We start from the raw sequence: 134,358 nt of genomic DNA, 5'->3' as shown, positions 1-134,358 counted from the left end.
AAAGAGAGCCCCTTTCCACACATGAAGTCCTCTCCTGAGGTGAAATCAGTACAGCATGGTGGATGCAGTGAGTTTGAGTGAACACCACTTTAAGATGAACTGAGCACTTGAACCTGTGATCTTAGACTTCCTGTAAACTCTTACAGACATTAATGCATCCATTACTGTCTAGTCATACTATTAACTTTTCCTTTGCAGGTTTGAGGGGGGTCAAAAGGTGGTGGCCCTAATTGCTGTTTGTACTTTCATGACTACGACTGGAGCAGATGGGGCAAATTATTGGAATAAGGGCTGCAGGTGAGTAGTCACCCTAATTGAAACTGATGTTGGGCTAGTAGTACACTTGAATAGCTAGACTGCTTATGTCCCCAATGGCCAGAGTTAAGCGTCTATATATCTATCTATATACCCATGGTATCACCATTATATCTGTGCACCTACATCTTTTAAATGCAATTAATTTAACAACAACCCAGGTATTTTCCACCTTTTACAAAATGGGAACTGGGGCACAAAGTGACTAATTCACTTTACCAAAGTCCTGTGGAAAAGCCAGGAGCTGAACCTAGTCCACGATGCCCCAAAAACTGAGTCATCTTTTCCTCTGTTGACTAAGAAGTAAGAGTGCACCAACCAGAGCTGGGAAACTCAGCTGCTGAAGCAGTTACTGGTGACACAGGAGGGATCTCTCTGTTTCCTAATGATAGTAAAAGGCATGCTTCTTCTGTCTTTTGGGTGCTTTCCCTTTTTGTGGTAGGTTACTATTTTATGCTGTTAGTTAGTAGTTATGATATCATGTATTTATGCTGTTTCTGCTGAATGGTAGGAGAGAAGCCATGAAATTGCAGACCTAAGGCTTTCTCTTGAGCATGAGCAAAGTGCAAACTCAGCCATCAGCATATGCTCCCTGACATACACTTGTGGAGACAGTATTAGCTAATGTATTAGCCAATGTATTAGCTAATATCTCTTCTAGGTCTCTGAGTGTTATGGACTGGAGACCCTATGCTGTTTGCACAGGAAGAAGAGACACTCTACACCATTTTTTCCTCCCATGCACAAGGAAAGATATATCCCTGAGGCTTTAGGAGTGGATCATAGTTATCTGAGTGTTCTTTAAATAATCCTGCCTCCTTATTAATTGCCTCTTGGCTGAATACACCATCCTTTGCACTACAATTTTGAATGAGTCCCTAGTTAGCAGAACTCACTTTATTAAATAACAGTCTGCATTATCAGTTATGGTGTTTGAAAACCACTGATACATCCTCTTCAGAGCAACAGACAGACTTTTCTCTTGATGCTCCTATTATTATCAGTGTCTCTATTGCAACACTGCATGTTAAGATGCTGATAGTATTTACATAGTAAACTTAAAAGCTCATGAATAAGGCTTTAACTGTATTTCTTATCCAGGTTAAAGCTTGGCATTCAAAAGCTTTGCTAAAGAGAATTTTTCCTTTAAAAAATTTTAAACAGCTTGCTTCACTTTAAAATTTAATGTTTTTTCTGTGTGTTTAATTTTTGTTTAAAGAAAACTTTAAAGCAAAATTATTAACTTTGTTTTATGTTTAAAACATAAAGATTTAAGATCAAGAAAATTGAGGCAAAACATAATACCTGCAAGCAGTAGCTACTTTTCACAAGACTCTCTACTATTTTATGTACTTTGCAGTATATAGATTGATCCTCAACTGGGAAATCTGTTTTCTTTTGCCTTTTCTGTGACAGATATTCTGTGAGACTTCTGGCAAGTGTCTTATTCTTTCTGGCTACATCTACACAAGAGGCATCTGTCAACAGCAGATACTGTCAGAAGGGATTTCCCAGAAAAACTTCTGTTGACAGATTGTGCCTACACACAAAATCTGATCGAAAGAGCAAGCCGCTCTGTTGACTGAGAGCAGCCAGACTGCCTTGTACTCTCTCGACAAAATGGCTGACTGGAAGCTCTGCAAACAGGGCTGCCTGGTGAACTGGAAGCCCTGTCTATTGATAAAAAGGCATGTAGCATCAATGCAGCTGTTTTGTCAACAAAACATTGTCGAGAGAGGTGTTACACCTGAACAGAGAGAGGTATAATGCTGCCAGCAGATGTGCTGGGTTTTGCTGACAAACTGCTGACAAAGCACATTTTGCGTGCAGATGCGCTGCAGGTCTTTCTGACCAAATTTCGGTCTTGCTGGAAAAAGCCCTCTGATGTAGATGTAGCCTGTATGTCTCCATTTATTTTACATCTGAAATAACAATACCTCCAAATCCTCTGATCACAGGGTAGCGTGATGCTGAATCCACTATCATTTGAAAGGCATCACACTATACAAGTGCTAAGTATTAGCAGGGCTTTTTTTTTTTTTTCTGGGGGAACGCATGGGAACGGAGTTCAGGCACCTTTTTTTGGAAGCTCCAAGCTGCAAGTGCAGGGGTCAGCAACCTGCAACTCTGAGTGCTGCAGCTGTTGACTCCACTTGTGGCCCTGGAGGCTGGCACTGCTTGGGCAAGGCCCACCATAAAACTGATTTTGGTATTTTTGTTTAAGCAGGGGCAGCCTCCAGAGGCGCTGAGCAGCCAGCTGCAGCAGGGAGCCCCAGAAGAGGAAGCCGGCAGGGCAGGGAGCCGCCAGCATGCTCCACTTGCAGGGGAAGTCTAAGCCTGCTGGAAAGCTGGCGGGAGGGATGGCTGAGCCTGCCCCTGCGCACACACTAAGAAGTAGAAGGCCAGGGGGGAGCAGTGGGGGAGAGGAGTGGCCATGGAGGAGCAGAGCATGAACCTGGCTTACCCCACCCCCCAGCTGTGGGCCCCACCGACCATGCCGGAGAGATGAGGGAGGAAAGCAGCCAGCTCACGCCCATGGCCAGTGATGCTTCCTCCACTCCCAGCTTGGGGTCCTCATCCTCCCTCAGCTGCCGCCCCGCTCCTGCCCTTCTGGCTGGCACTGCCCGGCTGCTGCAGCCTGCTCAGAGGCATCAGCCAGTGGGGAGAGCAGGCAGGGAGCCACAGGTGAAGGGGGATGAGAGGAGGCAGTTTTTCCACCACCTATTTGCTCCTCACTTCCCTGCTACTGCCCCCAGCTCAGAAGTGCCCTCTGAAGCTCCTGGTGCTTGGACTGCATCATCCGCCTGTGCTGCGAGGGGGTGCGGTGGCACTGGCTCTGGGCTGCCTCCTCATACCTCAGCAGCTGGGGGAGGTGGGCAGTGCACACAGCTGTCATCTCAGGCAGATAAATCCTAGGGATGGGGGCCAGGTTTGGGGGTGAGAGGGGCTAAGCCTGGAAATGGGAGTGGGGAGGGGTTGGGTCTGTGAGGGGTTTAAGTCTGGGTGATGGGGGAAGCAGTTTAGGGCTGAGTTCTGGCACCTTTTTTTTCCAAGAAAAAAAGCACTGATCATTAGTATTACATTTAATATATCACTGAGAGAGAGAATGTACATCGTTGTTTGTGGTCATTCACACCACAGACTAAAATTATCCTGAATAGAGACAGGAACATTTATAGGAAGATGCTATGAATGTATGTCAAGAACAGCACAAAAACCACACTCCAGAAAAGCGTATGAATGTGTAAGCTGTTGTTAACTACAAATTACCTACAGAGAAGAGATTGAACCATTAAGGCTAAAATGGTAGTTGAACACCTAATTCCCTTTGGCTTCTGTGAGAATCACACAATATAGTCACAAAAACAAAAAAGCAGTCCTGTAGCACTTTAAAGACTAACAAAATATTAGGTGATGAGCTTTCATGGGACAGACCCACTTCTTCAGATTAGGAAAATTCTGATAAATGAAAACTGAGAGGAAGGGAATTTAACAGAGAGAAAGTGGGGGAAAAATTAAACAAAAACTGACAAATCAGCTCAGTAGCACAGAAGTGGGGGAGGAGGGGGCTCCCTCCTTCTGTCCTATTGATCTGATTTGTCAGTTTTTATTCCAATTTTTTCCCATTTCTCTGTTAAATGAAAACTGAGAGTAAGGGATTTTATCAGAATTTTCCAGATCTGAAGAAGTGGGTCTGTCCCACGAAAGCTCATCACCTAATGAATTATTTTGTTAAAGTGCTACAGGACTGCTGGTTTGTTTTAGTGAAGAGACAGACTAAGGCTACGTCTACACGTGAACGCTACATCGAAATAGGCTATTTCGATGAATAACGTCTACATGTCCTCCAGGGCTGGCAACGTCGATGTTCAACATCGATGTTGCGCAGCACCACATCGAAATAGGTGCTGCGAGGGAACGTCTACATGCCACAGTAGCACACATCGAAATAAGGGTGCCAGGCACAGCTGCAGACAGGGTCACAGGGCGGACTCAACAGCCAGCCGCTCCCTTAAAGGGCCCCTCCCAGACACAGTTGCACTAAACAACACAAGATCCACAGAGCTGACAACTGGTTGCAGACCCTGTGCATGCAGCATGGATCCCCAGCTGCAGCAGCAGCAGCCAGAAGCCCTGGGCTAAGGGCTGCTGCAAACGGTGACCATAGAGCCCCGCAGGGGCTGGAGAGAGAGCGTCTCTCAACCCCTCAGCTGATGGCCACCATGGAGGACCCCGCAATTTTGATGTTGCGGGACGCACAACGACTACACGTTCCCTACTTCGACGTTCAACGTCGAAGTAGGGCGCTATTCCTATCCCCTCATGGGGTTAGCGACTTCGACGTCTCGCTGCTTAACGTCGATGTTAACATCGAAATAGAGCCCAACACGTGTAGCCATGACGGGCGCTATTTCGAAGTTAGTGCCACTACTTCGAAGTAGCGTGCACGTGTAGACACGGCTTAAGACACTTATCTCTCTGTTACCCTTAATATATGTTAAATCACATTAGGGCTCTAACCATAATCCCAACTACGGTCCCTATAAGTGCCAAAGAGGGTCCAATCCACATTTCAAGGCAACGCTTTGTTACACAGTGGATGCAAGATAGAAAGCAATATATAACAAAAGACAAAATAATGCATAAACAATGAAGCTCTGTGTGTTGTGGTGATGCAGAGTGTCTGCATTGCAAAGTTTCCTACTATTTAAATTGCAGAGGTGGGTCTGTTATCCAACTTTCTGTTTTTAAAAACCGATATATGACGTAATTCTTTCTACCTGCAAAAGGGATTTGAGAAAGAGGAATATATAATTGTACTTGTGACTGGCATGTGAAGTGGCATTCTTCTGGAAATATAGGGCCTCAATCATGCAATCACTTGTGCACCAGAATAACTTCATGCAGGCGAATAGTTCTATTGTGTTACCAGGTGTCAGTAAAGATGTTTGTGCACAAATATGTTTGTAGGTTTGAGAGGATAATGTACAGACAAGTCAAAATTTTGTAGGGCTATGATGTGAGAGACAGTCTAAATATCTGCCTCTCCAGGCCAAATCCTCTAATCCTGATTCAGAGGAAACAAGAAATTACCATATTGGAGCAGATCCAATGATCCATGTAGTCATGTATCCGGTATCTGACAATGCTGTATTAAAGGACTACTGCGGGAGATAGTTATGGAATAACAATCCCAAGAGTAATTTTCCCCTGATACTCAGTTAGTTTGATATATTCCGTAACATATAATGATTTATATCCTTTCCAAAACAGATGTCTATTTTTGTAACCTACCTAACATCTCTCTGTGACCTTGTTATGTAGAGAACTGTCTTGTCCTTTTTTGACATGCTTGTGCTCATTGGAGTCTTGAGTGCACAAGACTTAATTGCTTGGCAAAGTATTTCTTTTTATTGGGGTTTGTTGGTTCTAATTCCCCTAAATGTTCTCTTGTTGTATTACGAGACAGGCTAGGTAGTATCGTCCAGTCTAATTTTTCTGTACCTTTATCTTGTGCCTTTGTATTCTTATCTGGTCTCAAGCAATCAGTTTAAGTTTTTGCAACCTCTTCCCCTATTTTCTATATGTCTAATCCTTTCCCTGTTGTCACTGAATCCCCCCCGTCTCTCTCTCAGACTTTTTTCTGAGATGGCTATAGCAGAAATAAATGGTGGGTGATGGAAAAAGGCAAATGTAGTGCCCATCTTTAAAAAAGGGAAGAAGGATGATCCAGGGAACTATAGGCCAGTCAGTCTTACATCAGTCCCTGGAAAAATCATGGAGGGGCTCCTCAAGGAAGTCATTTTGAGGCACTTGGAGGAGGGGAAAGTGATCTAGAATAGTCAGCATGGATTCATGAAGGGCAAGTCATGCCTGACCAATCTGATTAGTTTCTATGATGAGATAACTGGCTCTGTGGATAGGGGGAAATCAATGGATGTGATTTATCTTGACTTTAGCAAAGTTTTTTGATATGGTCTCCCACAATATTCTTGTCAGCAAGTTAAAGTGTATTAGGTAAATGTGGATTGGATAAATGGACGATAATATGGATAGAAAGCTGGCTAGAAGGTCGGGCCCAGCGGGTAGTGATCAACAGCTCAATGGTGCTCAGTTTCTAATGGAGTGCCCCAAGGTTTGGTTCTGAGTCCTGTTCTGTTCAATATATTTATCAGTGACCTGGATGAGGGGTTGGATTGCACCCTCAGCAAGTTTGCGGATGACACGAAGCTAAGGGGAGAGGTAGATATGCTGGAGGGTAGGGACAGGGTCCAGAATGACTTAGACAAATTGGAAGACTGGGCTGCAAGAAATCTGATGAGGTTCAATAAGGACAAGTGCAGAGTCCTGCACTTGGGCTGGAAGAATCCCAAGCGTTGTTACAGGCTGGGATCTGACTGGCTCAGTAGTAGTTCTGCAGAAAAGGACCTGGGAGTTGTAGTGGACATGAGTCAACAGTGTGCCATTGTAGCTAAGAAGGTTAATGGTATATTAGGTTGCATCAAGAGGAGCGTTGCCAGTAGATCCAGAGAAGTGATTATTCCTCTTTATTTGGCTTTGGTGAGGCCGCATCTGGAGTACTGTGTCCAGTTCTAGGCCCCCAGTTATAGGAAGGATGTGGGTACACTGGAGAGGGTCCAGCAGAGGGCAACCAAAATAATTAGGGGGCTGGAGCATATGACCTATGAAGAAAGGTTGAGGGAGTAGGGACTGTTTAGTCTGCAGAAGAGAAGACTGAGGGGGGACTTCATAACAGCCTTCAACTTACTGAAGGGAGGTTGCAAAGAGGCTGGAGAGAGGCTGTTCACACTGCTCATGGATGGCAGAACATGGAACAATGGTCTTAAGTTGTGGTTGGGAAGGTCCAGGTTGAACATTAGGAAAAACTTTTTCTCTAGGAGGGTGGTGAAGCATTGGAATGGCCTACCCAGGGAAGTAGTGGAGTCTCCGTCCCTGGAGGTGTTTAAGTCTCGCCTTGACAAAGCCCTGATTGGGCTGATCTGATGGGTTTGGTCCTGCCTAGGGCAGGGGGCTGGACTTGATGGCTTTTTAGGTCTCTTCCAGCTCTCTTGTTCTATGATTCTATGAATTCCTCTATGAATTCAAATTCCTCTGTGAAAAGGCAAGACTCTAATCCCACCATAGTAATTGCACTGATCAGATTCCACCAATACTGAGGTGTGTTCTGCCAAGCAGCTCTTCATGCAGTTGTTCTGCAACAGGGGAAGAGCACATATAACCACTGACAGGCAGCCTAGAACATGGGGCTTCTGGAACTTAGTGCAGAAGCCTCTACAGTCTGAGCTAAAGGTCAGCTGGCTCTCAGCTAAGGCTGGACAGGAGATTCATTCTTCTCTGTAAATGGTCTAAGTCTTTGGAGTCCAATACATTCACCACTTGCGGTGAATAGGATGCCATGTTGTGGCAAATATCACTCTTGAGCCACATCTGGCTCTTGGAACTTTTAAATGCGGCTCCTCCAGAGAGCCACACAACGGAGTGCAATCTGCCCGCTCTATGCACGTGCCCCACAGCTTGGTGGGAGAGACATGTGGAGGCAGCCTCCACAGCAGCCCCGACAGCAATGCTAATGAGTTGCTGGCATTCAATTAGAATGAGAGGAGCTGGGGGAGCCTGGTTCTGGGAGAGGGGTTTATTTAAAGGGAGGGACGAATATGGTGAATATGGAAAGCCGACAGCCACAAGTGTGACAATCTTTGAATTCCTATTGGACACCGCTGGTCTAAGTGCCACTATGTGGGACAGTGAACCACCCACCGTAGGTGTGTGAGTTACATATACGGGGTATAACTGCTCTTGTTCCACCCCAGCTGTGTGCAGACATACCGTATATGGGACACCCAGGCTTGTGCGTTGCCAGTTGTCTCATGTCAGTTGTGTTCTGTTTTTTCTCTTTCTGAAGCACTATTTATTCAACCCGCTTTCTTCTTCCTTTCAATTAAGTAACCAAGATTTATTTACTTTTCTGTTCTATCATGCACACATGCATTTAGAGTTGTAGTTCTTGTCAGGGTTTTTTTTTTAAGTTATTTGTTTTGATTTCTGATGAGGCAGCTTTAAATCAAACCTCAGTGTCCAGGAGTCTGCTGTCCAGCCAATGTCCTAAAATAACCAGAGCGCTCCATATTTGATTAAATTTGCTCTGGGTAGCTTGCGGGTGCTGGAGATTGTTTTAATAAGAGTTTGAAGCTCCTTTTGAGAGGTGGATGTTAACATTAAACAAAAATAAATGTCTTTCCACAAAAAGGGGTCAGGATAGCCAGCAGTGTAGTGACAGGTTGGAGCCCACTGCAAACTAACAAAAGCCTCAGAGTCAATGTAACATTGGAGACCCCCTTCCAGAGTGGCACTCTGGTACTCCTGGAGCCAGCTCGAAGTTTTGGCCCAAGACATAGTGAAGTGGAGGAGACATGTAGATGACCTATGCTCCACTGGGGAGTACAAAGGTTTAGTAGTAATAGTGATGGTGCAGAGCAAAGTTAAAATTCTGGGAGTGGCACAGAGATGGACACCCAGGGAGTTGTCTTTGTCAAGTGTCTTTGGATTTCTGAGCCAGGTGTTACAATCAAGGGCGCAGCACAATCCCGGGCTCCACAGTCCTTGCCACGGCCTCTGGTTTGATAGGCTGTTGCTTCTTTGCGCTTTGGAGCCGGGTTAAGACGATTTGCCCCGGCTGCCGCTGCTGGACAAACGGAGGGAGCATCCGCCAGTGGCAATAATAATTTCAAACTGTTGTTCGTGGAGTACCGGCTTTGAAGTGTATTGAGACGATCCGAAGACAAAGGCTCTTTGTGCCTGCGTTTGGCATAGACCGTCAAGCGCTGTGTTCCCAAAGTAAGTGCTGAATATTTTCTAGGTGTGTCACATATGGCGGGGGAGAGGGGGGATTTTATGCCCTGTCAAAAAGCAACGAAGGAAAATGTAAGTGTGTGTTGGCGGGGGTGGATGTGACCCGTGCAGGTAAGTGTGTGGCATTCCAGGGGACAGAGGCAGTGACTTCCCGGGGACATCTCCGAGGACATCCGCTCTTGCAGGAGAGAAGAACAGCGCCCAAGCGTGAAGGTAAGAGGGATTCCTCTCCAGCTGAGTCTCTCACGTCTCGGGAACGAGAGCTAGCGCGGAAGTGAGCGTGCCGGCAAAGGCTGCACGCCTGGGGAGCTGGTCCCGAGCTGGTACTAGACAGGTTACAGTTTGGGGCACAGCTCCCCCACCCCACCAAAAGGGGGGAGCCCTGCGGAGTTGGTGAGGAACGTTGCAGCTGAGCCCTGGCTAGGGGTGAGATCATCAGTGATCCACAGAAGAAACTCCCTCCCGCTAGGGAGCCAAGCGCTGGGAGCTTCACCGTGCGGTTCCCTGGGCGGCCCGGAAAAAGTCGCTCCGAACCTCTGGGGCAGAGCGAAAGGGAGGGAACAGAGTAACCCCAGCGCGCGGGGAGCTTGGAGAGGGACAGGTCCCCTCCTGGGAATATTACCCCCGCCCCGGTGGGGCCGCTTGCCCGTTCTCCTCCCTCTGCCAGCGACTGGCGGGATCTGCGGCAGAGCCTGAGACTGGGGCTGGTTTGCGCGTTGGCACCGACCTGGCCCCCGGCTCTCAGTCGCTGCTGGGGTTAGGCGGTGGGTCCTGCGGGCGCTGTCCCCGGGCTGTAACGGACAGTCTGGGCATAGGCGGGGGCCCTGTGAAAGAGGCGTTATTGCCAGGCTTGCCGGGGCGGGGGGGGGGGGAGGTTGCTTTCCCCGTGGCTCTGGTCCGGTGTATGTGCCCCGGCAAAGCCATGCAACTGGGGCAAGCGGAGTAAATCACCCTTCTGCCCAAAGGCCCGGGGCAGGAAATGATCTCCCCTCCCCCGGGAATTCATGTTGCACCCGCGAGGGAACCCCAGCCCCGCCGCGCAGCCTTCCAGCCGGGCGCGTTCTTGCCCCGCTCCGGAACGCCCGGCCCGAGAGTCGCTTTGGAGGGCGTTGGCCGCAGGAGGGGTAGAGCCCGCGGCGGCGATGGTGGGAGGCAGCCAGGCTGCTCGCGTCTCGAAGGCTGCAGGCGCCGGTTGGAGGCGGACCGTTCACCTGCCCCTGCAGGCGCGGGCGGATCCCTGCCCGCACGCTGCGTTTGCAGCCTCGCGGGGGGAGAGCCTGACTGGTCCTTGGCCCTGTCCTCGCCACCGCTTTCAGCGGGACGCAGCGAGGTGCTTGAGCATTTCCTTCTTTATTGTCCTGGCGCTTCCCTCCCGGAAAGGGCGGCCCCGGGACCCCGGGCTGCGAGGGACCTGGGGGCCAGGGCGGCTGCAAGAACGGAGCTGGGGCTTGATTAGCTGCAAAGGGGAGCAAGCAAAGAGATGGGGGAGGCGTTCGTGTAAAACTGCATCCGACTCAGAGCGGTGGAGTGGAAAATATACTGTCTAGTTTATGGGGGAGACCCCCTGGGCCAAGGGCAGAACTGGGCACCACTGAAACCTGGCTGAAAACGGGCTGCTGGTGAAGGAGGGCAAAGATGAGGGGTTGGTGTGCGGCGCAAAACCTTCCGTCGGGTCATTTTTCTTTCTTTTCTCTTTATTTATTTTAATGGAGGCAAGACCATATTGCAAGTCAATCACCTCTCGGGTAGCTGAGAAAAAACTCCTCCCCGAAAGCAAAGCCCAGGCTCGGCAATAGAATTCCACCCAAACAATCGACTGCTTTAACACACAACTGCGCCCGGATCCCTGGCACAACTGCTGCAAACCCCTTCCCCCCACCAAAACCCTGGCGGGCCAGCAATCCACCGGAGCGCTTTCAAGCAGAACCTCTGTGGCGCTCTGCTCCTTTTCCGCTGAAGAGGACACCAGTGTTCTCCTGGAGTTCAGCCTGCGGCGTTGCAGCAGGACAGTTATTAGCGTTAGCCGTCAAACGCGCCAAAGCCGGATTAAAGCCCTATCCACGAGCGGTTCCTGCCTTCAAACAGCGGCGTAACAACAGTGAGGAGCCAGATGCGGGGTTTTCCCTGCGGATTTCCCGACATGCACATACGCGCCAGGGTAGCATTTGAGAATTCTTTTTACGGGGCCGGATTGGTTGACACTCTAGAGCTTGAGAGCAACGAAGGGTCCTGTGGCACCTTATAGACTAACAGAAAAGTTTAGAGCATGAGCTTTCGTGAGTTAACTCACTTCTTCAGATGCTGACCAGCATCTGAAGAAGTGAGTTAACTCACGAAAGCTCATGCTCTAAACTTTTCTGTTAGTCTATAAGGTGCCACAGGACCCTTCGTTGCTCTACAGATCCAGACTAACACGGCTACCCCTCTGATCTAGAGCTTGAGTGCATTAAAATGAATCAGTCGGGTGTATTTGATAAGAGGCTGGGAGATGGAGCAGTCAATGTTGCAATGCTTCTGGGGGTAGCTAAACAATCAAAAACCCCTTCCAGCTTTCGAGGCTCTCATCATTTTGAGCCTTGGTATTTAGCAAACAATGTGGGACCGTCGGTACGTCCACTCCCCCTTCCAGGGTTTTGGACCCAGGAGGCGAAGTAGTGGGAGAGCAACTTTCTTTTGTCATCAAAGCTATGCCAAGCGGGCAAGATATTTTTCTTTCGTCCCGACGTTCTCCATCGAAGGCGACTAGAGCATTCCTGGCCCCTCTTAATAACGCTCAGAAAGTGAAAAGTCTCCTGCGTGAGCCGTTTGAAGCGTAAATATTTCACGGCCCCCTTTCTGCGTTACAGAAGCCAATGAAACCCGCTAAGGCGCTCGAGGCTCCGCGTCCGAGGTGACTGTGAAGTTTGCACTCGATCAAAGCCTTTTTCTCCGAGGCACGGGAAAAGTGGCACTGGAATGGGGTTTTAGCCAAAGGAAGGGAAAACTCGCCGCTGCTTTGCAATGTTCCCTTGTCCTTTGGGGTTGTCGCAGGGCTCAAAATGAAAAACAGGGGTTGGCGTTGTAAAACGAAACACCTGCGTTTAAAAAAAGTCCAGCCCGGTCCAGCCCCTTGTTATTGGGCTTTCATTGTTCGAGGCTGAGACAATAGCAAACGAACGATTCCAGGCTGGCAAACGCTTTTGAGAGCAGGGAAGTGGCGTTAGGAGGAAGCTCTGCGCAGCATGAAGGGGGGGGGGGGCAGAGAGCTGAGCCTTTTCCCCCCTCAACTGGTCATTTAAAAACTTCATTTTTCTCCCACTGGAAACTAGGAAACACGAAGCCCGCCCTGGGCTCCTCTTGCAATCGGGGGCCGCCTGAAAAGGGAGGTGGCGGCTCTTGCCATTTAGGCTCTAATCGCTAAATCCCGCTTCTCCTGGCGAGAACAAATCGTTTGAACAAAAGCCACGTGAGAGGACTTTGTCCGTCTTGTCCATTTCCACTCCCGCGCAGCCCGGCCGCAGCGGGCTGCTCCCTCCTCTTCTCTGCCAGAGATCGGGCACTTCTCAGAGGATTTGCTTGAGCAGGGGGTCCCCTTGCTGGGACCCTGGTTGCAGCTAAATGAGGCCTGGACTTGGCCCGGCCCAGCCCGGCTTTGCTTTAGCGACGCTCCCAGGCTTTATGGGGGGAGAGAAGCCCAAGGATCCGAACCCCCAGACGCGCCCTTCCCGCCTTGGGGCTGCCCCTGCTGGGGGATGGTCATGACCAAACCCGGCTCTGCCCTGCCTCAGTCGCTGGGGATCTTTTCTTATCACCCTCCATAGGCTCTAGCAGGGGAGATTTAACCCCCGAAGGGGGGACCCCGGGCGGCTTGTCCTCCTGCTCTGGGAAGGTGAAGAACCGCCCCCCGCCAGGCCCCTTGCGGGGGCTGGGGCAGCGGGAAGGTTATCTCGTGTCTGGCCTTGTGGTATCTAGCCCCAGATTCCTCTTATCTGCATTCCTAACCCCGGGACTTCAAACAGCCCGCGCGGAGGGCTGTGTTCGGGCCAGGCGCGTTTCAACCAGGCGGAGGAACCCCGGGGCCCCCGCCCGCTTCGCCAGGCAGGATCGGCCCAGCTCAGCGCCTCCAGGACGCGGGGGGCGGGAGCGCGTGTCTCTGGCGGGATGAACGTGCCCGTCTCGGCTGGCCCCGGAGGCCACGTGATCGCCCAGGGGCAGCCGGGCAGGAGCCCTCCCGCTGCCGGCCGCGCGGTCCTTGCCCACGCCGCCGAAGCAGCCCGGCCCGCGTGTCTCTCGGCGCGTGATTTATGTGCTGGTGACACGGGCGAGACGCTCATAACCCCGCAGCGGCGTTGCAGCCGGAGGGCCTGAGCGGGGAGCGCGGGGAGGGCTCGCTCCTGTCTTTAACCCAATCCCAGGTCCCACCCTCAATCCCAAACCCGAGGGGAACGCTGCGGCGCGGGGGAGGGGGGGGCGGGTAGGTCAATTGCCCGCAGGCGCTGGGATGGCGCGGGGCGCTCGCTTCTCGTAGCCTGACAGGCCGGCCCAAGCCCCGAGCCGATCTGCCACGCGTGCTGCCAAAAGTTCCCCTTCACCCGGCCCGAGAGGGGCCGCCATTGCGGTACAATGTCCCCGACGTGCAGCCGCTCCCCCCGGCCTGGCTGAGGCGGTGCCCTTGTCCTGAGACGAAACCGGCACAAAGTGGGGGGTGGGTGAGCGGTGCAATGGATCGACCGGCTCCTCTGCGGGCGAAGCGCTGCCGGGCGGATTCCTTTGCTCGAGCGACCGGCGGCTCCCAGGCCCGAGCCCCGGGGACAGGTAGATCCACGTGCGCTGCCTGCGCCGGGCGGGAAAACGCTCCCAGGAAGTCGTTGCTACTTCGCTGCGCTTTGGCTGCGGAACAACGCGAGGGAGTCGCCTCTCGGGACCATCTGGGCCGAGGCCGGCGCGCGGGGGGGTCGCTAGATCGCCAATTAGCCTGGCCGGTTCGTCTCGGGGGGGGGGGTGCAAATGCCCTTTCACAGGCGCTCAGATCCGCGCGTGGGAGCTGCTGCTCGTCCCCGTTCTCCTAACTGGGCTGCAGGGTTGCAGTGCAAAGGGTCGCTGCCAGCAGGATCGTGGCCTCTTTCTCGGGCGATCGGCGCCTGCCTTCCTCGGGCAACCCACTGAGCCAACCGAGCCAGCCCCTAGACTGCCCTCGAGCACATCCTCCGCTGGGAGTCCCCTGCCCGGGCATCGGTGGGCACTTTGCATCCGGGGGAGATCGCCGAGCAGCTGCTGCTGGAGAAGCCCGCAGGAAAGGAGCTCCATCGGGGCCTGCTTCCGCGGGGTGAAAAGCCTCCCGCCCCCCTCGCCCTGCGTGGGGCCGGGGAGTGACCCGCAGAGGTGGTTGCAAGAAGAGCGATTGATTGCCCCGGCCGGCAGAGGCGGATGCGCAGTGTGGTGTCTCCTGAGCTGGGACCCGCGAGGACCGTCGTGCCTGTGCGACTGCATGGATGCGGTGCCGATGAGAAGCGAATCGTTCCTTGTCAATGGATTTCTTCCAGTTTACCTGGCCTAAAAGGAGCCCCAGTTCTTACCACCGGGGAAGATCATAAGATCCTTGGAACGATTGAACTGTAGAGCGAAGTCCTGGTCCCTCGCCCTTCTCAGTTAAGGGTTTCCCCTTCCTTATACTTCCAGAAATACCCTGCGCAAGCTTAGAGTTTGAGCAAGGACAGGGGTTAATTTTTTCCGGACTGCCCTTCCATCTCCAAAGCTTGCTTCGCTGAATTCTGCTGTCTGGCAGCTTCTCTTGTCCCTGATGCTACAGCAAATAACTGGCACAGGCCCTCTCCTCTTCGAAGGTATAGTTCTGTCTGTGGGAAGGGAGGCAAAGCTCACACCCTTTCAACAATGTTCCCTGTGCCTTCACAGAGGGCCTGAGAAGAGCCCGCAAGAGGCATCAAGTCTAACTGTCCTGCTAAGATTTGTTCTGCCTCAACCAGCTGTGATGGGACCAGGACCAGTAATGATCTGACTCTTCTTTTGATTCTCTTTGGGAGGTCAGATCTCCACTGATAACTTGCTTGTAAATTTGTACAAATTTGTACAAAACCATATTTAAAAAAATCCTAAAATATCCTGTCATGAGAGCTTAAAATATTCCCAAAGAATAAGCCTTATTCTGCCTACCCATTTGAACGTTCTAATAATTTTAGCAATTGCCCCTCTAAAATTATACATTTTTCCAGAAGAAATACTACATACAAAGATTCTACCATCAGCAAAGTGTACAACAGATAAACAAAAGCCTTCATTATGAGGTTGGTCTTTTATATATTTGCTGTCTGTGACACGCACACATTCACATTCATTCACTGAAGTTGGTCGTGCCTTTTAATTCTCTGAGATATTGATATTGGGGAAGACAGGAATTCAAGAATATACTGCTAAAAATGTTAAATGTGGCAATGTAAAAGTGCTTTATAATATCTCTAAAACTGGTCAAAGTTTACTAGAGATTTCAGTCAGAATAAGAGCTTTTTTGTACTTCAGTCATCTGTATATTTTACATTAATTTAAAACATTTGTAATTTAAGGCAACAGTTCTTGCGAAATATAATATCCTTGTTTTCACATTAAGAAGAGTCAATGACAAAGAAATATAGGTGCCTAAAACACGTGCACTTTTTGGAGACAATGAGAGGTTTTATCTATAAAAGGGTTTTACCAAACAATTCATGCCACAGGAAAATGCAACAGGTTAGTGACACCAGAAGAGCTCAGGAATCATATTTCCCCCCGCCCCCCCGCCTCCAAATATGAAAATAATGGAGCTTGATTCTGAGTTGGAGAAGAGGGCCAGATTTTTTCAGCTAGTGTAAATCAGCACAGTTCCACTTATGTCAAGAGTTCCCTTAATTTAAACCATTTTAAGATCTGGCCTATATGCATATTCCTCCCCTGTATGAGCTAAATACTATAAATACATGAAGAAGTGCTATTCCCCAGGAGGTCTCCTCTTATCTGAAGTAACCACACTTTCTTTACTTGTCTTCCCAGATGTATATACCCTAAAGATTTTCAACAGTTGCACTACACTATGAGAGAGAGAGAGAGAGAGCGAGACAGAGAGAGCAGTGGAACACCAATGTAAGGTAGGAGGAATAACAGCAGATTTCGTGGTTGAAACAGCACCACCAGGTGATGTTTAATGACTGTGATCTCAGCATTTTCAGCCAATAAAATTTTGTTTTATATTTTTGTGTGATAGCAATACAGTGTATGAAGGTGAAAAAAAATGGATTCTTGAATAAAATTTAGATTAGGTGAAAGTGTCTGCCACTCCATTAAAGCCAATAAAACTGCATACTATTCCACCATTTTTTTGATTGAAACGTGCCCTTGATTCTACAAGAGTAATTCGCAAATAAGAATCACTAATTACGTACGTTGTCAGATACGCTGATTTGCTATTGTAAACTGCGTAAAAGTCTGTCTCTCTCTCACACACACTACTTCAAAAAGCAATTTCTTTGCTCCCATTTTATAAACACAACCTGCCCCCAAACAATGTCAGTGTTTACCTTAGATTTTTTTTTCTCATCTGCATTAAGTCAAACAAGTTCCTCCGTCTTTCTGCATCTGAAAATTTGAGACCCAAATGGTCATCCCTTTAATATATCACACCTATTTTTAGCGAGAGAGTCTTAAAACAGTTCCGTTATCACCTAAATTTTAGCTCCCTACAATATATTACTTTTACATACAAGCTCCCCAGTTAAATATAAGAACATATATTTATCTGGTGTGTCTATATAAAAAGTAATTACTAGGGAGCTAAATTTTAGGTGGTTAAGGAATTAGTATAGGACGTTCTGTCTTTAAATAAGCACAGGCTATACCAAAGGGATAATCACGTCGGTCTCAAGTCTTCAGGTTTAGAAAGGGAGTGAGGAAACTCTTTGACTTAATGCAGATGAGATTAAAAATGCCAGTTTTAGAATCCCCTTTTGTTCTTGCAGGGTCCTTAAGTAAGAAATGATTATCACAAGCCCCAAAAGCCACCAGTTCAAGGAGCTTACCACATAATATACACAGATATAACAACAAATAATGAGGACAGCCTATGGCAAGTAAGAATTAAATAGAGAGCATGGTGAAAGGGATACAGCCTTTGGGATAGCATTATTTCACATAAATTGTTCTTTGCAGATTCCTTGCTTATTGTTGTGTATATATATAATTTGTTGCACATCAGGGTCTACAGAAGTAGTGGGCAGTGCCACTGAAAATATAAGTGTCAGATTAGTAGGGACTTGAAGAGGAGCCAACTACTTGGCTTCCATGAATTGGGGGAGGAGAGAGTGCTGTTTTAGGAACAAGGCACAACACCTAAAAAGGCACCAACAGCTCTGCGTGGAGAGGGAGACGGAATAAGAGCTGAGGCTGCTGTATTTGTAGGTATTTATAGAGATAGGGTGTATCACTGTAATCTCTGTGCACTGAGACATGCCCAGAACAGGAATAAATTGAGTAATGAACAGCAAACATTGAAACTGTGTAGTCGCATGTAAAAATGAATTGTTTTGGTTTGTTCATCCCTTCTTTGTTCATGTTGCGAACCTATGAGCAATTGAATTTTATTTGTATAAATGCTTGTAGGGATCAAATGTTATATACACGTATGCCTTAGCTCTTTGGAATAAGATGATTTTATACTCACATTAGTATTTGCCCTGGAAAAAAAAAACTCCCTCATATGCTTGCTTTTTGTGAATGTGATGGCAAAGTTGAATTCTGCATCGAGATAATTGCTCTTCCAGTGGTTCCATATGTTTATAGGATTAATGCCTTGCAGAATGCCTGTGTGGGCCAGAAAGGAAGGGATTTAATGACATCTCACTGATCCTGTAAATTCTGTATTTCTTGTACTCCTTGGCTGCTTCAGCCCCTCTTAGTTCTTCCTGATTATCTAGTGGGGGAACAAAACCAATACCATGCTCCTTCTATAACCTGTCATGACTAAGGGCGCATCTGTACTTACCAACGGATCAAAGCTCCGGAGGTTGATCTTCTGGGGTTCAATTTAGCACATCTAGTAGGGACACACTAAATGGAACATCAAGGGCACTCCCGTCAACTCTGGTACTCCTCGCAATGGTGAGGAGTAAGGGAAGTTGACAGGAGAAATTAAGAGCCAAAGTTCGAGTCAGGGTAAGTGGACTCCAGCTATGTAATTGATGTAGTTGGAGTTGCGTATCTTAATTCAAACTTATCCCCTAGTGTAGACCTGGCCTAACAGCGACAGACTGGACATAGCCTTGGGTCCTTCATTTTCATTTTTACTACTTTTCTGTGAAAAATTCCCTAGTGTTGAAAAAAAGCAAGTATTTGGGTTTTACCTATTTTAATCCATATCTCACAAGAACTGGAACTCCTTTGCACTGAATAGCACAATGTAAAGTAACTGCCTGTTAGTGTTGGGTGTTATGCAGAGAGGGAGCTAGCCAGCCAGTCTCACAGTGGTTAAGGGAGTAAGTTATAGACAGTCTCCAGATGCTTTCCTTGGTAGACATGGCCTCTTACTGACCTTAGCTCCTTAGCCCAGCCCCATCTATTTTCTCTTTGCAGTGTGGGAATGAGATAGGTGAGAAGCCAGTTCACAGTGGTCAAACTATCTGACCACTGAAGCGTCAGGCCCACAGGGATTGGGAGATACCCATCATCTCTCCACCCACTGTGCCTTAATTGTCAGGTTTTATAAACATTGATAAATTCCCCCAAAATGTTAAACAAAATAAAAGCCCTGAGTCCTTACCTCAAGTTCATCATAGCTGCTTTGTTCTACTTTGCCAGTGGCACTTGTCCGTACAGCTGGTTCACTGTCTCCAGGAAGGATCTCTCCAATGCCAGGGAGAGCCAGTGGGGCATAAAGCCAGCTTAGGGTCTGGTATGCCATACATTTTTCCCAGTAGGGTGAAGGGATGTTGCTGCAGAAATGAGGTACAGGCCCACCAAAAGTGATCTTAAATTGTGTTTTTTGGCATTCTGTAGTCATTTAAGGCTGGAATAAATTAGAGCAGCCATCAGACTGCTTTGACCAAGCCGCGAAGTCATGATGCGTTCAGTATTAGGGCAGTTGCAAAGAGTTTTGCTTACTACCTTCTCTGACTTGTGTTCAATTCACTCTGGCTGTACCCAAATACCTGCTCCATTGAGTATCAAATACTCCCAATAAACTCTTTGCCATCATTCTCTAAAGTAAACCAACAAAACAAAAATACCAATAATAAACCCCTGAACAACTTAAAAATTAGTCCCATACATACGACTAGTGAATTAACAGAAGACACTGCAATATGCAGTCCTTCTCTGTGCCTCAGCTTCTCCTTCTGTAAAATGGGAATGGTAATAAAGAGCTTTGAGAAAAGTGCAAGAAGAATGTGAACCCATCCTGCATGCTGTTCCTCGTTCTAGAAGAACTTTTGCACCAATGGAAGGCCTTGCAGGATCATGAGCTACATCTACATTTTTGGTTCTCAGAGCAGTTAGTTTGGTCTAGCTCTTGAAGGACTCAGGCTACTTTGCTTAGAGTGGTCCAAATCCCATTTCTTTGTGATGATATTGCCTATATACAGGCCTTGTCCTCATTTCATTTTTATTGGTTTATTTTGTTTTATGGTCATTTCTATCATATGCATTTACATTCTGTGGTTACCTTTTGTAATACAAATCATAGAGGATCTGATTCAGCTCCCATTGGTTTCCTCAGCATCTGCAAAGGCTCTACAGAGCCAGATGCAGCAAAGCATTTAAGCACATGTGTGAGGCTTATTGGCTTCAACTGGCCTTAACGATGAGCTTAAAGCTAAATATGTGCTTTACTGATTAAGGAAGGGATTATTCACACACTTAAGTATAAGAACATACTGAAGGACTTTGCTGAATAAGGTTAGGATTACTCACATACTGAAAGTTAACCGTGCTTTTCTGTGAATAAAATTTGCTGAATTGCAGCTTACGAATATCTTGTTTTGCTCGCAAAATCTGTGGCAGACTCTTTTTACCACGAACCATCACACAAGGTAATGGGACAGAGATCAATGTTGTATTTACCAATCTTGATTGCTGTAAACTTGGTTGACGATTGCGATAATATTTACCCTAACAAAGGATTATATGGCATCTTCATAGCTTTTACTGCCAAAATAAATTCTTTGTCTCATTTTGCTGATGTCCAGCTGTGGGACATAATGTGGGATGAAAACTCACACTGAAGGATGCAATTAAAACAGTAGATGGAGAATCTTGAAATAATTAATAGATTTGACATGGGAGATGATTTATATAAACATATTCCCACTGTCCAGAATTCTAATTGTCAGTGATTGGGACTTAATAGGCCTAGGTCTGCATGTGGATAGAATGAAGATAAATTTGTGTCTGAAATGAAGTACATAGTCCTTATCCATAAGTATCTTTGTGACAATTCACAGGAATGGAATTTTAATATATTGTGGGAAAATAGTAGCAGGCCATGTATCTTTCACCGTTGTAAAGAGAGCGATCTTACTTTATTAAAGATAAAAGACAAGAATGATAAAAATGGGACAAGATCTTGAAGTTATTTCCCTTGATATTTCCCCAAACTTCAAAATCCTTCTATCTGACAGCTTGGAAACATCTGGTGGATGGTTTTCATGATTCCAATATGTTATTAACATGTATTGACAATGTGTACAGTTAGACTGCTAACAAACCTAGTCCCAGCCTGCTAGGAAGAGATTTAAGATCCAGATGCAGGATCAGACTTTCCTTCAGAAACAAGAACAGGGGCTCTTTCAGAAAGGTTAGGAGATTTGAAAACAAAGTGTTCATGTCCATGCTGAATATATCATTATTTACGCCTGGTCCTGTCAAATCTTCTATGGGACTTTTGGGAGTATAAAGAGTAGGTGAAAGGTGACTATTAGCACATCCCACAGCATATGGATGGAAAAAAATCACATTTTTACCCAGTTTAAGCTCTCAAGCAGAAGCTCCAACACTTGATGATGTGGCTGGTGGCAAATACCTCTCTCGAAGGTTCTATTTTGTAGAGCTTCATTCAGAGACCATCTGGTATTCAGATTGTCCCCCAGAGCATGCATCACACTGGTCAGATACACTGCTGATTTGATTGCTCTGTTTGAGCCACAGCATTCCCACAGGTGAGTTGTTACTGATGGAATACAATATGGAAGCCTGGGGCCTCCTTGGTAATTTATCAGGAAGAGCACCACTGTGTTTTGCCTGGCAGAATGGGCATCAACCTTCTTTTGCTCAGAAAAAGGGTCAGTCTTATGGACCAGAATACCAAATTGGGTGGGTATAACATGGGTTCTTGTGGCTTTTGATAATGAGTTATCCAGTGAGCACACCTCCCCAAAATGGATGTTGTTACTTTGTGTGGTATCACTCGCTTTTTTCTGCCATGTTGGCTAATGTGACGCTGTACAGACTCTTGTAACAGAGAGGAAGCCGTGCTAGTCTATACCCTATCAAAACAAAAAGCAGTCAAGTAGCACTTTAAAGACTAGCAAAATGGTTTATTAGGTGAGCTTTCGTGGGACAGACCCACTTCTTCAGACCATAGCCAGACCAGAACAGACTCAGACACAGAGAACCAAAAACAGTAAGCAAGGAGGACAAATCAGAAAAAGATAATCAAGGTGAGCAAATCGGAGAGTGGAGGGGTGGGGGGGAAGATCAAGAATTAGATACTTGGCTCAATCTAATTCTTGATCTTCCCCCCCACCCCTCCACTCTCCGATTTGCTCACCTTGATTATCTTTTTCTGATTTGTCCTCCTTGCTTACTGTTTTTGGTTCTCTGTGTCTTAAATATTGAGTCTGTTCTGGTCTGGCTATGGTCTGAAGAAGTGGGTCTGTCCCACGAAAGCTCACCTAATAAACTATTTTGCTAGTCTTTAAAGTGCTACTTGACTGCTTTTTGTTTTGTACAGACTACGTCAGCACTTTATTATAAATATCAATATTGTAAAATTTCAATGAATAATGCCAGATATGCCACATAAAGTATCTGTGAAAGTGTTACAATTAGCCAAGTGTGCTGATCTTGTTTATATGTTTATATCACCTTTGTACTGTGAGTTAGAGATATGTAGGTTATATCTGTATTTCTAGAGCTGTGTCTACACGTGCATGCTACTTCGAAGTAGCGGCACTAACTTCGAAATAGCGTCCGTCGTGGCTACACGCGTCGAGCGCTATTTCGAAGTTAACTTCGACGTTAGGCGGCGAGACGTCGAAGTCGCTAACCTCATGAGGGGATTGGAATAGCGCCCTACTTCGACGTTCATCGTCGAAGTAGGGACCGTGTAGACGATCCGCGTCCCACAAAGTCGAAATTGGCGGGTCCTCCATGGCGGCCATCAGCTGGGGGGTTGAGAGATGCTCTCTCTCCAGCCGCTGCGGGGCTCTATGGTCACCGTGGGCAGCAGCCCTTAGCCCAGGGCTTCTGGCTGCTGCTGCGGCAGCTGGGGATCCATGCTGCAGGCACAGGGTCTGCAACCAGTTGTCGGCTCTGTGGATCTTGTGTTGTTTAGTGCAACTGTGTCTGGAAGGGGCCCTTTAAGGGAGCGGCTTGCTGTTGAGTCCGCCCTGTGACCTTGTCTGCACCTGTGCCTGGCACCCTTATTTCGATGTGTGCTACTTTGGCGTGTAGACGTACCCTCGCAGCGCCTATTTCGATGTGGTGCCGCACAACGTCGAAGTTGAACATCGACGTTGCCAGCCCTGGAGGACGTGTAGACGTTATTCATCGAAATAGCCTATTTCAATGTTGCTACATCGAAATAAGCTATTTCGATGTTGGCTTCACGTGTAGACGTAGCCTAGGTGACACCCCCAGACAGACGGGCACAAGCACCGAGCCTGTTCAATGTCAAGGATCATCAGCTATACAAAGAACCAATTGAAAGAGGCTAGGAGTTACACCTTCTGAGTCATGAGGACTTGTAGGGGCATGTAAAGGGGACTCTGAGGTTTTTCCATATCATGTGCTGTAAAGCTTTTGTTTGGGACACAGGGGCTGTGTTTACACTGCAAAAATAACTTTGAAGTTGCTAATTTCGAACTGCAACTTCAAAGTAAGCAACTTCCAAGTTGAGGGTCTACACACACCCTACTTCGAAGTTAAACTTCAAAGTAGGGCACTACTGCATTCCTGAAAATGGAGTAAGAACGTCGAAGCTGGGCTCCCTTCTTCGAAGTTAACTTCAAAGTAAGCAAAAATGTGTGTAGACTCTCTGCTGGCTACTTCAAAGTAGTGCCTAACTTCGAAGTTAACTTTGAAGTTAGTTCCTAGTGTAGACACAGCCTGGAAGTACAAGCCACATGGCAAAAGGAATAGAAAGTATCATTTCCATTTGTCTTCATTCTGGCTCCTTACCTCTGGAGTGATTTTTCTGAAAATGAAGCTGTGAGCAAAGGACCTCGTGACTGATCCAAGCTGTGGATGTGTTGCAGAGCAACTTTGAAGCCAGCAAACACACCGATGCTGCTAAAAAGCTGATATATGGTCTTTGAAGTCTCTGTATGTACCCAAGTGCTTCATTTAACACCGGTCTTCTTGTTCTTTCTCTTTCTTTCTTTCTTTCTTTCTTTCTTTCTGTGTAATAGGCCTTTACTTTTAGTCACTGAAGACTTGGCTGATAAATTGGTGTTTTGAGAAGATCCAAACCAATATTGACGTGGTAATATGGCTGATACTCGGGGGTCAGAAGAATAGAGAACAGAGCTTTTAAATACCTTCTCATTCTGTTGGACCCATGTTCTAAGTGGGAGCTAGTGAACAGAAACATAAGAAAGGGGGCTGTATGATTTATTTTTTAAATTTCTCTATAACCAATGTGGGGGGATCGGAAGCAAAGTTTCCTAGATGGTGAGCTTAACTTCAGTGTTAACCACTGGTTTTGGGAGTATCTGTTCTCCCTGTTGCAACTTGCTCTACCCTTGGCATTTCAGTGAGGGCTCTCTGCCCTCTACGCCCCACACACAGGGTCACAACCAAGACACTTCCCTCTCTGTGTAGTTTCACAAAGTCAGAGGTGGAAAAGGTACCCAAGAGTAAAAGTACAGCTGCTTGGGGGTGTGTGTGCTTCAGTACAAGTCATCAATGTCCCTCTGGAAAACTACTTGCTTGAAAGTACACACACAAACACACATCACATCTTTATTGTACTCAAGTACCCAGAAGTGAAAGCAGCCGCACTTTTACTCTAGTAACTTTTTGGGTACTTTTCCTACCTCTGCACAGAGTTTAAGACCAAAGGGAACCATTAGACCTATTTTGACCTTCATAGCATAGGCCATTAAAATTTTCACCCAGTGACCTCTGTATTGAGCCCACTAATGTTTGATTTAACCATATCTTAGGTTTGGCATATCATCCAAGAAAACATCCAATATTTATTTGAAGGCATCAATACATGGAGACTCCACCATGTCTCTGGGTAGTTTGCTCCAGGAATTAATCACCCTATTGTTAAAAGGAATTTTTTAAAGAGTGCAAGAAGTCAGGGTCTCTGAGAATATGGTAATGGACATCGACTTACACAGTGTGAAAAAAGAAACAACATGTAAACAATGAAAGGAATGCTGTCAAGGGGATAAACTCTTAAGTTTTTACTCACTCCAAACAGAAAGGGTAAGATACTAGACCATTGCAGATCATGGTAGTTTTGCAATTGACTTCAATGAGGTTTCACTTGAATATGTTTGTTAAGGAGTATAAAGAGCAATATTTTTTTTTTGAGTTTTGTTCCTAGTTTTTAGCTACTCATCCTCGGAAATAGCACAAATTCTACAGTAGATGCATCAGTATTGCTGTATTGTACAAAACAATGGATGATCCTTTAAAAGAGAAAAAAATAGTCTTGCATGGAGGGTTTTGATTAGATATTCTTGATACAAGACAACAAGTATGTGCACTTTCTGGTTCTTAAAATCATTAGACAGATGGATGCACTGGCCACAACTTTTATTTCTGTGATCTTGATAAGGTGAACAATAGCTTATATCTGTAATTTAATTTGCCAATACTCTTTCTAAAATAATTTTACATTTGTTATTTCTTGTGATTATTTTTTGTACTCTGTGGATGAAGGACAAAATATATATAGAAAGACTACTGCTTGTATTTTCAAAGGGCAAGGCTCTTGATGCTATATAGGTGTTGCGTATTCTTGGTCATTACCCTCTCCATGTTCAAGCTCACTCCTCCTATGATACCAATGAAAGCTAGTCCTTCTTCTAGGTTTTCTAGGTCATTCTGTCTTCTTCATTTTGTCTCCTAGGATCCACATTTATTCTCCTCTGTAACATTAATATGGCTCACTTAAGAGGCTCAGGCTTTTATACTGTAAGCATCTCAGGTTATTTTGGATGCAATTCACTCCTGCCTGAAAGGCCAGTACAAGTCCTCTGTGCTATTTAAATTCTGAAATTAGGTCTTAAGCAGAGGCGGGAAAATACCCCAAAAGTTACTTGAGTAAACATACAGTTGCTTTGGCGCGTGCGTGTGTGCGTGTGTGTGTGTGCGTGCTCTTAAGTACAAGTCACCAGTGCCCCTCTGGAAAACTACTTGAGAAAAAGCACACACACATACGCATGCGCGCACACACAGATTTAAAGCAGCTGTACTTTTACTCAAGTAACTTTTTGGGTACTTTTTCCACTTTTGGTCTTAAGTGCTGTGAATATTATTCTGTAGCTTATAAAGCACTGCACACACGATTAGTACTTTAATAATAATAATTACCAAGAAAAGGAAATCATATGAATGGAAACAAAAAAGCAGTCCAGTAGCACTTCAAAGAGTAACAAAATAATTTATTAGATAATGAGCTTTCGTGGGACAGACCCACTTCTTCAGATCAAATATTAATAGTTTAGACCTTTTTATTCCAAGTGAAATTGGTTAATTTTTATCACATTTCTAGTAAGACATTTTTTGTACTGTTCTAGCACAGGATAGTTTTCCTACCTACAAGTCTTTCTTTGGCACATCACATCCAAAATGATACTATTACTTTGTGGAAGGCACCTATCAATGACAAGTCTGACAGACTAACTTCATTAAGTGGAATACATTAATAAGAGGTTAAATGTCATGTTAACATATGGAAAGTCATAGTCAACATCAAGGAATGTGTACAAGGAGTAACAGTTCTGCAATTGGATGGTTTCTGTGTTGTTTTGTCACAAAGTTGAGCCATATTGAAGAATGCAAATGTAAGTCTTGCAACGAAAAAAAGTGCTTTTCCAATAGCTGCTGTTTAGGACATTCTCCAGTTTATAGAAGTGCTATTTTCACCCATGGTGAAGGCCAGCACAAAGCCATCCATCCTGCTGGACTTGTATGGTGTTGCATGGGGAGATGACCAGGTGAGTGGCTGGCAAAATTTTGTGATGGGTTGGGGGAGAGGAACTGCTAATGCATATGCATGAAAATCCAAAGGTGTCAGTGCAACAGGCAAGAAGGGGCTTCTGTGAGGGCACCCTTAGCGCTGGCTGTGGAATAAATTTTACTTCCCTACCTTCCCTCACCGCTCCTCAGACATAATTAAAACAGTCAGGCTTTGTTTGATCGAGCTAAAATTTTGGCAGAACAGAATAAAATACAAATCATAAAAGGTAAGAAAAAGATTTTTTCTCAAACAGTGGAACAAACAAATATCCCCACCTCATAATTTACTTATTTTCTTTAATGTGGTTATTGCAAAAAATTATCATAACACAAGTTGCTACAGAAAAACATATTTGAACAAGTTTTTGAACCATATTAGCACTGCCTTTTGATTGAAATTTAATTTCTGGGGCTCTGATTTTATATATATAATATTTAAAAATAAGTCAAACATCTGCTATGAAAACATTTTAAAAAAGAATATAGTTGTGTCCATTGTCAAAACCAGACTATTTAAATAACAAATGATGTTCACTTCCTCGAATGTGTAAATGTCCTAACTTAGAATTAAACTGTCAACAGCTGAAAGACAATACCATTGACATGTACCTGGCACTAGTTACTCGGGTTTATTTTTTCCTGGAAAGCTGTTTGGGGCGACAGAGTGGCGTCCGGGTTTCCCAGGTTGTTGTGCTGACAAACTGCAGTGGTGGTAAAGGCAGGGAGTCTGACAAAATCTCATTAATCATTCTAAATTAAATCCAACATTCTGCTCCAACACTGCCAAGAAGAAAGCTAAACTTTTACAAATGAAAATTCCCTCTGAAAAGATTCGATATCCTGTCCTTGTTGCTCTCTAAATAAATATATTTGACACACACACAGAGGAAATAATATTATTTCTAACCTTAAGAAAACAACTGTGAGGCCAATTGTCAGGCAAACTGAGCTCCTTCAGGTCTTGCTGATTTTAATGGGAGCTATGGGTGCGCTGCATCCCATCTGAAAAAGCAGATCCTGTTTGTTTAGTTGATATTTCCACAGAATCCCAGCAATAAAAAAAATTGAACAAGCAGTTAAACAAATAGGTAAAATTATTTTTCTTTAAATGAAGAAATTTCCATATGAGGATAGGAAATGTTCTCAGTAGCTGTTTTATGTCCCATTTGTCCTTTTCAGTTGGAAGGCCTAAGAAAGGAAAATTACAAACCAATTAATTGTGTTGGTAAACATTGTAAAATGATGTGGTAACAGAAATATGTACATTTTAAATATAGAAAGACATTTTTTCAGCAACTAATGTTAGCTGAAATATATTATGAATTTTCTCATGCATGTTCTATACTAATATGATATATCTTAAATTTCCATCTCATTAAATATGCCAGAAGATTTATTTTTTATTTTTGTTGCTAACATCACTATTTTTGGGGTAGTAAGTAGATCATGCAGTTTTGTATATTACTGCTCTTAAAACCAAAAAGAAACTATAGTATACCTCTGAGAGATTCAGAAAATCCTTCAAGTCTGTCCTTTGTCCATTTTAATAGTGCTTTTGAGATTAGGGTGAAAGATTTTACAACAGCAGAAAGCTAGTAATCAACCTTAATGCTTATCAGTTTTGCTACTTATTTGAAATATGTTAGAAAAAAATTCAAAATATTTACGTTGATTTTCACCTGCAGTTCAGGAGAAGGTAAGATAATGCAATTTTTAATATGCTTACAGCTACCTAAAAGAAAATAGTGCATCAGTGTTGCCAAGGTTTGAAAATGGGTTCAGATTTGCTTGTCGCAGCCTAGATCACTTTATAAAAAAGGAGTAGATCCCACAATCTCAAGCTTAGACAGAGAAAACAGCAGTATTATGAAAAGTACAATTCTTGCTGACAAAGTAAATAGCATATGTAAATATATTGTGCATGCGTTGCTGAGTTGAGCATTTCATTCCTCTTCAAATTCAGTTGGGGAGGTTTTTTAATAATTGGTCTCAGTTGAAAGGTGATTGTTATTTTTGAAGTTTCAAGACAATCACACTGGTTTTGACTGGCAACCTCCATTCCTCTCACTACAAAAGAAACAGACATATTTAATATTTAAATGGCACTGTTTTTGCATCATTATTATTGACAGCTTTGTTTTGTTTTAGAATGTTAATTTTAGCATAAATCTACTGTGATCTTCAATGAGGAATAGTAGCTATGCAAGTTAGTAACAAGTGCTTTTGAAAAAAATTACAAGAGATTGAAGATTACAAGAGATTGAAGATGACTTACTGAGCATGTGCAGTACTTCATATGCTTTAATGAAATAAGTACGCTTGACATTCCACATTGACACACACACCAATTTCATCTGGATATATGCAACACAGTGGTGCTTGTGTCACGTTCGAGTATGGTTCCTCCATGGCGAAAGATTTAAAATGTGGCCTCTCAGGGTTTGTTTTATAGGATTCTGACCTGGATGTTGCTCTGATTTTCTTCTCCTCTCTCCACCCCATCCACACAAGAACTTTCTTCCATCTGGTCAAGTTGGCATGTGGATTAAACAGGTTTCTCACTCTGTTCAGTAAGTTAGGTTCTATGAGATGTGTGTCCCTGTTGCTGATCTACTGTAGATGTGCCATTGACCCCTGTGCCTGGTATCAGAGATCTTCACCAGCAGTGTCCATGGAAACACGTGTCTTCCTTCTCTTTCTCTCTCTCTCTCTGTAATCAGACATATATATAGTGCTGAGTGGTTTGACTGCCCCCAGTTTCTTCTCTGCCACAGAATTTATATTTTAGGCCCCAAAGTAGAAGGGAGGAGCGTAAGTGGAGCACCCATGGGGGGCACATCTTGAAGAAGCTCAAGTACTGTAAATGGTGAGTAACAATCTCTTCTTTGAGTGATGTCCTATGGGATCTCTCTTGTAGGTGACTATAAAGCAATGCTCCCTAGTTGGAAAGCTAAGTTTTGAGGTGACGTACTACCAAGGATAGGGCAGAATGTCCAAAGGGAATTTGCGTAATAGTGTAAAGCCAGCAAATGTATCCGTCAATGCTCATATGGCAGCCTTACAAACATCATCAATGGTATCATTATCAAGAAAGGCAGTTGAGGTAGATAACAATCATATGGAATGTGTTCTGATGAGAGACATTGTATATTGTGGAGTTTGTAAAATAAAGGCTACAGTTATACTAGCAAATTTTGCTGACAAATCAGTTTTGTCAACAAACCTTGTTGAGCGTGCACACACAAAATGTGTTTTGTTGACAGTTTGGCAACAAAACTCAGAACTTTTGCCAGCAGCGTTCTGCTTCTCAGCCATGAGGCATAACGGTGCTGTCAACAAAAGAAGCTGTGTAGATGCTCTGGGGGATCCATCTCTCAAAATATAGGACGTGCACAACAATGGGACGCCCTGTCTGCTGTGCTTCTGGGCACCTGTTTTACTGAGAGCACGGCCAGGCAGTCCGGCTGCTCTTTCAATAGACAGGAGCGCTTTTCCGATCTGCTTTTAGTGTGTGCCTGCACTCTGCCAACAGAAGCTTTGTCACGAAATCTCTTCTGACAGTGACTTCTGTTGACAGAGTACTGCAGTATAACCATAGCCACAGACCATGAGATCCTTTTCAAGAGGCATTCTTTAAATGTAGCAGTGCCACATGATCTTTCGCTGGTGGAGAGGAATAATAGTAGTTATTTCTGGAAGGGTCTAGTCCTGCCCAAGGAGCAAGCTAACACACATCTCATGTCTGGGGTGTGGAGAGCTGCCTCCTGTTGATTACTGTGAGACCTTGGGAAAACACACAGCAGGCATATTGGTGATTAAGATGAAAAGGCCTTACGGGTGTAATGTAACTTCACCTTTATAAAACTCTTTACATGGCAGATATGCCACAAGGGCCATAGTTTCACCCGCAGATCTGGCACAGGTGATGATGACAAAAAAGGCTGTTTTCACTAAGAGGTATAGGTACAAACAGGTTGTCACTGGTTCAGAGAATGCAGGACTAGGATGGGGTCAGGTCTTGTATATGGGGATAGAGATTCTGAATATCCTTTAAGAAATGCTTTGAGAATGGGTGCATGAAAAAAGAGTAGTCACCATTCAGGGAGTAAAAAGTAGCGATTGTCCCTCCATGTGTTCCTTAATAGCGCTATTGGCCAATCCTGACTGTATAAGGTATAAAATGTAGTCAAGAATAAGTGGCAACAGAGCATGTCTGCCTCAAGCTGGTGTGAGGTGCATCAAGAGTGAAATCTAGTATGGCTGTGAATGTAAGTGCTGTTGGTCATGTCGCATCTGTTATTCAAAAGTATCTTTTCAATGCTGCCTAAGTTGGCTGTTTCTAGGCCCTTGAATCATAGAGGAGCCAAGCTTTGAGATGAGGCATCTGTGTACTGGGATGTGTTCTATGGGAAAAGCCAGAGTGTTGGTTGGAGGTTGGTCGGCACATGATCATAGTTAGAAGGTAAGTATGCCAGACTTTTTGTGGCCATATTAGTGTTATTATTGTGACATGTCAATCATCCTCTATATTATGAAGTACTCAGATCAGAAGTGTAAAGGGACGGAGGGCTACCTTCCTGAACAATTCGATTGTTATGTGTATGAGTTGTTAGCCATTCATTTTGGATGGGGCCTTGAGGAAACATTTGTCCATATAAGGAAAAGTGATTTAATGGATCCTTTAATAAGTTACAACTACTGCAAGGACCTTGCAGAACACATAAAGTGCCATGCAGTTTATCAGTGCTCACAACAAATCAAAGGAATTGTCTGTGAAAAGGATGCATGGATGTATGAAAATATGAATCTTGGACTGAGGGCCAAGAACCAGAGGGTAACTATCTTAAGTGAGGCAACTTGACAAATTTGTTTAGCTTGTGAAGGTCTAAAATAGGAAACCAGCAGCTTCTGAACTTCTTCTTCTGAATCAGAAAATAGTGCGACTGGAAACCCTGTCCTATATGTTAGTGAAAGACCCATTCTATGGCTCCCAGTTGCCGACAATGACTTATTTCTTCCCATAGAATTGACTCATCAGATGGGTCCCTGAAGAGGGACAGGGAAGGATGTGGTGAGGCAGGATAGACAGGAAGGGAATGGAGAATCCTTCCTTGACTATCTCCAGAACCCACTTGTCCAAAGTGATGAGACACCAAGTTGGGAGTAATTCATGACGTTGAAGAAAGATTAATGTCCTCGAAATTACAAAAGACAGTGCCAAAACGTGGCTGGTATTGAAGATTTTGGCGTTGGTGCTTTGGTCACTGTTGGTGACTTGGCTGGTGCCAGTGATTTTGTTGATACTGAGGACTTAGCTTTCTGCCAATGGCTTTATTGGTGCCAGAAATGGTATAAATATCGTAGCTCCTGCAAGTGGGCTGCTTTGGTACCCAGAGGTGGGAAACGGTGCTGACAGCAGAAGGTCTGCCCAATGAGGATCTTTTGGCCATTTCTTTGAGCCAGACAAGAGATACTCACAGGAACCCTATATCCATGTCTCCTGTTGGATGAGGTTGAAGCTGCTGACCTAAGCTGGGATGGTGTTCTGGTGGACTGCACTTCAGAATGTGAAGAGGAGGAGAAAGCCTATTTCTTGTCATCTGTATGATCATAGGATGATTTTCTCTTTACCAGTCATGAAAAGTGGAGGGCAACTGCCTACCTGGCGGAGTGCCTAGGCCTGATGCTGGACAGCAATTTTTCCCTGAATAGAAGTTTCAGTCTAGTGTCCCTGTCATTTCTGGCTCTGGGTTTCAGGCTAAGGAAGTGGGAACACCTTGGAGACACAAGTGTCTCTCCCAGGCAGTGGATACACTGCTAGTAGCTATTTGTTTTTGAGAGGTGGGCCTGCATGAAACATACATCTGAAATCCAGCAAAGCTGGACATAAGGGTGAAGGGAGAATGCTTCCCACTGGTGAAGGACAGGAAGTGGGAAAAATGGAAACCCAAACTATAAGAAGAATTGCAAAGACATGGAGATCTGCAGCTCCCATTGGCCAAGAACGGTGGCAAATTGGACATGTGGGGGTGGTGTCTGCAGGCAGAGGCAGCCTACAGTCACCTGGACATCCCTGAGCTCAGTAGCCAAATATATTAATCACTTCTGGGAGCAGCCTGAGGTCACTACCACCCTGATGGAGCTTTCACTCTATACCTCCTTCTGCCCTGAGCCTTCTCCTTCACCCAAACACATTCCCAGAGTGTGTACCCCCTTTTGCACCCCAACCCACTGATAACTTGGCCAGGAGCCCCATCGCACATTCCAGCCCACAGCTCATATCCAACCTAATGGTTCAGCCCTGTGAAAGTGAGGGTGGGTTAGAGCAAGCAGTGGTGGGAGCGGGGGAGGCATGACTGGGCGCAGGGCCTCAAAGGACAGGGTAGGTGTGGAACCTCAGGGTAGAGGGCAGGGCAAGGGTGTTTGGGAGTGTGTGATTGGACATTTGTCAACCCTATTGCCACACTGTCAGTGGAGCAGCCAGAGGGAAAGCACTCAAAAAAGAAGCTGGGTTATTTGCAGTGAACATGAAAACTAAATTTGGTGTTGCTAGTCTTTCATTTCCTCACACAATTCCTCTTGTATACTCAGATAGACAGACAAATTCTCCTGGAATTCATGGGGAAAGAAAATGAAGTTAATCACTTGAGTGCATTAACTTTCATTCTTCGAGATATGTGTCCCCATGGGTGCTCTACTTCTGTTGCTGGGCCCATCCCGGCACTGCAGTCTGGAGAGTCTTCCAGAGTTGTAGTCAGCCCAACTGTGCATGTGTGGTCAGCATCTCGTGCTGTTTGTGCCCTTTTGGTCATGCGTGCAGTCCATCTCCCGCCAATTCCTCAGGATTGTCCTGGAATCTGAGAAATATGAGAGAGAGAGAGAGAGATTCTGGAGTGGGGAGAAGGCAGTGATTGCAGCAAGATGTACCCTTAAAGAAGCTAGCACCAGGCCCGACTCTTTAAGATGTCAGGTGTAGTCGAGGATTGCATGTAAGGGAGCTGCCTGTGGTTCCATATGATGTAGTGAACACCAAGTTGCAAATCTACACCATTTAGACAGATAAGTAGATTGAGTAGTCTGTCTTTGATTATGAATCAAGACCTCTTTGACTTGTGTTGAACAGAGGTGTTCAGATAAAGTGAGCCAAATAGGAGTCACGCTGTAAGATGGAGGGCATGTACTCGAGGATGAAGTAGAGATCCCTGGTTCCAAGACAGAAGGTTGGGAAGTGCTGGGAGTGGGTGGGAAGGGTATGGTGACATCTGTTGGAGGAAGGGGAACCAGTGTTGGTGTGCCCAAGCAGGTGCCACTAGCATAACTGTGCTCCATCTGTCTGGATCTTGTGGAGGACCTTGTGTATGAGCACTGTGGGAAGGAAAATGTAGAAGAGGGCTCACTTCCAGTTGAGAAGGAATATGTCACCCAGAGATCCACTGCCCGTCGCTCCCTGGAACATTTGTAATGGCACTTCTTGTTGCGACAGGTGGCAAAGAGGTCTATGAGGGGAGTTCCCCAGCGTTGGAAGAGGAGATGGAGAACTCCATCATGAAGTTCCCACTCATGGTCTGGTGTGAAGTGCCTGCTCAGGGAATCTGCAGCAATGTTGTTGATGCCAGGTAAGTAAGATGCCAGAACTGTGATCTTGTTCCAAATGCACCTGTTCCAGAATTGGATGGCTTCCGCACATTGGGATCAAGATCTTGCACTGCCATGACAACTGATATAGTATATTGTTGTGATGTTGTTACATATGTGTTTGTGGAAATGGGGGGAGGCATTGGAAACTGCTCTGAATTCTAGTAGGTTTATGTGCAATAAGGCCTCTTGGGCCGACCAGCAACCTTGAGCTGACATAGTGCCCATGTGAGCTTCCCAACCTAGGACGGATGTGTCTGTGGTGATATGTCATGAAGGTTGTTGGTGGTGAAAAGGCACATCGGCCTTTTTTTCTTTTGTGATTTTTGTGGTTTGTCCACCATTGTAGAGAATCTCGAACTTGTATAGGGAGAGTTAGTGATCTGTGCAGCTCACGCTTCACATGATTGTAGATGGAAGCTATCCCCTGGTGCAGGCTGTGGAAATGTAATCTTGCATGATGGACTACATATGTTGTAGCATTAATCTTAACCATGTGATTATTTATGTTGAAGGGCTGCAGGTCACGACCTCAATCAAGTCCTGACTGACCTGGAACCTCTGCAGAGGCAGGTAAACTCTCACTGTGTTTATACTGAGTTGGGCACCAATACATTCCAAATTCTGAGAGGGTTGGAGTGTTGATTTCTGGTCACTGATCAGTAATCCCAGCCAACTGACCATTTCCATAGTGGTGGTTACCATCCTGGAAGTCTCGGTCTGTGAGCAACCTTTGATAAGATAGTCGTTGAGATAAAGGAATATTATGACTCCTTCTCAATGTAGGTGTGCTGCGACTACCGCTCGCAATTTGGAAGACACCCTGGGTGCGGTGGATAGGCCAAAGGGTAGCACCTGATATTGGAAGTGCTCCATGCTGCCTATACAGTGGATGAATCATCTGGGCATAGGGTGGATTGTAATGTGGAAATATGCATCCTGAAGGTCGCGGGCAGTGAACCAGTTGTTGTGCTCCAGAGCCAGTATTACAGAAGCAAGAGTCACCATTTTGAACTGTTGTTTTTGTAGACATTGGTTTAGCCTCTAAAGGTTTAGTATCAGTCTCCATTCAGCTGTTCTCTTTTGTATTAGAAAGTAGTGGGAATAAAACCTCTTTCTCCTGAACTTGTCTTTTACGGGCTCCACGGCTCCAATGAGAAGGAAGTGGTTGACTTCTTTGCAGAGCAGAGGCTTGTGAGAGGCCCTGAAAAGGGATGGAATAGGTGGAGCGGTTGGTGGGATGGAGAGGAAGAGTATTGGATAGACTGATCGAATGATCTCTAAAATCCACTTGTCAGTAGATGCATACCCTTCCTGGACCACAGCTTTTAGAATGGGTCTTTTGGATTCTGGTAAGTAATTCTTAATGATGTCAGTTTCGAGTAATTATTGAAATCGTGATTTGATAGGTGTGCAGCATAGCTGGCTATTCTTAGAAGTGTTGCAAATGTATATGCTTTTCTCCCCAAAAGCTGAAGCCTTTTGATGTTTTTCTCAACTAATAGAGTTTTAAAATGTGGGGCTTTCCATCTACATTGTGCCACATCCACCACTAAGAAATTTGGTTGAGGGTGTGTAAATAAAAATTCCATCCCTCTTGGGGGCACAAAATAAAACTTTCTGTCCACCCTTTTGTTTGGGGGGAGGGGGCGAATGTTTGGGTCTCCTGCATATTCCAGTATAGCTTTGTCCAGGGAGGTGTCTATGTTTGAATTGTGGATTGGTTGGAGGTTTTTAAGGTGGCAATTAAACTGTTCAAAATTGTCGGGAGGAGAAATATCTCCTGGGATAACAGCCTCATCAGGGCAAAACGGTAGTCATGTAGCACTTTAAAGACTAACAAAATGATTTATTAGGTTATGAGCTTTCATGGAACAGACCCACTTCTTCAGATCTATTTTGTTTTGTTAGAATACATACTAACACAGCTACCTCTCTGTTACTAGCCTCATCAGGGGAGGAAGAAGACTGATCTGCAGAAGCATCTGCCAGGTGATCTTCTGTGTCTGAGACATGCCCTTCCTCTGGCTCAGAAAGCCGCTGAGGAGAGGGAGGATGTTGTGTTGGAGACGGGAACCGGGCAGGCGACTGCCTAGATGAGACAGATTCACATAAGGATCTCCCCAGTGACTGTGATCACTAACGCTGATGGTCTGAGTAATGATATGGAGAATATCGATAGTAGTGGTCATGGTAATAGTATGACCTATGAGGGAGAAGAGTACCTTCAGTATGACCATCTATAGTGGTCCCATCGGGACAACTGAAGTGAGTGTGATGAGTCTGAACATCTGTGAGGTACTCTAGGTGATGGAGAAGCAGAAAAGTGACGGTGGTACTGTTCAGTTTCCATTATGATCAGGCTGAGAAGGGGTGAAGGTAGTCTGCTAAGAGGGGAGTGAGGTGAAGTATGGTGAGGCGGTGTGGGCGGGCACTATAGTGCTGGTGATAGGGATGGTGACGGCAAGAAGGTCAAAGAAAGGGAGAGTGGTGAGGGGCTCTGGTGTCTTGCCTTGGAGGTTGCCTTCCTTGGTTCTGTCCTGGTCTTTGAGTGCCAGGGTGCCAGTTTCTTTGGTGCCAAGTATGTTGGCACCGTTTGTCTCTGTGTCGAGTCTTTCAGTGCTGATGGTGCCATGGAGGACTTTGGTGTTGATGCTGATGTCAGCACCATGATGGTCTTCATTGCTGCTGGAGTTGATGATCTGGAAGAGTCAGTCTGTGCTGCTACTTTCAAGACCACTGGTGTCAATACCGACCTAGGTGCTGCTTCCTTTAGGGTTGGCACCAAAGTCGCGGTCTTCTTTGGCTTCATGGCTGGAGCCAATTTTAGAGTAGAAGCAGCAGAGCCCTCCTTGTGGGGCTTGTCTGTCATGTTTCATCTGCTCTGCAATGTCGCAGCCAAGAATCTGATAGGTGACACCCTGATCTTTTTGGGCACAGTCACCAAAACCGAAGAGGCCCTCTGTTTGTGGGCCATCGGGTCGGGAGATGTCACAGCCTCTGAAGAGGAAGGCTGGAGGGCTCTGTCTCTGAGTACGCTCACCAGATCAGGCCTACATGACTAAGGGAGTGGAACATCTATCTTTCTACAGTTCATGGATCACTAGCAGTAACAGGCATATGCCCCTGAAGCCTTTACCGTTTTTTTTTTTCACATCCAGTACACTATTACTTAAGTAGGTCTTTGCAATGTGGCTGCTTATTCTAGGTGCTGATCACTCAGGCTTGTGTGCAGCAAAGACATACCTTTAATTTCAGTGCCTGGTTTTGGGTGCTCAGAGTTGGAGAGCTTGGTTTTCAGAGGCAGTCACAATCCAGTATCAGCGGGACTGGTGCATGCTTAGGTTGTTTGAAAACCAGGCCCATGTTTCTGAAAGTCAGATACCAACAAGCTGAGCCATCCAAGAATTGTGGCTATTTTTGAAAATATTTCATTATCTGTAACTGCATTCTGATTGGATACTTGAGCCTTTATCTTATACCTGAACACCATCTCCCAGTAGTCCATAGATTAAATTTTCTTATTGACTCTCACACAATATTAAATTAAGTTTATATGAAAGTTAATGGCATAGAAAGGTGAAACATCGTCTGAGGAGTGGAAGAAGAAAGGAAAGAGAATAAAGATAAGTGTATACTTGGAGTGGGTGGGGAAAAAAGGGGCAGTTGTCCTGCATATGGAGCTCCACATTGTGAGTGACTATGTTCTCACACATCTTCAGAGAGAGGGTATAAGGGCAGAGAGCATCTAGGACAATAGTCTCAGCTCTCTCCCCATGCACTGCCCCTTTGGGTTTACTTTCACAAGCATTGCCCTGTGATGGTGAAGTACTCCAGGCTTTTGAATAGCCAACAGAATCCACAGAAAGCAGATCTTTTTTTTTTTTTTCTCAGCCTGTGACTTCCAGTAATATGAGCTAGAAGTCTTGCTGGGGTATAGCAGCTCAAATGTAAGAGAAGTGTAAATCAGTGTTAGAGGCAGGTTCTCCTGTGTGAGTCAAGAGCAATTCCATTGACATCAAAAACATTACCACTGAGAGGAGAATGAGGCCCTACAATTTATTTGTGGTAGTAGGAATAAAGCTTTGCCTGATGAGATTATCTGTAACTACAAAACTCAATGCTATGTTTCCTATTTTCTCTTTCAAGTCCTTAGGACCTGCAATATTGAGTAGGAATTTCTTTTCTGCATCTTGGACCAAAAGCCATTAAAAAGCATGTGTTTATGCTCCATGCTCATTTGTAAAATGTAGTACTAATGTTTTCTAAATTGCTTTAGGTTCTTACAGGAGAATAAGCAGTAGTTACAGCTGTGCTCACTGTTACTTTTTAGTTATAAAAAAAAAAAACAACAACCCTGTAAAAGCTCTCATTCTTCAAATAAAATACTTCTTTCAATTCAGCACATACTCCCTGCTTGTGAGGTTTCCCAATAGAGTTGCTATCGTTGCTGCATCTCCGCTGAGGTTTTCTGAACAAGGATGTGCTAATGGACCTGGCAAAACACAGAAAACTAGTGATGTGGTTGAAGAGAGCAATGTAGCACCACTTACAGGGAGGATTATCTTCACTGCTAGTGGTTCATGTCCTCTTGTAGGCTGCATAAACAGAACTGGAGTGAGGACTTGTTCTGAGGTACTGTACTTGACCTACACTGGTAATATCTGGATGCAATTTAGTATAGAGTTAAGATACATAGTAGAAGTACTAAGGTGATAATGCTTCATTCACCAATGGTAACACTTAGTTTAAATAGCCCCCTATGCAGCTTTCAGGTGACCCCAGGATTAAATCACCAACACATGTAGATGTGGGTGGAGATGTATCTAAATAAACATAATCAAGAAAAGAAATTAAGGACCAAGTAAACCTGATGCATAATAAAAAGAATTATAGTATTGAGAGCTACTTGACTAACAGCTGTGCAATTTTCCATTCAGTGTAACCAAAGCTAAAAGTATCTTTTAAATTGGAAGGTGAGTATATTATCGAAACTATCTTGCAAATATTTTCGTGAGTCCCGAACCATTTACAACCTGCCTACAAGACTAACAGACTAGGAGAAGGTGCTTTTAAAATCTGAGTTACTGAACAGATGTTCTCATCACCTTCAACAACAGCTTCAATATTGTGGTAATTGACTGTTTCACCCCAAATTCTCCATCAGTGGATTATCTAGATGGGGAAACTGGTCAAGGTTAGTAACGTTAATTAACCTCCATCATGTTCTAGTCTTGGCATGATCTACTTAATCACCCCATGAGCTCTATATTAAGTGTTAAGGAGTGCGTTCAAATTGGAATTAAAACCCACCATTTTTTGAAGTCTATTCCTCTTGTGGACAGGTCCTCAGGGTTCGTCTAACTAAAGTCTGTGGTCCCATTTTAACCTGAGTTAATAAGTGACTGCCAATTAAAACAAAACTGTCTGACAAAATAGCAACTGCTAGTTTATGCACTTCACAAATGTTTGGTGGGTCCTGGAACAAACCACGATGACCTGTCGTGGCAGCATTTCTCTTTAACTCAGGTATCTGAGAAAACCAATATCACAAAAACGAGGACAAAGTTTGAAATGTAAAAGGAAGAAATACAAGACTAGTTTTATGAGAGAAAACGGAAAATCTTTAGTTAAAATATTTTACAATAAAATAATTATGATTATAAATCTCTTTAGTTAAATATGTACATATTACATGGTATTTTAAAAAAGAATGGAACTGGTTAAAGTTTTCAAGCAAATCTAGTGCACAAATCCATCATCTTGTTAGCTTTAGATTGTAATGTCAGTTTAACATTCATAAATGGCTGTGTCAGACTAATGGCACTGCTTTGTGCAAAACATAAACAAAATTAAGAAGAAAACTCTACAAAATCCTTCGGTTGCCATGGTAAATTGCTAAAAAAGGTAGACACACAACACATATTGTGATTGTATACAGAGGTTAGAATGACCAGCACTAATATAACCCCCATATCTACAAAATAATTAGATTCCGTGGGTAACTTTAGTTTTTGTAAACTATAAATTCTAAGTCCTAGCAAATTGTGCTTTTAGGCAGCCACATGGCCAATAAGGTAGATGTTGTCATAAAGGTGCCCTACATAATCTTCACTAATGTTCTGAGCAGCACGTCGTGTGTTTCGGATAAATTCTCTCTTTGACATTTTATTCTTCACATGTGGGCTGGTAAGGTCAATGGAAAGCAGAATCAAAGAGTAGCATAGTAAATAAACCGCATCTAAAGAAAAGAGAACATTAAGAAGTTATTGTTTACAGAATCATAAGTATGGATGGCACCTTACAGGCAACTAAAATGACCAATCCCTGCTCAAGGATCTTACAACCTTCAGGGCTTGGTCAAATAAGTATGCAGAAGCAACCTTACTCACATGGAACAGCCCATTAAAAATAATTATTATTAAGAGTCATGCAGATAGTGCAGTGCTTAATAAGACTTATGAATTTATTAATATTTATATTGTATACGACAGTGCTATTTTTGTGCAGCTACTTGCCAGTGCTGACTACTGGCACCACAGCAGCCCCAGCTGAGTACTGTCACTCTTTTTTTTTTCTTTCCAAAAAAGGCACCGGTCTCCAAAGGGTTCAAAATTCTTTACAGAGAAAAATGTAGACAGATCCTTGCCCTTTAGAGTTTGCAAAATTCAAGGCCCTGTTCTTGCAAATATTAGTGTTAACACATGAATAAGTATGCAGGCAGCCTCAATGGGTAAAACTCTGGCCCTGCTGAAGTTAACAGCAAAACACCCAGGCTGTGTCTACACTAGCCCCTTCCTTTCGGAAGGGGTATGGTAATGAGCAAGTTGGGAAGATGCTAATGCGGTGCTGCTATGAATATGCAGTGCCTCATTAGCATAATGGTGGCCGCAAGCAATTCGAAAGCACTGCTTTCCAATTGTGTTCTGCCTGTGTAGACGGGGTCTTTCAAAAGGACCCCCGGACTTTGAAAGCCCCTTCTTCCTAAAACCTAATAGGAAGAAGGGGCTTTCGAAGTCTGGGGGAGGGGTCCTTTTGAAAGGCCCCATCTACACAGGTGGTGCCTGATTCAAAAGTGGTGCTTTTGAGTTGCTCATGGCTGCCATTATGCTAACAAGGCACTGCATATTCGTGGCAGTACCTCATTAACATCTTCCCAACTCACCCATTACCATGCCCCTTCTGAAAGGAAGTGGCTAGTTTAGATGCAGCCCCACACTGATTTCAGTGAGGCCAGGAATTCACCTCCGTTTGCTTCAGAGAGATTATTCGTAGGGTGTAAAGTTAAGTCTTTATGTAAGTCTTTACAGGATTAGAACCTATAGAGACCACAGAGATAAAAGTCAGAAAAGAATGAAGGGAAAAATATGGAACATAATTTTTTACAGTCACTTTTTGTACATGGAAGTTGTTTGCCTTTCAGTGATTTTCCTCCTGTAGATGCCTAAGTTAAAAGTTTTTTTTTTTTTAAATTACTACTGCTTCTCTGTATTATGGTAGCTCCTCACAAGGAGGTGGTTGTTTGCTGATTCTGCACAGTGTACTTAGACCTGACCCTCTCACAAGACTAATCCTCGTACTTTAAAAATAAAAAAAAAAAATAGACCCTCATTTAAACCCACTAGGAAAAGTAACATTTTTTCAAAGTAAATGTAGCTAAATACAGACTGATTCACTGCACAGAAGTCCTCTCTTCTTACCAGGACTAAGGCCAAGCTCTCTCATCAAATCAGGATTACAAGCACAAAATCTGTGTGAGAACTTTGTTATCAGAGTCTCAAGATACTCCCCACGCTCCTCAGGGGCATGAATGTGTCTGAAAAACTCTCTCAGTGCATTTGGTAAGAATTGATTTCTGAAGTTGTGCAATGTCACAAGGTCATCCAAAACATCTCTCCTGGTTGGAAAAAAAAAATAGAACAATTTTCTTTCAATTGTTTAAACATGAAACAAGGTTTCAGAAATTAAAATTTCTTAGAGTCTGAATTATAGGTTATTTTTCTGTCAGGAGAAAATGAGGAAAAAAATCAAACAATGACAAAACAGAAACAGAAAACACACGTTTCTCAGAATGCTACCACAGCATTGTACACTTCAACTTAATACGTTAGACAAATTATAATAAAGCGATTATATAAATTTGCACATGTGCGCATGTGTGCACAAACAGTGAGTACAGAAGAAACTGAGGCTGCAACAATACAGCAGGCCCTTGAATTACGCGAGGGTTTTGTTCCCACACACCCACGCATAACTCATATTTTGCACAAGTCAGGGGGCCTGCACGTTCTGCAGCTGGGGAAGCAGCAGGAGCACCTGGAGCTCCTTTTGAAAGGTAAGTCATGGGGTTGGGGGGGCAGCTGGGGAGGGTTAAGCCTGGCAGTGGGTTGGGACTGTGGGAAGGGGGCAAGGGAGTTGAGCCTGAGGTGGGTTAAGGCTGCAGGAGGGGCGGGACGGTGGAGTTGAGCCACAGCCACGCATGGGGGAGGTTTGAGTTGGAGCCACGGATGGGGATGGTGAGCTGCAGCCATATGCAAAGGGGGGGGGGGGCAGGGGGTTGAACCAGACCGGGGTGGTGAGCCAGAGCCATGCGTGGGTGATAAGCTGGGTTGCAGGGGGTTTAACTGGGCTGGAAGTGGGGAGCTGGGCTGCAGGGGGTTTGAAGTTGGGTGAAGGGGAGGGGTTGAGCTGGGCTGCGGGGGGGGGACTGAATTGGGGCTGGGGAGGATTGAACCAGGGCTGTGTGGGGTTGTTGGGGGAGGGGGTTGAGCCAGGGCCCAGGGGAACAGGATTTTGAGTTACGCTTAACTCGCCTTAATGCGAATTAAGAGCAATTCGAAATCGCACATTTCGAGGTTTTACTGTACCCAACAAAACTAAGGAAAAGGAAAAAAATACATATCTTTTGGGACCTATGTATATGAATAAGTGGTTAAGGCACCATTCCGGTAAAACCAGGCTCAACTAAAGTGATATTCAGTCATGGTACACAGGGCCAGCATACAGGCCCTCTGCAATACTCAGCTCCTATTAGAATGCATGCTCCATCTATCCCCTGAATATCAAAAGGGCTTTATGCACAAAGGAAATTTGAAAGCAACCCAGAGGAAGAAACAAGAGCTCCACAAATGTACTGATCCAGTGGCTGGAACAAAGTAGGGATTATGGAGCATCAGCATTGAGAATTCCAGGCTACAACAGTTTACTCTTTTGTAAATTTACAATTTCCACACCTCAGTCCAAACACCTTGCTTAAAGCATGGTTACTCACTCTTTGGGAGAGGAAAGGTGAATTTCATTCTTAAAACACAAGAAAAATGTACACAGCAAAATATACAGTAATCCCTCGATTTATGCGGAGGTTGCATTCTGGAAAAGCCTCTGTGTGAATCGAATTTCATGTAATTGGGGAAGGGTTGGGGGAGTAGGCAGTCAGCCAGCAGGTAGCCAGCACGCACAGAGAAGCTTGAGGCATAGTGCATGCCAGGCTCCCCAGCTGGGGAACACAGACAGCTGCTTGCCATGCTGATTCTCCCAGGCACTGCAAGCAGCTGTCTGTCAGGAATGGCAGCCTGACTCACGACTGCCACCCTTGACAAGACTGAGTACATGCTAGAACTGAGTAAATGTTCTGCTTTAGCAATAATATATTTTAGTTGAACCTCTGAGTTTGCCCTTTACTACAAGTTTTTCTAATTAAGATGATTTTTCATTAGATTAGAACTGTGAGAAGAGTGATTACAAAAAGGTGTTACAGACTGAAAATGAATACAAAGTTTTTATCTCATTTCAGATTCAAGTTACCTTTCATCAAGATAGATTCTCAGTTTCTTCCAATTTAGTGTTCTTGTACAGAAGATAAACTTAGCTATTTCCTTTGGTGAATCATCCAGAATACCCTTGGACATAAAATAGTTAACTCCCTGAGACAAAGAAAGGACATTTGTATATAAATAAGATTAGTCTTAACAATTCTTTTATGGGCAAGCATTGCAATGAGTCATTTTGGAACATAAACCAGGTAAGTTTCAGCATACTATTGCCTTCATCCTCTAAACTGCATTTTGACATGCATAATACAATCTAAAATTAATATAAATCAAATGCATATAAAATTAATGCAGCATTATGGTTTTGATTTCACATGTACTAACAGTAGGAAATTCAAAATTACAGAACAAGCATAATTTGGTTCTGTTGTATTTTATCTTACTATTTTTCTGTACACCCTCTTACCTCCCAAACACCCACGCACAAGTGATAGTTAGATTATGTTTGCTGTAGGGACCATAATTTATAATTTCACAACTATGGTCCATGTAAAAATTTTGGCCATAATGCGCTTTTTGCCTTTAATTTCTTTTTATTTAAAGCATAGATTTCAATGGTCTTCCATGCACATGGGATCATATTCAAATAAATGCACTATATACATTTAGTTAAATGTATCATAAATAAATGTAAGTGTGTTTATTTCAAAATGCAGATCCAGATACACACACACACACGCGCGTGCGCACAGGTATAATAATGTCCAACAAAATTCTACCTCTGCCTAATTAAAAAATAACAAAATAAACAGTTCAGAAAGTGACAGAATGAACATAAACCATATGCTATCTATTCACTTATTTATTATTTCTATATTACAGCTATTTTTTCACCATTTGTCAAGCACACATTTCTCACTGAGAAGTATGTCCATGCCAAATTAGGAAATCTAAATACAATATTTAAGATATTTTGGATGCTTTTTAAAATTCAGATACCCCAACGCAAGAAAACTATTTTTGTCATGGTCTTAAAAATCAGAAGCATCGTACTGGATCTGAACCAAAAATTTTGCAGATGTGGGTGGGGAGACAGAAAAAAGGGGAATGTGAAAAATTTAATATCAAAAGCATAATTTGTTTTTGAGATAAGGCTTAAACTCAAACTGCATCTTCTGCAGTAAACATGGCATCACTACAGTAATGCTGAAATATGTACAAATGTGCAGTCTAATGCACTTTCTTTGCTTTATCCACCAATCTATCTATACGACTCCCTCAATCACCTAATAAGTTCATTCTTACACTTTTCCCATTATAAACCTGTCAATGCCAGGCCCTTTACAATATTTGCAAATCTCCCCTTTTCCTTCAGGTTATAGCTATAAAGACACCATGGGGGAACCTAGCACTTTGTTTATAAGTAAGCCTCCCAGTGAGGTCAGTTGACTTTCTGCATTAATAAGGATTGCAGGACTGAGCTTTTGACCTGAAAAGTTGATTTATAAAAAGTGAGACAGTTTAGTAGTACAGAAAAGCTGAACTATGTCAAGCAAACAGGAAACTAGAAAATACACCAAAGATGGTGACCAGAGGCACTTCACTGAAGAGACCTAAAACAGAGGTGAAAGCGCACACACACATACATAACAATCATAATATGATACTTAGCCATTTTTTTACTAGTTCATAATTTTTGCTTTTCAGATTTGCCGAAAATGTTACCTGCAGTAACACAGTTCTTTGGTTAAAATCAAAACAATTTTTTTTAAATACAAGGACAAAATAAATATAGGGAAACAATTTTCTATGAGGAACAAGGAATGAAGGCAACTTTAGGGACTGATTCAGGTAAACATCCATATTCAGGGCAGCACTTAATCATATGTTCAAACTGAATCATACATTAAGTATGTGCTTAATACCCATTGCCCTAATTGGGACTTAACTGGATGTGCCATATAGGAATGGCCTTAAACACCTACTTAAATACTTTTCTGAATCAAAGCTTAAATCGGAAACTAAAATGTATGATCAAAATGATGCCTCAGTTATTTTTACAATTGCTTAAATATGACAAAAAGTAAAATAGCAACAATACATCCCATTACATCTTCTGTTTACATCTTCCTTAATCTCACCTCCAGTGTCAGGAAAACGTTTATGCGCTTATCCATAGGAATGTCCTTCAAGCACTCAGATGAACTGGAACCTTGAAGAACAGTCTATTTTTAAACAAGCTGTGACCTCACAGCACTTAGTCCTCTTACTACAGAGTGTTACTAACAGAGGGAGACATCGGCTGCCTCCCCAAATCTGAACAGAAAAGAATTTACCATCTACCTCCACAATGAAAAAAAATTACCTGATCTATAGAGAAAATCTGGATTTGTTCTTCGAGAGCCAAAAGATGGTACAAAACATTTCTGTGCTATATAAGGCTGTTTATGACCGACAATATGTTTGTTGGTACCCATCATAGAAGCTACTAGTTCTTCAGCTGACATCCTCATTCAACCCTAACTCTGCTTCCTTCTTTTACTGCACCTTCTTCTGTCAATGCCATCTCCTCACTCATTCCTTTTTCCTCCTTTTCTATGAGGAGGCCGCACAGCTCCTGATAGAAGGGCAGATAGTCGATCCTGCCCGTGAGTGTCTGGCCGTATCCCTGGACTGGGCGTATCCCTGGCAAAGCTCCTTCATCTTGTAGCATGCCACATCCAAGGTCTGTGCTGGGTGTCTTCAGGCCAGCAGGCCGGTGGCAGGCATTCTGCCTCTTCCCTGTGGTCACCCTCAGGACAGCCTCATTCTGACGGAGGCTCAGGAGGTCCCAGAGCTCAGGCTCAGTTCCTTTCTGTGGTCAGGGTGGGTTCCTGGAACCCCTCAGCTGGCTCTCTGGGGAGCCCCGGGAGCCATGGGCTGGCTCTCTGGCCAACATGGTTGCTCCATTCACTGCAGTAGTAGCTGTGAAGGTGTGGGGCTGCTGAGCTCCATGTTCAGTTTCCTGCCATGGTATTTTCTGGGGCTCCCTGCGCCTTTAAGGTGGCTGGATGCAGAGAGCATAGAGCTCAGATTGTGCTGGAAAGGGCATCTCTGAGCTCCAGCTGGCCAGGGCCATGGAGGGCTTCTCTTTTGAAAGATGGGCCCCCGGAGCATCTACATATGCTTTAGTTTTTTTTTTCCTTTTGAAAAAAGGAGCTTTTCCTCATTTGGGAGTGGAAGAGGGGTACTGAAGAAAGAGCCATGTCCTTTCGATTTCATATTGAAAGAGTGCAGTTTGTGTGTAGATGCTCCACAGGGTTTTTTTGAAAAAGGTCTGTTTCTTGCCCCCACCCTCCAAAAAAAGAGAAAAAAAAACTTGCTAGTGTAGACATAGCCAAGTGTTTTCTACTGTAAGATAGCAAAGGTAAAGCCTGCATAAAATGAGGAGTTGTACTCTGACTGCTCTACTAACTTCTTGTTGCAGAAACCTAACTTCAGCTAAACGATAGGCCTGACTCTACTTAGTTCAGAATGTCTACTTCACATAGTGCCAAGTATGTTCAAGTCCCACGGAAATGAAAGGGGGCTACTCATGCTACCCCATACATTTACCTGAGTATGCTGTAAACCTGAAAGCCTACTGGGAAAAAGGAAGAAAAGTAATTCTAGATAGATACTTTCCTTTTCGCATTTTACTTTTGTAAGAAAAAGATTTCAAATGCAACAGTATCTTAAAACTTTAAGAATGCACAGTTAAAAAATAGATTAAAATTTCATCAGTATTGCAAACTGATCTGCTTAGATTGTAAGTTCTCTGAGACCCTGTGGGGCACTTCCTGACTGGAATTTCCAAAAACTACCATAATACAGTTATTTATTAATAATTATACAAACACACTATTTTCTATTTTGTTCTTCTGGTTAAATGTTAATTTAAATTTAATTTTAATATATTACCGTTTATGTACTACAATGTATTTTATTAAACATATAAAAAGACATAATGTGTTTGCATGACTATCAATTACTTATATGGTCTTATTGAGGCTGAGAAACCAATCAACTGGGAGTCAAGAAATGCAGAGATGATACAACACATTCAATTTCAACTCCTTGTGCATATTCCCTTAAAAGTCATTCAAAATGGGAAAGAGAGGCAGTACAATACTGAAGTGGGACTCAGAAGACCTGAGTTTTGTTCCCAACGCTCCCTGGCCTGCTGAGTGGTCTCAGATTACTGACATCCCCCACCCCCCTTTGTGCCTCAATCTGCCCAGGCTTTGAGATCTACAGATAAGAAGTGATATAGTATGGATTATTTTTAGCCTAAACATTTGAAAGTTGGAGATTCCAGAACTTGTAATTTCTTAGATTCAAAGCTTTTTGTCTTGACATCTCTTAAATGCAGACTTTCTAATATGGTTCAGTACTCGAGTCCACTCTGCTTTTCAATGTGAAACATGACAATATCCTCCACAAGCCTACTGAATTAAGCTGAAATATTTGAAGAGTTCTTTATATTAAAATGCAAATATTTATGTATTTTTGAGGGACTCTATGTACGTCCATAGAGAAAGGGGATCACAGCCCTTCAGGAACTAAGAACAGTGGGGCTAGGCAAATTCACTCAAATTTGTAACACCTCCAAAGAACTCCACTACCTGGAGACATATGGGCACCAAGCACCAACAGACAATTTTTTTTGGGGGGGGGTTAAGAAACCTGGTAAAAATTAACTCCAGGCCCTCTTACTGCTATAGCGAGTGCAAAGCATTGCCAGTTCAAGGGGAGCCCCTAACCTTTAGGGAACAGTTGGAAGATCTTTGGCACACTGGGACACCATAAGCTATGTGTTCTGGTTCTGAGTTGAGCTGTGACGAATCTATGACTGCAGAAAAAAACCCTGCATGGAGTTTGAAGGACTAATCACCATTCAAAGCTTTTCTCAAAGTTAGGGGATCCTCTGTAATCAGATTAATCACATGCATGTAGTTGGTTTTTAGTTGTTTTCAACACACTTTTTTCTGTAAAACTTTCACCTTAAAAATACGATTGCTTCAGAAAAACTGTGTGGTAACCTAACTGTGGCAATTACACTGTATGCTATCTCTCATCAGGTCTGCTTAGGAAATCTGTCTTTTGCTGCACAGCATAGTCAGAGGACTGTGGAGCCTGGAAATCCCAAGGTCCAGGGAGAGAGAGTTTCCACTCCAAGGAGATGACAGCTGAGGAGCCTGGAGTGTAGCATGGTTGCGCTTGTGGGACAATAAAAGGTAATATGGGTACCGTTGCCCTGAAACGTGACCTTTAGGTTTGTTGAAATAATAAAAATATGCATATGATATTACACTTCCAATTCTCATAAAATTTAAGACAGCTGAACATTTCCCTTTAACCTAGCTCATTTCTTGAAGATGTATAAAACAACACAATCTGATGTTTTTGCCATGAGCTGCTGAATTAACCTTGCACAAGAATTTGGACTAACAAACGCGGGAAAAGCAGTATTTTCTGCACATAAGCATATTTATCAAAGAAATAGAAAACAAAACAGATTAATTAGTTTTGCTCAATTTCTGAAAAAAATCCCACTTCTAGACTGGGTCTACACTAGCACCCCCCTTTCGAAAGGGGGATGCTAATGAGACACTTTGGGATATGCTAATGAGACACTTTGGAACTGCATATTTATTGCACTGCCTCATTAGCATAATAGTGGCCGCAGCACTGCGAAAGTGCTGCGTTTGATCGTGCGCGGCTCGTCTACAAGGGGTCCTTTTCAAAAGGACCCTACACACCTCAAAATCCCCTTATTCCTATTTGGTTATAGGAATAAGGGGATTTCGAAGTGTGCAGGGTCCTTTTGAAAAGGACCCCGTGTAGACAAGCTGCGCACAATCAAAAGTGGCACTTTTGAAGTGCCTCAGCCGCCATTATGCTAATGAGGTGCTGCATGTTCATTGCAGCACCTCACTAGCATATCCCAAAGTGTCTCATCAACATCCCCCTTTTGAAAGGGGGGTGGTGCTAGTGTAGACCCAGCCCTAGTCTGGAAAGAACAGAAAATCTCCCTCACCAATCATGTCATATATTAGTCTAAAATAATAGGATCAATTAAAAAAGGGGGGGGGGGATGAGAAAGTAAACTGAATGCCAAACTTCATTAATTATAGATATACTGTACTCATTATATGATATTTACTACAAGTTAGAACATTATAGTGTATGGGTGAAAACCTGGGCACGTTGAAGTCAATAACAATTTTAATATTAACTTCAGTGGGACCAAAATTTCATGTTTTATTCACACAAAATATCATTAATAAAACCATGAATTAATACTATTCACATTAGGAGTAAAACAAACTGGGCATCTTTTTTGAGGAAAATGATTTCACTCTCACTTCTACTTTTAGTTTAAGTCCACAATTGAGCCTCATACTAATCTTGGAAGCATACAAGATTATGACTACATTTTAGAGAGAAAATCAAATCTATGTGTGATACCTCCAGACTTGGAGGAATGAGTCTGCATGATATGGAATGAATATTGTGTGGGAAAGTTTCACACACACTTATTTAGAATGATGTATGGAAGAAATTAAGTCGGATGCTTATAAAAATAATTCTCAAGGTCTTCAATTTCCTGATCCATTTGGTGGTAAGAAACAATATATATTTTAGCTATGAGGGTGCTGCCAAAGGACTAAAAACAAGCAAACAAACAAAGAAGTCTTGCACATGCATATGGAGGTTGTCACATTATGTGTAAACATGGTTAGGTAGAATGTGGTCACCTCCCATAAATTATGAAAGCTCATAACACAGCTCATGCACACAATCAATGCAGCACATATAGCAGATTTCACAATGTCATGCACATAACAATGGAGAATCAGATAATCCTACCCCATAGTGTGCAGATGCTCTCCCCCACCCTGTGCGCCACCGCTAGCTCTGGAGCTGTTGCTGTGGAGCTTGGTTACCCATTTTCATGATATGGGCGGGGTCCTTTAGAGACTCTTGCTCCTGTAGCTGTAAGCTTTCTTATTTTTATAATATTTTAATCAGGTCTGTTACCAAATGTAAAGCAGAGTTCATTGGGAAGTTTTTAGACACAGGACTTTTAACAATAGAAAGGCATTTCATATCATATTCCAATCACGGTGTCCTTATAGTAATAATTCTGCCAATATCACAGTTGTAAAGAAAATAAACAAATGAATGTTCTTGGTACTTTCAAGCCCAGGCCACTTCCTGACAGGCTATGGTGCTCCACAGGGAAAGAAGACCAGAAGAGCTGAGGAGATGTTATGAAATTTCAGGCTCTCCAGGGCCCTGAAGTGGGCTGTTCATATTTCAACAGAAAAGTGGACCATCATGGATACTGAAGAAGCAATTCTATTATAATAAAATTTAATACATACAATAGACTACATGATAGAATATTTACAAATAGTTAATTTTCATGTTACGTAAAATAACATTTGTATATAGTACATTTTATTCTGAAGGATCCCAAAGTGCTTTACACTATACAAACATTACTTTGTTGCTAAATTGGAGTGTAACTGCACATTGCTGTATAGGACAGGAAGTGAATATAGTATTATATCCAATTGAAACTTCAGGACAAACTGCATGTAGGGAGAGTGGTTATCAAATTTAGGACTTGGCAAATTTTATATATCTCAGTGCTAATTCATTTGTAAAATAAATTTCTAGTAATATCTCCATTACGATTACTCTGGAAATTAATATATGAATCATTCTTAATCTGAGTTGTCAGATACCAATAACTTCAATGGAAGTTATGTATTCTGCTCTCTTCTTATACTGTATTTAAAAATAACCCAGGTATTATATTTTGTGATCTATAAAAAAAAGCATGGCTTTCAGCAGTCAAAGAAAAAAAAAGTTTGCCAGGGCAAATGAGACTCAAAGAATTTAAACCAAATCACTTTACTGTATTTGTTTATATCATCACTTTATAATTTTTCCAGCCATTGTAAATACACATTATCTATATCATATTCGCTGAGCTAATCTTTTGTTTCTAAACATACAACTGGAGTAACACCATTAAAGTAATGAAATTTAAAAATGACACTTCCAATTTCTTCTACTCTGGATTTATCAACTTACCACTTCTGTGTGTTTATTATATAATATACTTTGAAAGTGATGACTCAGATATATTCAATGTTATTTACCCTCTTTTTACAGGAAATGTGATGTCTGAGGGAGTCTAATTTTATATAGAAGGGAATATTTTCAGAATACTGTTGAGATTTGTACCGCATATATATGAAGTTAAACTTGGTTCAGCTGTTGGATTTCTCCTTATACAAGCAAAGATGTGGCTAGATTGGAATTAGTTTGGTTTCAATTAGATATGTGAAATAATAAGTAACCATTTTTATTTCTGAGACAGATCTTTACATTTATATTAAATGTACATATTTATTGTAACAGAATGAGTTATGTTTATTAAAAAGAATGCATTCAGAGAAATCAAAATCATTGCTATTTACAAAAGTTCAGTCTTTATCAGTTTTGTTCAATCAGTGCAATTTTACAGTATATGTTATTGGATAAGTTAACAAGGCTTCTCGAATTCAGCTCTCAAAATCAGCTTTGCATTGCTAATATTTTCTTTAATTTGAAAGAATGTCACAAGGTTTCATGGCGCCACCCCAGATCTGGTCACTGGCATCAACTTGACCTTGTACTGGTATGCAGGAAACATCTCAATGCCGTCAAAATTGCATGCACGTATCACAGTTCAGATTGTGACACTGATCATTCCTTGATCAACAACAGAGTGAAATCATCCCAAAGAAACTCTATATGATAAAGGAATGCAGTAAGCCAAAGATTAGTACCTTTACTACCAGAGATGTGCTGAAAAGCTCTGTCTTTGCAGATGATCTCACTTGCAAAATGAAACACAAACCTGACCAACAAACCATTGATGAAACATGGGCCATGCTGAGAGATGCAATAAACAAATGAGCCAAATCTGCCTTTGGAACGTGTAAATTCTCTAACAAAGACTGGATCAATGAAAATGCTGACGTTCTTAGGCCTCTTCTTGAAGAAAAACACAAGGCACATCTGAATAACATAAAGAACCCATCTCAAAGCACAAGAGATCATCTTCGACACACAAGATCTGTTCTTCAGAGAGAATCCAGGTGGTCGGCAAACAAGTATTGGGTTGATTGTTATTCTAATATTCAAAAGGCCTTTGATTTGGGTGACCTGAAAACTGTAATGGATTGAAGAACGCACTCAGACCAAACATTAGCAAAGTTACCTCACTGAAGCATTTAAATGGATGATCAGAGACAAAAAGCTGCAGCTCTCCAGATGGATGGAACACTACTTAAGCCTTTATTCCCACGAGCTTACAATGCAACCTGAACTTGACAACCCCTACCCTCTTCAGCATATCCTTCTACTAAATTGCACATTTCAAATCTCACGCAGCAATGTATTTCTCTACCCAAGATTAGATGGCTCTCTCCACAACCTGGCAAGACTCAAGGTCAAAAGGAAGGTCAGAAAAGTCCTTATTAGGGAACTCCTCCTCGCAGGTGATGCGGCTCTCGTCATTCATCATGAAGACACTACAGTTTCTGATGGATTCTCCATCCAGAACCTTCAAGTTGTTTTCCCTTGACATAAGCAAGAAGAAAACTGTTGTATTCACTCCAGGTATACCTCAGCGACCCAATGTCATTCTGGATAACAGCCCATTAGATACGGTTCAACACTTCTGTTACCTTGGAACTACAATCACCACAAACCTACCCATGCACAAAGAACTGATCATCAGAATCGGAAAGGCAGCTACAATTTTTGACAGACTTATGAAATGAGCATGGAACAATCCTAAGCTGAGAGTGAAAACAAATATACTAATCTACCAGGCACGTGTATTGAGTATTCTGCTATGTGGTTCTGAGGCAATGACCACCTACTCAAACCAGGAGAAAAATGTGAACAGCTTCCATCTTTGTTGCCTCCGCAGAATTATGAATATCAACTGGCAAGATAAAGTTTCAAATGTAGATGTCCTGTCAAGATCTGTCATGTCCAGGCTCATAGTGATCCTCAACAGCAGAACATTATGATGGCTTGGTCATGTGAGAAGAATGCGTGACAAAAATCTTCCCAAAGAAATCCTCTTCGGTGAACTGTCATGGGGGTTGAGAACAAGAGGAAGACCAAAGCTAAGATTCAAGGGTGCATGCAAAAACGCCATGAAAAAATTCAACATTGATCCAAAATCCTGGGAATCTACACCATCAGATCAAAATACCTGGTGACGATTGCTACGATATGGCACATCATCCTTCGACAGTATCTGTGCAAGCCACGCAAAAGAACTTCGTCTTAGAAGGAAAAACTCTCAGGCTCAAGAATTCGGAAATAGACTGGCATACGGTTATTGCAATCGACCATGCAAATCCAACATCGGATGGATAAGCCACGAGAGAAGCTGAAGACTCAAACATTGCCCATACATTGTCACTGCTGCTGCTAACCACCGACTCTTGACATGAAAAGGGGCCATAGTAAATTAACAGGTATTATTTAAAGAGTTGCACCTTGAAACTGTAAGTTTGTGTCTTGTCTTTGAAAACTTTTTATATAGAGTGTCTGCCATTACCTAGACAAAATAGGTATTCCACTTGACAGCAGATTTCATGTACATTTAGGGCCTAATCCCGCTCCACTAATGTTAATGGGAGTTTAGGCACTGACTTCAATAAAAGGAGGATTAAGAGCATATTACGTTGTAAGATTATTTTTAAATATGGATCCCACTCCCATGTCTGGATGCAGTTATGAATTTCTGATCTCTGTTAGACTGCTGCGCAGAGTACTTTATGAGTCAAGCAAGTAAATGATATGCCCAGGTACTGTACGCATAAAGGACTTGTAAAGGGCCATAACATAGTAGCTTGGATTCACACAGTACAATACAGATTAAAAATAGACTTCTAATGTTGCTAGGAATTCAGTGTAAAAATGTATTAAAATTACTGCAACTGTTGCTGATTTTAACAACACTCCACTTACCTCATCAGGGTTGGCATTAAAGGTGAGACTGCCCTCATCCAGCTGCATATACAATCGTCTAAAAGAAAATCCTAGAGGTGGATGCTTATTGTATATAGAGCAGTGTCCCCAGGTGGATTTACACAACCTACCAAAATAGGAATAAATCAAGTATGAAAATACTTGGCATACTGAACAATTGGGGGGAAACTATGGAATAGCTGCTCATTAATTGATGACCTGTCATCCTACACACTAAATGAAGCAAGGTCCTGTCCCAAGTTACATGTAATTAGGGTATCATAATCCATATGCACAAGGCAGCTGAATGAAGATTGCACAGATGATGTTAGTTTTGCCATTTCCTAATTTACGAGTGCAAGACTTTGAACCCTAAATAATATTAACTATTTTTCACAGGCATACCTCAAAGGGGAAAAACTACAACGACATAGTGTACACCGCAAAGGTGATTTTTTTCACCTTTCCTTTAGTAATCATATTATAAAAAGGGATACATTTTTAGTTTAAGGGAATATCTGTGCCTACTTTAAGACTTTTATAGAACCAGGACAAGACAACAGCATTTTCTAGTCACTAATGTACTTCATGTGAGGTAATGTAAAGGTGCTTGCAAGTTCTGGTATTTACACATATCCACAGCATCATTGGGTACTACAAGTACATCACTGCACCTTTCACTGTAAAGAGAGAAACTGTCAAAAGTTCAATGATTGTGCCCAGGTGTGATGGTAGTTGCTGGTCTCTTATTTCTTCCTGGTCAGAGGAAGATAAGTTTTCAAACTGTTTTAACAGCTAGCATCAGTCTGCATGTAGTTTCAACTAGATGTTCATTTAATTTCAAACTGGATCTGATGAAAGAATGACTCTTATCTGAACTTTAAAAGCCAGTTCTTATAGAGTTTTCAATTTCAGTTCTCTATTTTTGATAGAGAAAATGGATTCGTGACTATTCTCATAACTGATTACACAAGATTATAATCCACATCACCTTTACTACCACAGGGACTTTACCAATCTGCACCCCACCATCAACTTATGCCTCGACTACTCCACTCTACATTTCCTGGACAGTACAGTACAAATCAAGGATGGCCTGATCAGTTCCACACTCTACTGGAAATCCACTGATCGCTATACTTACCTACACACATCTAGCTTCCATCCTGCACACACAACTAGATCCATTGTTTACAGTCAAGCCCTTAGGTACAATCGCATTTGCTCGGATCCTACTGACAGAGACCAAAAACTACAAGATCTTTACCAAATATTCATAAACCTGAATTACCCACCAGGAGAAATAAAAAAACAAAATCGACAGGGCCAGATGAATACCCAGAGACCAGCTACTCCAAGATAGGCCCAAAAAAGCCAAGAACAGAACACCACTGGTCATCACCTACAGTCCCCAACTCAAACCACTGCAACGAATTATTAAAGACGTACAACCTTCCTTAATCAGGATGCCTACATGACAGGCCTGTTCTCTCCTTCAGACAACCTCCCAACCTTATGAGGATTCTCACCCACAACCACAGTTTATACTGCAGGAACAGCAGTCCTGGAACTTTTCCTTGCAACAAAGCCCGCTGCCAGCTTTGTCCACATATCTATTCTGGAGATACCATCATTGGACCTAACCAGGTTATTCACAGAATCATGGACACATTCTCATGTTCCTCAACTAACATCATATATGCCATCATGTGCCAACATGATGCCCAGATGCTTTGTATATTGGACAGACTTCAAACTCTCTTAGACAAAGAATTAATGAGCACAAAACAGACATAAAAACACTCCTGAACCACAAACTGGTCAGCCAGCATTATAATGGAGTGGGCCATTCTGTTAATGATCTAAAGATCTGCATCTTACTGAAGAGGAATTTTCACACTACTTTGGAAAGAGAGGCTGCTGAACTCTCTTTTATATTCAAATTCAACACATTAACATGTGGTTTGAACTGGGATGGGATTTTTTTAGGTCGTTATAGGGGCTCTTTTGCAGACCTGGCTTAATCTAATCCTTGACTTCCCCCACCCCTTCTGCCCCTCTATTCTCTGATTTGCTCACCTTGATAATTTTTTTCTGATTTGTCAACCTTCATTACTATTTTTGGTTCTCTGTGCCTTAAATATTGAGTCTGTTCTGGTATGGCTATGGTCTGAAGAAGTGGGTCTGTCCCACGAAATCTCATCACTTAATAAATTATTCTTAGTCTTTAGAGTGCTACTGGACTGCTTTTTTGCAATATGACACTTCTGCTTTATTGCATTAGTCTTTTCTCTTTGTTAATGCTTTTCCATTTAGATTGTATATGCTAGACTTAGACCCATTGTAACATTGTGCACAACAAAGGTTCAGTTGTCAGGCACACAGTGGGCAATGAAAAAGACCTACTGAGACACCAGTGTGCCAGAAGGCTGGTCTTTATTTCAATGCTAACGTTGATTATAGATAATTCAAGCTAACTCCGTTCCAAGTTGAGTGAGAATAATAACCATCGCACTTGAGCAGCTCAGACTACCTGAGTTACCTCTACTTGCGCTTTAGTCCACCACATCTGTTCATGGGTCAGCTAGCTTGAAATCAAAGCACCACTAAACAATATTCTGTGTATGCATGGGAGCTGGGTTAGAGGCAACACTTGAATTATATTGCAGTGAGGACAAGCCCTTAGTTTTCTTTCTCAAAGAGAGAGCTCAAACAACAAAATATTTATATTATGCACACCATTTGCACTAAGCATTCGCTGAACCCTGCATACTTTGTAATCTCTTCTAACACTTGATTGTACTTACAAAAAGTATTATACTGAATTTGCACTTGGCTCAGATTCTCTCCCTATCAGGTATGAACTGACTTGGGTAATATTTGTTTGCAAAGACAAACAGAAAATCCTTTAAATGTATAAAACAGTGCATTAGCATGAGTTAAACAGTAATTTATCACATCTGAAACATCGTTTAAAAGGCTAAACAGCATGACAACAACAATCAATCTAGTAATCCTCTTTATCCAATGCAGGTGACCTCCCATTAACTTACCCTTGCCAGAGGAGCTCATCATTAGCAAGATCCTGCCAGACACAAGAAGCCAGGCAGAGGTCAGTTGCATTCAGGTATGACAAAATAGTAAAACTAAGCTCTGGGGGCAGCATTTCCAGGTTAATGAATCCTTCTTGTTCTTTAGATTTTCTTGTTTTCAGCAGATGGTAGATGTCAATTCCTCCTTGTGCTTGTTTACGATGACTTGTATTTGAAATGCTGTTAGTAGCTAATCTTCTACCATGTTCTCCTGTGAGATAGCTTTGCCCATTGTATCCTTGGTGTTGCAGCTGCTGGTTCCTAGCTACTCTCCACAGCCCTTGACCCATCTGCGACCTGCAGGTCATAAAATCCAAATGAAAGGTTATTTAGAAAAATGTCAGTGGGCCTTTTTTATGGCTGTTAGAGAGTTTAGCTTATAAACTTGGAGTTGCACTGGCAATTTAGGAAAAGTTTTAGGAAATATCTGGTAGGTGTTCAAAAGCTGAATAAAAGCAAGAAGGTAGAACTGAAATTTCACATAGGAAGAGTAGAGCAATCTTGTCAATTATTATGCTTACATTTATCCTCTATCCCCACTAAAATGAACAGCTACATAAAACAAAAAAGGCCAATGAAAACTAAGAAAATAAAATTTGCCAAATATTTTTGTTGCTCTATACAGAATTACAAAATGTGGTGCCTGATTCTGTAAATGCTACTGACCACAAGGCCTGCTAACGTAAGTAGCTCCATTCAAGACAACAAGACTTGCGATGGGGAGCACAGTGTATTCTCAGAATTATTTGTAAAGTTGACTCAAATGGCCTGTCTGGCAACTACGCATTGTCATGTGGGTGGGATAGGGTGTCGGCATGTGTATTGGTGTTGAGATGATGGCGAAGACAGAGAAATCATACTAAGATCACTACTACTACTACTACTATTATTCTATTTAGACAAACACTGCATTGTGTACCTTTTGTCTTCACCTTCTGGTTGTGGAGCCTTTTGGATTCATCTTTAGGTCTCATGGTTGTAGAGAAAAAATACTTAATTTTGTACATGTGTAGTAAATAAAATCAGATTACTATATATAGAACCGAGTAAGCAAACCTGGATTTCTTTTATAGAAATGCCAAATGCTGTTAGATTTTCGATAAAATCAACTGCTGACAATGTCACAGCATACATTTGTAATTTGACATGGCTATAAAAAGATCATTTAGAGAAAGTTAGAAACACAAACTAGGGTCTCAGTGTAGCTCAGGTGTGACTGCACCTGGATTAGTGAGTCTGATTATGGACTTTTTATTTAAAATATTTTGAATGGGTATGAATTCTCTCTCACACACACACACACACACACACACACACAAAAGAAGGGCTAGTGTGGAAAAGTGTTGAAGAACTAAGGAATGATTAAAATGAGAAAATGGTAAAGATTACAGATATTTGAAAGATGTATTCATTGTGGATAATGAAGGAATTAGAGCATGATAGTGAAAGGGGGTAGAGCTAGAAGTAATGGGATGAAGCTAAGAACATTTTAGGCTGAATTTTCAGAAACAGCCTGACAAGAAGATCTGTTCTGATAGGTAACAGTTTTCCAATAAAGCGACAGAAGTCTCTTTGCTTAGAAAACTTAATCCGACTAGCCTAAAACACTAGAAAATGTAACTTTGTGTTTTCCTTCCTTCTCCCAGGTAACACTACTTTTTTTTTTTCCTCCTTTTTTTAAAGCTTGCAATATACTCTTAATTGCAAATTTTAAATACTAAGAGATTTGGAAAGGATGGCTTGAGGACTAGTTTTTTTTTTAATGTGGAATTTATGTTCCAGTACTAAAAAGAGTCTTTATCGCAGCACAAGATGTTAGTCAAAAGGCATCCAGACTTTTTCTTTTTACCACAACTAAGGTTGTACTAGGCTGTGCCCTCTCTTTTACCAACATTTCAGATGTGCAGCGGCTATGCACATGACTCTGTTTCATATTGCTAGTTATGCTGTAGAGTGCAGTGAAGGCAACATTCTGAAATCTAATTCAGCATTCTTCTAAACGAGACACTTCAATAAAAATATTTCAGTAATAACTTGTATATAATCAAAGGGATGAGGAAATTGGTTAGCTCACAAAGTACGCCACACCCGAACTCCCCTCCCAAGTTGGGTGCATTCTTTGAATTCTTGTGTATTTTAGTTTTATATGCAAAACAATCTTACATTTATACCCCATGCAATGATGGTAGCTCACTCCAGAGCTCTGCAGTTTCCTGTTGTTGGCTCATAAAAAATAGATAAGACACATCTGAACTGATTTGTGTATCTGGACACTTTATCAGTCAGGAGCTCATACACATGCTGTTATTATTCATATTCAGGTGGCACTGGAAATCAGAATCAAGTATCTATCAAGAGAAACATATGATGAAATGGCTCCAAAAGACCATAAAATTGTAACCAGTAGTGAAATAAGAGAAGATGGAGAGAGAATGAGGTCTAATGGTCATACAACTAAAAACACTTGTTTTAGAAATTTGGAAAAGAAACGAGATTTTTCCCTGTTTCTACTTTTAAACTCTTGAGGAGTTTGTATTTCTACTGACATCTTTTCTTCTGTTTAAACCTCATTTTTTTTTTTACATAAACACCTGTCACTTATACATTCACATCTTAGTGGGAAGAGGATGCTTTTAGAAAACTTGAAACACTGAGTGGGGGGGAAAAATGAGGAAGGAGAAATGGATGGGAAAGGGAAAAACACGCATGGAGAAGATGGAGAGTGGGTGGAAGAGGTCACAAGTTGTGGTGAGGCAAACATTGTCCATTGAAAAGTCCATTAACTGCAACTTAAGGAATCTAAGTTCCAAGTAACAAATCCAAGAAATCTACTTTGTATGTCAGATATGTATGATGGCGCCTTTCACCCTATATCTTGTTCTTGCTGAGGCTGGTGTTGAAGGAAATACAAGCTGTGGGTTTATGGGGATAGAGGTAGAGGACATTGGCTGAAATTGGTATCATTTGGACTGAATTTTGAAGGACAGACCAAATTGCCTCAAGTTTGTCAGCAACCAGCAAGATTAGCTGGCAAATTTACAATTCCAAAATTCTATTTGGGTTGGAAGATCCTGTCACAATGTCAGCACACTGCATGAAAATGTGATAACCTGTTATGATAACACCAAACCTGCCACAACACAAACGTGACATCACTCACTCTGTAAGAAGGCATTTGTTATTAGCAACAAAGCTTAAAATGAAGGGAGAGTGTGAGGAGGAAAAACTGGTTGCACTACCTGTTGCTAAAGGAGTTTGACACTTTCGACTATAAGATCATGATCTTCAGTTGGGCTGCAAAGCAGGTATCCATCTCAGACAAAAATTTTTGTGGGGATATCTTCTGCCAAATGGCTCAACCTTTTCTGATTTCTGATCAAGGTTAGGAAAAAAAGCGACTTCTATGTAAAAAATTCTAGCATCTGTTTCTTTGCTTTAGCACCCTATAACTTGGGATCAGGGTCTTTGGAAATGGGCAGCAATGCGTATTTTAAGATATGAATAAAAATCACCCAAATCTGGCCAAATTATAAGCGTCTGAAAAATCAGCTTGTATACGTGGAGAAACGACCTTCGTAATAGCTAAAAATCTCAAAAGAATCTTCACTGAACCTCTCAGAAGATTTCATTTTCCTTTCACAACTGACCAGATGCTGTGTGTACCATCCCTACAGAGTGACAGAGCATGTTTCAGCACAGGGCAACGGAGGGGATTAGAAGGCTTCTCCCTATAATAGTTCCTTTTGGCTTAGGATATGCATCAGAACCGACAACAGGAAGCCAGTCTCTCCAGAACTCTCAAAAATGCCCCTCCTGGCACTTGGGCAGCATGGAGGAGGAAGACACGTTTCTAATGCACATGGGGCAGAAGCCAACACTGAGGGTGGGGAAAAGGATAGACTGGGACAAGAAATCTAGTGAGACTGTAAGAGGAGTGAAAGACTGAGAGAAGCTGGGCAGAGACTGGGACTGGGTGGTGCAGAGGGTTGGAAGCCAGTGAGGCAGGGGCTGCAACAAACCAGACTGGACAAGATCTGGGGGAGTGGAGACAGACTGGGTCAAGGAAACACTGTGGAGAGACTGGGTCAAGGGAAGAGTGGCTGAGAAAAGAATGGGGCAAGGCAAAAGGGAAAGAGAGAGAGAGAGAGAATATACGGGGGAGGACTGAGATGGGATGTAGAGCTTAGTAAATAAGACTGGGATTGAACATGATTGGACAGGCTGGGGGAAGAAGACTGGGTGCAGTGTGGGTCAGACACTTGGAGTAGAGGAAGGTATGAAGATTAGGTTTTGAAGAGCAAGACTGAGGTGAGGTGAGTAGGAATGACTTTGCAAGGTGACGGGGACACAGAGCCAAGAGTGGGGAAGAGAGGTGGAAAGGATTGGACAAAATGGGGCAATCGCGGGAGGAAGTGGACCTACTAGAACACCAACTCTTCTGGAGCAGCAGTTTCCAATCTTGTCAGTAACATGTCACACTGAAATGAGAAACAATTCCGTAGCAAATGCACTTTTTTCCAGTTTGATTGCTTATAAATGTCAAATTTACTTATATTTACTATGGCTACAATCTTACTAGAGAGCTTTGCAACATAGCAGTGCATATAACAATCTAACCAAAAATCAAACGCATTAATGTTTCAAATTCACCACAGCATACACTGTTTTAAACAGCAAGCACAGATATTTTCAAAATGCATTCAGTGCTATGCTAGGGATGTTCAGTAAATGAGTAACCACTGAAAGCAAGTTCCTTTCCCTGCAAGCCCATTGGAACCAGGATGTGGCATTTAAACTGCATCCCAGCTCCAAAAAGCTCCCTATATACTATATATACACTACACAATATAGTACATTAATACGTGAATTGGTAGATATTGGTACAGATACATGACCTCTACAGGGTGTCCACTTTTTTGAAAATTCAAATATGGCAACCCGATCAATCCCAAATCAGGTTTTCCAACATCAGTGGCTACTTCTGACTATAATCTCTTTGTTCCTCAGTTTTCCATTTATAAAATGAGAATAATGTCATCTCTTCACATCACAGGGTGCTGTGTACATAAATTCTGTGTGAACCACTTACACATCATAGTGATTAGTGTCACAGAAAAGTTAATGGCAGGAGGAATCAATAATTCTGTCTTCAGAGCTATTCAACAAGGCAAGGGATTGCATACTGAGCAATGCAGATAAAACAAAGTGAACTACTACTATATATTTAAAAAGAAACAATCCATGTACAGCATGGGTTCTCAAACTGGAAAAAGAGGGATAGGACCCATTGTCGGTTTGTGAGGTTATTACATGGGAAGCCCATGAGCAGTCAACCTCCACCCCAAAACTCTTGTTACTTCCTTATAATGGTGTTAAATTTAAAAAATGAACACTTTATGAGAGAGATTACACTCAGAGGCTTGCTATGTGAAAGGGGTCACCAATTTAAAAGTTTGAGAATGGCTGCGTCTACACGTGCACGCTACTTCGAAGTAGCGGCAGTAACTTCGAAATAGCGCCCGTCACGTCTACACGTGTTGGGCGCTATTTCGAAGTTGAAATCGACGTTAGGCGGCGAGACGTCGAAGTCGCTAACCCCATGAGCGGATGGGAATAGCGCTCTACTTCGACGTTCAACATCGAAGTAGGGACGTGTAGACGATCCGCGTCCCGCAACATCGAAATAGCGGGGTCCTCCATGGCGGCCATCAGCTGGGGGGTTGAGAGATACTCTCTCTCCAGCCCTTGCGGGGCTCTGTGGTCACCGTGGGCAGCAGCCCTTAGCCCAGGGCTTCTGGCTGCTTCTGCGGCAGCTGGGGGTCCGTGCTGCATATACAGGGTCTGCAACTAGTTGTTGGCTCTGTGTATCTTGCACTGTTTAATGAAAGTGTGTCTGGGAGGGGCCCTTTAAGGGAGCGACTTGCTGTTGAGTCCGCCCCGTGACCCTGTCTGCAGCTGTGCCTGGCTCCCTTATTTCGATGTGTGCTACTTTGGCGTGTAGACGTTCCCTCGCTGTGCCTATTTCGATGTTGGGCTGAGCAACGTCGAAGTTGAACATCGACGTTGCCAGCCCTGGAGGACGTGTAGACGTTATTCATCGAAATAGCCTATTTCGATGTCGCAACATCGAAATAAGCTATTTCGAAGTTGGGTGCACGTGTAGACGTAGCCAATGACTGATATACAAAGGTGTCCATTAAGTCAGGGGTGGATGAACTTTTTACATTAGGACCCACTTCAAATGCCTGCAATTAGCCCCACTGCACATGTCTAATGTAATCCAAGCCAAAGGAAATTTCAGTTACATTCATGGGAAAAAACAAAACAAAACAGAACAAAAACCTTCTAGCACCTGTAAGAAAATCAGTATGTAGAATGTAAAAACTTTAATAGGCATATAAATGTGAATACACATACATAAAAACAATAAAATTTGAACATTTTTAATGAGATGGATGAGCCTGAGACCCAGCAGCTGATCATGGTTTGTCCACCTAAGGAAATTCCATGCTCCCCGCCGCCCACTCGCAGGGTCTCTGTTCCACACTTTGAGCACTCCTGCATTCATTAATCTGATTTTTCTTTACTATTTTTATGAGCTACCTTATCCACAGATCAATAGGACCAACCTAGGAGCCTTACACTGATGATACGAACATTCAGCACCAATTTGTTTTAGAATTGACAGGGTAATTGATGTTTACAAGAGGGACTCCACCAGGTTTGGGGCCACATAACTGACTGAGAGGCAAAACACACAAATAGCAGGTAGAGAAAAGTCTTGTGAATTTGAAAACACATTTTCCTTTTTCTTACAAAGATTTTAAATGTAAATAAAAATTGGAATAAGATTTGCTTTTTCTGATGTATTTAAAAACATTCCTTCCCATCCCTCCACTAGTTTTCTGTTTCTTAAAAGCTTTAATTATGAAAGATAGCCATAGGTAGTTGCTGCTTGCAAATTAGAAAGTGAAGGTTTACAATCAAATGAATTCCAAAAGTAAAATTTTAAAAGCTAAATTTTAAAGTTTCCTGTGTCTGAAAAATTGTAAACAGGTCAATACTTCCACATAAAAGCTTCTAGTTATTTGTGGAAACAGAAATAGATTAAAGAACAGCAAGTTGTATACTTCTCAGTTTAATAATCTCTCTCAAATTTACATGGCTCTGATCAGCACATGGCCTTCTAATCCTATTAGCTTAATATTAAGCTTCTATTTTAAAACTGCTTAATTAAAGCACATATAAAAGTGATATGACACAGAATCAATGGCATGTATATGAGAAAACAAGCAATTTGCTTCTACTTTTCTTAAGAAGAATATCTAAGCTTAAAAAAATTCTCAGGGTTGTTAGCAGCTTTAACTTAATTCAGCAATAAGTAATGATCATATTAGCAATGTATACTTTTGAATTTTTACATTACATATGTACCAAATATTATTGGAACCACAAAAACTGCCCTACTTACTGCATGTCAATATTTTAAAGTGACAAGGAAATAAGAGGGTTGGTGGAAATGGGCTTACCTAGGAGTTTCTGGAAAATATACTTCATTTAGAAAAAAGCAAGTTTCTAGCCTGTAAGAACCTTCTGAATGTGGTAACAGAATATACGTGTATAAATAGATCTTCCTCACTCTGGCAGCAGATTGAAACAAGAGGTAACTGCTTAAGGCAGTTATTTATACCTTCAAATCAGTGGCACTGCTATGGGCACCTGCATGGCCCCACAGTATGCCAACATTTTTATGGCTTACCTGGAACAGCACTTCCTCAGCTCTCATCCCCTAATGTCCCTCCTCTGTTTGCACTACATTGATGACATCTTCATCATCTGGACCCAGGGAAAGAGGCTCTTGAAGAGTTCCACTGTAACTTCAACAGTTTCCACCCCACCATCAACCTCAGCCTGGACCAGTCCACACAAGAATTCTACTTGCTGGACACTACTGTGCATATGAGTGATGGTCACATAAATACCATCCTATGCTGGAAACCCACGGACCGCTATGCTTACCTCCACGCCTCCAACTTCCATCCAGAGCACTCTGGATGGTCCATTGCATACTGCTAGGCACTAAGGTACAACTGCATTTTCTCCAATCCCTCAGATGGAGACCAACATCTACAAGACCTTTGCCAAGCTTTCCTGAAACTACATTCCCCACCTAAGCAAGGGAAGAAACAGATTGATAGAGCCAGGCCTGTACCCAGAAGCCACCTGCTACGAGACAGGCCCAACAAGGAAAACACCACTGGTCATCACATACAGCCCCCAGCTAATGCCTCTCCAGTGCATCATCAGTGATCTACAAGCCATCCTGGACAACGATCCTTCACTCTCGCAGGCCTGTCCTTGGCTACAGACAGCCTGCCAACATTAAACAAATTCTCACCAGCAACTATAGATTACATCACAGTAACTCTAAACCTGGAACCAATCCCTGCGACAAACCTCAGTGCCAACTCTGCTCACATAGCTACACCACTGATATCATCACAGGACTTAACCACTTCAACCACACCATCACGGGCTCTTTCACCTGCACATCGACTAACATAACATTTGCCATCATGTGCTAGCAATGCCCCACTGCAACTTATATTGGCCAGTCTGGACAGTCTCTACATAAAAGAATAAATGGACATAAATCAGACATCAGGAATGGTAACATACAAAAACCTGTAGGAGAACACTTCAGTCTCCCTGACACTCAGTAACAGATTTAAAAGTAGCAGTCCTACAACAAAAAAAACTTCAAAAATAAACTCCCAAGAGAAACTTCAGAGCTGCAATTCATTTACAAATTTGATACCATCAGCCAAGGATTGAACAGAAACTGGGAGTGCTTGGCCCATTACAAAAACAGTTTCTCCGCTCTTGATGTTCACAACTCCACATTAACTGCTGATAATGGGACACATCCTCCGTGACTGATCAGACCTTGTCAACTCTGGCCCTCCCCTTGACAGAGAATCCCTCCTTAAACCCTCCTTTGAACATCCCCCCCACTCATGCATCTGATGAAGTGGGTCTTTGCCCATGAAAGCCTATGGTCCAAAATACCTGTTAGTCTATAAGGTGCCACAGGACTTCTTGTTGCTTAAGGCCTAAATCCTGGTTCAACATATGACTTAGTCAATTGGGTTATGGAATTCCTCTGGGACAGAAGCCATCCTGTCGGGGGGAGTTGCTCTGTAGCTACTTATCTCTTCCACATAGTGAAGAAGAATTGGCACTTCTGTACAGCAGCAGATTCACCAAATTTGCTGCTTTCTGGTCTGTGATTTAATCAATACTTAAGTCACAGAGGCTCTGGAGCCGAGCTCAGTGTCACCTTGTAGACCATAAAAACCCTGCCTTCTCTTCTGCTGATGCAATCTAATGGAACTCCATTTGGTTTGTGGTTACAAATGGGAAGGAAAGTTCGACCCTAAGAGTTAACTGTTTGTTTCCATTAACCTCTATGTGGCATTGCTGCAGCTGTTTGTATTATAGTTGTGCCTAGAGACGTGAACAAAGATTAGGGGTCCCATTGTGCTAAGCGGTACATGTACAGATCTTAGAAAACTGGAGTTTCTGGATCTATGGGAGACTTCAGCCATCCTCATCCCTATGTGTGATTTGACCACTGGCAGCAATTAAATTTGCAAAAATTGTACATTAAGAGCCTGAGTTAGTGGGGGTTGCACTCCTTGTAACCCCCTGTGCAACTCACATTTCGCCTAAGTGGGGGGAATGGGACCCCTCCCCACTCCTTCTTGCCCCTGAAAGCTGGGAACCAGGGGCAGCAGCTGCTTGCAAAGCTGGGAAACAGACCAGGCTCTGTTGCACCTGGCTCCCGGCTCCCAGGGGGCAGAGGTGTTTCCCCACACCTCCCACCCACAGACTGGAGCAGTGATTTCAACATTCGCATTTACACAATTTTGACATACGTGTTCATCTGGAGTTTACTGCAGATACAAACGTTAGCACCTCTCTATGTTCAGAACTTGTGGTATTTTTGTGAGTGAACAGATACTAGATGTTTAACATCTTGGCTCAAAAGGCCAAGAAGCCGGGGCGGTGGGAGGAGGAATAGACTAAAACAGTAATGCTAAACTTAAGTCTTAAGCCCATCAAAGTCTAATAGTCTCTTGTAGAGTGTAATATATCCCTACCAGTGTATATATCCCATGACCCTGTCCTCTGAGAATATCTTCTGAACTGTAGCTCTTTGAAGCAGAGATGATCTTTGTTTTTGCACATTGTACAGTGCTGAGGATATTGCTGGAACTAAACAAGTGATAAAAGAATTAGATAGCAAAAGATCAACAACAATACTGAGATGTAGCACTTTATAAGACAAACAAAATTTATTAAGTGATGAGTTTTCCTGGGACAGACCCAGTCCTACAGATCTGGAGAATTCTGATAAATGAAAGCTGAGCCAAAGGGAATTTAACAGAAAGAAACAAAAATTGGGAAGAAAAAAAAAAACCTGACAAATCAGCTGGATTTAAAAAAAAAAAAGCCAACAAATCAACTAGATGGGGAAAAAAAACCTGACAAATCTTATCTAGTTGATTTGTTGGCTTTTTTTTTTAATCCAGCTGATTAGTCACATTTTTTTTCTTCCCAATTTTTGTCTCTTTCTGTTAAACTCCCTTTGGCTCAGTTTTCATTTATCAGAATTCTCCAGATCTGAAGAACTGGGTCTGTCCCAGGAAAGCTCATCACCTAAAATTATTCTGTTAGTCCTTCAAGTGCTACAGGTCTGCTTTTTTGTTTTTGTGAAGCCTCCTCTCTGTGACCTGAGATGTTTAAAAAAAAAAAAAAAAAGGGTGGGAGAGAATATAGAAGAATTCTCCAGGCTCTGAAAGGTGTGGAGAGAGTGCTACTAATGAAGATTGTGAACTCAAATCTGTCACTTTTTCCATTATTACGAAACATTGACAGACAATTATGTTTCAAGTTGGAGTATTTCAGAGAAGTTTACAAGTGAGAACAGCAGCTTTATCAGAAATAGGGCATGGAATGATCATGCCTGCTGAATTATCAAGTGGACTTTGCACCACCAGGCACACACGCAAGGGTTTTTTTTTTTTTTTAAATACTAGCTTCTAATCCTTTGGAAAACAGATTATCTGTCTATATGTAGTCCTTGTGCTCATAATGCTTGCAAATGATTAAAGCCTTCCTCTCAGCTGTAAATAAAAATGGAACAAGCAGCTTACACAGAGCTTTCATTTTTTTTCCTTCACAAAAATCAATCTTACGGTCAACAATGATTTATAATAAAGGAATATGAACATTTTCTTACTGTTCCCATTAATCTCTTTACCTCATAATTCAACCCATAATCAATTTTCAATTTCACATTGAGTAAGTATGACTGATATTCAGAGATACACACAAGTAGTATAACAGAACACTGAAAACAAGCAGATTCTGTGTCAAATACTCCTACGTTTAGGTTTTTTTGTTAAGCACCAAATGAGCCAATTTGATAGATGTGATTGAGATGAGATATATTTTAAATAGTTGAGTACCGGTCATGGTAAACTATGAGATGTAATATATTTGTAACTGTCTAACAGCTTATCTGCCATTTGTTCTTCATCAACCAACTGCTTTCAGTTTTGCAGTAATCAAAATGAACAGTTTAGGAACTCACTATTACAACATGATCGGTAAATTCATTTACTGGCATACAAAATCTAAGGGAAGAAATAACAAATAAGATTAAAAATGTTTAAATAGTTTAATTTTCTACTGAAAAGTCTCCAACTTCAATGTTGATACTGAAAGAAATCACTTAGGCATGTATTTCCAAGATCTTAAAATTGTACAGTTATCCCTGACTCCTGAAGATACTTTGATGAACTGGCCTACTCCTGTTGAATAGGGAAATAAGTATAGTTTAATTATACATTTGCTATCCTAACACATTCATGACTCAATCCACAAAAGAACTTGTGTGCTACCCTCTATAAGTAACACTGTATTACAATGCTGGTGTGTGCTGTCAAATCATGCTCTCATTTATGGCACTGCTTTGTTGTCTGAACTGTGTGAAACTGCAGTGACATATGCTTCAATTCTCAGAGCGGTAGCCATAGGCTCACCGATGGAAAGTGGGGTGGGGAAGAGGGAGGCAAGGATAACAATTGCACAAGGGCCTGGCATTTCAGAGGGGCCAAGAGATCGCAGCAGTGTTGGAAGTCCCCAGGTCCACTGGAAACTTAATGACCTGGATGAGGGGATGGATTGCACCCTCAGCAAACCTGCAGATGACACTAAGCTAGGGGGTCAGGTAGACACATTGGAGGGTAGGGATAGTGTTCAGAGTTACCTAGACAAAGTGGAGGATTGGGCCAAAAGAAATCTGATGAGGTTAAACAAAGAGAAGTGCAGAGTCCCGCACTTTGGACAGAAGAATCCTCATCCTTGTTACAGGCTGGGGACCGATGGGCTAAGTAGCAGTACAGCAGAAAAGGACATGGGAATTACGGTGGATGAGAGGCTAGATATGCATCAACAGCATGTCCTTATAGCCAAGAAGGCTAATGGCATAGTGGGGTGCATTAGGAAAAGCATTTCCAGCAGATCTAGAGAAATTTATTTTTTACACCTCTGGAGTACTGCATCCACTTCTGGGCCCCCCGGTATAGAAAGGATGTGGATGCATTTGAGCAGGTTCAGTGGAGTCAAAGAAAATTATTAAGGGGCTGGAGCACATGACCTATGAGGAGAGGCTGAGGCCTTTGGCCTTATTTAGTTTGCAGAAGAGAAGACTGTGGCAATTTGACAGCAACCTTCAACTTCCTGAAAAGGGACTCTAAAGAGGATGGAGAGAGATTGTTCACAGTAGTGACAAAGGGCAGAACAGGGAGCAATGGTCTGAAGTTACAGAGGGAGAGGTGCAGGTTAGACATTAGGAAAAACTATTTCACGAGGAAGGTGGCAAAGCACTGCAATGCATTACCAAAAAAGGCGGTGTAATCTCTATCCCTAGAGGTTTTAAGTCCTGACTTGACATGGTCGAGGCTGGGATGATTTAGTTAGGGTTGGTCCTGGTTTGGGCAGGGGCTGGATTAGATGCCCTACTGAGGTCCCTTCCAGACCTAGAAGTCTATGATATGTTATTGAAGTGCCACTCTGCGTGGCTCTGGGGGGAGGGAGGGCCCAGTGCCATGCTCTGGGTGACAATTAGGAGTCCAATGGTGCTTTTAACAGATTTTAACAGATTTATTTGGGCACCAACTTTTGTGGGTAAAACTCACTTTGGTAAATGCATTTGTCAAAGTGAGTTTTACCCCTGAAAGCTTGTGCCCAAATAAATCTGTTAGTAGCTAAGATGCCCCTGGACTCCGTTGTGTTTTTGCATATAGTTCAGTGTTACTGTCCTCTGCCCTGTCATCCATGATTGCTTTAGTTTAAGACAAAGGCCAGTTCTTAAAGACAAACTTATAAATTCTATCCTGGATGAGCATAAAGAGGTGTTACAAGACCATCCCACACTTTCCCTTCCAGCTAAAGCTGCCTCACTATTATTCCCCAACGTGGATGGTTGGAAGCTCGTAATGCATTTAGTAGTTTTTTTCAAGCTACTACTTTAGTTAATTGAAAAGATGATTCAGTTTCCTCATGCCCGTGATTACCAGAGCCCTCCCTACGTCCTCGGGAAAGGGCAAGTGCTAGTCACCAGCCCCATTCCTTCCCCTAATTCTAGGTTGCATGAGCAGCCTGCTGTATCCACACCTTCCCCGCCCATCCCTTACCCTAATAACACTCCCGCCCACGGACAACAAAGGGCTACCCGCCTGCAGCGCCCTAAGGAAGAAATGGAAACGGGGAGGGAGGGGCTAATCGCCCCGAGAAAGGCACTGAAAAGATCGCTTGTGTTAGGCTGGGGGCCGTGGAGCGCGCACGGGACGCGCGGAGCGGCAGGAGCCGGCCGGATCGAAGCTCAGCGGCCCCAGAAGAGCTTGAGGGGTACCGCGGCTCAGCGCGCCAGCCTCTTTCTCGCTCTCAGACCCAATCGGGCAGGGTAAATCCTACCCCCGCGCCAGATTGGCCCATTCAGGCAGGCACTACCCTAGTACCGGTCTCTGATTGGCCGCGGCGTCCATCATTCCAGACGACCCCGCGGATCCAGCTCGAGGGGCTCTCGTACCTCTCCCAAGCTGCGATCCCAACCGCCGCCGCGACGAGCTGAGTCGGTGCGTGAACCTCGCCGGCTGGGAAAGGACGCGGGAAACCCCGGGCACGGCGGGAGGAGGAAGGAGCAGAGCCTCCTGCGCTGCTATCACTGCCGCCACTTCTCCCTCCTGAGTTTTGACGTTTGCTGTTGTTTCTGGAAGTGACGTCACCTCCGTGAGACTTCCCGGAAGCGGAAGCTGCTGTCTGATTTGTGTTGGCACATTCTCCGTAGCCGAGCCTGGCCAGTCACCAGAGCTTAAAATAATTTACTCGGCCCAACGCCGGCGACAGCTGCTGGGCAACATAGTCTCGCCGTTGAATAGCTCCGGGGCGCTCTCTGGCAAGTTGGCGGCTGGGAGCGGGCAACGAATCTGCCAATGCGAAGCGGGGAGACGCTCTAGGGGGCGGTTCCCGCGGCTGTGCTTCAGTTGCCGGTAAAATACGAACCTCCGCCAGGAGCTCCAGGTGGGTGTGGGGAGTTCCCGGGAGACCCAGGAAAGCAGTGGGGTGAGTGGGAGGAGGGCGCTTTTCCTGTGTGCCTGGTGCTGCCCGCCCCGCTGGGCTGTTCCACTTTTTGCCCCCCCAGCCGGGGCGTCGTGGTTATCTGTGCCGCTTCCCTGGGGAAGGGACCGGCCTTGCGGTGCTCTGCTGGGGCCGCTGAGTCTCTTTGCCCCGCCCCGCTCCGCGGCGTGGTGGGCTGGGCGCGGCGCTCTGTGCAGAGCGCCCAGCTTGTTCCCGTGAGACGTGGTCCTAGCTGGGGGAGAAGCTTCCTGAGGACTCGCAGTGTGGAATGAAAGACAACGTATGCCCTGCCGGTCTTTCCTGAGTTTTCTGTTGGGGGGAGACGCTCTTGGGCTGCTTGCGTATTAGGAGGTCACTGATCGCAACTGCTTCCACACTTTGATTTTGCCAGACAGGGAAATAGGAAAGAGTTATAATTAGGACCCTGTGAAATTCATGGTGTAGTTAGTCTATTTTATGATCATAGGTTTTTAGGAAGTGTACATCTTATGATTACAGATGTTTAAATCTGAAATGGCACAGTGTTATAGTTTTATGGGGCCTGAGCCATAAAACAGGGTGACACAAGATTATTGTAGGAGCTGTTGCAGTACTACTACTTTTCTGTGTTGCTTCTAGAAGCACTGCCTCAAAGTGAGGCATCTGCAAAGTGCCGGCTGCTGTCCTCGAAGCCCAGCCCTAAAGGCAGAGCCACTGCCAGCCACAGCACAGAAGTAAAGGTGGCATGGTGCGTTATTGCTACCTTTTACTTCTGCATTGGTGCCTGCAGAGCAAGGCTTTCAGTCAGTAGCTACTCCATTCACTAAGTTGTACGGGCATTGCTGTAGCATGATATATAAGCGAAGCGAATGCGATGCGAAGCGGACAGGGAGCTGCAGACAGGGGAGTTTAAGAGGGAGGAGGGCAAGTGAGCCTGCCGCTGAAGAAGCTACTAGGTGAGAGTTCTGATCTCTGGGTGAGTGAGCGTGTGCTTTAACTGCTGGCATTTGAACTGCCGTTTTGATTCCAGGTGGGGGGACTGCCTGCCTGACCTTTTGCTCCCTTGATCAGCCTTCCCCTATGTGACTCATAGGGGGAGGGCCTGAGAGGGGCCAGCAGGCTTAAAAGCCAGAGGCAGGAGCAACCAGGGGAGCGAAGCGGACTGGGAGCTGCAGACAGGGCAGTTTAAGAGGGAGTTTGGGAGGGAGTGTGACAGAGAGGACTATAATGGCTAGGAAGACCTGCAACAGCTATGCCAGCACTACTGCTGTCTCCTCCACTTGTGTCTGTAGCCAGACAGACTGCCTGACCATGGGTGTTTCTACCCAGATCCTGGTGTGGTTCTGCAAGGACTGTGGCTTGCCGTTCCCACTTACTGATACCCAGGCTGAGGGGAATATTCAGTGTGAAAGGTGCCTGCTGGTGGAATCTCTCAGGCGGCAGGTGGGGGAGCTACAGGAGGAGGTGGCCGGGTTGAGGAGTATCCGAGTCCATGAGCAGTTCCTGGGTAGTATTCAGGTGGAGACTGCGGAGGTAACTGTCCCAGTGCACAGGACGGCTGATAAACCACTGGAGGAGGTGGACCAGGGTGGACACTGGCAGCTGGTTACTTCTCGCAGCGGGCAGTGTCCCACCCCTGCTCAGAACCCTCCCACTGTGGTATTGGAAAACCATTATGCTGTACTTGATACAGGAGACCAAGAATTAGCCCATACAGAAGAGGAGAAGCCTTGTACCGCCAAGGCTGGGAAGTCTACTGTCACCCCTGCAAGAAAGAAACGTAGAGTAGTGGTTGGAGACTCTCTTCTGAGGGGGACGGGGGCGCCCATCTGTTGCCCTAACATTTCATCTCGGGAGGTGTGCTGCCTGCTGGGGGCCCGTATCCGAGACGTTATGCAGGCATTGTCGAGGATTATCTGGCCCTCTGACTACTATCCCATGCTTCTCATCCATGTGGGCACTAATGATACTGCGAGGTGTGACGCTGAGCAGGTCAAGAGTGACTTCAGGGCTCTGGGGGCATGGGTCAGGGAGTTTGGGGCGCAGGTGGTATTCTCTTCAATCCTGCCTGTCAGAGGTAGGGGCCCAGGCGGAGACAGGTGTATCCTAGAGGTGAATGCTTGGTTGTGTAGATGGTGTCGCCAGGAAGGCTTTGGTTTCTTTGACCACGGGATCCTTTTCCGGGAAGGACTGCTAGGCAGAGATGGCGTTCACCTTTCGAGGAGGGGGAAGACCATATTCGGACACAGGCTGGCTAACCTAGTGAGGAGGGCTTTAAACTAGGTTCATCGGGGGCAGGGGAGAAAAGCCTGCAGGTAAGTGGAGAGCATGGATACCTGGGAGATGAACTTGAAATGGGAGGGAGTATGGGCTACACTGGGAGAGTAAAGAGAGGGCCAGGGCAAAACTGGGAGGCAAGGGCAAATCAATGTATGAGATGCCTATATACAAATGCAAGAAGTATGGGAAATAAACAAGAAGAATTGGAAGCACTAATAAATGAATACAACTATGATATCGTTGGCATCACAGAAACTTGGTGGGATAATACTGATGATTGGAATGTTGGTATTGAAGGGTACAGCCTGCTTAGGAAGGACAGACAGGGAAAGAAGGGAGGAGGTGTTGCCTTGTATATTAAAAATGTACACACTTGGACAGAGGTGGAGATGGACGTAGGAGATGGACGGGTTGAAAGTCTCTGGGTTAGACTCAGAGGAGTAAAAAACAAGGATGAGGTCCTACTAGGAGTCTACTACAGGCCCCCTAGCCAGGTGGAAGAGGTGGATGAGACTTTCTTTAAACAGCTAACAAAATCATCCAGCGCCCAGAATTTGGTGGTGATGGGGGACTTCAACTCTCCAAGTATGTGTTGGGAAACTAATACAGCAGGGGACAGACTGTCCAATAAATTCTTGGATTGCATTGCAGACAACTTTTTTATTCCAAAAGGTTGAAAAAGCTACCGGGGGGAAGCTGTTCTAGATTTAATTTTAACAAATAGGGAGGAAATTATTGAGAATTTGAAAGTGGAAGGATGCTTGGGTGAAAGTGATCATGAAATCGTAGAGTTCACAATTCTAAGGAAGGGTGGAAGGGAGAACAGTACAATAGAGGTAATGGATTTCAGGAAGGCAGATTTGGTAAACTCAGACAGCTGGTAGGTAAGGTCCCATGGGAAGCTAAACTGAGGGGAAAAACGGCTGAGGAGAGTTGGCAGTTTTTCAAAGGGACATTATGAAGGGCCCAAAAGCAAGCTTATCCCACTGCGTAGGAAAGATAGAAAACATGGCAAAAGACTGCCTTGGCTTAACCAGGAGATCTTGCATGATCTCAAACTAAAAAAGGAATCGTATAAGAAATGGAAACTGGGACAAATTACAAAGGACAAATATAGGCAAACAACACGAGCATGCAGGAGCAAGATTAGAAAGGCTAAGGCACAAAATGAGCTCAAACTAGCTACAAGCGTAAAGGGAAACAAGAAGGCTTTTTACAAATACATTGGTAACAAGAGGAAGACCAAGGAGAGGGTAGGGCCATTGGTCAGTGAGGAGGGAGAAACAGTAACAGGGAATTTGGAAATGGCAGAGATGTTTAGTGATTTCTTTGTTTCGGTCTTCACTGAGAAATCTGAAGGAATGCCTGACACAGAGAATGCTAGTGAAAAAGGGGTAGGTTTAGAAGTTGAAATAAGAAAAGAACAAATTAAAATTTACTTAGAAAAATTAGATGTCTGCAAATCATCGGGGCCTGATGAAATGCATCCTAGAATCCTCAAGGAGCTGATAGAAGAGGTATCTGAGCCTTTAGCAATCATTTTTGGGAAATCGTGGGAGATGGGAGAGATTCCAGAAGACTGGAAAAGGGCAAATATAGTACCCATTTATAAAAAGGGGAACAAGAATAACCCGGGAAACTACAGGCCAGTCAGCTTAACTTCAGTGCCAGGAAAGATAATGGAGCAGGTAATTAAAGAAATCATCTGCAAGCATTTGGAAGGTGGTAAGGTGATAGGGAACAGCCAGCATGGTTTTGTTAAAAACAGATCATGTCAAACCAGTCTAATAGCTTTCTTTGGTAGAATAATAAGCCTTGTGGATAAGGGAGAAGTGGTGGATGTGGTATACCTAGACTTCAGTAAGGCATTTGACACGGTCTCACATAATATACTTATCAGTAAACTATGCAAATACAACTTAGATGGGGCTACTATAAGGTGGGTGAACAACTGGCTGGATAACCGTACCCAGAGAGTAGTTATTAATGGTTTTCAATCCTGCTGGAAAAGTATAACTAGTGGGGTTCCGCAGAGGTCTGTTTTGGGACCTGTTTTGTTCAATATCTTCATTAACGATTTAGATATTGACATAGAAAGTACACTTATTAAGTTTGCAGATGATACCAAGCTGGGAGGAGTTGCAACTGTTTCGGAGGATAGGGTCATAATTCAAAAGGATCTGGATAAACTGGAGAAATGGGCTGAGGTAAACAGGATGAAGTTTAATAAGGACAAATGCAAAGTGCTCCACTTAGGAAGGAACAATCAGTGTCACACATACAGAATGGGAAAGGACTGCCTAGTAATGAGTACAGCAGAAAGGGATCTAGGGGTTATAGTGGACCACAAGCTAAATATGAGTCAATGGTGTGATGCTGTTGCAAAAAAAGCAAACATGATTCCAGGATGCATTAACAGGTGTGTTGTGAACAAGACACGAGAAGTCATTCTCCCGCTCTACTCTGTGCTGGTTAGGCCTCAGCTGGAGTATTGTGTCCAGTTCTGGGCACCGCAGTTCAGGAAGGATGTGGAGAAATTGGAGAGGGTCCAGAGGAGAGCAAAGAGACTGATCAAAGGTCTAGAGAACGTGACATGTGAAGAAAGGCTGAAAGAATTGGGCTTGTTTATTTTGGAAAAGAGAAGATTGAGGGGGGACATGATAGCAGTTTTCAGGTATCTAAAAGGGTGTCATAAGGCAGAGGGAGGGAACTTGTTCTTCCTTGCCTCTGAGGATAGAACTAGAGGCAAAGGACTTAAATTGCAGCAGGGGAGGTTCAGGTTGGACATTAGGACAAAGTTCCTAACTGTCAGGGTGATCAAACACTGGAATGAATTGCCGAGGGAGGTGGTAGAATCTCCATCACTGGAGATATTTAAGAAGAGGTTAGATAGATGGCATTCAGGGATGGTCTAGAAAGTGCTTGGTCCTGCCATGAGGGCAGGGGGCTGGACTCGATGGCCTCTCGAGGTCCCTTCCAGTCCTACTCTTCTATGATTCTATGATAATTGTCACTCTTACTTCTGTGCTGCTGCTGGCAGGCAGAGCTGTCATATCCATAGGATGCTTGTGGGATGGCCACCCCAGACCCCCACTTTGAGGGGCCTTGTAGCTGCCAGCTCAGCTTGCCTCTGAGTGGGGCTCAGGGTGGCCTGGTGTGGGGCAGCAGCAGGGGGGGAGCGGGGGGTCAGTCCTCCTTCTCTCAAATTGTGGCGGCAGGAGCCAGGGTGACCCAGCACCCTGGGCTGCTCTGCCCCACCACACTGGCTGCCAGGTCACTCTAGCTCCTGCTGCCATAGTGAATGCAGGAGGAGGTGCCGACCCTGCTGCTACCCCATGCCAGCTCCCATGGTAATTCCCCAGCTTGCATTGCTTGGTGGAGGGATCTTTGGGCAAGGGGGCAGACCAGGGGTGGGATTGGAGGAAAGGGTGGGGCAGGGCCTGTAGTGGAGGTTTGCCCAGGGCCCTGTACCTGATGCACAGGGCATTTGTCCCAGACTCTGTAGCCCTCTAGTACAGTGGTGTTCAAGTAGGTGCCATGAGAACTGACCAATAACAATTTCCTGTCACTGTAGCTCTGGAGGGAAAGTGATGACCCCACACCAGCTGGGGCTGAAATAGCAAGGCTACCTGGGTACCAGCTGGCCTGGGATTCGTTAGTTCTCTTCCCCATCCTCCACATGGTGGTTCTTTGCAGAATCACCAGGAGGGGAAATGCTGACCTCTCAGGATCCCATTCACACCAGGAGGTAGCTGAAATGCTGCTTCCTGGCCTGAACAAGCTGGTGGGGAGCAGGGAAGGAGGAAGGGCGGGCGGGAGTCTGTTGAAGCTGGGACATTGTTTAAATGCTGCATCCTGGCTCCCATGGGCTGGCAAGGAGGGGAGCCTGCTTTTAGTAGTTACTCGTTTACTCAACATCCTGGCATGGCATTGAGGAGGTTTTGAAAAGGTGTGTTGGAGGAGGGTTGGGTCCGAGCTCCCACCTCACGTGCCAATGAAAATCGACTTGTGTGCTACTCTGGGAACCTGTTCCAGGGGTCGCTGACCCCTGCCATATAGTATAGGCTCCTTGGACTGAGCCATCAATTGATTGATCTCATCTTCTATGATGCTGTTGGTGAGCGACTAAACCTATCCTTGATCGTCGGAGACCATTACAGATATCACATAAAAACTGCCAACTGCAGCTATTGTTCTTTTCAGATCCTGTGCTTTTCCTGTAGGGCCTGCATAAACTGACTTTCAAAGCAATTAGAGTGTGTACAATGGTTTACAGCAGGACAGTCTGCTCTGAACTAGAGTTTCCAGATCACTGGGAGATATGCCACAGGACTTTGTGTTGGCCTTTAAGACGTAGGATAGGATAAAAACATGCAGTTTTCATGGTCTATATGATGTGTTTTTAATGCCCATGAGTTTGCTGAGGCTGTGGTTATTATTGTCTCACCTGTATCTCAGAGCTAAAGATAGAAAGCTAAGGATGCTGTTACTTAAGATTGGTGCAAATAAGTAAAACCTTCTCATTCCTGCTGCAATACTTGTGTGGTTGTTTCAAGCTGTGGGGGTTGGGGAGGTGTGTAAGGTGCTGGTAATGGGGGGGCATTTCTGACACTTAGAGACAATCATTGACAGTTTGTTACTGTTTATAGTTTGGGTACAGTACACCCTTGATTTAATGGACTTTGGAAATAACAAATGCTGTCTGTTAGTGCTCCCGCTAAATTAATGCTGGAGACTCACCAGAGCTGCCACCAGTGCTGGAGCAGCTACCGCAGTGGCTGGGGCCACAGGAGCCACGGAAGGGGCTGCAGTGGGGTGCAGGAGCTACCCTCCCACAGCCCTTTGTGCATGGAGCATGTTGGTGCCCGGCCGTCACTGCCTGCAGTGGTGCTGAGAAGCAGCCATGGTGTTGGAGGCTGCTGCCTGCTGGCAGGCTTGGGGAGGCCATGCTCTACCTTTGTGCAGGTGGCACGGAGCAGAGGGCTGGAGGAGCCACAGTGTAGAAAGCTGCAGGGGTTGGAAGGAGCCAGGCCAGCATTCAGCTCCTCTTCTGGTAATTGGGAGAGGGAGATTAAGGTGTCAGGGAAGAATGGGGCAGGAGCGGGGAAGTGAAGGGTGGGGGGTAGAGGACAGGAATGAGTGGTGTGCTGGGAAGGTCAGTGCATTATCGTACAATATAACCATTCAGATATAATGGACTTTTGGCATTAACAGACACCCCTTGCCCCCATTAGTCCATTAAAATGAGGGTTTATTGTAGTTTATGATTTTTGTTCTCTATTCCAGTAACGATGTGTAACTGCTGCATAATGCATAACTTTTTTCTATTGTTCTCAAGTCCAAATGTGTTAAGGACCTATCTCTGTATGTGCAGTCTGTGTAGCAAAGTGATTCGTTTTCCCCCCCTTTCTTGCAAAAGGAAATATATTATAGGAGGCTAATGCCCTATGTATTTAAATGGTACAAAAAAAGGAAGCAGAGTGAGGAAAAATGGAAAGACTGGCATTTTTCTATTTGAGGCATTGGAAGCAAGTTCACATATTTTTTTCAGTAGGTGGAGGTGTTGTATTGATGTCACCTAGCTACTTTGTGGTATAAAACAACAGACATCTTGTTTCCTGTAAGATTTTACACCAGGGTAGCTAAAGTGCATTAGTTATGGTAAAAACACCACTTTTTTGCAGTTAAGACACTGTCTAAATGTTGTTATGAAAACAACAGTTTGCTTTTTCCTCTCTTGGAGGTGTAATTTTTCAGTGTGATCTCTGCTAGGCACATTGACCTGCAACCTGGTGCTTGCGAACAGGGTGATTGCTAACAGGAGAGAGTTTTGAGAGGGCTCTCCTGGAGAAGGAGGAGGCAAACCACAGCAGCTTAGGGTAAGTGGCTCTCTGTAGTGTGTGGCTCTTTGTGTTTGGAGGTTCTGGGCTTGTGTCTGTCTGTTTGTTTGGTGTTTGGAGTGCTGAGCTGTCTGTCTGTCTGAAAGGCCGTGTGCTCAGGGTGGCATTTGGAAGCTGTTAGCCTTGATTAGGTTTGAATCAGAACACTGGGTGTTTTAAGAGGGGAGTTTAGAGGGGGAGCTTAGAGGGAGCTAGTTATTCTATTGCCCTTAAACATAAATCTTTATAATAATCCCCATCTGAAGCATTTACTTAAAATCCCCATATATAATTAAATTAAATTAAATCAGAGCAGGCAATGGAGGCAGAAGCCCAGCAGCACAGCGGGGGCTATCCTGTTTATTGTGTCCAGTGTAATATGTATGACTACCTGCCCTGTGGGCAGGTGGTGTATGTGTGCACTCGATGTAAGGAGCTCCTGACCCTCAGAGACGGAGTGTGGGCTTTGGAGGCCAGGGTAGCTGAACTGGAGAAGCTAAGGGAGGCAGAGAGCTATGTTGATGAGGCTTTCCAGGACATAGTAGTAGGGCTGTCCCACCTCCAGTCTGACAGCCCTGATGCTGTTAAGGAGGATGAGAGGCTCGGGGAAGGAGAGCAGTCAATGGGAGCAGAGGGAAACCATCCCATAGCTGGGACCCTCCTTCCGGAGGGTGCTATGTTATTGTCTCGCACCGAGGATGTCTCTTCGGGGGAGGAAACACCAGTTGTTAGGAAGAGGCAGGTGTTAGTAGTGGGCGATTCGATCATGAGAAATATAGATAGTTGGGTTTGTGATGACTGGGAGAACCGTATGGTGACTTGCCTACCTGGTGTGAAGGTTGTGGATCTTTCAAGGCATCTAGATAGGCTTATATGCAGTGCTGGGAATGAGCCGGTGGTCCTGGTACATGTAGGTACCAATGACATAGGAAAGGGTAGGAGAAATGTCCTGGAAGCCAAATTTAGGTTGCTAGGAAGGAGACTGAAATCCAGGACATCTATGGTGGCATTCTCAGAAATGCTTCCAGTTCCACGCGCAGGGTCAGGTGGACAGGCAGAGCTTCAGAATTTCAGTGCATGGATGAGATGATGGTGTAGGGAGGAAGGGTTTAGATTTATTAGGAAATGGGTACACTTTTCGGGTAGGGGGAACCTATACAGGAACGATGGGCTCCACCCAAAACGAGGTGGATCCAGACTGCTGGCATTAAACATTAAAAAGGCCGTAGAGCAGTTTTTAAACTAAGAGATGGGGGAAAGCCGGTTGGTGCAGGGGAGCATGTGGATCGGACGGAGACTTCTCTTAGATGAGACTCCATTGATAGAGATTTCCTAGAACTCAGTCAGAAAGAGAAGATGGTAAAGTATGGGCCAGATCAGATGAGAAACAGTCACATATAAAAAAAAAAAAAAATCCAACGCATCAGTGAAGGGCAGACATATAGATAGTGGTAGTTTTTTAAAGTGCTTTTACACAAATGCTAGAAGTCTGTCTAATAAGATGGGTGAACTAGAGTACCTCATATCAAAGGAGGAGATTGACACAATAGGCATCGCAGAAACCTGGTGGAATGAGGACAATCAGTGGGACACAATCATACTGGGATATAAAATATGTTGGCAAGACTGAACGGGTCATGCGGGTGGTGGAGTGGTACTGTATGTAAAAGATAATGTAGACTCAAATGAAGTGAAAATCCTAAATGAATCAAATTGTTCCATAGAATCGTTATGGATAGCAATTATTTCCTGTGATAGGACTATGGCACTAGGAATATGTTATTGACCACCTGACCAGGATAGCGATAGTGATGCTGAGATGTTAAGGGAGATTAGAGAGGCTTTCAAAATAAAAAATTCAGTAATAATAGGGGATTTCAATTATCCCCATATTGACTGGGTACATGTCACCTCAGGACGGGATTCAGAGAGAAAATTTCTCAATGCCTTAAATGACTGCTTCTTGGAGCAGCTGGTACAGGAACCCACAAGGGGAGAGTCAATTCTCGATCTAGTACTGACTGGAATGCAGGATCTGATCCAAGAAGTAACTATTACAGGACCGCTTGGAAATAGTGACCATAATAGTGACCATATAATATTCCTGTGTTGGGAAGAACACCGCAGCAGTCCAACACTCTGGCATTTAATTTCAAAAAGGGGAATTATACAAAAATGAGGAGGTTAGTTAAACAGAAATTAAAAGGTAGGGTAACTAAAGTAAAATTCCTGCAGGCTGCATGGAAACTTTTCAAGGACACCATATTAGAGGCCCAACTTAAATGTATACCCCAAATGAAAAAACACAGTAAGAGACCTAAAAAAGAGCCACTGTGGCTTAACAACCATGTAAAAGAGGCAGTGAGAGATAAAAAGGCATCCTCTAAAAAGCGGAAGTCAAATCCTCGTGAGGAAAATAGAAAGGAACATAAACACTGCCAAATTAAGTGTACAAATGTAATAAGAAAAGCCAAAAAAGATTTTGAGGAACAGTTAGCCATAAATTCAAAAAAACAATAGTAAAATGTTTTTTAAGTACATTAGAAGCAGGAAGCTCGCTAAAAAAGCAGTGGGACCCGTGGACGATAGAGATATAAAAGGAGCAATCAAGGAAGATAATGCCACTGCAGAGAAACTAAATGATTTCTTTGCTTCAGTCTTCACGGCTGAGGATATTACAGAGGTTCCCAAATCTGAGCCGTCCTTTGTAGGTGACAAATCTGAGGAACTGTCCCAGACTGAAGTGTCAGAAGAGGTTTTGGAACTAATTGATAAGCTAAACAGTAACAAGTCTCCAGGACCAGATGGCATTCACCCAAGGGTTCCGAAAGAACTCAAAGGTGAAATTGCAGAGCTTTTAATGGTGGTTTGTAACCTATCCTTTAAATCAGCTTCGGAACCCAGTGACTGGAAGACCGCTAATATAACGCCAATATTTAAAAAAGGCTGTAGAGGAGACCCTAGCAATTACAGACCGGTAAGTCTAACGTCAGTACCAGGCAAATTAGCAGAAACAATAGTAAAGAATAAAATTGTCAGACATGTAGAAGAACATGATTTGTTGGGCAAAAGTCAGCATGGTTTCTGCAGAGGGAAGTCGTGTCTTACTAATCTATTAGAGTTCTTTGAAGGGGTTAACAAACATGCAGACAGGGGGTTCCAGTGGACATAATATACTTAGATTTCCAGAAAGCCTTTGACAAGGTCTTTCACCAAATGCTCTTATGTAAATTAGGTGGTCATGTGATAGGAGGAAAGATACTTTCATGGATTGGAAACTGGTTAAAAGACAGGAAACAAAGGGTTGAAATAAATGGTAAATTTTCAGAATGGAAGGGGGTAACAAGTGGTGTTCCCCCAGGGTCAGTCCTGGGACCAGTCTTGTTCAACTTGTTCATCAATAATCTAGCGAAAGGGGTAAGCAGTGAGGTGGCAAAGTTTGCAGATGATACCAAGCTGTTCAGGAGAGTCAAAACCAAAGTAGATTGTGAAGAACTTCAAAAAAATCTCAGCAAACTGAGTGATTGGGCAGCAAAATGGCAAATGAAATTTAATGTGGGTAAGTAAGGTAATGCACATTGGGAAAAATAACCCCAATTATACATACAATGTGATGGGGGCAAATTTAGATACAACAGAGTGGGAAAGGGATCTTTGAATTATAGTGGATAGTTCTCTGAAAACATCCACACAGTGTGCAGCGGCAGTCAGTAAAGCAAATAGGATGTTAGGAATTATTAAAAAAGGGATAGAGAATAAGACGAAGAATATCTTACTTCCCCTATATAAAACTATGGTATGCCCCCATCTTGAGTACTGCGTGCAGATGTGGTCTCCTCACCTCAAAAAAGATACACTGGCGTTAGAAAAGGTTCAGAAAAGGGCAACTAAAATGATGAAGGGTTTGGAAAGGGTCCCATATGAGGAGAGGCTAGAGAAACTGGGACTTTTCAGTCTAGAAAAGAGGAGATGGAGGGGCAATATGATAGAGGTATATAAAACCATGAACGGTGTGGAGAAAGTGAATACAGAAAAGTTATTTACTTGTTCCCATAATATAAGAACTAGAGGACACCAAATGAAATTAATGGGTAGTAGGTTCAAAACTAATATAAGAAAATTTTTCTTCACACAGTGCACAGTCAACCTGTGGAACTCCTTGCCGGAGGAGGCTGTGAAGGCCAGGACTCTAACAGAGTTTAAAATAGAGCTTGATAAATTTTTGGAGGTTAGGTCTATAAATGGCTATTAGCCAAGGGTAAAGTATGGTGCCCCTAGCCTTTAGTCAAAGGCTGGAGACAGATGGCAGGAGACAAATCGCTTGATCATTGTCTTCGGTTCACCTCCTCTGGAGCACCTGGCAGTGGCCACTGTCGGCAGACAGGATACTGGGCTGGATGGACCTTTGGTCTGACCCAGTATGGCCATTCTTATGACTAGAGCTTTCTTTTTTGTCATATTGAAATTAAACATTGATTTTTGTACATATGAGGCAGTATTGGTATTCCATGTAAGACAGACACACCCCTATATAAACAAGAGATTTCCATCAAAATGTGGAGGTGTCATGTATTTGACAGATCTTTTGATCCAATAATATTTCAGTTACACTAAAAGAATATTTTTGGGTAACTTATTTTCAACACTTTTCCAATATGGAAATGGCAATGGGAAACTGTCGTCATGTTAACTTAATGGTACTATCAAAACAAACGGATTATACTCTGCATGTAGATTAGAACCTCCATTTTTATATGATTCTACTTGTGTCACGTAAAAGCTAGTTTAAACTGGTATATACATCACCTAGTTGGTATGCATAGCAAGAGTAGGAGTTGAAATTCTCCCTAGGATGAGAAAAGAAGAGACATTCCATTTGCTCCCAAGGTCTGATTTGCACCTGATTCAAATGCCCCCATCTCTCCTCTGAAACCATGTGGACTGTTGATGTGAGTTCAGCATGGCTGGGATAGTGGGACTCCTAATCAAAACTACTTATAGACATGGGGGCTTGTGTGCAAAAAGGGACTATTGCCAAGAAGAGAAGACTGAACAAGAGGAGATGTCAGGAGGATCCTGAATTCTCTGAAGAATACTGACTGAGACCCAAATAACTCATAGGAAAGCTGAAGAAACTGGTGGAGGATCATGAGTGCAGCTGTTTGTTTTCTGCTTAGATCTGTAACTCATATGCTTGCCTATGAGTAAAGGGTGAATAGTTCAATTCATATGGAAAGTCTCTTACTTTTAAAAACTGTTGTTGTCCCTGAGAAGTTAAATTATAAAACCTGAAATACCATGAGAGTGGAACTCTGGGGAGAGCATATTAAAGCTGTCAGGGAAGCATGTGGGTGTCAACACTTGTCTTTGGGTCTAATGCAGCTGGGATTCCAACATCCCTAGAAAGGGTGCTAGACCAATGTCTGTACTTCAGGAATGTTCCAGAGAGGCTGGATTTAGAGACTGTAGAAGTTACTCACACTGGTCATAACCAAATGTTGCGTCCAATACAGCAGTCTGTTTTCTGACCACAAGGGGGAAATTTAGCCAAGGCCCTAACAGGAGCCTCTACAGTTTTCAGCAAGGGTGTGGTAAGAAGCTGTAGTGTAAGTCTTACTTTTACTCAGGTTTTGAATAAAATGACTGCACGTAGTTGCTGCTCTGAAGTAAACTTGCTAGCTGGAGGGAGAGAGGGGGAGAGAGAGACATCGAAGCAGCACCAGGGGAAACAAAAAAGCTAGGAATCTCAGCTTTTCTGCCCCATCAGTTCCTGGATTTTTTTTGTTGGTGTGCTGCTTTTAGATCATAGGTAGGCAATAACTTTTTTGACGGGTGGCACTTCAAGAATTTGGAAAGTGGTCAAGGGTTGCTCCCTTCCATGATGGGTTGGAGGTTGGGTGCAGGAGGGAGCTTGGGTAAGGGATTGGGGTGCAAGAGGGAATATGGGGTCTGGGAGGAAGTTTGAGTGAAGGGGGAAGTTGTGACCTGAGGCAGGAGACTGGGGTGCGGGAGTTTGGATTGCAATCTGGGGCAGGAGATTGGGGTGCAGGGTCTAGGAAGGGGTATTGATGGGGCAGGAGGGGGCAGAGGGTTATAATTATGTGGGGTGGGGTGGGCAGAGGACTGGGGGGCTGGAGGGGCTGGAGTTTCAGTGACAGACTCTGGCTGGGAGACTTATCTGGGTGGCTTCAGCAGCCTGCTCCCTCTAGCTCTCTGATCCATACACCAGCGAGAAGGAAGAGGCTTCACGCACTGCTCCCACCCCCAGCAAAAATCTCTGAGCTCATGTTGGCCATAAACCAGTATTTTGCAAGGGTGAAGGAGCAGCATTTGAAAACTCCCCCTCCCTGTTGGCTTCCAGAGTAAAGAGCTACAGGGAGCAGAAAGTCACTTAAAGCAGTAGTTGTTCCTCTGTGCCAGAGTGATCCGTGGGCCAGATCTGGCAGTGTGGTGGGCTAGATCTAGCTTGTGGGTTTTATCTTGCCTACCCCTGCTCTACGTCTTGATTAGGGGAATCTCCATCATTCTCATCAGCCTCTGGTTAGTGGTAGGTCTGAAGCTTGAATGTGCATCCTTTTCCATTCTCTTCAAGAACTACAAGATGGGTCATGAGGGAAGATTTTAACCACTTTGCTGTAACTCATCTTCCTGGCCAGTGTGGTGGGATAGAGGTCCTTGTTATTTATGTCCTCTTCCAGAATTTTATGGATGATTCCAAGAGGAAAAGGATAGCTGTCCCAGCTTTCAGTCTTTTTTTTTTTTTCCAGAAGGAAGGAGAGAGTAGTTTTCCTGACTCAAACTCCAGTTCCTGTCCATGGTACTACTTATAGTTTCCTCCCATAGCACATTCTGCAAATACATTAAGAGCAAGAAGATGACCAAGGACTGGGTTGTACTGTTACTCACTGACATGGGAAAAAGCATAACAGAAAATGTTGAGGTTTTCACTGAGGAGGTTGGTGGTGACTGGATGGCTAAAACAGAGAACATGAGGTATGATCAAAAGCTAAAATAGGGAAAGGACAATTTAAGAATGACTTACACAAATTAGATGTCTTCAAGAGTTAGTGCCTGAAGAAATGCACCCTAGAATACTCAGATATGATTGAGGAGAAATCTGACCCATTTGCAATTGACTTTGATAAGTCACAGAATATGGGAAAGATTCCAGAAGACTGCAAAGGAGCAAATATAGTGCTCATCTTTTTTTTTTTTTTTTTTTTCTTAAGGGAAATACAGACAAGTCAGCTTACCTTCTGTACCAGGAAGGATAATGGAGCAACTAATTAGGGAATCCATTTGCAAACATGTAGAAATAAGGTGATAAGTAACAGTCGTCATGTATTTGTCAAGAATAAATTGTGTCAAACCACCCAGAAAGCTTCCTTTGATAGGCTAACAAGACTTGGTGAGTGGTGGTGCTGGTGGGTCAAGTGATCGCCATTTATACCTTAACTTCAGCAAAGGTTTTGATACTGTTTCACATGATCATCTCATAAACAAACTAGGTGGAGCCACTCTGGTCCGGCAACATCCCTCATCTTGGCAGAGCCATGGATGTTCCTGGACCAGAGAGCTGGGGCAAGAGGGCAATTACCTGACAGGGTTGGTGAGGAGCAGCGAGTCTGGGTTCAGACCACCAGCATCTCCTGTCAGCCCCAGGTGTGGCAAGGTCATTAACTTTCCCTGGTCCAGCAAGATCCCTCGCTGGGGACTGCTGAGGTCCTGAAGGTGCCAGACTAGGGAAGTGAAAGGTGTACTGCATTTAGGAAGGAACAATCAGTAGCACACATACAACATGGGAAATGGCAATCAACGGAGTACTCCTAAAGAGATTTAGGTGTCTTAGCGAATCACAAGCTAAATGTGAGTCAACAGTGTAACACTGTTGTAGAAAAGGAACTGCTATTCTGGGATGTATTAGCAGGAGTGTGGTAAGTCAGTCACAAGAAGTAACTCTTCCACTATACCAGGGTGTCCAACAGGCATCTCTTGGGCCAGAATCTGGCTCATGGGGCTGGCTGCTGTGACAGGCCTGGCTGTGTGTGGCGTGTCTGGGGCTAGGGGCTGGGAGCAGAGCCCTGGCTGGGATGTGGGGCTGGTGGCAGAGTGGTTTGGGGCTGTGAGGGGAGTGAAGCCCGGGGTGGGCAGGGGACAGTTTAGGGCTGTGGAGGTTTTAAGGCAGGAGCCGGTTTGGGGGTGGGGGGGGGGGGCCTTAAGCCGGAGGGGGTGGTGTGTAGTTTGCCACTGCAAGAGGTTTAAGCTGATGTGTGTGGTTTGGGGCTATTTTGTGTTCAGCTCCCTGGAACCCACAAAAAATTGCCATGTGACCACTAATGAAAAAAGGTTGGACACCCGTGCACTATAACTCTGGACTGAATAGGCTTGAACTGAAGTATTGTGTCCGGTTCTGGGTACCATATTTCAAAACCCTTCTGTAACAGTTGTACTGTAGAAATATTTATATTTATTATTCTAACTACTGAAAAGTAATTTTTGAAATTATCCCCTCTCCTACTCCAAGAAAACCCTGTCATTAATTTGCGTACTTTCTAAATTGCTGATAATGTACCTCTCATGACCTGAATTAGTTAGATTCTGGTGCAGTTATTGGTCCTGTGGAAGTTGCATCCAGTTTTGTATAGAGGGCATTACAGTGACTGAAACGTACACAGTAGTAAATGAGCATACTGAGGGAAATGCCATCTTCTATAATTTGGTGCTGCATACATACAGCATTTTTCTTTGAACTTTTGGAAATTTGCCTCACACTTTTACTAATTAAACCTCTTCATTGAAGGACTGATAGAGAAAGCTTGGCAGTTTGCTATTAGGTCTTCTTGTGTTCAAATATTTTATGCAGAGTTCTGAAACACAGACCATTTGTTTTCACTTGGGACTTGTAAAAGTTGGGCTGTCAGCCAATGTGTGCTTTCAAAGTTTAACCATTCTGGAAAACTACCAAGTTCGGCTGCCTGTAACTTCCAAACACGTGCTTTCAGGATGCTGCAAATGCTCTTCACAAAGCCTCTCTAAATAGAAATCTACATTTAAAAGTGTGAAGCAACATGGATTTTTTAAAAAAAGAGTTGAAATTAGTATATAATAAATCAATTTCTATGATCCAAAGCCACCATTCTAGATTAATTTCTTTTTAAAATTTGTCCACCTGGTGTAGCTGCTAACAGCCTCAGTTCTTTTTTGGCATCTAATCCTCCCATCAGCCACCTCCTCTCTGCATGTAAGAATTTGCTCTCAGTTTCAGTCTGGAAAAGCATACATAACAAAAGCTTTCCCAGCCTCCATATGTTCTACTGGAAAAGTTAAATTGTGGGATTTCAGGTATCTTTTGTGTCTTGGTCTGTGTGTGTGTCCTCTGTGCATGTTTTTGAAACTTCTCTGCAAGACTGGCATTTTCCTCTGCAAGAATCTCAGCTTCAGAGAAGACTGAGTGAAATTAATACAAGCCTCATTTCTTCTGTGAAAGAAGGTGCACAGAACTTAAAAGAATAAGTTGTTAGTTTGCTGACAGCTAGGCATGAGAGCAAGACTTGTCATGTGCAAGGTGGAAGGGACTCTGAAATGCCCAGCAGATTTGCTCTACCTTCTAAGGTGTAAATAGGCAAAGGCAATTTTGTTTCACTGATTGTGTTGGGGGAAAGACACCTACCCTGAACCCTCTCGATGGTGATATGGAATGACTCAGGGAAATAGAAGCTACATCCAGAAGGAGAAGAATGTCTACATTTTTTAGGTAGCTCTTTCAATGAGACTCACTGGTGGGTTTTTTTAACTTCCACATAGCTGGAAAGAAAAGGAGAAAGAAGAGTCCCTAAGAAAGAAGAGTGATTCCCCACATTGACTTCAAAATCAGGAAGAATCTGACACATGTTCTGGTGTTCTAAATCTCTGTATTGGAGTCAGACTGGGAATGAGAAACTGTGTTCAGAAAACAAAAAATGAACTCTAACCATAACTTTTGCCTTTTCATCAGAATTATTGGAGTCTAATATCTTGAATGTTAGCTGTAGGAGGGAAAGAAAAAGTCAAGGGAACTTCTGTTCCTCTACCTGGGAGGAGGATCAGCTGTTTGATCTTTGGAACCCAAGGATCGGGAGGAAAAGACAGGATATTTACCCCAGGACATTTGAGACATTTTTGGGTTGTCGACAGCCTAGTTATTCCTCTGGGACAATCTCCTGGAAGAAAATGGAAGCATAAGGGGGCCACTTGGTTGTGTCAAGAAAAAAAATGTGATGACTGTAGTAGGAATTTTTTCCCCTTGGGATAAAAATTACATAGTAATTAAACAACTTCTTGCCTGAGCTAGGATTGGCATGGTCTCACCACAGATTTTAACTGTAGTGAGGTCTGATCCACAAGTGGAATACAAGTCTTGTCACAAATCGGTCTAGTCCTGTCATTATGCATGTGTGTTTTTTGACAGTTTGACTTTGCTGTATGTAATTTATTGATATGCTCGAAAAGCTGAAGTGCTGCATGAATAGGAGTTTTTGTGAGGTGAACTGCTTATTACACCAGCCAGTAATTTTTTGTGTTTTAATTTTTTTCTTTAATATTGGGTCTTGAGTTGCTACAGAACTGATGTATGATCCTGTTTAACACCTGTACAGGTCTTAATGTTAAAAAGATACTTTTCTTGAGTAGGCATGGTTTTACATCTAATTTTACTTTACCACAAAAATTATGGTGGTAAAACTTGATAGTCGTGTTTCACACTTGACACATTTCACACACAACTTTTTTTCATCAAGCTTCTTTCTCTTTCTCCACGTTATTTCTCCAAACTGAATTTAAATTCCATTCTCTAATTACTACAGAACTGCTGTGTGCAACAGCTTGTTGTATTTTTATTCCAGTTAATTATGCTTCAAGGCTTGTATAGTATTTATATAAGATTTAGGTAAAGATTTTTTTGTTTTACACACTTCCCTTTATACTACTCATCTTTGCTAAAAGCCTTTGATAAGATGGTTGTACAGACTGCCAGACACTGAGTAAAACGCAGGTCTTTGTTCCACCTGCGCTATTTAGGAAACAGTAACCCAAGTATGGAATTTTAACTCTTGATTTCCCTTTCTAGCAGTAATAAATCTGGTTTATTGCCTGTCTTCTCTATTGTGTGCTTTTAGTTGAATGAGGAAGAATGCAGACATGAATTACTTGGCTTAATAGCATAATGGGGAAACAAAAAAGCAGTCCTGTAGTTCCTTAAAGACTAATATTATTAGTATTAAGTTGTTACAGGACTGCTTTTTTTTGTTTTGTGAAGCTACAGACTAACAACTACATCTCTGAGCATTTTGGAAAATTGCTGTCAGAAATATTAGTGTCTTGGGAAAAGAAACTATGGACTTCACTTGTAACCCTATTGTAGTTTATAACTGTTGGGTTTTTTTTTTTTCTTTTCAAGGAAGAGAATATCCTGTATTAAACTTGTCTCAAAATCTGAAAGACTAATAGTGTGTGAAATAATGGCAACAGGAGATTTAAAAGGAAGTTTACGCAAGCTAGAACAAGGACTTCGCTTGTTAAACTATCCTAGAGATGTTGATTACACAGGGTAAGAGGCAATTAGATATTTTGACTGAACTTGTGCTTGTACATTGTGATGACTACAAGAATGTAAACATTTCTGGTAATTATTAATAACTTCTGTATTTACTGTGCGTAGTGTGTGTTTTATGATCTTTGCTTGTGTTTATTAATGGCAGGTTATGGTACAAGCTTACATTGAATGTATATTACAAATAATTTAATTACATAATATTAAATTTTGTGAGGGCCCTAAAAAGTGGGATACTCTCTTTGACACAGCTGATGGAGTATTTGGTCTCTGGGTAGAGACTGTCTACAGTAGCAAATGGCCCGGCCATGACTTCTTTTAGCAAATACCTTCAACAGCCAGAGATCGGATGCTGAAGGGGCAGGACTCAGTTATTTCTCAGTCGTGTAGTGGGTCTTGTCCATATACTCAGGCTATAACTGACTGCCCTATTTTGGTTCAGGAAGGAATTTTCCATGTCGGATGAGCAGAGGAACTGGTGTACATTTTTTTGCCTTTTGTGCAGTATGAGGAACATATGGATAGAGGGCCCCCCAGAATGCCCAGACTAACTTTCTGTGGGGAGCAGGATAAGATTGTCGACAAAAATGCTGCACTCTGTCGCTGTCCTGTAGTATAGACATAGCTTTAAAGTGTTTACTCTGGTCCAGCTGCAGGTGTTAAATTGAATAGCAGTCATATGCATGTATACTAACATTACCCTTTGCAGCATTTCACTTCTGGTGGCTTCTGTGAAACACTTTCCTCCTGAAGCACTAGGGTAGCGTCTGTGTTGGAGATTGGATTACTAGGCATTATTTATCTCTTATGGAAAATCCTGTCATTAGTGCAGCTTCACCAATGTTATTAATGGGAGCACAAGGGTAGAAAGGCAGTTGTGTTTTTACCCCTGCCCTCTGAACAGTGAAGGTCTAGAGAGTTAAGTGAGTAGAAGTGGCATTGCTCTCTCCTAACTAAAGTGCTCACTGGCACTAGTTCATTACTGAGAGAAAGCACTGCTGGTTTTTCCACATTGTCATCTAGACCTGAGCAGGATTAAATTACAGTGGTAAAATTTTCTACTCTAGCAATGTCCCAAGTGCAACAGAAGTGCTGAGAGATTACACAGAAAAGCTTATTACGTGTATTGCCTGAGATGATTTGCCTCATTTACACACGTAAGTTACTTTTCTTCCTAGTGAATGGATTCAGTATTATAATAATCTGTTGAATTCACAGTGTCACAGTGTAAATTTTCAGTATTTAATACAGCATGTTCAGTTTTCTTTAGTATCACCAGTCATTTGTGTAGGTAATTGCAAATGAAGATGACTTTCTCAGTAACAAATTGCATGAAGTATATTTGTCCTTTTCTTTCTTTAGCAATGCTTTAACATGATAGGTAACTTGGAAATGTGATGCACATCCAGTTTAGAACTGATGACAGGGTCTATTTAACCCTGTAAACAACAGGCATTAAACCCTATAATTTTGTAAAATAACGGTTTAGCAGTGAGGGAGTAGTAAGGTGTGTTGCCCAAATCCAGAGATGAATATAGAATTTAAGTTACTTCACTTTTGTAGTGTAATTTGGCTTTACCATCTCCTTTTCATTGTTTTATAATTTATGGGACAGGGAGGGAGGAACATTTTAACTAACTTTTTTTATTGTGGTTCTCTGACCTATTGTATCAGGTAAGAAAGCTAAGAAATCAGTTTTTGGGGCCTGACTTTTGTTCAGTTTCCCACCTCCCAACGCTGTCTTTCTCTCTTCCTCCACTATTGGTGTCTTGCCAATCTCAGCACAGGCATTTGGTTACCTCAGAGCATCTATACACAAGTATTTCCCAAGCCACAGCCCCTATAGTGTGACACTGAACAGGCACATATGTTTCATGTATGCTCCTTTTCAGTTTCACTTGGGAAAGTACTTGTGCTCAAGAGAATAGTGGTATTGTCTGTGTGACTCCTGGGCACAGTATCTCCACAGGAGTCAGTAAATGGAAAAAACAACAGCTTCTTATGAGGGAAGGTGGATCCTAAGCTACTGGGCTACATATGTGCTGTATACTTGGTTAATTAAATGCTGCAACACTACTGTAAAAGCATGTTTTTATTTTTTTAATATAAAAAAACAAGCCATACTTTCCTTATGCTCTCTGGAGAGCTACACACTTAAGTGTAACAGAATTCTAGAGGCTCAGGGTACTAGTGTGATTATTATGAAAAGTGTAACGTGCAAAATTTGCCTGTTTGAATTTTTTTAAGGATTAAAACTTACCTGCAACAAAAGTTGTAGCATCTGTTTGTAGATGGTGGCCATTATCCAAAAATCCCCAATGTGCATGCACAAATGCAAGAGAGAGATTTTGGCATCCTTGGTGATATAATTAGATCCTCTATTCACTAGTCTTTCCTGTAATGCCTTGATTAAAGTTAGACCTCTGGGGGGCGGGGGCGGCGGGGGGGGGGGGAGGGGGAGAAAAAAAAGATCCCTTTTTTCACTGTGCAGTGCAAGCAATAGCATGCAGTGGAAGTTGTTTAAAATGAATACTTCACATTTGGCTTAAAGAAAGTTCAGCTGGATTTTTTCATCTAAATTGATTTTAAAGCTAATGCAATTCTTTCATTTATAATCATGTTTATGTATTTTGTACAACAGGAAAAAGCAGTACTTTTTTTTTCTGGAAACAGGACTGTCTTTATAAATAATCTTAGTACATTATCCAGGTCCATAAACTTAAGTGGCTGAATAAAGCAAAAATGTTGTTTAATCCCTTTGAAGTTTCAGTTCTTCAAAAATTGAGAGTAAATGTCAGTTAAAATGTATTTCTACTAATATACATTTAATATATGTATGACCAATTGATAAGTGTGGAGGAACAGGATTTATATAATTAACTTTTGCAGGAAGGCTAAACAATATTAGTGTAGAAAAGATGGTGTATGTTAATCTTTTTCTTTGAGTTATTGTTTACATCCTCATGAATTCTACTCTTGATGTTTAAATGGCCTATGCACATGAGATCAGATTTTACAGCCGAAAGTGTATGTTTGGGGCTGCACCGTGTTCTAGATGACTTTGCTTGTGCTCCTCCTAAAACTAGTACAAAAGGAGAGCATGCCCAACCACCCCTTGTGTCTTTCATACCAACCATGGTGGCAAGACAAACCCTACAGTATCCAGTAACTTTCCTGCGTTAAACATTATAACTAGTTAGTGTTTTTTCATGTTGGCAAAAAATAACTTTGTTTAGTCAAATATTCACGTTTTAGGAGCTACCTCCCCAACCCTGCCCGCAAATATAGACACTAGCAATATGAAAGAAGTGAAATCCCTGGACTTTAAAACTTAACTCTCTCAAGAGAAATGTTAACCTCACTTAAAAGGTACTCCTAGATGATTTCGTTTAGCTAAATGACAAATGTGTTCCATACACATTAATGAGAAACTGACTCAATAAAAGATAATGCTTCATCCACCTCCGCCCTCTAACATTCCATATACCACTTCTCTGAGTGGATTCAGACAGCTAGAGAAGCAGTCTTAAAGTTGTTCCACATGGAATGCTCAAGGCGAGCTTACACAGATACCAAAAGAGAGAATGTAGTGAGACCACCGTTCTCTGGTCACTCGTATCCATTTGTACCCTAGTGGGCCAAGGTTTCATGCTGAGCTTGTGCTCTTCACCAACTAAGAAGCTTAAGTTGTCTGCCTCCGTTCTAGCCACTGATACAAGCTGAGGTGTAAGTTTTCCTCTCCAGTGCTCACCATCTCAGGAAATAAGACCCAGCAGGTATCTAACTTGTCTTGGGCTCAACTGTTAAAAGTTAGTCCAGTAGCCTGACATAAGCCTGCTTCTCTTTATGCTTTCAAATGGATGTACCCATGAAAACTTCTGGGGCACAGGCATGGTTGTTGAAGCTGACCAAAAGCATCCAATCTCCTTTGTATGGTGTGCATGCACACCAAGAATAAAGTCTGTAGGGGGCAACAAATCTTCAAAAGACACGTTTTCTCTATTTTTTTTTTTTTATAGAACTCTGAAAATTCTAACAAAGGTCTTGTTGCTAGATAGGTTCTTTGAACTATTATTCGACCCCAAGATTGGTGGATGGACTCAAAGATAATTCAGGTTTGTTTCAATAAATAGTTTGGTATTTGCAAGTGTTTGATTCCTTTTCAAAAGACTTGCATTCCATCACTATTCAGACTGAGTGCATCTGACTTCAATAAGACTTGGCCTTTAGCATATGAATAAATACTGTTTTTTGAAACACTTCATTACCCACATAATAGCATTTTGCATATTGCAAGTAGACTCTAGATTAAAATAATGTAATGAAACTGAAGGCAATTCATATTAGTCTCACTAAGATCTTCAGTCATTGCATTCTGTTTATCTTTGTCATTGGAGTAGTAATTTCAATTTCAGGTAGTAAGGTATTCTAATTTCAATGTGTTGATAATGACTTCATTAATTCATAGCCTTTGGCATTCTACTTATTCACAGAAGGACTCAAACAAGAGAAAGAGACTGTATAAGATGTTGTGGTCTGCTAAAGCTGCAAAAAATAAAAGATTTGATTAACAAAATGTTTAAATCTGCATTTCTAAATGTGGGCGTTAAGCGGTTTGAAAAATTTACCAATCCTCCATTATCTGAAGAGTAGTCCTGCTAGGAAGTAAAAGTGAAGTATACATGTCAGTGAGAATCGGGACAGAGTGTTTTCACAGTATGGGTGGAAATCTGTCTTTACTGGACGAGCAGCAAAGAACGGAAATGATATAAAGATATAAAAATAAAAACTATAAATAGATATTATAAAACAATTGTTGTCATACAAATCACAGATCCAAAGCTAGAGCTGAGGTTAGGGTGCAGGACTATGTTTAAGCTGCTGAAGTACTGTTTTTCTTTTCCAATATTTAAATGGTAGGTTTAGATTTCTACTCAAAAATATGTGAGCACCAGAGGCTTTCATTGTTCATTGTGTCATCTGTATAATGTGTGGCAGTAAAATCATGGAAAGTAGTTCACAATTTTGTCAATTTAAGAGTATGCTTTGTTCCAACGAGCGCAACATCAGTTCCCCATATGTGCATATTTGAATTAGTTTGGTTAAAAATCAGAATAGGTGCTGAAAAAGCAAATAGATTGGCTAAAAGTGTCAGGATTCAGGGTCAGGTTAAAATGATAATTTACATTCTATTAAGCATTAGACTTAGCACACCAAGGTTTTGTCTACACTAGTCCCCTTCAAAGGGGGTGTGGTAATCAGCCTGAGTGGAGAATACTCATGAAGTGCTGTGATGAATATGCAGCACCTCATTAGGCTAATTCTTCCCATGGCAACTTCAAAGTTGTAAACTTTGAAGCGCCAGCATGCTGTGTAGGTGCAGGCACTTCGAAGTACCCATGCAACTTTAAAGTGCCCGTATTCCCAAAATTTTTGCAACTTTGAAGTTGCCATGGGGAGCGTTAGCCTAATAAGGTGCTGCATATTCATCACAGCATGTCATTAGTATTCTCTGCTCCAGGCTGATTCCCATGCCCCCTTCCAAGAAGACACAGCCCATATGAATTTTTTTTTCTTGTACAAGGAATTAATCTGGCTTCTGAAAGAAATTGCATAATATGTATCTTGAACTTCCATTTTATAACTTTGATGGGTTTTTTATTTAGGTCTGTTCTTTTCCGGAATTGTTTTTTTTTCCCCCAGAGTGAATAAAAATCTCACTCTTTTTTTTTTTTTTTTAAAAGTTTTGTTTATAACACGGAGGCATCACATATGGAGAAGTTCATTAAACTTCATGTTCAATTATTTACGTTATGGGCATACATTTAAGATCATGTACTCCTTCACAGTATGTATGTTGTAAAGGCTACTGATGTCCCCAAGTTTGTAACGAGATCAAGACAAAGGTATTTCCATTATGTTGTAACTAAATATTTTTCTATTTTCTTCAGTGCATTTTCTCATATTCACTGCTCAGTGACAAGAGCTGCTTCCATTGGGCCTCTGTTATTCCTGCTCTTTGTTTCTTTGTGAGCCTTTTGTTGGCTCTGCATTTCCTTCTGTTCATCAACCTCCGGCTTCAGACCGTGCACTTCACTTCATGGCTATGTCTACACTAGCCCAAAACTTTGAAATGACCATGCAAATGGTCGTTCGAAGTTTAATAATGAAGGGCTGAAATACATATTCAGTGCCTCTTTAGAATGCTGGCAGTCACGGCACTTCGAAATTGACACTGCTCGTCCAGACGGGGCTCCTTTTCAAGAGGAGCCTGTTGTCAGATGCCTCCAGCGTGGTGCTCTCCTCTCTCCAGTGTTGGTATCACTCAGCTGCGTGCGTGTGTTCTCTTTGTGCGCTGTCCCAGCTCTGCAGATAACTGACACAGCAGACCCGAAGAGAACCCCCAATGACCACAGAGTCTAGTAAGGTGCGAAGGCATGTCAGCCAGGTTTATTGCCGTATTGGACACAAGAGTAGTTCCCTGTAGACTTCTTAGTCTAAGTCAGGGCATGCTACAAATATGCACCCACGGTCAATGGACTCGGCTCAGGCAGTGGCAGGGCTTTGCACTGCCCCTTTGGCCGGACCCAGACCACATCCCAGAAGTACATTCTTATACACAGGTACAAACAATTTACACATCACTTCTGACGTATTGAGGTACAACCTTTCTACGTAGTCAGGTGCCGCCTCTCACCTTGTACATGTTGGTTCGAACAAAACAACTCTATCCATCATATTACCCTTTTGCCCCTGTCATTGGGATGGGTTGGCCTGTTCTTTCTTATCTGTGGAATGCTCCAGGGTCGGGTGTTCTGGTACCATGTTCCTACTTCAATATGCTAGGTAGATATGTTTATGCAACATCAACCCTCTTCTTGCCAACTTCTGTGAGCAAAGCATTCCTTTAGCTCACAGCTGCACTTTGCTTTCTGTTAGCGAAGTCTTGACCATTACTTTGGTTCAGGCCTAAGGCCTCATACTGGGCCTGTACTTACTACAGAGCCCGGCAACTTCGAAATCCCCTTATTCCTGACAGCAGATAGGAATAAGGAGATTTTGAAGTTGCCGGGGTCCTTTCGAAAAGGAGCCCCGTCTGGACGAGCCATTTCGAAGTTTTGGGCTAGTGTAGACATGGCCCATCTGTTTCCTCCTTCCGTCTGCCAAAATGATCAGTGATAAAAATACTTTAATTTTGACAGTCAAGTGTCATTGGTCTTTAGATTTGACAATCCAGTATGAATTATAGGGAGGGAGAGAGAGGAGCTTGAGTCAACTTCAGGCTGTCTTCAGACTTAGCCGAAATTCATTGAATCAGGTGACCTAAACGTGAGTCATGGTCTTATATCTGAAGCCAAGAAGGCTAGACAGTTATTTTTTTTAAAGGAAGCCTAGCTTCTACACAGTTTTAGATGCATCTTGCAGGCTGTATGTTTTGACATCACTGGTTTGTACTGATTGGTAATTGTTTACTTTGTAAAATACTCTCTCCTTTTTTCTAGCAGTTTGGTAAAGGGTGATCCAGCAGCATTTTTACCCATCATTAGTTATACCTTCACATCTTTCTCAACTTATATCGCGGAACTTTTGGTGGAATCTGATGTAGAGCTCACGGCTAAAAGCGATTTGCGTTTTATTGAAGCTATCTATAAGGTATCTAAGTTTATGCTGATTGAACAAAAAAAGGAGATTTTAAATATGACCTTATAATTGTAGTACTGCACATATAATTCTTGTCTGCTGTTTTAGAAGAATAATTCTGGAAATGAATATATTAGTGACAATCATTTGTAACACCTGGACAAGAGATTTATGTAAACTTAGCTGGGTTGACTTGTAAAGCGGGCATGTCAAACTCGAAGCCTGCTGAGGGCCGCACGGACAAAAACTGATAGCTTTCAGGGCCACCAAAGACCATGTACTTCTACTGAAAAGTCGTAATTATTTGTTATTACAGATTAGGTTTTAGGTGTATATTATGATATTTTTCAGGTCTTGTTTGAATATAATTTTAATTGAAAATTTAATACTTTATTATAAAACATAAAATTCAAATTGTTATTAATAGTTCATAAAACCTAATGTGCAAAATTATTTGCTGATATATATTAAATTTAAACTAAAGTACTGTATGTCCCCGCTTGCTCTCAGCCCCAGGGCCACAAAAATTCAATGGGGCCGCATGTAGCCCATGGACTGCATGTTTGACATGCTTGTTGTAAAGCATATTCAAAGTATCTTCTGCTTAGTGTCTTGAGTCAAGAGTTCAGGGGAACTATGACAGGCATGTGGCAAGTCCAAATTCTGATTTATAACTTAATGAAAACAGTGAAAGTTGATAGTAACCCAGCTTTACTCTTTCGTTAATATCATTATTGCTGGAATAACTGTTGTAGCTGAGAGAGCTGGGACCTTACTGTATTAGATTTTGCACAGACTGAGGACAAAAAGGCAGTCCCTACCCCAAAGAGCTTACATCAAAGTGTAAGATAAGAGACAACAAATAGGTACATTGATGGAATACAGGGAAAAAATGAGACAGTATTGGCCAGAATGAACAGCTGTGGTATCAAGATGCAAAAAGCTTAGCCAATGTCAAGTTGTTAGCAATTACTATGAAATATTTCTTCTGTTCAATGACATCTTAAACCAGCCGACTATAGATATGTAAGCAAATGTAACGCATTCATTGTGCAATGTATTATGCTGCCTAAAGTTGCTTGATAGTGTGCTTGTTGTCGTGGAGTAATTAAAACAAATGCTAAGTGTTCATTTTGCAAACAATGGTTCTTGAGTTGTTCTCACAAAGTGCCTGTCACACTGGGGTCTGTAATGGAGGAACATGATTGTTGAAGAACTCCTCATAAATGGTAAGAACTAGGACCACCAAGTTTGGTATGCAGCTTCCTCTTTTCTTAACTTAAAGCAAGGTAATGGTTTGGTTGTGCCGGGACAATGAGATGTGCCTGGAATCTGACTGTTTCTTGTCAAACAGAAAGGGAGGGCTCTGATAGCAGGCAACAGTGTATTTCACAAAGACCACAGGAAGACAGCAAGCACACCTGCCCCAGGGGACAGCTGCCGGCTGGACAGCATGCCTTCACTACCCTTGCTGGCCCTGGGGAGACCCAACCCTATGTCTTGACTCTTGCTTCTCCCTTGCTCCCCTCCCTTACCAGCCTTTCTGGGTAAATCTTCTAGTTTATAGTAATTGGAGAAATTACAATTTGCTACTTAAAATAATTTTATCTCAGTCTTCGTATCAAGTAGAAAAAATGTAAAACTCTATGATCAGAGGAAAGTATGGTGTAGAGAATATATAATAGAGAAAAAAAGAGTAACCTACAGTGCACACTAACATAAAAAGTATTTAAAATTTGATGTTTTATGTATAACACATTTCATTCCTATGTGCTAACTATGTGAAAGTGAGCTGGGTAAAACCCAGCTCAGGCAATAATGAGAAGATAATGATGGGCTGTAGAAAGCCATTGGAGTAGAGGGTGGATGTACTACTGGGTTTTCTGGCTTCAAAGAATATCTCCCATGAGTTACCAAGGTTCGCAACGTGAGGATGATTTGGTACATTTTCTCTCCCCAGAATTGCAATGACTCAACCCATCAGATTTTTACAATCTGAGCCTGAGGTTATGACCTTTTCCTTTTTAATACAGCCTTGCCACCTTTCCTATGTCTTTTTTTACTGTGAGAATAGACTTTTACGTTAGACTGTACTTGGTGCTCCACTTTAGGAATATGTAGGGTGATACCAGTGCAGAACGCAATAGTAGCTGTCATCTTATTAGGAGTATGTGATACCAGTTCTTTGGGATCTGTGCTGTCTGTTAGTCTCCAGTTAGTTTATGATGTTTGTAATGATTTCCGAAGTCCCAAGTAGCCTGCAACCTGATCTATTCCTTTTTTCCCCAGTGACATACTGCTACAGTGTCAGTCATCTGTGATGTGCAAGTGAAATTCCAGCTTATAAATCAAAAGTGGGTTGTGGGTGAGACATTCTGTGTGGGGGTCTAAGAGTTTGTGGAACTTGGTCCAGAAAAACTTGATTTTTGGGTAATCCTCTGGGTTTTCCCCTGGCTTTTGGAATGTGTTAAGGGTATACTTCTGACAATATGAGGAATGAGAAGCAACTTTTTTTACAGGTGTCTGGGGGGTTCTTTTCTTATTGACTACTTAATGCTTCTAAGGGTGTATCTATCTGCATCTGGAGCTATGCTTCTTGAAAACACACTAAATCTGCTTGAATTAGCCACCCAAGTACTGCTGCTTTTAGTGTGCTAACCCAAGCTGCTGCACATGCCACTGCTGCAAGCATACTGCATATTTTTGGGATGCTTGCTTGAGCGAAGGTAGTATGTCTGTCTACCTGTGCTGGAGACATGCTTCCAGCTAAAGTGCAGATGTACCTTGAGAACTAATGTGTTCAACTTGTGTATGTATCACCTCTTGAAATAAGAGCTTGACAATAGTTAGGCAGTTTTAACTTGTGTTACATGGTTAGTTAATAAATATTTTAATGTAATTGCTAGCTGATTGGTTAATGTGTTTTGAATCTAAAAATTGTATACAAAAACCTTCACGTCAAATTGGTTTGTAATGTTCTGCTTTAACAAATATCCAATGTGTCTAACCTTTAGTTCTTGATTCAAACTGAATTCAGTTATCAGCTGTTTTTTCTTTTGGAATTTAATAAACTAATGTGTCAAATAACCAATTTGGTAACTGCTTTATAGGTAGTTACATAATTTTAAACCATCCAAATTTTAGGTTCTCACATTTTTAAACAAACAAATACAGGAGTTTTGTTTAATATAGTGCTGTCTGTATATAGCGCTTTCACTGATGAAGAGAATGCAATTATGCCTCAAAGTATCTTACAAATACATCATATACTTGGGTTAGCTTGGATGGCACCACACTCCCAAATTTAAGTCTACACTTGCACTTTACTGCATTGAAACTTTCTGGCTCATGTGTATGGAAAAAACACCCTCCCCTCCTCCCCACAAGCATAACAAGTTAGAGCACTGTAAATCACCTGTGTAAATGGGCTCCCAGTGCCGGATGGCTTTTCATCTCATAGAGATGGTTTACATAGAGTTCTGGGAGAGCTTTCTCCCAGAGGTCCTGCCATGGCCACACATTCACTTTAAAACACTGGAACAGCAGCTCTGACAGCCTTAGTTAAGACACTTTTCAAAGGTATGGGTCTTTTGAGGGAGGAGGTGAGGTTGGTCACGGTGTGAGGAGTAAATATGGAGATATACATATCTCATAGAACTGGAAGAGACCTTAAGAGATCATCAAGTCCAGCCACCTGCACTCACAGCAGGACCTATCACCATCCTGGACAGTCTTTTATTTTTTTGTTTAAATTTCAGCTGCTCCGGACCCTTTTAAGGCCCCCTCAGGGACAGAACCCACAACCCTGTTTTTTTTTTTTTAAATCTGGGTTAGAGTGGCCCCCATTTTAACATTTAAGTAAAAATATGGTGTCAATTTCTGTATTCCTGCAAGAGCCAGTTATTGTTTAAATAAACATCATACTTGCATAAATAAATCAAATCAAAATATTTGACTTTTGCAGAGCTTTGTATTTTACCGCAAATTTACCTGGTGTTGCTCAGGTATTTTAAGTTATTTAAGTGAAGTAAAGGGTTGGTTTTTTGTTTGCTTAGAAAATAAAAGGCAAATGTATCTGGTTTATGCAAATAGTGTATGTTTGGAAAATGAAGGAAAAATTTGTATTAATAAAAGTCTGAGTGTGATTCAAAGATTACATAGCACTGTTGGTAGACAACATTTGCAGTCTTTTACTAGAATAAAGAGTTGGAGTATGAGAGTCTCAGGACCTGGGAGGGCTTGACAGTAGGGGATGGGTGTCATAGGAGTGAGAGCAGGGGGCTGGGAGTGATGTGGGGGTTGGGTAGGGGGTGGAGTGTGCTGCAGTGAGGGCACAGGGTGGAGGGTGAGGGTAAGGGCAGAGGGCTTGGTATGTGGGGGTGGAGAATGAGGACAGGGATTTGGGCATGGGGGGCTTGGGACAAGGAGCAAAGGTGCTGGAATGATGGCAGGGTGATGGCGATTCAGAGTACAGTGTTTGGTATGAGTGTGAGGTGGTCTGGATGTAGGATGGAGGATGTAGATGTCACATACAGGGGGTTTGGTGTGGAGGTAGCGTAGGGCAGCGGTGGAGTTTGTTAGGGTGGGGTAGGGGCCAGTGGATTGAGGACCGAGGTTTGGTGGGGGTGGGCTTAGAAGGGGTGCTGTAGCATGGGGGCAGGGTGGAGGTGCAAATGGAGGAGTGCAGGGGTTGGGAGAGTGGGGATCTTAGTGGAAGGGGTGGAATTTGTGTGCTGAGGGTGGGGATGACAGCAGAAAGTGCGTGTGTGTGAGTGAGCGAGGGAGGGGGACGGGGGAGTGCTGATGTCACAATAGTGTTTTTTTTTAGGGGGTTAGGGCAGAGGGTTTGGTGTGTGTGGGTGTGGCAGTCAGGGGCTTGGGGCTTGCAGAGAAAGGAGCTTACATCAGGGGGTTGGGAGATCTCAGGGGCTTACCAGAGGTGGCCAAAGCAGTGAAGGTGGAGGTGATCTGTGGTGGGGACAGGGCTGCACTGCCTGCCCCGGCGCCTCCTCTTGAGTGTCTAGTTTGCTGTTTCTGGCCTCCAGGGGCTTGGAGGGAAGGCTGGGCCAGGCCAGCTTCTGCAGCTGCAGCTATAGCTCTTGGCAGGGGAGGTGCCCTTCTGCACTGGGGGAGGTTGCAGCGTGAGCTGGTGGGGTGGGTGTGGGGAGTCGTGGCCGGATCAGCAGCACCTTTCCCTGGTCCTGCTGAGAGAGGAGGTGGGAAGGAGGGACTGGGCCTGCAGTTGTATTCTCCAGCTCTGACGAGCGTCGGGGAGCGGGGAGCACCTGTGGCTCTCTTCCCTGGTCCTGGCACAATGGCTGGGGAGAGGGCAGGGCTCTTTCCCCAGAACAACATTAGCGGGGGGAGATTGGGCTGTTTCCCCTGGCCCTGGGGAGAACGGCCGCGATGCTGGGCCTGGGGCTGCAACAGTTTTCCTGGCCCCAGCATGAGGTTGGCCAAGGACAGTGCCAGGTTTGGTGGTTGCAGTGGCTTGGGTGCGGGGTGCTAATCGTGTGGGGTGTTGCAGGGGGGCAGCAGGGCTCACCCTGTGCAGAGCTGTGATCAAGCTCATGGAATGGGTTTGGGGTAGAAAGGTGCTTACCTTTCCCAGCAGAGTAGAGTGTCCTAGCTCCACATGGCCACTGTTTTCCTGCTCCACTGCCCCAGGGGTGACCCTACAGTATGGTAATTCCCTGCACTCGCTGACCCCAGTGGTGAGTCTGTAGTATATTGTCTTTCCTGTCCATGCCCCTCACTTTCCACCTTCTGGGAAATCCTGGGATTTCAGGTATTTCCTACTTTCCAGACATGGTCAAACCCTGACCTCGGTTTAAGTTGAGGTAAAAGGAAGCTGCATACCAAATTTCATGCTCATAGCTCTTATGGTTTAAGAAGAGTTCTTGAACAAGCATAGTACAGACTGTTGTTTTCTGCTTTTTGTTATAGAAATGCAGTTCATGACACTACACTTCATAGCTATGAATCTGTACATTTTCTAATTTTCTGTTATAGGGTATTTAAGCCTCTAATAGATTTATAGGGGAGGTTGTAGAATCCCCATCATTGTGGAGTTTTGTGAACAAATACCTGTCGTGGATCATCTAGATTTAATTGGTTCCACCTCAGTTCATGGGGCTGGATTTGATAAATTGAGGTCCTTTCCAGATATTCTCTTCTATGATTTTATGATTCTAGAGTAGAAACAAATAAAACTACTTTTACTGTCCATTCATATTTCTGGAACTCTGGAAAAAAAGTTTTGCAATCTAACTTAGTTATTTAGGCATGTATTAAGATGGGTATTTGTATTTTTCAAAGGAGTGATTTGATTTAAGGTTGCCTGGTAGATTGACATAGATTAGAGTTGCATTTATGGGAACAGTTTAGAAGATCCAAAACCAACATGTGAAAAGATTTCACAGATGAAGCTAAGGAGGCTAAAGGGACAATTGTGCAAAAATAAGATTAAAAATATAGTTTCTACTGAACAAGCTCTCAAACCTCTGTATATTGTCTAATTAAGTTTTACTCTGTTGCAGCTACTTCGAGATCAGTTTCAGTACAAACCAGTTTTAACAAAACAGCAGTTTCTCCAGTGTGGCTTTGCAGAAAGGAAAATACAGATTATTTGTGACATTATCAGTGCTGTAATGAAAAAGCATAAGGAATTAAGCAATATGAATAAGGTACTGAGCAGGGCAGAGTTTCAAATATGACTTACAGTATTTGAGAAAAAGAACTGGTTTTTTTTAACATTTCATTTCAAATGTTGCTCTAACTAGAAGAACAGCTACAATAAGGATTACTTAAGTTAGAATGGGGGGGGGGGGGGCTAAATTGGGCGGGGGGAAAGCAAGCAGTGCAGTAGCACCTTAAAGGATAACAAATTTCATTATGAGGTAATGAGCTTTTGTGAGAGAGACCCATTTCTTGAGATTTGGAACAGATTCTGCTTTAGGGTACTGCGTTGCTACTTGTTTTTCATTAAGCTACCAACACTGCTACCCCGAGTCTACTTACCCTGAATCAGAGTACATCCCCTTACAAATTCAGTATATACTCTCCCAATATATAGGATGCATCAGATATTTAAGTGATTCTGCTCTTACTGTTAGAGAGTGGACAAAATTGCAAAGAAAGATAAATGAATTCCTGTCTATTAACAGTAAGTTTCATATACTCTGTTAAACTTCTGAATGTCATTGCAAAATAGTTCATTGGACTGCAGAGACAATTAAGTAGATAAAACAAACATCTGTAGTGGGAACAAAAATTGAACATCTGTACAGTTTTTTTTAATTTAAAAAACATTCTGGTGTGATATTAACAGTATAATGTTCAAAAACAGCCCCTTCCCAAAAAGCAAGCAAGCAAACAAACAAAAAAACAACCCCCACACTTCAGTTCAAGCGTCTTCAGCAAATTGTGTATCTGTTTATATTCTTATTGCTTGGAATTGCATTTTAGTTGAATTTCACAATACACATTTTAGGTCATCTTTTTATATAGATCTTAATCTTGTATTAGGGCACCTAAAAAATCTAATCTATCAGTTGATTGTGTGTGTATGGGTAAATTTCTTCCAGAAAAGAAATTTGACACTTGTTACTATCTCTTACAAGCTTGTGGGTATGGCCAAGCTGCAGCTCGGTGAGATGCATGTGGCTCCTTTACTATTAATCTGTAGCTTCTGTAGCCCTCCCAGGCCTTCCCAGTCACCACCTAACAGACTTGGGGACATGGGGATGCGCTGTCCAACGAGGAATCTCAGGGCTTCTGCCTTGTGGGAGGCACTTGCTGGGGCACAGAACTGAAACACTGGTAGTTGCTTCCACAAGGCAGAAATCCCTACCCCCACCATCCTCCCACAGAACAAACAGAAACTCTCTAGAGCCCTGGCAGGTATGCCTGGCTCTGGAACTTTTACTGGTCATTGTATGTAGAGGAAAATTCAGCCATTCATGATGTAATCATTAACACCATCATTAAGAAGTTCTATCCTATGCATGTCTGACTTGTTACTTATTACTATAAGAATGTATTTCCCTAAATATTTTTTTTATACTCAAGATCAGGCTAGACCCAGCCTTATAGGTATAAAATGTGGTTTGCAGATGTGTATACATTAGATTCATTTCAAGTGTTAGTTTTTATCTACCATTAACAATTTGGCATGTGCTTTTAAAAAATCAGTCAGTATTTTATCATGGAAAAAATTCAGATGTGTTTCATATGTATGGTGTGCAATTTGGGTTATGTAGTGATAGTTTAAAATAGGTTATTTCAAAGGAAAACATGGCACTGTTAATGTGGGTTTTTTGTTTAACTTGAAGGCTAAATCTCAAGCACGGAAAAAACCCAGGTCTTTTAAATCTGAGTCACAGGCAAATGGTGAGAAACTTCTTGCTGATCCTGTTTGCAGGACTACAATTTCTCAGCAGGTATGAAAAAAGTAGGAAAATTGTTTGTTTGTTTTCTTATGTATACAGTTTAAAGCTTGCTGACACTGACAATATTAACAAATTAGATTAGGGCTGATCTGCAGTTGTTTGGTAAACCAATGCCTTGCTAGAATGTAAGCTTTTACTTAAAACTGGGGCGTGGGGGGCAGCCACTTTGTGAAGATGAGTATAAAAAGAACAGCCAGGTGAAAACAGAAGCAAACAGTAGCTCTGAGAAATGTGCTTTGCTTCAGTAGGCAGTTGCCATTGAAATCTAATGATGGTATTCAAAGTATCATAATTAACTGCTTTATTGTCGATCAGACATGCAAGAAAAGAGAGAGAGAGACATAATAAAATTGTGCATAATCTACTGATTGTAGGTAGAACTTGGGCTATGGATGTACTTGAACTCTTTCCAGTCTGACCCTGGGTAATATTACAAAGATCTGTAATCAAAAATGCTTTTTAATATTCTGTCATAATCTGTAAAATATTTCTTCATAGCATGCTTCTCATTTCTCAGTCTGGCATACTTAATCTACTAACTTCTGCTGCTATTATACTGTGAGAGAAGCAAGGAAGTTTTACTCTTATTCTTTGCCATAGAGACAGGAAACTTACATGCTGCACAACTTTACAGAACTGTAATTGCTGAGTAAATTTGGTCTTTAGTAAATTCCAGAACACAACAGCACTAGCTGTTAAAATCTGTCCTTGTTACAAAGATTACTTGCTTCTGGGGTGATTTGCCTCCTGACCCTGTCCCTTCTGAATCGCAAAGTAGAATGGAGAACATTGGGACTCCTGTGGACAGATAATTCACATCTCCTTTGATGAGAGAACTGTATCAGGCACGCTAAAATGTGCATTAATCAACCAGCATTGAAGAAACCATTGATTGTTACTTGCAACTATGCAAAGCCTGTTTAAAGGATTGTGATTGAGAATCTAGCAGCAAAGTTTCCAATTGTACCGTTCAGCTGCCAGTGTTCTGGATTCTTTTCATTCCAGCTTTTGGTTAATGCAAAACAGCTTATTAACCTGGACAGGAGTAGGTCTACCATCGTTGACAAGGGAAATAGATACCTAACAAATTTGCTAAACTTCTTGTGACGCTTGATGCTATTGATCATCCAGTCTAATCTAGTTTAGTCCAAAAGACTTTGAGGAAAATGGAAGTATTCTGAAAAGGCTCAGATTCTTATTATGTTGAAATCAGAAGGTCATGATGGGCAGCTGTTCCACTTCCGAAGCCATCACCTCTGGAATCTCAGTGTTTGATTCTTCCCTTTATTATCCTGTAGCCAATAGCAAGCCATTGAGGGTATGTCTACATTGCAGTTAGTCACTTCTGCTGCCAGGGGCTCAGGCCAATGGTCTGTTTGTTTGAATTGTGATATAGATATTCAGGCTTCTGCATGAGCTCTGGGACTCTTCTACCTTGTTGGAGTCTAGAGCCTAGGCACCACCCTGAGCCCTAACATCTACATCACAATTAAACAGCCTCTTGGCCCAATACCTACAAGCCCAAGTCAGGTAGTATGGGCCAGCTGCAGGTTAATTGTGGTGTAGACCTACCATAAGAGAATTCTTAAAACTGGCTGACGTGTGGGCAGTGCATGAATGATACCTCCACCTCTCCTTATACTAACATAAACAACATTTATCTTATTGCTTCCTCATAGTTTTGATGCAAAGCTTGTTGAAAATATCAGTGGAAGGAGAGGAGGGAAATAGGCATGATAATGCCCTTGTATGGATCTACCATAGATGAGTTGAGTAGGGCTCTGTGGTCGTCTTCGTTCACTTTCATGGATAGGATCACAATATTTTAAAAATAATAAATTACATGGTTTCAGCTATTTAGATGAGAAATGTTGTGGTGGTGTAAATTGTAGGGGTCCTGACACAAAAAGACATTATGAAGGAGTTGTTACAGGACTATTATTGGAGGGTTGTGGAACTGCTTCCTTTAGAGCTGGGCAGTTGGTTAGCAACAGCTGCAGAGGCTGCCACCAGAAGAGCAGCCATTAGCAGCGCAGAAGTGAAGATGGCATGGTATAATATTGTCACCCGTACTCTGCTGCTGCTGCTGCCGCTGCCTGTAGAGCTAGGTCCTCAGTCAGCAACGGCCACTCTCTGGCTACCCAGTTCTGAAGGCAGTTCAGAAGTTAGGGGGGCAGTACAGTGAAACTGCTGAAATAACCTTGTGATCTCTTTTAGAGTCTGAGCCCCCAATCTGAGAAACTCTGGTTTACCCTGTGAAATCAGTATAATATGAAGTAAAAGTATACAAAATACTCTTTTTTTTTTTTTTTTTTTTTATTGAGGGCCAGTAGCGGGAGTGTGTGCAGGGAGAGACACGAGATTTCACAGTCCGTGATGCATTTTTCATGGCTGTGAATTTGCTAGGGCCCGAACAAGACACAGTCAATTTAGAAAGAGGAAATAGATCATACATGTCTATTGCAAATAACAGAAGTATCAAAATCCAAAGCCTGATTAGTAATGAGGAATTTTACCCAGACACCTGTGCGAAAATTTATACAGCAAAGCACAAAACACACAAATATGTTCTTGCAATGTAGTGAGGATGAGTGGTATATTAGGAACAACTTGTTTCAGCAAGTGGAGGAAATAAGTAGGGGCAGCCATTTTAGTTTTGATTTTGAAAAACAGGGTTGCAAATCTGAAGTAGTAGGCAATTTGGATGAAAGCAACCAAGAAATGACAAACTTCATAATTCTAAGGAAAGGTAGGAGAGAGAAGTAAATTTTAGTACAGTGGACTTCAGAAAAGCAGACTTTTAGCAAACTCAAAAAACTGCTAGGTAAGATATCATGAGGAAAAAAATGTCTAAGGAAGAGGAGTTCCAGAGAGTTGCTAGTTTCTGTTTGATATCAAAGGAATATCTGCAAACTACTCTGACAAAGGAATGATAAGACTAATAAGAGGCCAGTGTGGCTTTTTCAATTGCTCTTCAATAACCTCAAAATCAAAAGGGAAACCTGCAAAAAGAGTAAACACAGATATTTGGCTAAGGAGGAGTACAAAAATAGTGATGCATATGTGGGGAAAAAACCAGAGGCAAGACACTAAGTTACATCTAGGCAATAATAAGAGGCTTCTCTAAATACATTGGAACTAAGAGGAAAAACAAAGGAAAACACAAGTCTTTTAATTGTCAGAGGAGAGCTAATAATGGACAACATCAGTAAGAGTCAAGTGTTTAATGCCTGTTTTTGCTTCTTTCTTCACTAAAGTTAATGGTGACAAGAGACTCAACAAAATTAATAGGGGGAAAGGAATGCAACCAAAAATAGGGACAGAACAAGTTGAAGAATATTTGTCAGTTAAATATACACTCATCTTTTGTGAAACAAGTACTTCATTTACAAGTACTCACTTAAATGAGGGACACACTTACCCACCCTAGTTTACTCTGCGAGTGAAATTCCCCTGCACATACGAGCCTTACCCCCCTCCCGTCAGCTCCAACCCCCCCGTCTGCCCCCTCCCGCCAGTCCCGCAGACCCAACCCGCTGCAGCCTGACCCCCTGCTGGCCCTACAGCCTGACACCCCACTGCTGCCTGCACTCCCCGTGGCCCCGCAGCCCCAGACCACAGCGGCCAGACCCGCCCACCCCACCGCTGCCTAACACCCCCCTTCCCACAGCCCTAAACCATGGCAGCCAGATCCCCTTACTTGCCCCACAGCCTGAACCCCCCCCCCCCGGTGGTCCCACAGACTGCCCCCCCCCATCCCCGGCAGCCCCTTGTACACCCTGTGGCCCGATTACCCCTGCCAGCCCTGTGGCCAGACCTGCTACTGCCTGTAACCCCCGCGGCCAACCCCCCGCCTGTAACTCCTGTGGCCAGATCCCCCCTACGACTACCCGTACCGCTCCGCGGCCGCCTGTGTGCCCCACAGCCTGACACCCCTGCTGGCCCCGCGACCAGGCCCTGCTGCTGCCTGTAACCTCTGTGGCCAGACCACCCCCCCGACCGGCTGCTTGTACCTGCTGCATCCGAACCCCCATCTCCCCCTCGTGGCTGCCTGTACACCCCCGCAGCCAGACCCCCTGCCTCCGCCTGTAAGCCCCATGGCCACAAACCGCGGCAGCCAGACGCCTTCTGCCGCTTGACCCTGCAGCACCCTCCCACCCATGGCAGGTCAGGAATCTGCCTCTTCCTACTGGATGTGAAACGGGCAACAGTGATCCATGTGTATGCGACTTCCACAATTGCTTATTGTAACCTGTACCTTGTAATGAGCAGTCTGAAAAAGTTCAACTAACAAAATGTAAAAGTTCATTTACTTAGCAGTGCACATTACCTTGAGCAGGTCTCTTTGGGTTTCTGCTTTTTCCACTGTTGAATAGAACAGGGGTGAGCAAAGTGGGGAGTGGGCCTCTTAGGGGTGAGGGTGGGGGAGGCATGAAATTTCGTAAGACCTGGCACTCAGCTGCTAGGTCTCAGGCTCATACACCTCATTAAAAATGTTGAAATATGTTGCTGTTTTTATGTCCATGTATTCAAATGTGTATACCAATTAAAGGTTTTTTTGCATTTTACATACTTTTCTTACACCTGCTGAAAGGTTATTTTATATGAACATAACTGAAATTTTCATTGGTTTGGATTACATTAGACAGGTTGGGGGAGGGGGCTGCTAATTGCAGAGGGGCCCTATATAAAAAGTTTTTGGAATTGGGCATAGTTCAAAGTGTGTGGACTGTTCATGGGACTGGACCTGCCACCAGTGAGCGAGCCCTTCACTCCATAACTGTGACCTTCCATGACCATTAAGTTCCAGTGGAACAATAAAATTGTTAAGCACTAGAGGGAGACTGGTGAAGAAGGAATATTCAGAGGAGCAGGGCTTATGCTGTGGAACTGTTGCAAGAGATGAAATCTTGGTGTGCTCAGAAAGAAATATAAACCTCATCTGTTGACTTGGTTTTCCCTCAGTAAGTTTGCCTAGAAAAAATAAACTAACCCTGCCTAATCAAGCTATTTTTCAAAGAGTTTACAGAGGATCAGGAGAGATGTTTTACTTTAAATAGATAAGAGGCAGCAGTGGTGATAGTCCATATGAATCTCCGAAAAGATTATCCAGAATAACTTTTTGTTTTCACAGTTTAAAATTTGTCTGATCTATCTTGCAACAGGGTGAGATCAGCTTGCTTGGGTGTGTAGATACAAGCAAAATAATGAAATACAGCACATTGTACATGTGGGTGGCAAGAATATGTTTTGCTGTAATAAAATCATACTTGTGGATTATTGTTTTTACATTCAAAGAAACCTCAAGTGGAATGTTACCCAGATTGTGAAGTTAATGTGGATGGCCTTCATGATTCAGCCATTCCAGCAGGTAGAGATAGTGAAGAAGAATCCCGTGTAGCTGGTGACGTTTTGGAAGTTGTGTGTGAACAAGTAAGAATTTAAATGTTAAAACATAGTTTGGTATAATGGCCTAAGTGGATTCCAAATGTCTCTGCCATTTTTTCCAAATTAATTTTGATCTATAAGTATCTAATAAACATGCACGGAACCTTGGTCGTACAATTTCATTACTTGTTCAGAAAAAGGATTCTAACATGAGTAGGTAATGAGACTTACTACATCTTATTTATTTTCTATAGTCTTCCCAATGTGTATTCTACTTTATAAACGTATGCGTACGTGCTCATACACGCAATCAAAAGGGTCTCAGTGGCTTATGCTTTTTTTTCCTATTTTAAAAAGCAAAGAATAAAGAGAAAAGAGGTACCACATACCCATTGGTGTAAAAGTTATGTGGTAGTTCATGTCTTGATTGTTGTTTCAGTATAAAGTATCCCCAGCTAGCGCCAGCTTGACAGTTCAGTTGTGGGCTGGTTTCTGGCATTTTTCTAATGTGCAAAATTTTAAATAAAGCAGTTTACAACAATTTCTGAACGAAAAAAGTATTCATAAATGTGACTCAATGTTACACATGATCCAGTGGTGAAGAAATAATGTTCTGCACTTCTGCAGTGAAGTTTATCATGTCTGTACAATTATTTTACATATAAAATTCTGAAAAGCAAAATCTATTGTCATTATTTCAAGGTGACAGAAGATAATGGTCAAATAGAGCTGCTAAAGAGCCAGCTTGCTGATTGCCAAGCAAAACTTCAGAAACTAAATTGGATGGAAGATAAACTACATGTTTTAGAAGAGAGACTGAAAGGGAAGGTTATTATAGATGAAAAGGACTGGAATAATCTCCTGAGCCGGGTCTTGCTCCTTGAAACAGAACTGTTGCTGCAGTCAAAACAGGTATATTTTACTTAAACCTTCTATTTTATCAAGGAGGAGGGATCTGTAGCGGAGTGGATTGATTTAAATCAGCTATTTTAATCCTATTTAACATTTGAATGTTATTTAAATGAAAAAAGGATAATTCTCATTGGTTGGTATAACCATTGGATTATGTTGCTTTGCAAATAAATACATCAAACTTTAGAGTTATGTCAGCATTATGAACTGACTGGTCAGTCACACACCTCATTTGGATCCAGAAGTGTGCAATTAAGCAGCCGTAGCAACAGCAAAGGGACAAACACACAAAAATACAGTACAATACTGTGCTGTGCTAAACAGAAACTTCTAAAAAAGTTTAAAAAAAACAAACAACCAAATTGACAAATACAAATTTTTTCTGTTTGTTTCTTTTAAGATGGTTAAAAGCAGCATTTTTCTTCTGTAAAGTTTCAAAGCTGTGTTAAGTCAGTGTTCAGTTGTAAACTTTTGAAATAACAATAAGTTTTGTTCATAGTTGTGAACATTTTCCAAGGTGTTTGTAAGTCTGAGGTACTAGTGTGTAATCTTTATACAAAATCTAGTACTAATTTTACTAAACAGAAATATGGTGTATTTATGCATATTTAAGCAATTATAAAGTTTAACATACATTTATTCAAATTCTAAATGTTTACTGCTTTGCTAGAAAATGGTGAATGAGGCATTCTTTTCTACTAGATTATTATTTACTCCTTATTTATATCAAGATTCATTCCAATTCTCCTCTAAATGTACAAAACAGCATTGGAAATTCTTTGCTATTTAAATACTTGCTACTTGTGGGTAAAATAAGCTTAACAAATCTGTTTTGCCTTTAAAATTGAATTGTGAAATGATGGATATATTGTCTGTAATTTAGTGAATTGAACTGATTGTTTCATAGACTGTCTACACTTTAATAAAAGACCCACAGTGGCTGCAGCTGGACCTAGTCAGCTTACTTGGGCTGAGAGAGCTTGATTTCTGGGAGCACAAGATTGCTGTGTGGACACTAAGGCTCAAGCTGGAGGCTGGGCACTGGGACTAACCTCCAGACTGAGTCCGAATGTCTATGCAGCATTTTTATTGACCTGTATCCTGAGTCCCACAAGCTTGAGTCAGCTGACCCAGCCTAACTGTAGGTGTGTTTAACTGCTGTGTAGACCTATCTGTAGATTCAAGTATTTAATTTAAATATAAAAGAGTGATTTTTTTTTTAAAAATTTAAAATGTTTTATCTGTCTAGATCTGTGTTAATACTTAGCAATTAAAATATCTACTGTTTGTAAGGTGATATGTGGCCATGATCAGATGACATTTTAAAGAAGACATAACCTCAGTTTCCTCAAGAGCCCACCACAGTCCCACCTTTCTACCAATTGTGCACTCTCCTTTTAAAGAAAAAAAAAATACAGGTATTAGCTTGTTACTGAAAAGCGCACCACTATTTCTTTGGGGTTTTTGGAGCAGCGCTGTGTATTGTAATGGAATTTCCCGGAAGAAGCCTGCAGACCCTGAAGGAATTACAGAAATAGTTCTGCAGTTTATCACTGTTGGCTACTGTGTGAATATGTGGTACTAATACATTTACTGGAGAAATATAATTACTGTTTAAGTTGTTACTGTTGTGTTATGGAAAAATTCAGCCTGCTTAGTGTTTTTTCTTCTTAGTCCAACTGTCATCATACCCTGATGGATTTTCTTCCTGCATGCATAATAGTTTATGAGACAGCCAAAGTACCACTGAAGAATACTGAATACTATTTAAATTCCCAAGACCAGCTATGTCATATTTTCAGAATAGGAAATCTTTTTTTTACAAGAGCTTCTTAAAAAAGTTTAGTCTTTCATTCTGTCTAGCATTCTCCGGGTTTCTCACTAGACATCTTCATTTCTGATGCTGAAAAAATGCACTGTGCTGTTTTAATTTAAGAATGAGAATTCAGAAGGTGGTTTGATCAGTACTGCGGGAAACTTGCTTTATTCATCGGGCAGGTTTCTCGTTGATCATCTTACTGATTTCTGATTTAATTGTTGGCATTTCGCTGATTCTTTTACTCCTTTTGGGTGATATTACTTAAGCTTTCTAAATACGTGTGAGATTTAAAGACATCTTTATGCTGGGTGAATTTAACATGCCACAGCAAGTCAGCATTTTTCCTGAAGGCAGAGCATTTTTTAAATGTAAGGGGTTTTTTTGATATAAGAATGTCTGTGTAGAATGAATGTATTGAAAAAATCATATCTACTATTTGTTCGTAGCACAGTATATTTGTATGTGATCAGTATGTTCCTGTAGTGATAAAGGCATTCTAGTCTTAAACCGCAATACCCAATTAAAACAATTACAGATGAATATTCATCATTTGCACTGTACTTTGGATTAGAATAGCTTGATATTTATCTGACACTTAAACATTTTAACATCTAACCAGGCTGTGTTTCTTCTCTAAAGTATTATGAGAGCAAGAGAATACAAAAACAAGCTTGATTTAGTTTGCGTATATCACGGTTACTTATCTTTAATACAGAAGGAGCTGGCTTTTATAACCTTTTGGGAAGCTCGGATATCTCAAAATAATGTGAACATTTTAGAACCAGGTCCACACCGCCATCCGAGCAGCAGCTACACACATTTTACTGAGAATTCCTGGGAGCTCTCTAGGCATCTGTAGTGGAATGGGTTGTGAAGAGGAAGCCAGTTCAAACTTCTCACAACTCTGAGGGCAGTAATTACTGCTTGCTCCTCAGTGCCTGGGGAGGAGGGAGAAAAGGCACCTGGGATTATGCCCAGTGTAGCCTGTGTAATAGCTTTCTACTGCTAGTTAATGTAGTTAGTCTCATAGTTTAAGTGGTAGGTGTTTCTCTTATAGTGCTGAATGTTCATCATTCAAACCCTGCTGATCACTGTCAATGGTAAAGGGTTGTTAGTATGCAGGAGTTTTCAATCTTTTTTTCTTTTAACATTTTTCCTTTATAGCAAATTAGAAAATTATATACTGAAAATCTCTTAAAAGTTGGCACTGAAACCTTAATTTCTCCTTCTGTTCATTCTGTGAGACAGACTTCAATTACATAATCATATGCTATTTTTCTACAGGACCCCTATAGTGAAAGCAGATATAGCATCAATATTGACAACATACTAAACAGTTTGTTTTTCTCACCATTTGTATAATGAGCCAAGTGAGTCTTTTAGCCAAGATTTTCAAACTTGATTATCTAAGAATAGACAAATTCAGCAATAGGCTCCAAACCAGCTGCCTGATCAAAGCAGCAGCACAACACGGAGGCCTTCAACTGGCTGGCCAGTGGGCTGAATGCCTGAGGCCACTCAGCCTGCACTGTGATCAGTGTGTGGATGAAAGTGAAAGAACTGAGGCAAGCATATGTCAAAGTCCGTGATGCTGCCAGCTGGTTGGGGTGCAGCCTGTGCACTGCCTCCACTATAGGGAGTTGCACAGGCTCCTGAGGCCAACGGAGGCGGCCACCCCACAGTAACTTGTAGACACCTCTGGTCATGCCCCCCTGTGGACCTCAATGACGAGGCAGGCCCCTCCAGCATGACCGGCCCACCAAGGGTGGTGATGAGGGCTCCAGCAACAGGATCCTTATCATCGCCCTCCCCTCTGGAACACACAGTAGACCCTCACCGAGCCGACCCTTGTTTGAGCCTTGGGAGGTCTCTGCCGGTATGTACGGGGCGAGCGGAATATTGGAACAGGCTCAGAGCCCACATTCCTGGGCACGAGGGAGGGAACATGGGCCAAGGCTTGCCAGGCGGCAACCTCTGGGCACCTGGAATCCCACGGGGCTCATGTTCATCAGGTGGCTGGGAACCAGGGTGGGGGCCAGTGGAGTGGTGGCCCCGGACCCCTGGGGTTGGGATCCAGGCCTCACGGACCGTCCCCCTGTCTCCACAGGTCCATCGTTGGGATGCCGCCACAGCCCTATTGCCCCAGGCTGCATACCCCCATGGCCACAGTTGGGCCTCCTGGCAATGACGCTGGAGGGAGTAGGAGGCAGCTGCCAGCCAGGTGGTCATGCAGGAGGTGACCGAGGTGCTCCAGGACTGGCTGGCGATAGAGCTGGATGTGTGGGTGTGGCTGGCTGGCAGCCTCAATGCTGTGGCTCAGGCCTTGGCCACCTGCCTCACCCAACCTCCTGCCCCCTCGCCAGTACAACCCTCAGCTGCAGACGTGTCACTGGCTGCCCGCATCAAGCTGGCTCAGTGGCTGCTGGATGAGGCAGCACCTGGCCCAGCCCCCGAAACGCCCCCCCCCCACACAACCTGCGGAGGTTGAGTCCACGGCACGCCCACCCCAGCCTTATCTCCCCATGGTCCCGGCACTGTCGCAGCCCCACAGGGGACCCCCCGGACGTGGGGTGGTAGGGAGAGCCGTGGCTGGCATATCTTGCGGCCCCCCCATGCTCCTGGGCGACTGAGCCATCTCCCATCCTAGCCCCCCTCCCAGTTCAGTCCCCCTACCTCCCCCCATGGACTCTTTTTTCCCCCCATGCACTGTAAATACCTTCACACATCGTTCTGTCTTGTTGTACAATGACATTTATTGCCCTAAGAAAAGTTTATTGTTCCCACCCTAACCCTGTGGCCCTGGTGCTTGGTGGGAGAGTGCTTGGGGGGGAGTGGGAGAGGGTGTGTTTGGGGGTGAGGGAGGTGGGGCCGATGGTGTGGAGTGGCTGGGAGGGTCAGGGCAGGCTCTTCATGAAGGCTTGGCACAAGGCCTCCAAGACCCCATCCCTCTGGGCCTCACAGCACGGGGCAGTGGGAGGCTGTTCATACCTGGCCCCAGGGTCAATGGCCCAGAACTAGGTAAAGGGCTCCTTCTGGCCCTCCACAAGTTTGTGGAGGACACAGCAGGCAGCGATGAACTAGGGGACATTTGGGAGGCTGACATCCAGCCTGGTGAAGAGGCTGCGAAAGCTCCCCTTCAGCTTCCCAAACGCCCGCTCTGCTGTGCCCCTGGCATGGTTGAGGTGACGGTTAAAGATGTCCTGGGCCAGCATGGTATGTTCGATATAGGGCTGCATAAGCCATGGGTGCAGGGGGGCATCATGATGTCCTCAAGTGGAAGCTCCTGCAGAGGGACATACGTGCCCTCTGGCATCCCAGCCATGAATTCCAGAATACCCAGGTGTCCTGGGCCCTGCCCGGCCACCCCACGCACACATCCTGTTATTGTAGGCAACTCCACTGTAGTCTGGAGCCCAGATCACCACATGCAACCCGTCCAGAGCTCTGAAACAATGGGGGAAGCCCAGGACTGTGAACCCAGAGAGGGCAGCATCCAGGTCCCCAGGGTCACAACATGTCGCAGAAGCGCCATGTTGATGGCTTGGGCGACCTATGGTAGGGGAAGGAAGATGTGTCCATGAACACCGGACTAGGAGGCCCCCCTGCCCATTCCCCTGCCTCCTCCCTTCCAGGGTCCCTCGCTCTCTTCCCCATGCCCGCCAGGAGCCCCCTCCCCAGGCTGCGCCCATGGTGGGGGCCAGACTTACCTCGATCAGCACTGCTCCAATGGTGGCCTTGCTGATGTTTTAATGGGTTGCTGGTGGACTGGTGGCTGTCAGGAGTGGTCAGCCTCCACAGTACAATGGCCACCGTCTTCTGCATTGGGAGCACTGGCTGCATCCAGGTGTCCCAGTGCTGGAGGACTGTGGGGAGCCACTGGTAGAGGTCCTTGAATGTCTGGCCGGTCATCCAGAAGTTCCTCAGCCACCACACATCGTCCCCGTCCTCCAGCTCCAGCTGGTCCCACCACTCAGTGCCGGTGACGAAGGCCTAGTGGTGCTGCATCGGAGGGCGGGGGGTAGCAGGGCTGTGGCCAGGACCTGCAGGCTGGCTCCCATATTGGGTGATTCGGCTGCACCACAGGAACAGCAGGGCCAACAGACTGGCCAGGAGGCTGGCCAGGATGGAGAGACCATCATCCTCGGGGAGGGGTTGAGCAGGCATGGGGCTCTTCTCCCCAGCACATGCTCTGCTGCTGTCTGCTGCCTGGCAGCCCTGAGCATGTGTAGGGTGTGGGTGTTGGGAGGGGCCCTTCAAGGGGTTGCCTGGCTGTAAGCCTGGAAGGCCTTGTCGGCCAGGCGACCCCCTGCCTGCAGGATTTCCTGGCCCCTTACTTCAAAGTAGGGGCTAATTGTGTGTAGACATTTTACTTCGAAGTAGGGGGGAGCCTACTTAGAAGTAAGGCAAAGGTGCTTTTTGTGCGTAGACGCTCTACTTCAAAGTTGCTTACTTCAAAGTAAGCAATTTCAAAGTTATTTTGTAGTGTAGACACAGCCTAATGGTAGAAAATTTGGTCAGTACTGTACCTAGATATGCATATAGTCACTGTCTGATTATCATTTTCAGTACTCAGAAGACCTTTAAATAAAACTTGTGGCTAAATTAAAGATTTCTTTTTGTAAATGGCAAAAACAATTCTTGTTTCAGAGTGACATAGCTACAGAATTTAACAATATGCATGAAGAACATACTTCTACTAGGAATGTGACTCCAGTTTCTCCTGGTGAGTGTTTGCAATGCTTTTTACTGCAAAAGATTTTCTATTAAGCAGCTTTTGCTAACCTTGCATATAGTTGTATCATAGGTAGCTTGAATTGTGATTTAGGCTCTCTATTTTAAAGTTCAGCTCTTTCAGGTCTGAGTCAGCCCTTAAATCACCCCATTAATTCTGGGGGTTTTATGTACACTTCTTACTTGATAAAGTGTGTTCTTCCTCGAGTGTCCCCGTGGGTGCTCCACGATAGGTGTCGGGCTCGCCCCGGCGCCACAGATCGGATCTTTCTAGCAGTTTCTGCCGGACCGCACATGCGCCGGCGCGCACCACTCCCTTGCACGCTCCCGGCCACATGCGTGATCCGGTCTTCTCCAGTTCCTTCTTAACCACCATCGGCTGCAGACGGAATCCACTCAGGCTGCAGCCAGAGTCAGTGTATTTAATGGTTTAAGTGTTTTTAGAGTTTCTTTTCAGTCTTTAAGTTAGCTTGTTGTTTTTCTTATTTCAAAAAAAAAAAAAAAAAGTATATAAAAGCCTTAGTAACAAGATGAGCAGCGGAGGCCCGGGGACGTAAGGCCATTAGGCCTCCTGCCGCGGCAGGCTGGGTCCGAGAGGGGAACACGCACAGAGAAGGTGCTAAGTACCCTATTAACAACTCAAAGACTCACCACAATGTCCTCTTCAGGATTCAAGAAGTGTGAATCATGCCGCGAAGCTATGCCGGCCTCCGATGGGCACAGTCAGTGTATTAGGTGCCTGGGGGAATCTCACGTCACCCAAAAATGCTCCTTCTGCGCAAAGCTCATGGCTAGAGCAAGGAAGGACAGAGAAATGCAGCTAAAAATGCTGCTCTTTGACAAGGCCCTCCAGCCAGATGTGCCAGAGCGGCCCCAACAAGAGGGACCCACAGGAGCCCATAAAAGGAAGGTGGCTTCCCTCACCCCATCAGTGCAGAAACGGAGGAAAATCTCACCAACCCGATCCCTGCCGGCAGCCACAGCGAGCGGGACGGGTGCAGCACATAGCTCCCAGCCGCAATCACAGACAAGTGGCAGCAGCACGGAAGCGCACGTGGCAGAGGCTGAGCCTCCGATAATCAAACAGCCGGCCCGCACCGCAGGCAGAGCAGCGGCCAGGCAAGCGCCGGAACCGGCGGCACCGCAGCTAGCGGCACAGACCCCCAGGGCGCCGACGGTGCAAAGCTTGCAGGCACACGGCCTGCAGGCGCCGGGGGAGACCACCCGCATGGCACCTCAGCAAAGCGTGCCGAGCACAGCGCTGACAGCGGGGCTGAGATCCCCAGTGCGGAAAGGGGCGGAGTCAGCCCCACAGGGGAGGGGAAAGGCAGCAGAGAAAACCCGGCACCGCAGCCTTTCTCCAGACAGGGCTGCAAGGCTGCTCTCTCTAAGCCCTCCCCTTATGCTGCGAACTCCAAGGAGGCGGGGTCTCCCCCAGTCTACCCTGAGCCTCCCTCCCCATTCCTCCAGCCAGCCTCACCATGGCTCGGGCCACCCTCGCCTTTTCTGGGATTTGACCCCCTGGAGTACTATCACAAATCAGTCTCACCATTGTCTCAATCAACCAGGCGATCTTGCTCCCCCAGAGGCCGGGGGTATGCGCCTCGAGAGTGGTCCAGGTCTCCATCCCAGGAACCGTGCCCGTGTTGCCATGGTCGCCCCTATCATGTGGGGCATAGGCATACCCCTGGGGACAGGTCCCCTCAGACGGTTCACTATCCCCGAGGGCAATCGCGGACAGGGACGGAAACGCAAATATCTCAGGGGGAGTTGATTCTGGAACCCCGAGATTTCCCCTCGCAAGCCTCCAGCGAGAAGATGTATCACCATCAACAGGACCCAGAGGGATCCAGAGAGGCTTACCCTAGTGGTTCCTCTCTATCCTCCCCTGACGAGGCTACGGCACCAGGGCACGTCCACCCCCCGGACAATCTCAAACAGTTCCAAGAGCTGTTTAAAAGGGTGGCCTTTACGCAAGGCATCCAAACAGCAGAGGTGCAGGAGAAGCACCATAAGCTCCTCAAAAACCTAAGACCTCCGGCCTTTTCCAAAATAGCTATTCCGCTCGACGAAGCAATTATGGAGTCTGCTACCACGATATGGCAGACCCCTGCGTCCGCTCCGCCTATAAACAAGAGAGTGGATAAGAAATACTTCGTCCTGGCGAAGGGCATTGAGTTCGTGTTCAGTCACCCACAACCAAATTCTCTGGTGGTGGAATCGTCTCAACAGAGGTCGAAAACTTCTCAGTACAAGACAGGGGGAACGGACAAAGATGCCAAGAAGCTAGAGTTATTCGGCAGAAAGGTCTACTCCTCCTCTACCCTACTGTTGAGAATGGCAAATTATGCAGCACATTTAGCGAACCATAACTTTGACAATTACTCCAGGCTGACTTCCCTCATGGACTCGCTTCCAGAAGATAAGAAGCCGGTGCTGAAGGCCATCGTGCAGGAAGGCTACGCAGCCTCGAGGACAGGAGTTCAGATCGCCCTGGACGTAGCAGATACGGCGGCATGCTCAACAGCTGCGGCAGTGGTCATGCGCAGGGAATCCTGGCTTCAGACATCGGGTATCCCGAGGGATCTGCAGGCGAAGATCGTTTATCTCCCTTTTGACACGCAGAAGTTGTTTGCTGAATCAACTGATTCGGTCCTTCATTCCAGTAAGGACTCGAGGGCTACTCTCAGAACCTTGGGGATTTATACCCCTCCATACAGGAAGAAAAAGTATTACCCTCAGCAAAGATGATGCCCGTATCAACCCCAGCATGCTCACTACCAAAGGGGCTATGAGCAAGGGCGGCATCAACAGCACCAACAGTACAGAACTCCCAGGCGACGTTCCCAACAGAGCCGTGCCTCCTCGGGGCAGGGCCAAAGGCAACAAGTTTGATGGACAGATCGAGGGCTGCACTATCACTACCATCGCGCAATGTCATCCAAAGCTAATGTTCCATCATCGCCTCCGACCGTTCTACACCCAGTGGCAAAAGATCACCACAGACAAATGGGTACTGGAGATCATAGCCACGGGTTACGCGATCCCCTTCCAGTCGCTCCCACCGCCACGACCTCCACCCAGGCCCCATCTAAAGGACGCCTCCCACGAAGCGAGACAAGCAGGAGGTGGACCATCTTATGCTTATAGGGGCAGTGGAAAGAGTGCCGGAGCAACTCCAAGGGAAAGGGTTCTATTCAAGATACTTCCTTACAGAGAAAAAAACAGGAGGCTAGAGGCCCATCCTAGATCTTTGAGGCCTCAATCAGTACTTTGCGCAAACAACGCTTTTGGATGATCACAGTCGCCTCTATACTTACGGCACTGGACAATGGAGATTGGTTCGCAGCCCTCAACTTACAAGACGCCTATTTCCATATAACAATCCACCCGGCTCACAGACGTTTTCTCCAGTTTATGGTCGGCAAAGAACATTTCCAATACAAGGTTCTGCCGTTCGGCCTCTCCTCGGCCCCCAGAGTATTTACGAAGACCCTGGCAGTGGTGTCAGCCTACCTGCACAGACAGGGGGTGTTTATATTCCCATATCTGGACGACTGCCTACTGAAAGGGGCCTCGAAGGAAGAGGTACTACGCATGATACGCGTTACAGCAGGCACGTTCTCTTCTCTGGGCCTGGTCATCAACCTGGCAGAGTCAAAGATCGACCCCACACAGGACATAGAGTTCATAGGGGCACGCATAAACTCCATCACAGCAAGTGTTTATCTACCAGATGCCCGCTTTCGTGCCATTGGTTCCCTCGTACAAGTCATCACCTTCAGCCCCACGGTGCTGGTTCTAACATGCTTACAGCTGCTAGGCCATATGGCAGCAGCAACGTTCTTAGTACAGAACGCCAGATTGCATATGCGCAGCATGCAGCACTGGCTGACGAGCGTCTACAAACCGGCAGCACACACCGTCCGCAGGGTGGTGTCGCCCACGACAGAGGTGCGCAGATCCCTGCAATGGTGGGTGAACCCCAAGAACATGCTAACAGGGGTACCCTTTCATCAACCACAAATATCTATCTTTCTCACCACCGACGCCTCTCACATAGGGTGGGGAGCACACATGGGCGAAAAGGTGACGCAGGGACTGTGGTCCCCTACGGAACAGTTGCTGCACATAAATATACTGGAGCTCAGAGCAGTGTTCAACGCCTGCAAACACTTTCGAGACCATATACAAGGCAAAGTAGTCGGGATCAGTACAGACAAAATACTTCCACCATGTTTTATATAAATCGACAAGGAGGAGCTTGGTCCCGTGCCTTATGTACGGAAGCAGTCCGCCTGTGGAACTGGTGCATCACCAACAATATAACTTTGAAAACCTCGTATTTACCAGGCGCTCACAACGTGCAGGCATACCAGCTGAGCAGGCGTTTTGCACTCACACACAAGTGGTAGATCCGTTCTGATCTGCTACGGCCAATTTTTCAGGCATGGGGGTTTCCCCAGATAGACCTGTTTGCCACTCATCACAACAAGAAGTGCCCACAATACTGCTTCAGGGCAGGACTGGGACGGGGGTCCCTGGGGGACTCATTCACGATCTTGTGGAAGGGCCCCCTGCTCTACGCATTTCCTCCCACAGTGCTCATCCACAAGGTCTTGCAGAAAGCCAGGAGAGAGAGAGCCCTCATGATCCTAGTAGTCCCAACTTGGGATCGACAGCAATGGTTCCCCTTACTCCTGCGCATGTCGGACCGCCCACCGATGCCCCTTCCGGTGGCACTGGACCTGCTCGCGCAAGCCCAGGGGTCTATAGTGCACCCACACCCCCGAGGCCTGCGACTGCAAGCATGGTTAATCCATGGCTCAGCTCCCTAGAGAGCACATGTATGGAGGGAGTGCAACAAGTCCTAGAAGGTAGCAGAAGGACTTCCACCAGGAAGGCCTACAAGCAGAAATGGACTCGATTCACTGCATGGTGTTCTACCAAGCAATTAGCTCCCCTTGCTGTGCCTATACCTGTAATATTAGAATAGTTACTGGACCTCAAGAGAGGCGGACTCTCCCCATCCTCGTTGAAGGTCCACCTTGCCGCTGTATCAGCTTTCCGACACGAAGAGGAAGGGCCCATGGTGTTCGCACATCCCATGGTTACCAGGTTCCTGAAGGGGCTGGTAAACCTGTATCCCCCTCGGAAACTGCTTCCACCTTTGTGGAGCTTGGACCTGGTGCTTAACGCGCTAATGGGACCGCCATTTGAACCCTTATCCACAGTTTCCCTCCATCTCCTTACGATAAAGACGACCTTCCTTCTTGCAATCACGTCAGCTCGCAGGGTGAGCGAGCTCGCGGCAGTTATGGCAACGCCACCCTGCACAGTGTTTTTGAAGGAGGTGATAACCTTACGGCTGCATCCAGCCTTTGTTCTGAAAGTTTCTTCAGAGTTTCGTGTTAACAAACCTATAGTCTTACCTTCATTTTACCCAAAGCCTCATAACTCCAACAAAGAGGCGCGCCTACACCTCCTGGACATGAAGAGGGCGCTGGCTTTTTATATAGACAGGACTAAGTCCTTCTGAAAAATGGATAGACTCCTAGTCTCTCTCGCTCCCAGATCAAAAGGAGAAGGTCTCTCTTTGCAGAGAATCTCGAAGCACATTGTATCCTGTATAAAAATGTGCTACGAACTTAGACTCCTTTACTGGCCCCGCCTAGGGCTCACTCCACCAGGGCGGTGGCGGCATCAACAGCCTTTTTCAAGGGCATTGCGCTAAAAGACATCTGCAGAGCGGCGACATGGTCATCCTATGACACCTTCACCGAGCATTATGCCCTACACAGGGTATTCCAAGAGGATACCCGTCTCTCTACAGCGGTCCTATCGGGGGCAAGCTGCACATAACCCAATTACCCATCTCCTTTCTTGGGTTACTGCTGGTAGTCACCTATCGTGGAGCACCCACGGGGACACTCGAGGAAGAAAGAGAAGTTACTCACCGTAGTAATGATGGTTCTTCGAGATGTGTCCCCGTGGGTGCTCCACCACCTGCACATCCTCCCTGCTTCGGATCTCTGTTAGTGTTTTTCAGGAGCATCCGAGGCGGTTGGTCAAGGAACTGGCGGGGACCGGATCACGCACGTGGCCGGGAGCGCACAAGGGAGCGGCGCGCACCGGCGCATGCGCGGTCCAGCAGAAACTGCTGGAAAGATCCAATCTGCGGCACCGGGGCGAGCACGACACATATCGTGGAGCACCCACGGGGACACATCTCGAAGAACCATCGTTACTACGGTGAGTAACTTCTTTGTCCCCCATCTGCTCCTTCCTGTTTGCTGTTTGTATCCTCTCAAAGATTACTAATTATTAGAAGAAAAATATCTTTATTTTTGTCTGTAGTAAGCTCAAAAAGAGTCCTTGAAAATAAATGTTTGTTAATATTCCAAGACATTAAGAGTAAATCTAAAGATTATCCCCTTTTTCTTCAACAAACTGTAAAAATACTAGAAGTCGTGAGTAGTATTCAAGTAAATTTCTGAGACTGTACACAGTGAGATTTTAAAGCAACTGTTTCTTAACTAAAAAGGGACAGAAGAAAGTATATCACTAAGTCTCTGTTCAGGTAAAATACACCTCTGTCTGGAAAGCTCTGTCAATGAATCCAGAGAAGCAGTTGAAGCAGTTCCTCAATATTGCTTCTCCTTCCTTTCTCCAACTGGTTTGCCTTGCTGCTCCTCCAAATCTGATCCATCCTTAATTTTCCCACTGGTTTTCTCTGGTAATATACACTTAAAGCACTGAGAGATACCAACAACTTTAACTTCCCCTTAATGTGTTCTGATCAGGAATATAGATATTATGATATATGGTGCTGTCTGTAGTTTAAAATCTTTTTCAAATAAAAATCATATTTTTGTATTGAGTCACAGATTCAGTTAACATAATTTTTGTAGACTGCAGAATAAGGATGAGAGTCTGTCTGTAATGACTGGTAATCAAAGTAACAAGCTACATATTTTTACATCACTTACCTCTAATATTTTCTAGATTGTCCTACATACCAAGCTTGCTCTAAGACCTACAATTGCTTTATCAAAATATATACATTTATGGTAATGGGTTATGTAGGTTTGATTTGACTTAACTCGTGATATAAATCAGTTGCCATCTGGAGGTTTTGAGATCCACTACTATCTTGTGTGGTTTACAATCTGTCTTTGTTAATACAAGATCCAGGACTTCTCATGTGGATCCACAGACTGTAGCTTTAGTTAAAATTACACTCTATTTTTTTTTAAATTGAAATTTTTGCTGTTCTCCAGTTCACAGGTTTTTGAAAAAGGTGTATTTTTAAATGCTTTTAAATGAGTAGCACCAAGCTTTTCCCGATACTAAGAGAAGACATTGTCTAACGTGTTTGATATGTTGACTTAGATCTGCTCCCATTGAAACTTGCACTTTACTGCTCTACAGTATTTCTGTTTGTATTTCAGCTGTTTATTCTGTAAATCACTTACTGAAAAAGAAATAAAAGTATGTTTGGAAAAGCTTTTCATGTTGTATCAAAATATGTTTACAAAGATAATTACTATATTGCTTAAACTTGTTTTTAAGTTTGAGATCCTACAGCTGCATGAGATAAGTGGTTTATAGTAAGGAACAAATGTGAGCTGTCTGAAATTATTCTTCAATGTTTTTCTCAGTAATTGTATTTCCCTAAGTGTTTGAATTGACTGTAATCATGATAAATGCAAAATTCCTGGATAATCTTTGTTGGAATTTTTTGTCAGCATCACATGGAGCATAATCTGTTCATGTTATTTTAAAAGAATGAGACCCTCATTTTGGACCTTTACCAGTAGCCTTTTTCTTTCTAAACAATGCATTCTCTTCTGTTATTACATTCTGTAAATCAAACCGTTCGATAGCTGACCCTGCTGCCAGAGAGCAAAAAGGCAAAGGTGACCTAAAAATGGATATTTCTCCACAGATATTGAGAGGAAGGAGGAGATGCCAGAGAGTCTTCATCAGTCGTCTGGATACAGTTCACTATTATCCACAGACCCATCTCCCAAAGCCCCAGCCATTAATTATCATGGTTTGACAGAGATTTCAAAGGTAAGTAAAACTGGCAAATGCTTAGCTGATTTCCTCTCTAAGGTCAAGAGAACAAGTAAGCATTAGTTTTAGTTGTATATACTACTGGCAAAAACAGCAAAACTATGCAAAACTTCATCTAGCTCTGTCTCATAAAAATCCTTTTGATATGTAAACAGTGCTTAAAGTAATTTTTTTGCATGAATTCTCTAGGTTAAAAGTCCATTTCTGAAGAATGTTAGTTTTGAAAAATTGCCTAAATACATTGCTTTTAAATTGCAGGCGACAACAAGACAAAGAATGGAAAGGATAAGTAAAATGTAAGTAATAGAAAAGGGCAGCAGGAATTCATTTCCCAGTAGGGAATTGTACTGGACTAAGGAATATATAGAATGTGCATATGTGTTCCAAACCTCAAAGGTCTCTACATCAGGTGTGGCATTTCCTAAAGGCTCCACTGGATAATAAATCCACTTACGGTTCTGTGTTTGTGGGATGAGTCACTGTTTTGATTTGTAACAAGCAATGTAATGCATTCTTAATTATCTTAACTAGAGATTAAAGAATGTTTAGAATCTGGTTGACAATTAATAGGAGTATTCTCTCTTCTTCTGATAAGAGTTTACTGGAACTACAAAAAACTTGTGTTCAAACTTTGAGGTAGAATATTGAATGAAAAGAGCTAGTTGCCTTACATAAAGAGACTCCAGAAGAATAAGTAATATCTTTTGCTAGTTCTGAGAATAGTAATAAAAGTTTACAGTTAGAAATAACTTTAATTATGCTTGATGAAGTAAACTGAATGTATCCTCACAGTATAACTTTTATTCAAAAAGGTTTTTGTGTCATACAAATGAGTTCCTTCAGGAAGCTGATGTCGTTAATCTTGTCTGCCGCTTGGCAAAAACCTAAGCTCTCTGATGGTGACAGCCTTTTTTTAGACTAATTTGTGATATACAAAATGTCAATTATCTCTTCCATTAACTTTATTGTTGTGCATTGTGTTCCTTCTCTATGTTCATTTTCTAAATGTCTCTCTGAAATAACAGTAAACTTAATATCCTGACCACTGTAAAATAAGCAAACAAAGTCGGGAATGCTGCTTTGATACTTTTAGCTTCACTAATAAAAGTAAATGTTTTATTTTAGTCTTTCTTTAACCAATTTTTTTTTTTAATATTTTTAGAATTGAAGAAACTTCTGAATTTTTGAAGAACTCGAGTCACACATCATAGGCAATTTTCTGTCTGGGCTTCTGGATCTCCAACTATTATGTAAATTTATTTATACAATTTTCAAGTTACTTTGTATATTCTTTAGGGAATATACTTGTTTTAATATTTGTTTTTATTTGTATTTGAATAATAAATGTTTTCTAGTATCTTTGTGTTCTGATTACGTTGATTTTTAACCTTTTACTCTAGAAAATCACATTTTTTTTTCTGCAGTTGAAGTCATTACAACAGTGTATTTTTGTGTTGACATTTGTTGGCAGTGTGCTAAGTAATATGTTTTTTAAAGTGCAGGTTTGAGGACCATGGTTTACATCCTGTTGGAAACACTCCAGCCGGGACTTGCATATTGCACCCAAGAGACTTTCATACATACCATCTTGCCATCTGTACTGTTCAATAAGACTTAATGAAAACTTAAATGCATATATTGTAAATGTGTACCTTTTTTGTTTTGTTTTTTTAATTATAAATGTTCATGCTTTAGTCAGAAAGCACCCAAACACATTATGACTTCCATTAACACTGACAAAATAAAGGTTATTTGGATCCTAAACACTGAAATGTGTAAGTGAGTCCACAGACTTTGACTATGAGAGATGTGCTGAGTGTTTTAGTGCTCTATTACCCAACACATTTTAAGACCAGCAGCACAGATGGAGACCATATAGTGTACAAAGACATACAACATTTTTATGATTTGAAACTACATAAAATTTCTCTTCTGAGACATAAGTAGATGTAAGACTTCCATAAACATGATATAATCAAATCAAAGGTGTGAGTGTGGGCTGGGTAGCGAGATGGAATTTCGTCTTTCTTTTTAAAATAACTAGGTATTTAAAGTGTTACATAAGGAACCTTTTTACAGCATGCTGTAGCTATCCGTATTCCTTTGATTCACATGAAAAGACTGCAAAATGATGTTGCAGCACCTGAAGATATAAAAAGATTTTAATGGTATAATTTTCAGATGGAGCAGCTGTTTGCCTTTCCTGAGTGAGTAAATAAATAATCATGAATATGTTCCTCCATTAAATATGTGATTGACTTCATTTTACATATACAAACTGAGTAACGTATAGCAATCTGTTATGCTACATAAACTTAGTGAAAAGCTTAAGGACATGAACACATTTGCCATTTTTTCAAGTGTGTGTGTATATAAATGGCAGATTCCCTGGAAAATAAGCTTTATGCTAGTGATAGCAGCTCACTGTGCAGTTTATTTGAAAACACCTCTTGTTCACAGCACACTCCTCCTTTTAACTTGTTTCTTCTAGAGAAAAGAAAAAATTCCAGCTGATCTGATAGGGTATGTTGCATGGAGTAAATAGGAACTATAGCACCACCTTGTGGTATATATTTAAACCAATTACTGTACTCATAATCCCTGTTGCTTTGAAACAGTCACTATGATGTTTGGAGTGTCAACTTTTAATTGTTTGTTTGTAGTATGGAAACAGGCTTCTAACTGGTAATTTAGGGTGGAAATTACTGCTAACTAAGTACGATGTGTTGAGTACCAAGCAACTCTTAATGTTTTGTACTGTCGTCCGGAAAAAGAGAAGAACAGTATAAGAGAAGTGAGATAAACATGCTGTGTTCAGGATGGAAAACTGTAAGAAGTTGATGCAGACTTGATGTAGCTTAATATTACTATAAAAAGGAATGTGTATCTGGCAAAGTAACATACAATCTAAAATATTTCTCAATATAGTACTGCAAAATTTGAACATAAGAATGGCCATACTGGGTCAGACCAAAGGTCCATCGAGCCCAGCATCCCATCTGCCGACGGTGGCCAATGCCAGGTGCCCCAGAGAAGGAGAACAGAAGACAATGATCAAGTGATTTATCTCCCACCATCCATCTCCTGCCCTTGTTCTGAAGGCTAGGGCACCATACTTTATCCCTGGCTAATAGCCATTTATGGACCTAACCTGCAAAAATTTATCAAGCTCTTTTTTAAACCCTAATAGAGTCCTGGCCTTCACTGCCTCCTCGGGCAAGGAGTTCCACAGGTTGACTGTGCGCTGTGTGAAGAAAAATTTCCTTTTATTAGTTTTGAACCTACTACCCATCAATTTCATTTGGTGTCCCCTAGTTCTTGTATTATGGGAAAAGGTAAATAATTTTTCTATATTCACTTTCTCCACACCATTCATGATTTTATATACCTCAATCATATCGCCCCTCAATCGCCTCTTTTCCAAACTGAAAAGTCCCAGTCTCTCTAGCCTCTCCCCATATGGGACCTGTTCCAAGCCCCTAATCATCTTAGTCGCCCTTTTCTGAACCTTTTCTAATGCCAATATATCTTTTTTGAGGTGAGGAGACCACATCTGCACGCAGTACTCAAGATGTGGGCATACCATAGTTTTATATAGGGGAAGTATGATATCTTTTGTCTTATTATCGATCCCTTTTTTAATAATTCCTAACATCCTATTTGCTTTACTAACTGCCGCTGCACACTGCGTGGATGTCTTCAGAAAACTATCCACTATAACTCCAAGATCCCTTTCCTGATCTGTCATAGCTAAATTTGACCCCATCATGTAGTACGTGTAATTTGGGTTATTTTTTCCAACATGCATTACCTTCCACTTACCCACATTAAATTTCATTTGCCATTTTGCTGCCCAATCACTCAGTTTGCTGAGATCTTTTTGTAGTTCTTCACAATCTGTTTTGGTTTTGACTGTCCTGAACAACTTGGTGTCATCTGCAAACTTTGCCACCTCACTGCTTACCTCATTTTCTAGATCATTGATGAACAAGTTGAACAGGATCGGTCCCAGGACTGACCCCTGGGGAACACCACTAGTTACCCTCCTCCATTGTGAAAATTTACCATTTATTCCCACCCTTTGTTTTCTGTCTTTTAACCAATTCCCGATCCATGAAAGGATCTTTCCTCCTATCCCATGACCACCTAATTTACATAAAAGCCTTTGATGTGGGACCGTGTCAAAGGCTTTCTGGAAATCTAGGTATATTATGTCCACTGGGTGCCCCTTGTCGGCATGTTTATTAACCCCTTCAAAGAATTCTAATAGATTAGTTAGACACGACTTCCCTCTGCAGAAACCATGCTGACTTTTGCCCAACAATTCGTGCTCTTCTACGTGCCTTGCAATTTTATTCTTCACTACTGTTTCTACTAATTTGCCTGGTACTGATGTTAAACTTATTGGTCTATAATTGCCAGGGTCTCCTCTAGAGCCTTTTTTAAATATTGGCGTTATATTGGCCGTCTTCCAGTCATTTGGTACCAAAGTGGATTTAAAGGATAGGTTACAAACACAATTACACAATTGTTCAATAGTTTTTGGTTTTCTAACTTAATACTTCTAAATCTTTCTAGTCTACTGCTGTCTTAACTTTTCCTAATGCTATTATTCTGGGATCACTTTTTTTCTTGTAACCTGAGTTTTGTAAAGCATTTTGCTATTGTTGGATTGCAGATGTTGAAAAACGCATCATATTGTTCTCTATTTTGAAACT

General features: G+C 43.2%; 2 protein-coding genes across 16 annotated transcripts; one reads left to right on the top strand and one right to left on the bottom strand.

Annotated features, from left to right (window-relative positions):
* The first annotated feature begins 14,135 nt into the window (after positions 1–14,135).
* Positions 14,136–131,544, top strand: CEP44 (centrosomal protein 44). Of its 14 annotated transcripts, none has more exons than XM_074993003.1 (17): positions 14,136–15,467; positions 16,207–16,301; positions 34,100–34,232; positions 34,767–34,824; positions 49,154–49,276; positions 58,128–58,221; positions 92,468–92,617; positions 100,123–100,273; positions 106,801–106,947; positions 108,595–108,702; positions 114,010–114,144; positions 114,802–115,011; positions 121,478–121,553; positions 129,510–129,637; positions 129,899–129,936; positions 130,803–130,890; positions 131,138–131,543. In XM_074993003.1, the coding sequence occupies exons 7-16, from the start codon at positions 92,529–92,531 to the stop codon at positions 130,849–130,851; spliced, it is 1,131 nt and encodes a 376-aa protein (XP_074849104.1). In that variant the 5' UTR covers positions 14,136–15,467; positions 16,207–16,301; positions 34,100–34,232; positions 34,767–34,824; positions 49,154–49,276; positions 58,128–58,221; positions 92,468–92,528; the 3' UTR covers positions 130,852–130,890; positions 131,138–131,543. The 14 variants fall into 14 exon arrangements, 13 of the variants coding, with proteins under 13 accessions (XP_074849104.1, XP_074849102.1, XP_074849101.1 ...); XM_074993001.1 differs by having other exon boundaries at positions 49,121–49,276; XM_074992998.1 differs by lacking the exons at positions 14,136–15,467; positions 16,207–16,301; positions 34,100–34,232; positions 34,767–34,824 and adding exons at positions 44,151–44,272; positions 45,729–45,872; positions 46,627–46,746 and having other exon boundaries at positions 49,121–49,276.
* FBXO8 (F-box protein 8) lies at positions 35,612–72,504 on the bottom strand. Of its 2 annotated transcripts, XM_074993011.1 has the most exons (7): positions 72,348–72,503; positions 62,609–62,664; positions 58,148–58,483; positions 55,095–55,221; positions 44,056–44,174; positions 41,952–42,148; positions 35,612–40,492 (listed from the first exon to the last, which is right to left on the bottom strand). In XM_074993011.1, the coding sequence occupies exons 3-7, from the start codon at positions 58,474–58,476 to the stop codon at positions 40,305–40,307; spliced, it is 960 nt and encodes a 319-aa protein (XP_074849112.1). In that variant the 5' UTR covers positions 58,477–58,483; positions 62,609–62,664; positions 72,348–72,503; the 3' UTR covers positions 35,612–40,304. The 2 variants fall into 2 exon arrangements, with proteins under 2 accessions (XP_074849112.1, XP_074849111.1); XM_074993010.1 differs by lacking the exon at positions 62,609–62,664 and having other exon boundaries at positions 72,348–72,504.
* Positions 131,545–134,358: the final 2,814 nt, after the last annotated feature.

The sequence above is a fragment of the Carettochelys insculpta genome, chromosome 4 (genome assembly GCF_033958435.1).
Source record: "Carettochelys insculpta isolate YL-2023 chromosome 4, ASM3395843v1, whole genome shotgun sequence".
Taxonomy (NCBI): Eukaryota; Metazoa; Chordata; order Testudines; family Carettochelyidae; genus Carettochelys; species Carettochelys insculpta.
This window is presented reverse-complemented; position numbering and strand designations above follow the sequence as displayed.

Coding starts and splice junctions, on each gene's coding strand:
- FBXO8 (XM_074993010.1), bottom strand. CDS start 58,476: ATGGGTCAAGGGCTGTGGAGAGTAGCTAGGAACCAGCAGCTGCAACAC. Junction 44,175..55,094: donor TTAATGCCAACCCTGATGAG/GTAAGTGGAGTG, acceptor TCTTTGTCTCAG/GGAGTTAACTATTTTATGTC. Junction 42,149..44,055: donor AGAATCTATCTTGATGAAAG/GTAACTTGAATC, acceptor TTTTCCAACCAG/GAGAGATGTTTTGGATGACC.
- CEP44 (XM_074992997.1), top strand. CDS start 92,529: ATGGCAACAGGAGATTTAAAAGGAAGTTTACGCAAGCTAGAACAAGGA. Junction 121,554..129,509: donor TGTGACTCCAGTTTCTCCTG/GTGAGTGTTTGC, acceptor ATTTCTCCACAG/ATATTGAGAGGAAGGAGGAG. Junction 129,937..130,802: donor ATGGAAAGGATAAGTAAAAT/GTAAGTAATAGA, acceptor TAATATTTTTAG/AATTGAAGAAACTTCTGAAT.